The sequence below is a fragment of the Xenopus laevis genome, chromosome 1S (assembly GCF_017654675.1).
Source record: "Xenopus laevis strain J_2021 chromosome 1S, Xenopus_laevis_v10.1, whole genome shotgun sequence".
NCBI lineage: Eukaryota > Metazoa > Chordata > Amphibia > Anura > Pipidae > Xenopus > Xenopus laevis.
The window spans coordinates 198,654,829-198,794,773 of record NC_054372.1 but is presented as its reverse complement, the minus strand read 5'-3'; the positions used below and the strand labels follow the sequence as shown (position 1 = coordinate 198,794,773).

The window sequence follows — 139,945 nt, the reverse complement described above, 5'->3', positions numbered from 1 at the left end:
ATGTTTTCTGCCATTCTAACTACTACACCCAGATGTACTGTATTTAGTGGGGTCTAACCAGGACTTACTCACTCTACATTGTGTGTCCTCTGTGTGAGTGTGGAGTGTGACTGTGGGATAGCAGGTATAGTAGGGAGAGATGGTGCCTATAGTAACAGTGGATAATAGTCTCTGGGAAGGGAGTGTGACTGTGGGATAGCAGGTATAGTAGGGAGAGATGTGCCTATAGTAACAGTGGGATAATAGTCTCTGGGAAGGGAGTGTGACTGTGGGATATCAGGTATAGTAGGGAGAGATGGTGTCTATAGTAACAGTGGGGTAATAGTCTCTGGGAAGGGAGTGTGACTGTGGGATAGCAGGTATAGTAGGGAGAGATGTGCCTATAGTAACAGTGGGATAATAGTCTCTGGGAAGGGAGTGTGACTGTGGGATATCAGGTATAGTAGGGAGAGATGGTGTCTATAGTAACAGTGGGGTAATAGTCTCTGGGAAGGGAGTGTGACTGTGGGATAGCAGGTATAGTAGGGAGAGATGTGCCTATAGTAACAGTGGGATAATAGTCTCTGGGAAGGGAGTGTGACTGTGGGATAGCAGGTATAGTAGGGAGAGATGGTGCCTATAGTAACAGTGGATAATAGTCTCTGGGAAGGGAGTGTGACTGTGGGATAGCAGGTATAGTAGGGAGAGATGTGTCTATAGTAACAGTGGGATAATAGTCTCTGGAAGGGAGTGTGACTGTGGGATAGCAGGTATAGTAGGGAGAGATGGTGTCTATAGTAACAGTGGATAATAGTCTCTGGGAAGGGAGTGTGACTGTGGGATAGTAGGTATAGTAGGGAAAGATGGTGTCTATAGTAACAGTGGGATAATAGTCTCTGGGAAGGGAGTGTGACTGTGGGATAGCAGGTATAGTAGGGAGAGATGGTGTCTATAGTAACAGTGGATAATAGTCTCTGGGAAGGGAGTGTGACTGTGGGATAGCAGGTATAGTAGGGAGAGATGGTGCCTATAGTAACAGTGGATAATAGTCTCTGGGAAGGGAGTGTGACTGTGGGATAGCAGGTATAGTAGGGAGAGATGGTGCCTATAGTAACAGTGGATAATAGTCTCTGGGAAGGGAGTGTGACTGTGGGATAGCAGGTATAGTAGGGAGAGATGTGCCTATAGTAACAGTGGATAATAGTCTCTGGGAAGGGAGTGTGACTGTGGGATAGCAGGTATAGTAGGGAGAGATGGTGCCTATAGTAACAGTGGGATAATAGTCTCTGGGAAGGGAGTGTGACTGTGGGATAGCAGGTATAGTAGGGAGAGATGGTGTCTATAGTAACAGTGGATAATAGTCTCTGGGAAGGGAGTGTGACTGTGGGATAGCAGGTATAGTAGGGAGAGATGGTGCCTATAGTAACAGTGGATAATAGTCTCTGGGAAGGGAGTGTGACTGTGGGATAGCAGGTATAGTAGGGAGAGATGGTGTCTATAGTAACAGTGGATAATAGTCTCTGGGAAGGGAGTGTGACTGTGGGATAGCAGATATAGTAGGGAGAGATGGTGTCTATAGTAACAGTGGATAATAGTCTCTGGGAAGGGAGTGTGACTGTGGGATAGCAGGTATAGTAGGGAGAGATGTGTCTATAGTAACAGTGGATAATAGTCTCTGGGAAGGGAGTGTGACTGTGGGATAGCAGGTATAGTAGGGAGAGATGGTGCCTATAGTAACAGTGGATAATAGTCTCTGGGAAGGGAGTGTGACTGTGGGATAGCAGGTATAGTAGGGAGAGATGGTGCCTATAGTAACAGTGGGATAATAGTCTCTGGGAAGGGAGTGTGACTGTGGGATAGCAGGTATAGTAGGGAGAGATGGTGCCTATAGTAACAGTGGATAATAGTCTCTGGGAAGGGAGTGTGACTGTGGGATAACAGGTATAGTAGGGAGAGATGTGTCTATAGTAACAGTGGATAATAGTCTCTGGGAAGGGAGTGTGACTGTGGGATAGCAGGTATAGTAGGGAGAGATGGTGCCTATAGTAACAGTGGATAATAGTCTCTGGGAAGGGAGTGTGACTGTGGGATAGCAGGTATAGTAGGGAGAGATGGTGCCTATAGTAACAGTGGATAATAGTCTCTGGGAAGGGAGTGTGACTGTGGGATAGCAGGTATAGTAGGGAGAGATGGTGCCTATAGTAACAGTGGGGGGGTAATAGAATTTACTATAGCCATAGAGGGAAAGGTTCTGCTATAATATATTTCTCAGTCTATTCTCAATGTATTTCCATCTGATACTGAATGTCAAGTGTTAATGAAATCCCCTGTTCAGAAACTAAAACTGGGTGTTTATTTTACAGCCTTTCTCCCCACCCTTCCCATTGCCAGGAATATTTTGATTGACAGCAGCTGACAGATGAATGTGCTGATATGCAGGTACTTTATGGTTACTGAACTCACTAGTAGGGTTGGTTACTAACTGCCAGAAACATTTCTATCAAAACAAAATCTTTTCTTATTTTTATCTCAAAACATTGGGTATTTAATGCAAATTGCTCCTTTAAGATTGAATTTGAAGCCAAGACGTTGATGTGGTGAGTGCTCTCCTGTTTATTGGGAAGGGGTTTGTTACAGTGAGAGCTGTGAGGATGTTTGTGCCGACACTGGTGCATTTCTCACCTGGTTACCGACACAATCATTGTGCTGAAACTGGTTGGGAAAAGTAAATGGTGCAGAAGTGAATGATATAATGTTATCTTAAGGCGTGTAAGGAATTTTGGCAGGGGCTTAATTACACAAAATAATGAGATTAGTCCATGGGAGTGAGGTTGAAGGGCAAGTACAGACAGGATCCCCCTAATTACATGACATGGAGTGTGTTCTGATAGCGCTCAGGGCCTGCCAGCCGGGTACCAGAAGGGAATGATTCTAATGGGTCGAGATGCTTTTATAATCCGGTGTAGGAACCAGTGGCAAGTGAACAAATATGGCCGGGGGCAGGTACAGCCAATGAGAAATCTCTCCGCTCTGTAGTCCCTAACCTTGACTTGCCGGACATTGCATGATTACAACTCCCAGCATTCTCCAACATGGAACCCAGAGTCAAGGCAAGCAGAAAGCTGTAGTTCAGCAATATCGCAGGACTGATATAAACAAAGTAGCCCAATATCCAATACATAGAAACCTTTTAAAGGACAAGGAAAGTGTAAAATAGAATATGGCTAGAAATGCTGTATTTTGTATACTAAACATAAACATGAACTTACTGCACCACAAACCTAATCAAACAAATGATTTATGCTTTCAAAGTTGGCCACAGGGGGTCACCATCTTGTAACTTTGTTATATATCTTTGCAAGACTAAGACTGTGCACATGCTCAGTGTGGTCTGGGCTGCTTAGGGATCATCATAAACAAAGCTGCTTGAGTTCTGCATGGCTGGGAAGTAAGGCGGGGGCTCCCCCTGCTGTTCATAAGTATGATTGTTTCCCTGCAGAGCAGTTAGGGACCGTCTGACAATTCCTATCCACAGCAGTAAATGAAGGGAGAATTTCACTGCATACAGTCAGTTTTCTTATAAAAACGGTACAAATTTTATAATTAAAGTATATTGGAGACAGCTTTCTTTTTTATTAAAGAAAGTAAAAATTGGATTTTATTTTTTTGGCTTTGCATGCCCTTTAAGTGTGATTACAGAAGCTTTCTATATATTGTTCCCTGCTCACAGTGGCCCAATACAGATGTGTCGCATCCTTTTCGGGGAGAAGAGGGTGGCACTTCTGGAATGTTTAATGTCAATGACTACATCAGTGTTTTGTTGATACAAGTCATTTTGGCCCATGGGTGAGTAAGTAGGTTTAAGTTGGAGTCAGAACAGAGACTGGTAGAAGTTCAGTGGTCTTAAGACCAAGCCATTGCCCTACATAACAAAAAAGCCAAGCAAAAAGCAACTTCTAGATCATGGCTGAATCTGTGTTACAGAATGGCAAAGGGACAATGATGATACATTTTGTTCTTGCAGAAATCTGGACTTTAAGTGATTTCATCAAGACAAAGCTGAACATCGTCTCTCATACTAAAACATTTCACATCACTATTTTATTTTTTTACAGATGGGAAACATCTTGAGAAGCAGAGATCTGTTCTTCCATAATTAGAAATCTATCCAAGCATTAACACATAAGCGAGATGTAAATGTGTAGGGGGTGAAAAGATGTAGGCGATGAGTCTGACTGATGGAAAGGCAAGAAGATCAAGTAACATATTGTTGAATACGTTGAGATTTAGGAGCTGTGGCCCAACTAGAATTACCAATAATAAATAAATCATATGCAGCAATACTAGAAATTAAAATGTTGCAGGAGATCCCAAGAACCCAGAGTTGGGGTGAAGGCCATGTGGACACTAGGGGATGGGAAGGGAGTGGTAGGGGACATGCCTTCATACCTCCCCCCTCCAACCCCTGGATTGAGAAGACCAACACAAGATCATACAAATTGGTTCTTCTCAAGACCAGTCTTGGCATAAGGTGGCATTGCCAAATCTTGCCTTACTTCAACTTTTTTTGCTCCATATACATTGTCATTTATTATCCAGTTTGAAAATTCCATGAATGGAAATCTATCCAATCATGATACACAACATTATATTAATCAGCTAAGTTTGTGGAGGGGGAGATAAAATGTAAGCAATGAACTTGGCTGCATGTTGGAAAGAAAACTACCTTTCCAAACATGAACATCAAGTCAGCATCAAGATCTTCACTGAACTGTTAAGTATAGAATTGGTGGTGACAATATTTTTGGAAGCCTTGAATTTGTTTTGATCTCAGATCCAGGGCATTGAGTCCTCAATATCCAAAGCTGAGACAAGACCAAGGGCAACAATAGAGAGATGCAGACAAGAAAGAGTACAAGAGTGCACAAAGTCAGTTGGCAATTCATCAATCAGACTAAGAGAGACCAACACCATTCAATACTGTCCTACACAAGAACAGTCATCAAGATAATGCTGAGCTTTGCCTCTCTTACATCAATTTTATGCATCTATCTACATGCCCGTTAATTATGCAGTTTGATTTATCAAAGCAGTCTGGGATTGAGTAGATGGAACTTCATCCATGCATAAACACATGCGGATGAATTAATCACTAGATCTTCATATGGACTGTAACATTGGCAACAATCAGAGCAACTTTTAGACCAATTGTATACCCATGAAATATTATTAACCATGTAAATCCCTCCTTCTATCTACTCCTGGGTTCAACAAGGTGGGGGCTGGCATGTTTGTTTGTAGCTGGGATTGAACAGATGTTGGAGACCTGCAGATTAGTCAACTCAGATATAAAATATTACTGCCGACATATTTTCCTACTATCTTGGTCTTGCCACACTTGCTCTGCTCTTGCTATTGCTCTCCATCTTGTCCATTTGTCATTCTCTTCTACTAATATCTCCATATTGTCCTACATTTCTCAATCTTGCCCTACTGTCATCATTTTGTCCTAATGTTTGCCCTGCTCTCTACATCTTACTCTACTGTCTCAATTTTGCCCTACTGTCTCCATCTTGCCCTACTGTCTCCATCTTACTCTACTGTCTCCATCTTACTCTACTGTCTCCATCTTGTCCTACTGTCTCCATCTTGCCCAACTGTTTCCATCTTGTCCCACTGTTTCCATCTTGCCCTACTGTCTACATCCTACTCTACTATCTCCATCTTACTCTACTGTCTCCATCTTGCCCTACTGTCTCCATCTTTTGCTCTGCTGACTCCATCTTACTCTATTGTCTCCATCTTGCCCTACTGTCTTCATATATCTTGCTTTTCTGTTGCCCTCTTTTGCTGTTGTCTCTATCTTGCCCAACTTTTTTCCACCTTAAGTTTCTTTCTGTCTCCTCCTTTCTCTTTTGTCTTCATATTGTTCTACTGTCTTCATCTTCCTCTACTGTCTTTTAATATTTTCATATACTGTCTCAATGTCTCTCTCTATCCTGTCTCCATTGTTCCCTTATGCTTTCATCTTGCCCTACTGTCTCCATCTTTCTATTCTGCCTGCATCTTGCCCTACTGTCTTGGTCTTGCCTTATGGTCAGTAGTATGTGGTATTTTCACTAATTCTATAGAAATGTTTTCATTACCTTCCAGTAAAAGTTGCCTTTATAGTGTTACTGACTGATTTTTTCCAGAGAGGGAAAGGGATTCAGCAACAATAAAGAAATAAACTGGGGGCTGCCAATCAGAATATGTTCTTTCTGTTCCTGTATTAATTGCACAAATGTCACCATGGCCTGGCTAGGAGGAATCCCACAGCAAAGCCAGAGGGCTCTGAGATTTTACTGGTAAGTGGAGTTATTAATAACATGTTGATTTACAGTGAGTAATTGCTGCGCTGGGTGTAATTATATTGCAGACAGGGTTATCAGCTCAGATCTCACTCTGAGTATTTCTGCTAAAAGCAACCCCCCCCCCAGTAATAATTATCTCATCATCTTTAACTACTCACTAAGTAATCACTTTGCTCTCAGCTCTGCCTGGGAATTCAACAGGAAAAAGCCTGTAACCTCTGCTGTAATGATCCTGACAAGTGCAGGGGGGAAGAAGCTACTTGTTTCTGTTGTATAAACTGCAGTGCGCCTGCTCCAGTCCTGCAGGGGAGGGACGAGATGGTGAAGCCCCTCCACATTAGAATCATAAGGGGTCATTTAGCACCGGGAAGGAATGTGCAAAGTGCAAGAAACAGGTGCAATCCACCATTTTTGAATACTGCACCATCCTCCAGTATAATAGAATTGCTGAAAGACCTGAAGCCATTCACATGAATGCAGCACTTCCTGCATTTGGCAGCACTTTATTCATAAGGGCAGGTATTTAAGTAAAATGTAAATATGTTTACAAATGGCTAATTCTAAACAACTTTTTCAATTGACCTTCATTTTTTCTTTTTTTTTCGTTTTTCAATTATTTGCATTCTCACTTTTTCCAGCTTTCAAACCGGGGTCACTGACCCATCTAAAATAGCTGTTCTGTAAGGCAACAAATGAGAAACCTTTCTCACATCTTTCCTAAGCAGAAGAACATCAGCCTCTTTCTTTCTCTTGACAACTTCCTTGACTACTTGCTGGTCAGACTGGTGGGAAAATGACCAGCAGGTGGCGCTGTTGTAACACAATTCATTCATATTAACAGTACATGTATCCCTTAATATCTTGGAATAAAAACAAAATAAATAATGAATGTAAATGACAAAAGAGCTTAGAATAGCCCCCTCATCAGTTTTACATTCACTTGTTTTAAAGTTTTAAAACTTTAAGGCAAGTGCGGCCCTATCTTATTTCACTCTTTTTTTTCTGGAACTGAGCATAACATTAACCCATTGTTTCATGCTTTTCTGTGCACCCAAATGGGCAACAGGTGGAGATTTTGGGACACGCACTCTAAAAAAAAGTATGTTTTTCAAAAAAGGTAATTTAGAAAACGCAGAATATTATAGTTTACTCAATCACTGTAATCAGCGTCATTAGGTAACATAAGAGGCTGGAGTAAAATCCTACAGACAATAGCTCCAGGTATATATTTCTTGTTGATTCTCTAAATGCTAATCATTTTGTGTAATTTAAAGGACAAGGAAAGGCAAAACAATAAAATCCATTTTTTACATTCTTTAATGAAAAATAAACCTTTCTCCAATATACTTTAATTAAAAAATGTGTACAGTTTTTATAAGAAACCTGACTGTATGCAGTGAAATTCTCCCTTCATTTACTGTTGTGGATAGGAATTGTCAGACGGTCCCTAACTGCTCTGCAGGGAAACAATCATACTTATGTACAGCAGGGGGAGCCCCCGCCTTACTTCCCAGCCATGCAGAACTCAAGCAGCTTGTTTATGACGATCCCTAAGCAGCCCAGACCACACTGAGCATGTGCACAGTCTTGGTCTTGCAAAGATGTATAACAAAGTTACAAGATGGTGACCCCCGGTGGCCAACTTTGAAAGCATAAATTATTTGTTTGATTAGGCTTGTGGTGCAGTAAGTTCATGTTTTTATTTAGTATACAAAATACAGCATTTCTAGCCTTATTCCATTTTACACTTTCCTTGTCCTTTAACCTATGGATTTGGTGGCTGTGATATTGCCATGCAAAAGCTTGATTAGCCCATCATCCAAATAACACTTAAAAAAGCAGAATTTGGAAGATCGGTGTCGGACTCGCTACAGTTGAAACAGCCAAGAAACAACAATGCTCCTTGTCATCTAAAAATATCAATTGCAATTATTTTTAATGATGTTATGCTCCGTGTTCAGTGGATTTGTATTAATGTGATTACACGGACAGCTTCTTTATATTGCAGATTTAATTACCTTGTATGAAGTTGTTTTGTTTGTGTCGAGCTGATGAGCAGGTAATGGGACTTGTGTTCTGTTCTGCCCTAAAACCTTCCTGAACGGCAGATCTGGAATGAATAATGTGAGTTGTGGGTCTGGCTGGGCCTGTGGCTGGGAGATGTCAGGGGAGAGGGATTTAGTACTGGAGGCTCTTGGCTCCTGTTCTCTTTCATATCTGCCCAAATGATTGATGAGAGATAAAGGAGAACTAAACCCTCCATTTCTTATAAACACAGAGAGAGATTGTATCTACCTGATCTTTCTCTCTACTGATTTCATGAATTTCATGGATGCCAGGTTCGCGGGTTTCCAGCCAAATTGGGCTACTCATTTAAAATCCAGGTGGGTTTTGAAAGTACAAACTAGCCAAGGTACGGATTTGGGCTACTTTTTGGGCAGTTGGCTGGTTTGTACTTTGGAAACCAGCCAGTTTTTTCTTGCCCTAATGTGCCGAGCCTGCATCTCCCAATGCATGTTGGGTAATGTAGTTTTTGTTTAACAATTTCCAACTGGCAAGTTTAATGTAAGACTACAATACCCAGCATGCAATGGGACTGACTTGTGTAGAAGATGTGAGTTACCAGATTTTGGGTTCTGTACCCCCGTCTCCCGTCACTCTTTACGGTGACTTTCCTCAATTTCAGACAATTTTGGGGCAAAAATCTGCTGGCCACCAAAACGTCTAGAGTTTGAGCTGTTTTGGGGAGAATTGTCGTCCAGCAACAAATCGTCTCTTCTTCAGGCAACTTATCTCCCCGAACTGCCTCCCCGCTGGCTAGAATCTAAATCGCCGGCGGGATGGCACTCGGAGTGCGTCATTTTCTGAAGTCGCCCGAAGTTTCCTCATTTGTCGCCGGTTGACTAAATCTCCCCGAATCTTCTCATCTGTCTCTGCCCTAATGGGGGACCCTGACCACCAATGTTTGTTTTAACTTGGGGGGGGCTGGTCACCATGTTTTTTACCTTTTATGGGGGTGCCCTGACCACCTTTTTACTCTCAGTCTGGCCCTGGATATATTTACTGTATAGGTATGGATCCATTATCTGGAAACCCCATTATCCAGAATGCTCTGAATTAAGGATTCGCTTGTTGAAGGTGTAGTGTTGGAACCTAATTCTAATGCCATACAGAATTTACAAATCTGCCAACTTTCTCAAAAGTTACAGCTAATGTTAATCTACTAGCACTCTACTAGCACTCCCATAGACTTACATTGCATTATTGCACAATGATTTTGCAAGTTTTCCTGTTGCTTGTCCTTGATGAAAAACTTGTTGAATGTGTAGTGTTGGAAGCTATTTATAATGCCATATAGAATACACATCTTTGCCAACATTCTCAAAAGTTACAGCAAGTTAGTTTCCCATAAACTCCATAAACTCCATCAAGTTTTTCAAAATGGCTTCCTTGAGGTAGGCAAGTTCAGGGTTGCATTGCATTCCATGCCCCCCGAAACTTTGTAACTTGCACCCAGATGCTCTAGATTCATCAGAGAAGACTGAAGTAGCCCATGGGTGCATATAACTTTATTAATAGCGTCACAAAGTTGACACTTAGAGCTAATATTCACATTTCTATTGTTTTCTTTATGGTAGTGAATGACTCAACTTAAAATTCAAGGTATCTGCCTTGGGCAAAGATCCCCCCAAGAACTGTAGGTAAGACCTCTCATTCATCTATTCTAAAAGGAAACCAGTAACAAGTAGCACTGATTGAATCTGTTCTGTTTCACTTTGCTGCAATATTCGCATAACCGCAGGAAAGTTTGTGAAATGGCAAAAATTTGCACATTGCTGTCATGTGTTTCTTCACTGCAGCTTTTTTTTTTTTACACAAAATTGATGGGGGTCAATGGACATCTTGTTGTTGCAAAAATAATGCTGATGTCAAAGTGTGGAACCCATGTCTGGCAAAACGTTTTGCTGATCACTAATAACTTGGGTTGTTACTGCGACTGCTGCGGTTGCTATTTATGTCTGCCTCGATCATGTGCAGAAAAGATTTAGCACTTTCAAAACAAAATAAATCTAAAATATTATTTATATATAAAATAAATATGTTCACATTGTGAAAAACAACTGGAAAGTTGAGTCGCAAAATCAAAAAACAAACTCTAAATAGAAACCCAAGGTGGACATCCTTCATCCTTTCTAACTCTTCAGACCCGCTAGCCCTAGAGGGAAACAAAACTAAAAGTTATGATTGAGAAACCTGAAGGACAGAATTGGGCTGATTCTGAACAGGAGATTATTGCTGGGAAAGTCCCGGTTAAATGTAATTAGGAGACAGCAAATATTTATACATTTTGGGATAAATAATCTCGTAAATTTCAATAGTCGCCGGTGGTCTTGCATCCAAAGATTGCACACTTTATAGCTCTTGGTAGCATGGAAGTGAGATCCATGGACCACAAAAGTGCTTCATGGACAAATATTCAAAACAAGTTCACTAGCTTCTATTTGTCCATGGATGTCAGCTAATGACAAGGTACAGTGTCCAATAGCAACCACATGTCATGGTTATTAGCACAGGAAAACTATAAGGTTCACAAAGGCAAAGCAAGACTGAAAGATAAAATTTAGAAGACTTGTGCATGGCTCAAGTAGCTCAACATTTTACACTTGCTAGGACCCCCAGACATGTATCTTTCTGATGGTGGTCCAGTAGGTGGGTCTGTCTTCTCTCCGCTGAGAAGTTGGCAGATGCCACAACACAGTTCTACAACAGTCTCATTACTTCAAATGTCCTATGGTAATGCCAACATCTATAGTTGCCCCTTGGGAGTAATTTGCACAAAGTTCTGTTTATACTACACTGGCAATATCACATAAATATGTTATACAGTATATTGTAATCATGGTTTTGAAAGACATGGTTAGTTGGGTTCCACCATAATAATGCCTGTTGACAGAAGCTGCATTTAATGAATTTAATGAACACTATAATATGGGGCACATTTACTAAGCTTGAGTGAAGGATTCGAAGTAAAAAAACTTCCAATTTCGAAGTTTTTTTTGGGGTACTTCGACCATCGAATCGACTACTTCGACCTTCGAAGGATTTGAACTAAAAATCGTTCGACTATTCGACCATTCGATAGTTGAAGTACTGTATCTTTAGAAAAAAACTTTGACTACCTACTTCGCCACTTTAAACCTACCGAGCACCAATGTTAGCCTATGGGGACCTTCCCCATAAGCTTTCTAAGCTTTTTTTGATTGAAGGAAAATCCTTCGATCGATGGATTAAAATCCTTCGAATCGTTCAATTTGAAGGATTTAATCGTTCGATCGAATGATTTTTCCTTCGATCGTTCGAAGTAGAAGGATTTTACTTCGATGGTCGAATATGGAGGGTTAATTAACCCTCCATATTCGACCCTTAGTAAATGTGACCCTAAATGTTGTAAAACAACAATCCAGTAGGCAAAGTCAGAAAATGAGGAGCGCATTGCGGCTGAGGCTAAGACTTACTCTAAACATTTTTTAAGTCTATTATTAGTAAAAAGATGTGGGTTGAGAGTGTTGCTCCTTTAAATAATGGTACCAGTATGGCTGTAGCCTATAGAGAAAAGGCAAATGTGCTAAATTGTTTGTTTTCTTCAGTGTTTACAATAGAGTAATAGAGTTCCCAGACCCACCTCATAGCTGCACTAATGGCTCAGCTCAATCTAGTCAGTGGCTGACTCAGGATATGATTCATAAAGCTTTACTAAAAATTAATGTAAACAAGGCTCCAGGGCCAAATAAAATACACCCTTGGGTTCTAAGAGAGCTTAGTTCAATTTTAGACCAGCCCCTATTTCTGATCTTCTAAGACTCACTTTCATCTGGTATGGTGCCTATGGATTGGAGAAAAGCTGATGTCATTCCAATATTTAAGAAGGGATTACAATCTCAGCCTGGCAATTATAGGCCAGTAAGATTGACATCTGTGGTGGGCAAATTATTTGAAGGCTTGTTAACAATCAGCATGGCTTTATGAAGGATAGGTCATGTCAGACGAATTTGATTGCATTTTATGATGAGGTAAGTAAGATTCTGGATAGTGGGGGGGCAGTAGATGTGATCTATTTGGATTTTGCCAAAGCAGTTGATACTGTGCCCCACAAACGACTGCTTTCTAAACTAAGGTCTGTTGGGCTTAATGAAGGCATTTGCACGTGGATAGGAAACTGGCTACAGGATCGGGTACAGAGGGTGGTTGTTAATGGGACATTCTCTACTTGGATATCCACGTCATCCAGCCAATTTCTCCCCACTAATTCTGACATTCACCAGTTCTCTTCCTTGTGTCATGACATAAAAGCCGTAGCACCTGCATGTTTTGTCATGTTAAAATTTTGGCAAATTCTACTTAAATGTTTTGGATTCTCAAAATGACTTTCAGTCTGCTTGAGCAGATGTTCAGCATAAACTATGAACTGTGTAAATATGGGAAGTTTCAAACAAGCAGGGTCCGGGAAAGGGGGAAAAAATAGAAAATGGTTTAGAAAAAAATTAAAAAAGGATAAACAAATAAAAGAAATGATTAAAAAGAATTAGGAAGATTAAAGAAACAAGCAAGCAATACATTAAATAGAAAATAGAAAAGTAAATCAATGCAGACACCTCCCGCTGGCAATAAGGATTCAATACACTCACGGTTATTGTAGAAAGAAGTTTCCCTTCAGTAGGTATAACCCTTCCAAAGCTCACAGGCCCACTGTGCAGGATATCTAGTGGCATATATCTATATATAAACACAAATCAGTAAAACGAATCCAAGGGAATGGCACCTCACAGATGCCAAACCAAATTGCAGAGAAATACATAATAGGTGTAATTAATATTTATAAATATATCTGAAGTATTCCTATATACTGAATAGAGGAGAAATACTCACCCCATACTGGAGAGCCCCAGAGAAAAGTGAAAATAGAGTCAAACAATAGAATAACTCTAATTTTCAATATTTCAAATATATCAAGTTTTTTTAAAAAAAACAATGGTATTCCGGGTGTTCATTAAAGGATAAGTGAACCTTTAAAATAAGTGAATGTAAAACTGATGAGGGGGCTATTCTAAGAACTTTTGTCATTTACATTCATTATTTATTTTGGTTTTATTCCAAGATATTAAGAGAGAACTTAACACCACTCCACCAAAAGCTTGCACATACTAATGCTTTTCTGCCTCTGATCATCCATTAAAACCTCATAACTAGAGAGAGAGAGAGAGAGAGAGAGAGAGAGAGAGAGAGAGAGAGAGAGAGAGAGAGATGATAGATAGATAGATAGATAGATAGATAGATAGATAGATAGATAGATAGATAGATAGATAGATTGTACTATGAGCTATCTCCCATATCCCTGTATTCCCTCACTTGCTAAACACCATCCAACCCCTTCTTATACCTATCTAATGTATCAGCCTGTACCCCTGATTCACTTCCCAGCTCTCCCTGTAACACCCCTTTCCCTCCTCTAATCTCATTGGCTCCCTCCTGTCTGCTGGGAGGAGCTACTGGTGAATAAAGCATCCGACCCTTCCTTGTACCTATCTAATGTATCAGCCTGTACCCCTGATTCACTTCCCAGCTCTCCCTGTAACACCCCTTTCCCTCCTCTAATCTCATTGGCTCCCTCCTGTCTGCTGGGAGGAGCTTCTGGTGAATAAAGCACCCGACCCTTCTTATACCTATCTAATGTATCAGCCTGTACCCCTGATTCACTTCCCAGCTCTCCCTGTAACACCCCTTTCCCTCCTCTAATCTCATTGGCTCCCTCCTGTCTGCTGGGAGGAGCTACTGGTGAATAAAGCACCCGACCCTTCCTTATACCTATCTAATGTATCAGCCTGTACCACTGATTCACTTCCCAGCTCTCCCTGTAACACCCTTTCCCTCCTCTAATCTCATTGGCTCCCTCCTGTCTGCTGGGAGGAGCTACTGGTGAATAAAGCATCCAACCCTTCCTTGTACCTATCTAATGTATCAGCCTGTACCCCTGATTCACTTCCCAGCTCTCCCTGTAACACCCCTTTCCCTCCTCTAATCTCATTGGCTCCCTCCTGTCGGCTGGGAGGAGCTACTGGTGAATAAAGCATCCGACCCTTCCTTGTACCTATCTAATGTATCAGCCTGTACCACTGATTCACTTCCCAGCTCTCCCTGTAACACCCCTTTCCCTCCTCTAATCTCATTGGCTCCCTCCTGTCTGCTGGGAGGAGCTACTGGTGAATAAAGCATCCGGCCCTTCCTTGTACCTATCTAATGTATCAGCCTGTACCACTGATTCAGGGAGACAATTCCACATCTTCACAGCTCTCACTGTAACAAACCCCTTCCCAATATTTAGGCGGAACCTCTTTTCTTCTAATCGGAATGGGTGACCTTGTGTCAGCTGGAAAGACCTACTGGTAAATAAATCATTAGAGAGATTATTATATGATCCCCTTATATATTTATACATAGTTATCATATCTCCCCTTAAGCGCCTCTTCTCCAGAGTGAACATCCCCAATTTGGCCAGTCTTTCCTCATAGCTAAGATTTTCCCTTTACCAGCTTAGTTGCCCTTCTCTGTCCCCTCTCTAATACAATAATGTCCTGTTTGAGTGATGGAGACCAAAACTGTAGGGCATATTCTAGATGGGGCCTTACCAGTGCTCTATACAGTGGGACCCCCTCCTCCCGTGACTCTCTGCCCCATTTAATACAACTCAAGACCTTATTTGCCCTTGATAGCGGCAGATAGAGACAGATGACAGATATATGAGGCAACAATTGGTTAAATACACAGAGATTAATCTTGCTTGTTCCTTGTTATTGTCTGTGTATAAATGAGACTTCTCTGCACTTTGCCAAAAATTCTTCTGACCATAAACAAGGGAGCTGAATAATTTATGGAGAAAATGGAAAATAATGAAGAGGATCATAAGTTATATAAACACGGCAGATTCCATCAATACAAGGAATGTGACTGAACATTTTAGCTCAGAAAACACAAGGGGAAAATCTTATCTTTCCACAAACCCAATGATGCGATTTATATATTTACTTCTATATTGTCTTACTTATATATAGTACAACAGTGGCCAAAGGGATTGAATTATACAGTGTTTTAATTAGACTTTCTAAATCTCTAATTCTAAATGTACTGTATAATATGTGTAATATATGCACTTTATTCATTGCCTGTCTCAGCCCAATTCCCTTGCCGGGAGTGTTGCTTCTGTGGATTCCACTGCTTTAGTCATCTAGATGTGCCAGACACACACATACATTACATTATACACTGAATTTGTCTTTTTTCTTACATACAACATTAGTGAGTGAGTGAGCGGCTGCTGAAGCAAACACAAGTCTACACAAGCCTACACTTCAGCACCAAATGACCTCCCGGGCTTCCGTATACCCTGCGTAGATTCCGGTTTCATTAAAGGATAAGTAAACCTTTATAATAAGTGACTGTAAAACTGATGAGGGGGCCATTCTAACCACTTATTAACCAGTAATTTCATACATTTATTATTTATTTTGTTTTTATTCCAAGATATTAAGGGATACATGTACTGTTAATATGAATGAATTTTGTTACAACAGCGCCACCTGCTGGTCATTTTCCCACCAGTCTGACTTGCTACCTCAGGGGCCCTTACACCACCTCCTGGACCCCCACCGCCTGCCTACTCACACACCGCCATCCCCTTCCCCTTGCCCCTCCCACACCACCCCCACCCCCCATACAAACACCTTATGGTTACTTTTGATGCAATCGAGGGAGGGAGGGCAGTGGAAGGCTGACAGGTATAGGGTCTGGGTTTTCAGCAATGGAGTGTCCATTTCCAAATCTGTCCAATAAGGAGGGTACAGACACTACACACAAAAAGGACTGGGCCAGAGGGACACCGGGATAAAACCTGGTGGGCCCCAAACCCCCTCTCCAACGTAAACTGATGTTGCACGCAGTGGGGGGACAAGGATAGGTTCCATCATCTGCTGATGACTGGGGCGGTGGGACTGGAACCCCAGTCCGATACTGCACAAACAAACATATAAATGTGTGTGCACTGAAATTCATTGACAAACGTAAATATGTCCCCAAATTTATATCTTTAAATAGGATCTGCTATAGAAACAAAAGCAATAAAGACAGTGGGTGGTGCCATCTACTGGCGTTGCATCAGAATGACCATAAATACAGCAAATTGTCCTGGCACAAATAACACAGGAAAACAAGTTAGAAACTCAGCTCAGGTAAAGATGAAAGATGATTATGGAAGGTAGAAAGGAAAGCGTGTCTACAGAATTCTGAGTGGTGAAGCGAATGATGCCTGATAGGAATCTCCTGCAACCATATGGAGCAAAATTAGGGAAGAAGGACATCTTGGAACCCACCTGATATAACATGGAATGAAGATGGAATGAAGAGCATCTATTGACAGAACTCATTAAGGTACTTGCATCCAAACTCCTTCCTCCATGTGGTTACCAATGGGTCCTTCTTTTTCTGACGATGATGATGATGAATGGTGCAACTTCATTGTATGCTAGAATAATCATTGTATGCTGGAATAAATCTTGGTGGATACTGAATCCTGTAAATGTTGGACACCAGACTGTACATGTAGCAATGTGTATGGTCTTTGTTGTGCCCCTAGTATCCTACCATTAGCTAATTCTTATCATGTGGAGGATTCACAATGGAGACTGTAACACCGGAGCTCTTTATAGTTTTAATCTTTTCTCCTTCACATAGGAACAGACTTAACGAGCTGCCTCATTTATTCCTTGCTGATGAACCATCCCACGTAGGAGAGACATTGGACTATAGCAGCCGTTACTCCTCTTGTTCTAAAAGCAGACAAGGGTGGGAGGAAGACTCAGGTGGGGAAACCTTTGTACAGGTCAAAGCTGACTAAACGCCAACACTGGTCATTAAGCAGCTTGGTTTAATGATCTCAGGAGAGGAGATGTCTGGGACTGGGAGGGGAAATGTCTCGGAGGAGGTTGGTGGTGTCTGAATACAATACTGATGAAGTGAGTTTCATTCAGATCTTTAACCCTACAGAAATCTAATTTGCTGGTAGGAACATGACTAACCTGTGCCTGTTGCAAGGTAATTGCTTTCTAGGAGATTGACTTTCACTAACAAATGCATCAGTATTGGAGGAGTATTGTTCACATAGGCCCAGATACAGGAGCTTAAAATGAGGGCTGTTTTAGCTGAGAAAAAACTGATTCAGACCTTTCATGTATTGCTGAACTACATTTACCTGCACCTAAAGACCGCCCTTTATCTGTTGGTGGATGCTGAATATTCTATTTCAATAGCTAAAAGACCACAGGTTACTTCTGCCAACTTGCTCTACTGCTGCCAATTTATACTAATATAGCCAACTAGAGGTACTGTATTAACCGTGCCCTACTGTCACCATCTTGCCTTAATGTATTTATCTTGCCCCACTGTTGCCATATTGCTTTACTGTTACTATCTTGCCTTTTTGTCTTCATCTTGCTTTGAAGTTGCCATGCTGCTGTGCTGTCAGCATCTGGCCTTAAATTTGTCATCTTGCCCTACATTTGCCGGTTATCATTCTCCTCAGTCTTGCTTCACTGTCTCATCTTGCCTTACTGTCTCCATCATACCTTAAAGTCTCCATCTTTCCCTACTGTCTCCATCTTACCTTAAAGTCTTCATCTTGCCCTATTGTCTTATCTTGCCATACTGTCTCCATCTTACTATAAAGTCTTCATCTTGCTCTACTGTCTCCATCTTGTCCTACTCTCTCAAACTTGCCCTACTGTCTCATCTTGCCCTACTCTCTCCATCTTATCTTAAAGTCTTCATCTTGCCCTACTGTCTCATCTTGTCCTACTGTCTCCATCTTGTTCTACTGTCTCCATCTTGCCCTACTGTCTCATCTTGCCATACTGTCTCCATCTTACCTTAAAGTCTTCATCTTGCCCTACTGTCTCATATTGCCCTACTGTCTTCATCTTACCTTAAAGTCTTCTTCTTGCCCTACTGTCTCATCTTGACCTACTGTCTCCATCTTGCTCCACTGTCTCCATCTTGTCCTACTGTCTCCATTTTGCCTACTGTGTCATCTTGCCCTAATGTCTCCATCTTACCTTAAAGTCTTCATCTTGCCCTACTTTCTCCATTTTGCTCTACTGTCTCCATCTTGTCCTACTGTCTCCATCTTGTCCTACTGTCTCCATCTTGCTCTACTGTCTTCATCTTGTCCTACTGTCTCATCTTGTCCTACTGTCTCCATCTTGCCCTACTGTCACCATCTTGCCTTGATGTCTTCATCTTACCCTTGTCTTTAACTTTCCTTAATGCCTTAATCTTGCTGTACTATTGTTGATGTCCCACTAACTGATACTGTTCTTCTGGATTCCACTATGTGTCCTATCTGAGGACATCTCTATGTGTGTCTTGCAATGGATCAGTTCATTGGGCTTCATTAGTTTCCCCTTGAGACTGGAACATTATTGAGCAATTTTCTGAAATTGCCCTTCTCATGGGTTAACACTCTTGCTCACCAATAAGTTTCCCAACAGTCAAAGGGCTAAACTCCCAACACACTCCTGCATATTAACAAGGGATAAAGCATCATCTGGGATACTTGGAGCAACACTGTAAAAAGTTTTCCCAGTATTATTGAGTAATGGATCTAACATCTAATCATTTATGATAAACTACACTTTAGAATGGCCAATTCTATTAAATTTTTCAATTTGTCTTCATTTTTTTAAATAGTTTTTTCATTATTTGACTCTTTCCAGCTTTCAAATGGGGGTCATTGACCCCATCTAAAAACAAATACTCTGTAAGGCTACAAATGTATTGTTATTACTACTTTTTATTACTCATCTTTCTATTCAGGCCTCTACTATTCATATTGCAATCTCTTACTGAAATCAATGCATGGTTGCTAGGGTAATTTAGACTCTAGCAACCAGATTGCTGTAATTACAAACTGGAGAGCTGCTGAATAAAAACCTAATTAACTCAAAAAACACTAATAAAAGCCAAAAACCTTTTTGTGTGCATACAATATAGTGTGCTCCTCTTAAGCACAGACCAGGTGGCACTATTGCAATAGGCTGTTAGACTACCAGGCATGTAATAGAGGGGCGGCAATGGCGGAGCTCTCCCCGGCTACTCAGCGTCTCATGCAGGGGCTTAACTACCAGGGGAGCAGGGGGTGCAAATGGGCCAGGGCCCGCACCCCCGCAGGGCCCCTCCGGAAGATCGTGCACGCTGCAGCCGGCTGGAGTCGGCTGCAGCGGCACAGAAAAATCGTGAACACGAGAGTGGGGGCGGGCCCGTCTGCACGGCTCGCACCAGGGCCCGCCCCCACCAAGTTACGTTACTGGTCTCCTGGCTGGCCGCAGCTGTCGCGAGAGTTCGGCTATTTCACCCGAAACATTCAACAATGCAATTAGAAATACTCACTGTCAGTACTGACCAATCTGAGTAAGGAGGTGTTGATATTAATAGCAAATGGGCTTTATTATTTCACACAGTGTGAGAGTAAAACAGTGGGGGTGCAAAGCTCCAAAACCTACGCGTTTCGTGCCCTTGGATTCGGCACTTCATCAGGGTTAAGTGGATGTCGCGTGTTAGTGTGTTTAAACAGGATAAAACATCAATCAATTAGTAAAACATTTTTAAAAGGTAAAGTGCATGTGATAAACAATAATATGTCTATAGTGTCAATTATTCTTCAGAAAAATTCATAGACAATCAACAAACTCATAAATATAAATACAAAGTGCAAGTGCATAACCATGTGTTCCTAATAATGTCAAATTTCAATTATCACACTTAGAAAATCAATAATGTCTACTATTAATACTATGTGTTCTTGATGTCTAAACTTCTATAACAACATCCATATCAACCAATATATGTCAAACTACACTACTCTATCATTGCACTTAAATAATTCATAATCGTGAATGAATACCCTTATATTACTGGCTGAGAAAGAATAATTTATATACAGATGAACAAAATCATTTTATTATGCAAGCTGTGTCATAACTATTTCATGTTTAATGCCACAGAAGTGTGGTACCACGATGGGGGCGCCCTCATATGCCAATCTCTTTATGGGTTGGATAGAAAAATATCATATCCTCAGTGACAATACACCACACTTTACAAAAGTTTTAAAATATTATCGTTATATTGATGACTTGTTATCAGTGTGGGGAGGTACTGAATCCCCCCCCAACCCAGCAAGAGGGTATGAAAACCCCTCACTTAAAGGACTTGTCAACCCAGAAAAATATGTTTTTTCCAAATAAAAGAAAGTATAATTCTAAGTAACTTTGCAATATACATTCATTATAAATTTTGTATAGTTTTTAACTTATTTATATTTGTATTGCGATTGAAAACCAGTGTCTGTCCCTCTCTGTTCTCTGCCCTGGTGGCTTTGGCATTTGAAACAAAGTAACATAAACCAACGGATTAACAGACCTATTTTGCTGGAGGAGACCGGCTTTTGCAACATTGTTTAACAACAAGGAATTAAGCAAAGGCTGCTTTCAACACTAAAAACATTTACAAATAACTTTTAAAGCCCTGACAATTTTTAATAGATTCGTATTGGAAAGTTGCTTATAATTGTGTTTTCTGTTATTAGGCAAAAAAAAATTTTTTGGGTTGACATGTCCTTTAAGGGTGGATGTGGTCTATGATTCAAATCTGATTTTCCTTCAAGCTCACTGCACAGAACTTGGCATTGAGGTTCACAAGCTGAACTGTTGGCACCCGCTTATTGGTAAATAAACATACAATCTGATGTATTGTTGTGTTATATCCGGAAAGGAAATGTAATGAGCTTTGAGCTGCATCAATACTGCAAAGGGCTCCGTTCATTATATCCAGAAAAAGGAGTAACATTGGAATGGGAATCGCTTTATGCATATTATTGAGTCTCAGCAGCAATGCAGCGCTTTAGATAAGCTTTAGGCATATTACCTTGTAGCAAAGATGACAGAAGATAGAGTTTATACATTAGACAGACCAATAACAGAAAGAATTGGAATCCTCCAAACATAACAGTATTATATTGCAGCGGCACAGGCGGAGGCTGATTGTTGTGCTTGAGGAGGCTACTTAACCCATTCCTTGCCAGGCTGCTTTATTTTACCTCTCTGCTTTTGTCCTGTAAACACAGGGCATGTCATAGAAGAAAGAGAAATTGCTATGTAGTACTGTCTATCAGAGCTAACTCTCTAGAATTGAATATCTCTGGCAGGTAAGGGTGTACAAGAATCTGTTCTAGTTTTTATAATGAGCCTCTGTTCATACCCCAGTAATAAATAAACAAAATGCCAAGACTTTTTTTTGCTTCTCACCAGTGGCAAGATGGGTATGTGCAGTGATTATTCCTACTGCATAATGGACTGCTGCTTTGATTATGGTGAAACCAAAGGGGAAACTGGGAATCTCATTATCTACTGTGCAAGGACCAGACATGGAGTAGCTTCAATTTCCCCTTCATAGGATAAGTAAACCTTTAAAATAAGTGAATATAAAACTGATTTAAGCACTTTTGTCATTTACATTCATTATTTATTTTGTTTTTATTCCAAGATATTAAGGGATACATGTACTGTTAATATGAATGAATTTTGTTACAACAGCGCCACCTGCTGGTCATTTTCCCACCAGTCTGACCACCAAGTATGTATATCATCATGTATAAACCTCCTTTTACTTTGAAAGCAGCAAGTTAAGTTGCAGGTAATACCTAGTCCCTTTGTAAAATGTATAATGAAGCAATAGAATTCTTAATGAATCAGATGAAAATTGAGCATAGGACTGGCCAGATATGGGATGACTTTGACGTAGTTGTTCAGCTTAAATATATTGTAATATATGGACAAACAATCCCTGTTTTGTTTAAAGGGTAAGGCATTTTTTAGTAGCAGTAGCACAAAATGTCTCTGTCTTAAATATATTGATAATGGGTTGAGTGCAGAGGACTCTTGTATTTGACTATATATATATATATATATATGCTTAATGCAAGTTGTCTGGACTTTTTTGTTTTGATATATAATTTGTCCTAAATTGGACTAAGTCACGGACTGGGTCTGCACTCCACTCCACTTTGTACAAATATATATATATATATAAATATTTATTTATATATATAAAAGTATACACAGGGAAGACAAATCACATAATAAATATATACAGAATCATATCAGGACAAATAGCTTAAGTGCTATGTGATAAGAGACATAGTGGCGTCCCTGCCCAGTAGAGCTTAGTCTAAGTAGTCAAGGAAGTTGTCAGGAAAAAGAAAGGTTTCAAATTTTATTCCTAAGCAGAAGAACATCAGCCTCTTTCTTTCTCCTGACAACTTCCTTGACTACTTGCTGGTCAGACTGGTGGAAAACTGACCAGCAGGTGGCGCTGTTGTAACACAATTCATTCATATTAACAGTACATGTATCCCTTAATATCTTGGAATAAAAACAAAATAAATATTGAATGTAAATGACAAAAGTGCTTAGAATAACCCCCTCATCTGTTTTACATGCACTTGTTTAAAAGCTTTACTTATCCTATAAACTTCTATTATGCTCAGACAACACCCACTTAATGCCTTTGCTTATCAAAGGAGATTGAGAGGTGTAGTTCAACACCAGCTTGGGGGTACAGGATGAACCCTGGAAGTAGCTGAAGTTCAAGGTTTGGGTGGAATCTAGTGCTTACTGAGAGTAATGGGTAAATGCACATCACCCCCTCCCACTTAATAATGTGAGATCAGTAGCTTCTCTACAACCCTGTCCAACAAAAATAACTGGCTCTAGGCACCCCAAGCACTGGGGGAACTGACACCCCAATTACATAGTGAGAGGCAGTGGGTTGAGGCACAAGTACATAATAATCAGTGAGCGACTGTGGTTCCAAGCACATTATCCACAATAAGAGACAGGATCATGTTTTCCACCATCACCTGTACATTCTATTTTCTACCCCCTTTTCTCTTGTTTCTTCTCATTTAGACGACTCCAACTTGATATACAGCTGCTACTATTTCTTACTGTTTCCAGGCTGGAGAGGAAAGGGGCAGAAGGGAATTAAAGCAAAGGAGTACAGAAAAAAAAGTACCCGGGCATTGGTCATGACACATATCATCCAGGAAGAGTTAATCATGGCAGCCGGGACAGCTAAACTTCAGCTTTTGTCCCTCAAAGTGCAGGTCCCAGTCCTGCCCCTAGGGGATTGGATAGGCTACAGGAAGCTTCAAATTTCCTTCCTATAGGGAATCTCTTGATTCTTTATTATCAGGCAGGTTTGGGAAGACTTATCCTCTCCGAGCCTTAATGGAAATCCACCCATGTGCACTGGATTGTGTAAATGCTGCCTTCTGTGAGACCTGTAATCAATTGTAAGTTGGGGCTTTGTGGATATTCAGACAATAGACACTTGAATAGACTGCAGGAGCTTTATGTATTTGGATATGTCAGTGTCTTCCTTGTTGGTGACCTCATGTGGAGAGTATATAACCTTTTTTGGTTGACCTTTGGTTTTTCCCTATGTATTTATTCATGGTGTATTTAGTCTTTAGTTTCTACTTTGGCAGCTTTACTTGTGAAGACTTGTACTTGATATTTTCTAGCCTCAAAGTCAACAGAGATATCTACAAATCTATAAATGACCCAATGAGATACGTCAGTGGGGGTCATTTATAAAGTTCGCGCAGCGCATATTTTTCGCAAATGGTTGTATTGCACATGTTTTTTGCTGAGCGCTAATATATTGCACTGCTCTGCCCGTCTTTCCGTTTTTTGCGAATTCGCAGTGTGAATAAATTTTCGCAAATGGCGCGCAAATGAGACAGGAGTTTGGGCGAGCGCACCCAATGTGCGAGGTTGTTGTGCGCGAAAATAGCGTTGATAGTAACTTAAATTCGCAGTTTGCGAATATTTTATCCGCCACCAAAGTTGTGGCGTAATTGAGTCGCCGAGTGTGCGCATAAAGATTCGCAATTTGCGAATTGTGACATATTTATAAAGCCCCTTTAGACATTCGCATTGTGAATAAAAAATTCGCAATTCTGTATGCACCCTCTTATTCAGCTTTATAAATATAACCGTGCGCTGGGCAAATATATTCACTTTGCGAACCGATCTGCCCTGCGCGAAGTTTATAAATGACCCCCAGTGGTTCTTCAGTGGTGACTGTTTTCCTCAGAAAGATTTTAAAAACTGGATGTACACTCTTGGGATGTAGCATCAAAGCCTCTGGAGGCAGGTCATATTTGGCCTCCAGAATTAGGCTTCTGTTTTTCACTAAATATGGACAAGCTATCTTCACACTCTTGGACTTGGTCACTTGTAGTCTTCTCTGGAACATTAAGTTCTTCTTCTTTCATAGATCCTTGCAGTGGTTCTCTTATTTTCTACTCTCAAAAAGGTTAACAAAGCTATTTTCCATTTTGTCCCTTTCTCTTGTGGTTACTTTTTTGGTTTTCACATATTCATGTACCTTCTTGTAGTCTCTTAAGATCCTCTAGTTACCCTGTAGGGTACTTCTGCCTTTCAGGGTTTTTTGATGGGGCTTTATCTCATTCTCCACTCTTAAATAAAGCAATAAAGCTCCATGTGAACTTTTGGGAGACCTCTATTTTTTCATTTCCAGGGGTCTCTTTGAGTGGCTTCTGCACCTCATCACATGAGATCCCCTGGGGCAATTCATTAATCTCCCACCTGCCTACACATACCCAAGTAAGTGACACACATCTACACACATGTTTAACACTAGCACACATACAGTTACACAGACACAAAACATTTTTTGTGATGGGGTGTTTTTTGTAGACACACACACCTAATTTACCAAATGTACACACACATGAACAAATTCAGACTTTCTCACCTTTTTAATGTATCTTGTTATTTCCCCAAAAAAATGTTTTCGTGACAACTTGAACAACCAAAATAAACTCCCTTGATCTATATTTTTGTGTGCGTAGCTAATGACTCTGACCCCCAATCTCACTTTATTTGTTATTGGTTTTATTGGATTTTAGCAAAGATTTGTTTGGAAGTTTAGGGAATAAAAGTCATATTTTCCCAATTAGGACTGAACAGAATGTGTAAAAGAGATGGTTTTTCCTGGGGTGAACTTACTGTGAGTGAATTTGGATTAAAAGCCAAACACGGATGAAACATGTAGGAACCAGCCACCCACCTTGCTTGGGCAGCGATGGCCCTGCATCCAGTAGCCAATCATCAGTGAACCTTATTTTCCTGCTATAAAGTTATCGAAATTAAAAAGCCTTTCTATCTTTATGCTCATTTCGTTATTTCCCAAAGGCGACAGTTTGTGGATTCACAGAGCTGCCATCCCTCCCCTTTTATTTATTACTCACCAGACGAGTCGGTTATTCATTGACTTGTCTCATTATATTAACATAGTCACTGCCAATTACTATTGCCTGTTTGATGCCAGAACTGAATTTGTGCTTCTTGGACTTTTATAATAAGTGTTTGTTAAAATGTATAATAATATACAGGCAATGACGGTCTTGGACTGGAAATCTGTAGAGGTAATGGTTTCAATGGATGGCCCATAGCCATGAACCAAAGTTGGGGATAGCAGGGTCTCTTTGGCCTCCCAATGGAAGGACTATAATGGCTTCAGTCTTGCACTGACTTATGTTTTTCAGAGTCTTTCAAATTAAAGCTACTTGCAGAAAAACATATGCCAGTGGAAAGGTCCATGTCAGGGAAAAAGCATTCCTCTGGTAAAACCTGGTTTATGGTTGCAATAAGGTTTATTGATGGCCATTCCCAAGTCTCATCCATCCATGGAAAATGCCTCTAGGGATAAAGACTTCTCACCAGGGTCCAGGACTTCCTGCTCAGGTTGTCTACTATCAGACTGAACTTGACCAGAATTTGGAGCGCTGAGAAGACCTAGAGTTTCTGCTCTGCCCAATTGAACATCTCTCGGGGCAGAAATACAAACTATTTCCTCCTGCATACCTTCTTGTAGTCTGACTTTATTAGTGGCCTAGAAGAAATTGGTGTCATTGTAGGTGGGTCAAGTAAACCACTTTCCAACTGGAACTTGGTCAACTGATCGTGTAGAACACGGTTCCCATTATGATCTCTCCAGTCCTATGCGATTGCATCTGTAGAGATGATTGTCCTTTCTTGGTAGTAATGGACGGAATTTATAGTAAGTTGTCCTTGGAGAGCCACCTTTTCAGTTGCTGTAAAGGGATCTATGGTACAGCATTTATCTCTGTCATCCATGTTCCATCGCTCCAGAAAATTCAGTTCAAGTATCCATTTGTGGATCGGGCCATGAGCTTGGAAACTGGGTACTGTGGCCTGATTGAGCCTGCACAAACAGTTCTTGGGTGCATCATTTCTGTTATCTTCTCCAGTGGCAATTTTAAAGTTTTTGACCTGGGGAATGGGTAGTTTTGTTGTGATTTATCAACCAACCAAATTCCCAGTTCAGAATCAAACCCAGAACCTTAGAGCTGGTGCCAAGTTTTGCTCTCCTGCCATTAACTAGAGACAGAAGTGAAAGATATTGGTGGAGCAGGTTAATGCAGAAGGTATTTAAGTTAAAAGACAAAACCCTATGGCAGCGCACTAACCCTAAAAGCCAAAAGCTATCCTTCCCAGGCTGTATTCACTTCTTATAATAAGATTCATTGTTCTCATTGCTCTCAGTACTTCTCCTTTGAGTTTTTTATTTGACATCCATAAATACAGCAGCAATGTCAGGCCCTTCAAATGTTGTTGTGCTGCCAAGAAGAAGCACCTGCCTGGCACCGGCCAACGCTGTCTCTCCCCGTGATTTGTTATGATGTTTCTGTAAATGTTTGTCACCTCCAATTTTTCAATCCATTTTTAATCTCCTTCAATTGACAGTTTAATTTGAAAAACAAAACACCTCAATAACACATGTTCCTCATCCCACTCACTGCATCTGCAACCAGCAGCAACTCGCAACTCGCTTTGGTAAACAAGTTTCCAGCCGGGAGTGGAAAACATTTCATTCTTCTCGCATTGAGAGCCTGTAACGTGAGGCCGGGTACACTAAACGGTGGCACGGGTTTGGGTGTTACATATTGGTCCCTGGTTTGAAAGGGGAGAGGTGGCAGCTTTATGAGTATCCAACACAAAGTGAAGCCCTATATGAGTTGCCCCTCAGCTGGATACCTGGAGGTTACAGTGCAACAGGTGAGACATACGTTCCCCCGAGATGTGCAATAAATGGTTTGCATAGTGTGTTTATGACAGTTAACTAGTTAAGGGCGGACAGCCTACTCTTCTGCTTCTGATTTTGGGCCCATTACTTGGGTGGCAGATGTTAGACATCTCCAAATAATTGTAATAAGCTAAAGTAGAGGAAATACTTGTCCCTCTAGCATTATATCTCTCGTTGGGTAGGTACAAACAAGGTAGCCCACCCCAGGCCTTATTTGTCTAACAGTGAAAATGATAAAGAGGCAAGGACTTTCCATGATTTGTCATTATCAGCTCCATTTGTGCCTCATGTCTGGATTCACCACACTTCTTGTTTCTACAATAACTCTCATGGAGACGTTGTGCTGATCTGTCACAGATAAGGCTGGGGGAGAGAATCTGAGTGTGTCCATTATATGAGATTCATTGGAAGAAAAGTTGTGCTGATCCATCACAGAAGTCTACTTGAGTGTACAGCAGTGCTGTGGATAAGTTCTGCCAATCCATTATAGTGGGAGTCAGGAAGTAAAAATAATAATGCAGGATCAGACTGGTCCACAAGGATACCAGGGAATTCTAAGTTTAGTCCAAGTCCTGCTGGGCCCTACCATCTATGCCAAGCTCAATGGACCATCAATGAACCATTGTACCGGCCGCCAAGCACGTGTTTTTAATTGGCCAAAGCACATAACGGGAGCATAATCATTGGAAAGGATGGCCTGCTGCCTCCTGACTTTTCTAGTAAAGGTATGGGATCCATTAAGCAGAAACTCATTATCCAGAGATTTCCGAATGATTGGAAAGCCATCTCTCATAGACTTCATTTTAATCCATTCACATTTTTAAAAATGATTTACTTTTACTTTGTAATAATAAAACAGTAGGTTGCACTTAATCCCAATTTAAATATCATTCATCTGTATTGGAGGCAAACAATTCTATTAAGTTGAATTCATATTTTAATGATTTTTTTACTTTGGAGATCCAAATGACAGAAGGGCCCCTTATCTGTAAAACCCAGGGGCGATTCTGGCCCCTTAGCTGCCCTGAGGCGTCTTCCTGCTGCCGCCCCCCTCCCCCACCATGATCACCTTTTTTGGCACCAGGGGGGGGTACAACATGTTAGTGCAGAGAAGCAGCATTTCTGCCCCCCCCCCCCGGTAACCATTGGGGTACTGTGCCACTGAGGTAAGTTGCAATACTGGCCTCAGGCACCAGTTGGCTTATCTATTTAAAGGGCCCCAGTGGAGTAACTACTTGGGGAGCAGGGGGTGCAGTTGCACCATGGCCGGCTCCCCCTCGGGCCCGCCGGAGCCACTGACTTTTTTTTTACAATTTTCTTTTTGCCTTTTTTTTGTGCTGGGCCGTAGAAGTGGAAGTGGCCCAAAAGGGAAAGGAAGCCCCACCGGCTGCAGTCTGTGTCTAAAGAAATAGGATCAGAGCATCGAGGTGACACACACATCCATCCTGATAACCCTTCACTTCCCAGGTGTCACCTGCAACAGTGATAAGTATTTGGGACCAAGGATAGCAGTTATAGTAGGGAGAGATGGTGCCTATAGTAACAGTGGGATAATAGTCTCTGGGAAGGGAGTGTGACTGTGGGATAGCAGGTATAGTAGGGAGAGATGGTGTCTATAGTAACAGTGGATAATAGTCTCTGGGAAGGGAGTGTGACTGTGGGATAGCAGGTATAGTAGGGAGAGATGGTGTCTATAGTAACAGTGGATAATAGTCTCTGGGAAGGGAGTGTGACTGTGGGATAGCAGGTATAGTAGGGAGAGATGTGTCTATAGTAACAGTGGATAATAGTCTCTGGGAAGGGAGTGTGACTGTGGGATAGCAGGTATAGTAGGGAGAGATGGTGCCTATAGTAACAGTGGATAATAGTCTCTGGGAAGGGAGTGTGACTGTGGGATAGCAGGTATAGTAGGGAGAGATGGTGTCTATAGTAACAGTGGGATAATAGTCTCTGGGAAGGGAGTGTGACTGTGGGATAGCAGGTATAGTAGGGAGAGATGGTGCCTATAGTAACAGTGGATAATAGTCTCTGGGAAGGGAGTGTGACTGTGGGATAGCAGTTATAGTAGGGAGAGATGGTGCCTATAGTAACAGTGGGATAATAGTCTCTGGGAAGGGAGTGTGACTGTGGGATAGCAGGTATAGTAGGGAGAGATTGTGTCTATAGTAACAGTGGATAATAGTCTCTGGGAAGGGAGTGTGACTGTGGGATAGCAGGTATAGTAGGGAGAGATGGTGCCTATAGTAACAGTGGATAATAGTCTCTGGGAAGGGAGTGTGACTGTGGGATAGCAGGTATAGTAGGGAGAGATGGTGTCTATAGTAACAGTGGGATAATAGTCTCTGGGAAGGGAGTGTGACTGTGGGATAGCAGGTATAGTAGGGAGAGATGGTGTCTATAGTAACAGTGGATAATAGTCTCTGGGAAGGGAGTGTGACTGTGGGATAGCAGGTATAGTAGGGAGAGATGGTGCCTATAGTAACAGTGGATAATAGTCTCTGGGAAGGGAGTGTGACTGTGGGATAGCAGGTATAGTAGGGAGAGATGGTACCTATAGTAACAGTGGATACAGGGGCGATTCTTGCTATTATGCTGCCTGAGGCGGCCTTCTTTCGCCGCCCCCACCCCTCCCCACGGCAATAACCTTTATAGCGCCGCAGAGGGCTGGGGCGGTCCGCAAAGCTTAGTGCAGAGAGCGCAATAGAAGAGCCGAATTTCCGGTTTGAAAACCAGAAATTTGGCTCTTAGTTGCCAGGAGCGGTATTTTTGCTGCCCCTGGCAACCAGGGGGGCGCTGCCGCCTGAGGCGAGTGTCTCAACTCGCCTCATTGGTGGAGCGCCCCTGAGTGGATAATAGTCTCTGGGAAGGGAGTGTGACTGTGAGATAGCAGGTATAGTAGGGAGAGATGGTGTCTATAGTAACAGTGGATAATAGTCTCTGGGAAGGGAGTGTGACTGTGGGATAGCAGGTATAGTAGGGAGAGATGGTGCCTATAGTAACAGTGGATAATAGTCTCTGGGAAGGGAGTGTGACTGTGGGATAACAGGTATAGTAGGGAGAGATGGTGCCTATAGTAACAGTGGATAATAGTCTCTGGGAAGGGAGTGTGACTGTGGGATAGCAGGTATAGTAGGAAGAGATGGTGTCTATAGTAACAGTGGATAATAGTCTCTGGGAAGGGAGTGTGACTGTGAGATAGCAGGTATAGTAGGGAGAGATGGTGCCTATAGTAACAGTGGATAATAGTCTCTGGGAAGGGAGTGTGACTGTGAGATAGCAGGTATAGTAGGGAGAGATGGTGTCTATAGTAACAGTGGATAATAGTCTCTGGGAAGGGAGTGTGACTGTGGGATAGCAGGTATAGTAGGGAGAGATGGTGTCTATAGTAACAGTGGATAATAGTCTCTGGGAAGGGAGTGTGACTGTGGGATAGCAGGTATAGTAGGGAGAGATGGTGTCTATAGTAACAGTGGATAATAGTCTCTGGGAAGGGAGTGTGACTGTGGGATAGCAGGTATAGTAGGGAGAGATGGTGTCTATAGTAACAGTGGATAATAGTCTCTGGGAAGGGAGTGTGACTGTGGGATAGCAGGTATAGTAGGGAGAGATGGTGTCTATAGTAACAGTGGGACTGCAACTCTAATCCTCGCCCTAATACTTGCTCTCCCAACCCAGTAATACTGTATTCCAGCCCAATGCGTGGGGGAGGGGTAGGGGGGACCAGTTTTAAATTTCCGTACCAGGGCCATTAGGGGTCTAGTTACGCCACTGAAGGGCCCATAAAGTCAGGTTCGCAGGTAGCCCAGCCAACATTGTTACAGGCAGTTTTCGGGAGAGATCCCGGGAATATAAAGGGTTGTTAGGGAAAGCCATTATTGGGGGTTGTTGGGGAAGGGAAACCATTTTGATTCAAAGGGAAAATGTGTTCCTAATTTTGGGTTCCTTGAGGTGTGAGAAGCTGTGCTGACCCATTACAATTGTATAATCGATGAAAGGGGAGATGGAGCAAAGCTGTACAGGAGCAACTGGAGAGAAACAAGAATGAAGTCCTGGAGTTCTCCTGATTGGGGAGCAGAAGTGGAAGAGAATTTTGGAAGCTCCTATGGCCACATTGAGATTCAGTGAAGATTACAGAACATGTTGTACAGAAGGAGAGACACGTCTGCTCCACTTTAGGGCTTTTCCAATCCCAGTGTCCATATAAACAGCATTTGTGGAACATTTCTTCTCACGATGTATCAGACGCCCCCCAAACATTCTTCAAACCTTCAAGATCCTGTAACGAGGGAGTCTTGTATTTCCTCTCCAAATAAACATTCCAAAACATCACCAACATAATGTCAGAGAGGCAATTAATTCTGAGCAATAGATACAGTATTTCTGCCGTCACACTTTACATTTAATTCAACTCCAGCCTTTAACTGTGTAAATAGGCCCAGCAGCGAATGAGAAATGGTCTCAGGCTCAGTTTCATACAGAAGTTAATGCTCCTCTACTGTAACATTTACTCATGTGAAGTCACAAGGGAGTTTCATGACCCTTTCAAGGCACAAGGCTGAAAATGCTTTATAATCTATATTTTCAAAATTGCTTTCTAGAAATATGTAATTGCCTTTGTCCCCTGTTGCCCTAACAGCTGCCCCCGTAGCTACACAGCAGCAAATATAGATTAAATGTATGTATATATATATATATATACACATTAGAGGTAGGGATGCACCGAATCCACTATTTTGGATTCGGCCGAACCCACGAATCCTTCGTGAAAGATTCCGCCGAATACAGAATCCAAATTAGGGGTGGAAAGGGGAAAACATTTTTTACTTCCTTGTTCTGTGACAAAAAGTTACGCGATTTCCCTCCTGCCCCTAATTTGCATATGCCGAATCCGAATACCGCTGAAAAAGGCAGAATCCCGAACTGAATCCTGGATTTGGGGCATCCCTAATTAGAGGCATAGACAGGCCTTGTTGTTACTGACCCTTTAGGGGAGACACGTGCCATAGGCCTAATGGATACGAATTTGTTCTGGTCTCAATGGGGCGTCTGTGTGTCCCATGGAAAGTCGTGTTTGGGCATAATTATTGGGCATAGTTATTGGGCATAGTTATATTGGGCATAGTTATTGGGAATAGTTATTGAACATAGTTATTGGGCATAGTTATTGGGCATAGTTATTGGGCATAGTTATTGGGCATAGTTATTGGGCACAGTTATTGGGCATAGTTATTGGGCATAGTTATTGGGCATAGTTATTGGGCACAGTTATTGGGCATAGTTATTGGGCATAGTTATTGGGCATAGTTATTGAACATAGTTATTGGGCATAGTTATTGAACATAGTTATTGGGCATAGTTATTGAACATAGTTATTGGGCATAGTTATTGAACATAGTTATTGGGCATAGTTATTGGGCATAGTTATTGGGCATAGTTATTGGGCATAGTTATTGGGCACAGTTATTGGGCATAGTTATTGGGCATAGTTATTGGGCATAGTTATTCTTCTCTTTCTTTCAGCCAGTTCTAACCACTAGTTAGAAAGAATGAAAAGAAAGAAGTTTAGGGCCCCTGGGGCAGAACATGAACTGCAGAACCACCTGCTGTCGCCCAGCTCAGATAATGAAGCAGAAAGCAGCAATTAGGAAACCCATTAATTACGAAAGTTTCAGTCAGTGCCAGATGGAGCCACTGGAGCCCTTGGGTGTTGGATGTAGTGAATGTGTTTTACAGAGAGAGGTGCAATATATTCCTATAGTCCTTCTCCTGACTGTTCAGCTGGAGGGCCGCTAGTATGAAATACATTTTATACGTGATTTTAGCCTCCCAGATACGGGTGTCAGCCTTGTGCTTTGTCATTGCATCAGTCTCACCAGTAGAGGGAGATCCCATTATCAAAGCAGCAGAATGTATCTACATTTACATAGGCACATGTGTACAGTATATAGTATAAGTATTTGTATAAGTATTCACTCAAGAGAAAATCTACTTCTAAATAGCAGTGCTGTTCCTCTGTCTGTAACAGTTAATGTTACGTTGATCCCTAGAGGATCTGGAGTTGCAGCTTTATTTACCCCATTGTTAATTTGCCCCTTGGGGGATACAGATGTCTGTTTATGTGAGTAAAAATACCTCTAGCCCTCTCCCCTATGCCCTTAACCTCTATAGTGAGATGTATGGGATCAGAATCCCACCTGTAGCTGAGGTGTCACAGATCACAGTAGCATTTATGTGCTAACAGGCCAAAGTAAAAAGGTGGGAACACTAAGGACCCTCTATCCTCGGGCAGCATTAAAGGCAAATATGTAGAATTTTTGAATTTGTTGTATCGTGCAACTAGTCATCAGGGTTTTGGTTGAAGTGGGAGAGGCATGAACTGGCCTTATTAGTGCTGGACTGGAATAATTAGGTTATGAATTATGATAAGGATATTAGAAGTCACTGAGGGGTTGTTCTGTGACCATATAAAGACACAAGGCTGCAGGCTGAGTTATACAGGGAACTCTGAGTATCACTCATGTATTATAAGGGATAATGTACCCCCTACTGTAAATGATAAGGATATTAGAAGTAACTGAGGGGTTGTTCTGTGACCATATAAAGGCACAAGGCTGCAGGCTGAGTTATACAGGGAACTCTGAGTATCACTCATGTATTATAAGGGATAATGTACCCCCTATTGTAAATGATAAGGATATTAGAAGTCACTGAGGAGTTGTACTGTGACCATATAAAGGCACAAGGCTGCAGGCTGAGTTATACAGGGAACTGTGAGTGTCACTCATGTATTATAAGGGATAATGTACCCCCTACTGTAAATGATAAGGATATCAGAAGTCACTGAGGGGTTGTTCTGTGACCATATAAAGGCACAAGGCTGCAGGCTGAGTTATACAGGGAACTGTGAGTGTCACTCATGTATTATAAGGGATATTATACTCCCTACTGTAAATTATAAGGATATTATATATAACTAAATAATATATATATTTATATATATATATGTATATGTAATCATCAGATAAGGACCCGCACTCCAATATTTCGTGGAAAAAAAGGTTTTTATTGCAACTTGTGCATCCAACGTTTCGGCCCTTGTATGGGCCTTTATATATGTATATGTATATATATTAGTTGCACTCATTTGTACTTTTATATGTTGATCTGTTTTCACCAGAATCTCTGCAAGCAGGCCCGAATTTGTGGAAAGGCCACCAAGGGCCGGGCCTAGGGTGGCAGGATTTTAGAGGGCGGCATGTTGCCCAACCCCACTCACATTGGTTCAGAAACACTGGAGATCTGTAGGAGATACAATCGTTTTTTAAATATTCTGTGCACCAATCCCCATTGCTCTAGTCCCAATGATGAAAATTTGCACTAATAAAGGGGAGGGTCACGGGCGATGAACAGCAGGGCCAAGGGGCACCTTCTATGTAAATCCGGCCCTGTCTGCAAGGGGTTAAATAGTTGAATCTGTTCAACGTCATGTTAATGTGGAGTGTGTAGAACGTGTGGTGAATCTCCTTTTCCCCTGTGCAGCGATGACTTCTGCGACCGTCTCCTCTCGGCATTAATAAAGCAGTCGGTGCATTTTCTCATGCGAGTGTTGTGCTTCTCACAGGTTCAGATTAGAAACGGCTCTGATTCTAAAGGGAATAATGATTTCTCTGTACTACATCTCACTTCTGAATTTTAATAAGTGTTTTTTTTCCCTAGAATATCTGTCTTTCTGATTGTATCCCCTGGGGAGTCTTAATTCCATGGGTCAATATTCAGTATAACACGAGCCCAAAGATTGCGTTTGTATTAAAAATGTGCTTTTTATGGAAAAAAAACTCCTTATTTTGTTCAATTGTAAAGCACCAATGGAGGTTTTTTATATTTGTAGCGCTATAGTAAACTGAGTGCACCTTACTCTACTATAAGCTTCACTCCTAGTACATATGCTCTGGATGAGACCTTAAATCTTAGGGAGTGAGCCTTCGCAGCGATGTGGAAGCAGGGTGTAGTGCAACTGTAACTGTATTCAGGGTGCAAATAATTGGGCGCCAGTGGTTCTTATAACTTAACCATAGAACAGATTTATTGAGCACAGTATACAATCCTCAGTGGAGTGTACATAAATCAGAACATTTGCAGGATCATACAGTACATTGAATAGGCAGTACTCACAGCACCTTTGGTCAGTATGATTCTCCTCAGAGATAGGAACAATACATGCAGCTTTGAGGAGGTACACCCAGCTTTCAGCCTTTTCCCTAAGTGGAACCTGAGGGGAATCTATCTACCCTAGGTTTGTACACTTAGTCCCTACTTCTGGGCAATTAGTACCCTGGGATCTCAATCCCACTACAATCCTCGTAGGAGCCTCAAGCTGCTCAACTAAATAATCTAACTGTCTGTCACTCCTAGAGTGATCTATAAGTGTGAGTAGCCTATTCTTACTAGACCTGACCTGTCCAGGTTCCACTCGAGCTCTGCCTCCTGCACAGGATAGAGCCAGCACAAGATGGACCCTGAAAGCATGGCTTCAATGGCTTTTATACTCTAGCACAGTGCCATCTGCTGGTCACTGTGAGAAACAACAAGGGGCATAGCTTAGAGCAGGAAGAGCAAACAGTACCCCTCCCAACTGTATTTTAGGACCCCGTTAGGTGTCTATAACATGGAGGGACTGCCTGCACATAATACTAGGGGTGGCTATTTTACACATGCCTACATTTTTAATTCTTACTACCACACCTACCCTCTTCATGGTATAAGCCAAGTCCATTTAAAGATACATAACCCCTGTATAATCTGTATCCCTTCTTTTCCCTCATATCTAGTTCAGGATAATAAGAAGGAGGAGTCCAAAGCACTGGGTATATAATTAGTGGTATAGCTGCCAGTTACTGACTCCTCCTAGTTATTTCATAATCATATAGTGAAACAATTGTCCTTGCCCCAAGCACCCGAGGTCCTACTTTGGCTGGACATGTGGCTTTAAATAGGAGGGAGAATCTAGTGAAATACCTGTTTTACCTCCTGTAGTTTATCCAAGGAACCAAAGACTTGGCCATGCCTTGTTCTTCACACCATGGCACAGAAAATAACTGTGAAATATATAAAAATCCCTAGTTAGCTGAGGTTTTAATTTCCCTTTAAATCTTGCCCTTTGTTCTTGAGGTCCGGCTCCAATACACGTTCTCTTTCTCATGTGTTACTGTCTCTTTGTTGGGTGCTACATGTTAGGAGTAAATATGGGTAATTTAGAGATCAATGTTCTGAATGTAAATATATGGATTTCCCTCTCAACAGTAACCCAGTAAATAATCAGCAACGTCAGTAATATGTGAGCTATTTTGTTGATGTTAAATGCCCTAATTTATCTCACACTTAATCGTTTATCAATAAGGAGATTCCAATAGAAAAGGAATGTTTCTCATGCACCATGGCAACCCCGCGCCTGATTAAATCCCCCATCTGCATTTACACAGTTGCAGGTTCCTATTAACCAGAGAACAAGAGAAACCCTTTCCCATACCTACTGGGGTGCAGCCTGCCTACATGTACCCCTCATCACCCCAATCTCTCCAGTCAACATGGTGTCCTAAATCACTAGGGGCCAACCTTTCTAAACTGCCAACTGGAAGAACTGATGTCAGCTGCCTTTAGTTTAAACTCCATATATTCCTCCACTGACTGAGTATTAAGCACATGCTTGATTGGCACCACATCTAAATGTCAGACATGTAAATGCCACTGCATCTGATTGATAGGAATAAGTCATTTTGGACTGGGGGCTTTGGAAACATTGTATCTGCCACATCAGAGGACTCCACTCCCCTTTTCCAAACCTAGCCCTTTGCCTTGACATCGTAGCTAACCCTTAATACCATAGGGAGAGAACAACCCACCAACACTGCTTCATTTCCATATCTGTCAAAGTTGACCAATCACAAGAGGACATACCAATCCAGGTCAAAGACTGCCTGTCAACAATATAGACCTTTGCCTAGACTCTATGGCAATTTGACATCACCGCTATCCGGTAATACCATAGGGAGAGAACAACCCACCAAGTATAGTTCATTTCCATATCTTTCAAAGTTGACCAATCACAAGAGGACTTTCAAATCCAGGTCAAAGACTGCCTGTCAACAACATAGCACATTGCCTAGACTCAATAACAATTTGACATAGCCGCTATCCCATACTACATAGGGAGAGAACAACCCACCAAGTATAGTTCATTTCCATATCAGTCAAAGTTACCAATCACAAGAGGACTTTCCAATCCAGGTCAAAGACTGCCTTTCAACAACATAGCCCTTTGCCTAGACTCTATGACAATTTGACATCGCCGCTATCCCGTAATACCATAGGGAGACAACAACCCACCAAGTCTCCTTCATTTCCATATCAGTCAAAGTTGACCAATCACAAGAAGACTTTCCAATACATGTTAAAAACTGTCTGTCAACAACATAGACCTTTGCCTAGCCTCTATGACAATTTGACATCGCCGCTATCCTGTAATACCATAGGGAGAGAACAACCCACCAAGTCTCCTTCATTTCCATATCAGTCAAAGTTGACCAATCACAAGAGGACTTTCCAATCCATGTCAAAGACTGCCTGTCAACAACATAGCCCCTTCCATACAAAAGAATAGGAAGACCCACACCAATCTATCACAAGAACTGTCAGTCACATAGCCCTTTGCCTAGATTCTATGACAATTTGACATCACCCAATCCCTTTCATTATAAGGTCAGACATTCCAACACATTACCATGAGCTGAGCTGTGCCAAGTAAGCCTCAACTTCCCTATCCCGTAATACCATAGGGAGAGAACAACCCACCAAGTCAACTTCATTTCCATATCGGTCAAAGTTGACCAATCACAAGAGGACTTTCCAATCCATGTCAAACACTGCCTGTCAACAACATAGCCCTTTGCCTATTATAGATTAGCCCCTTCCATACAAAAGAATAGGAAGACCCACACCCATCTATCACAAGAACTGTCAGCCACATATCCCTTTGCCTAGACTCTATGACAATTTGACATCACCCAATCCCTTTCATGATAAGGTCTGACATTCCAACACATTACCATGTGTTGAGCTGTGCCAAGTAAGCCTCAACTTCCCTATCCCGTAATACCATAGGGAGAGAAAAACCCACCAAGTCAACTTTATTTCCATATCGGTCAAAATTGACCAATCACAAGAGGACTTTCCAATCCATGTCAAAGACTGCCTTTCAACAACATAGCCCTTTGCCTAGCCTCTATGACAATTTGACATCGCCGCTATCCCGTAATACCATAGGGAGAGAACAACCCACCAAGTCTCCTTCATTTCCATATCGGTCAAAGTTGACCAATCACAAGAGGACTTTCCAATCCATGTCAAAGACTGCCTGTCATCAACATAGCCCTTTGCCTATTATAGATTAGCCCCTTCCATACAAAAGAATAGGAAGACCCACACCCATCTATCCCAAGAACTGTCAGTCACATAGCCCTTTGCCTAGACTCTATGACAATTTGACATCACCCAATTTTTTTTTTTTAAATTTTTATTAAAATTCAATCATAAAAACATTTAATCAAAAAAAAATAAACATTTCCATTTCAATTTGTAGAAAAAAAATCCAAAGTATTTCAGTACATATTTCAAAAACAAGAAATAATTCAGGATATTCCAATACACGTACAAAACATATTAAAACATTTTGAAAAACACATTTCAAAGAAATTAGTACATGAAGGAAATTATCAATCCAGGATCCAGGACCTCCACTTTTTGAATTTCCATATCCCTTCTGCATCTATCTTTCCAAATCTTTTCTGGTCACATAAGACATATAAAAATAACTTCCCACGGATCATATTGACACATTCATTAACTTCAATAACAGTTTTATTGAATATCAAAATGTTTCGCACATCCCACAGAACTTCTTTCACACAGTTAACCAAAAGCCACAGAATTCTGGCTTGTTTACCTTCAATATTACATAACCCATATAACATCATATTAAAAGTTAGGATTTGTACTCCTGTTAACTCTTTCATCAACTTTCCCATCCTCTTCCACACTTCTTTAGCATACATGCAGTTCCAAAACACATGTGTAATATTTTCAATCTTCCCACACACTTCTCTCTCACATATCTCCCTTTCAACCAACCCTCTCCTCCTCTGAAATTCACGTGTTGGTAGACACCCATGTACTGCCATCCAAGCCAAATCTTTCTGCCTATTCGTTAAATTTTTCTCATTCACCATATTCCACACTTTCTTACTTTCATTTTCTGTCAAGCCACCAATTCTTTCCATTTCTTCTCTCTCTTCTACCAACTTCAAAACATTCTTATTTTCACACCAATCTTTCACTACCACATTCTCCAAATTATTTCTCCTAATACAACGATCCACTCTTACATAAAACCCCCGGTGACTTAAAACACACAGGTTTACTCAAATTTACTTCACACAATCCATATTTCCGCAAAACATTTCCAGCTGCATATCTTACCATACACCCTGACAAACCTTCTTTCAACTTAACTTCACACATATACTCACATACTTGACTGCCAAAAATCTCTCAATATCCATCAGACCTTTACCACCATTCCTCTTACTCTTAGTAACTTTCATCCTTCTCAAACTTTTCCATCCTAGATTTCCAAAAAAATACAAAAATTAATCTTAAAATTTGTTTTAAACATTTGTCTGGAGCTGGAAAAACATTACTGATGTACAGTAAAATTGGAATCAAAACAGCTTTAATTACTAAAATCCTCCCCTCTATAGTTAGAGATCTTAAAGACCAAAAATCAATTTTTCTCTTAATTCTCTTATATACACGTTCCCAACTTTCTTTCCCATACATATCATCTCCAAAAATGACACCTAGTACTTCAATGCTATTTTTTTCCACAGGCCATCCACACATCTCCGGCTCATTCCATAACCCAAAAACTTTACACACACTTTTCTCTACATTCAACTTAAAACCACTTGCCATACAAAATAATTCAATGAACATTTTTGCTCTCCTCAAACCACATTCGATTTACATACCACAGTTATATCATCCATATAGCCAATGACACTTAGATCTCTCCCATCACTCCCAGGTATTTCCACTCCTCTCACTAATTTGTCTTTTCTTAACATGTACATCAAAGGTTCAATCACACAAACAAACAAAACAGGCGAAAGTGGGCAGCCTTGCCTCACCCCTGATTTCACACTTACGCTTTAACTCAAAAATCCATTCACTTGAACTTTACTTATAATATCCTTATACAAACTTTTAATCCAACCAAGAAATGTATTTGGCACTCCCATACACTCCAAAACTTTAAACATAAAACCATGCACCACCCTATCAAAAGCTTTCTCAAAATCCACTTTCACTACACCAACAGGCACCTCTCTATCTTTACTGTACCAAATGGCATCTCTTAATAACATCAAGCTTTCAGTAATCTGTCTCCCAGGAACAGCACACACTTGCTCAAAACCTACCATTTTCTCAATCACTCCTTTCACTCTATTTGCAATCATTTTTGCTATTATTTTGTAATCTGTATTTAGTAATGAAATAGGCCTCCAGTTCTTTAGATCTTTCTGCCCACCTTTTTTATATAACAAAATAATGATCCCTTCTTTCATACTTTTAGATAATTCACCCGCTTCCAAAACATACTTACATACGTCATACACATTATCACCTATCAAATGCCAGAATGCACTATAATATTCCACTGGTAAGCCATCACTACCAGGGACTTTCCCATTTTGCATACCCTTCAAACATTCATCACACTCTTTTTTTGAGATATCTTTGTCAAGACACTCCTTATCAAAAACTAGGGATGTCGCGGACTGTTCGCCGGCGAACTTGTTCGCGCGAACATCGGCTGTTCGCGCTCGCCGAATGTTCGCGAACGTCGCGCGACGTTCGCCATTTTGGGTTCGCCTTACCTGGCGCTTTTTTTTGACCTCTCACCCCAGACCAGCAGATACATGGCAGCCAATCAGGAAGCTCTCCCTCCTGGACCACCCCCACACCCCCTGGACCACTCCCCTTCCATATATAAACTGAAGCCCTGCAGCGTTTTTTCATTCTGCCTGTGTGTGCTTGCAAGAGCTAGTGTAGGGAGAGAGCTGTTACTGATTTCACTGATTTCTTTGAGGGACAGTTGATAGTAAGTTTGCTGGCTAGTAATCTACTTGATACTGCTCTGTATTGGAGGGACAGAAGTCTGCAGGGATTTGAGGGACATTTTAGGGTAGCTTTGCTGGCTAGTAATCTACCTTCTACTGCAGTGCTCTGTATGTAGCTGCTGTGGGCACTGATCTCTTCTGATCTCATCTGCTGACTGCTGTAATAACCCAATAGTCCTTGTAAGGACTGCTTTTATTTTCTTTTTTGTTGTTTTACTTTGCTACTTTAACAGCCAAGTGCTATTAGTCTAGCAGTGTTGGGGAGTGGGACTGGTGTGCTACTGTGCTGCTCCTAGTAGTTCAGCAGCACCAACCCGAGAATATTTTTTTTTTTTAATATACATATAATTTTTTTTTTTATTTTACGTATCTTACTGTTCTTTAAGGTGTCCAGTGCTGTTTGCTGTTCTTCATAGTAGTGCACCAATAGTAGTGCACTTGCAGGCATTATTTGCCCAGTGGCCATCTAGCTGTGTGAGCTTGTTCACATTCTGTCTAAATATCAATAATAATACCGTCTCCAGAAACACCACCTGAGTGACGTTTTTCAAGCAGCAATAATATATTCCGTATCCACCACTGCTGTAGTGTATACGTTGACCTTGCAGGCATTATTTGCCCAGTGTGTTCTTCATTTTCAAACCACTGCCACTTAGCTGTGTGAGCTTTTTCACATTCTGTCTAAATATCAATAATAATACCGTCTCCAGAAACACCACCTGAGTGACGTTTTTCAAGCAGCAATAATATATTCCGTATCCACCACTGCTGTAGTTATACGTTGACCTTGCAGGCATTATTTGCCCAGTGTGTTCTTCATTTTCAAACCACTGCCACTTAGCTGTGTGAGCTTTTTTCACATTCTGTCTAAATATCAATAATAATACCGTCTCCAGAAACACCACCTGAGTGACGTTTTTCAAGCAGCAATAATATATTCCGTATCCACCACTGCTGTAGTGTATACGTTGACCTTGCAGGCATTATTTGCCCAGTGTGTTCTTCATTTTCAAACCAACATTCATCACACTCTTTTTTTGAGATATCTTTGTCAAGACACTCCTTATCAAAAACTAGGGATGTCGCGGACTGTTCGCCGGCGAACTTGTTCGCGCGAACATCGGCTGTTCGCGCTCGCCGAATGTTCGCGAACGTCGCGCGACGTTCGCCATTTTGGGTTCGCCTTACCTGGCGCTTTTTTTTGACCTCTCACCCAGACCAGCAGATACATGGCAGCCAATCAGGAAGCTCTCCCTCCTGGACCACCCCCACACCCCCTGGACCACTCCCCTTCCATATATAAACTGAAGCCCTGCAGCGTTTTTCATTCTGCCTGTGTGTGCTTGCAAAGCTAGTGTAGGGAGAGAGCTGTTACTGATTTCACTGATTTCTTTGAGGGACAGTTGATAGTAAGTTTGCTGGCTAGTAATCTACTTGATACTGCTCTGTATTGGAGGGACAGAAGTCTGCAGGGATTTGAGGGACATTTTAGGGTAGCTTTGCTGGCTAGTAATTCTACCTTCTACTGCAGTGCTCTGTATGTAGCTGCTGTGGGCACTGATCTCTCTGATCTCATCTGCTGACTGCTGTAATAACCCAATAGTCCTTGTAAGGACTGCTTTTATTTTCTTTTTGTTGTTTTACTTTGCTACTTTAACAGCCAAGTGCTATTAGTCTAGCAGTGTTTGGGGAGTGGGACTGGTGTGCTACTGTGCTGCTCCTAGTAGTTCAGCAGCACCAACCGAGAATATTTTTTTTTTTTAATATACATATAATTTTTTTTTTTATTTTACGTATCTTACTGTTCTTTAAGGTGTCCAGTGCTGTTTGCTGTTCTTCATAGTAGTGCACCAATAGTAGTGCACTTTGCAGGCATTATTTGCCCAGTGGCCATCTAGCTGTGTGAGCTTGTTCACATTCTGTCTAAATATCAATAATAATACCGTCTCCAGAAACACCACCTGAGTGACGTTTTTCAAGCAGCAATAATATATTCCGTATCCACCACTGCTGTAGTGTATACGTTGACCTTGCAGGCATTATTTGCCCAGTGTGTTCTTCATTTTCAAACCACTGCCACTTAGCTGTGTGAGCTTTTTCACATTCTGTCTAAATATCAATAATAATACCGTCTCCAGAAACACCACCTGAGTGACGTTTTTCAAGCAGCAATAATATATTCCGTATCCACCACTGCTGTAGTGTATACGTTGACCTTGCAGGCATTATTTGCCCAGTGTGTTCTTCATTTTCAAACCACTGCCACTTAGCTGTGTGAGCTTTTTTCACATTCTGTCTAAATATCAATAATAATACCGTCTCCAGAAACACCACCTGAGTGACGTTTTTCAAGCAGCAATAATATATTCCGTATCCACCACTGCTGTAGTGTATACGTTGACCTTGCAGGCATTATTTGCCCAGTGTGTCTTCATTTTCAAACCACTGCCACTTTAGCTGTGTTGAGCTTTTTCACATTCTGTCTAAATATCAATAATAATTACCGTCTCCAGAAACACCACCTGAGTGACGTTTTTCAAGCAGCAATAATATATTCCGTATCCACCACTGCTGTAGTGTATACGTTGACCTTGTAGGCATTATTTGCCCAGTGTGTTCTTCATTTTTCAAACCACTGCCATCTAGCTGTGTGAGCTTGTTCACATTCTGTCTAAATATCAATAATAATACCGTCTCCAGAAACACCACCTGAAGTGACGTTTTTCAAGCAGCAATAATATATTCCGTATCCACCACTGCTGTAGTGTATACGTTGACCTTGCAGGCATTATTTGCCCAGTGTGTTCTTCATTTTCAAACCACTGCCACTTAGCTGTGTGAGCTTTTTCACATTCTGTCTAAATATCAATAATAATACCGTCTCCAGAAACACCACCTGAGTGACGTTTTTCAAGCAGCAATAATATATTCCGTATCCACCACTGCTGTAGTGTATACGTTGACCTTGTAGGCATTATTTGCCCAGTGTGTTCTTCATTTTCAAACCACTGCCACTTAGCTGTGTGAGCTTGTTCACATTCTGTCTAAATATCAATAATAATACCGTCTCCAGAAACACCACCTGAGTTGTTGTTGTTTCTGTTTTAAAAATAATGCCAGGCAAAGGCAGGCCGCCACGCAGAGGCACTAGGGGCCGTGCTGCTATGCTATCCTGTGGCCCTAGGAAATTGCCCAGTTTTAAAAAGGCAATGACCCTGAACTCCCAAAATGCTGAAGAGGTAGTTGACTGGCTTACACAGCACACCCCATCCTCTACCGTTTCTAACTTTACCACAACATCCTCATCCTCCACTGCTATGGCCACCCCACGTAACACTTCCTCCACCACCGGCGCCCCTTCTTCACTGGAGTCAGAGGAGTTATTTTCACATGAGTTTCTTGAACTGAGTGATGCGCAACCATTATTGGCAGAAGAAGATGAAGGAGATTGAGGACGTTACACCAGATTTAATTCGGGCAGAGAACACAACAGAGATGGACATAATGAGTGATGACGAGGAGGTCCCCGTTTCTGCTTCCTTCTGTGAGCTGTTAGAAGAAATTGATGCATCTGAGGAGAATGATGATGAGGAGATTGATTTTGTGGTGCCCAGTAGAAGAGAGCAAGAGGAGGATAGTTCAGATGGAGAGACGGAGAGTCAGAGAGGCAGGAGGAGAATAAGACTTTAGAAGAAGCAGGGAGGACAGCTCGCAGGGAACATTTAGGGCCAACAACATGTAATCGGCACCTGTGGTCAGCCGGCCAACCCCACCCGCCCATTGCCGCCAACGCCGGCCAACTTCTACTGTTACCGCCAGATTTGCCAGCTTCAAAAAGGTCAGCAGTGTGGGATTTTTTTAATGTGTGTGCCTCTGACAAAAGCGTTGTAATTTGCAATGAGTGCAGTCAAAACGATCTGAGCCCAAACAGCCACATAGGTACAACTTCTATGCGAAGGCACATTGAACGCAAGCAAAGCACTTTGGAGCAACACCTCAAAGGCAACAGGCAAACTAAAAGCCACCCTCCTTCTGGTCCAGCATCTTACTGCTCTACCTCTGCTGTCCTTGACCCGTCTGAACCACCCTCCACTCCCCCTTTTCCACCTTGACCACCAGTTCCCATTCCCAGTCATCTGCCCCCAGCCAAGTTTCTGTGAGGCCATGTTTTGACGTAAGAAGCCAATGTCTGCCGAGTCACCCCCTTGCCCGGCGTCTGAACCCGCTGGCTTGTCTGCACTCTTAGCCCGCCAGCTTTTACCATACCAGCTGGTGGACTCTGAGGCCTTTCCGCAAATTTGTAGCAATTGGGACACCGCAGTTGGAAGGTACCCAGCCCGCAATTTTTTTCAAAAAAGGGAATACCACACCTGTACCACCATGTGCAGAGCCAAGTCAGCGCATCTCTGTCACTTAGTGTTGGGCCAAAGGTCCATATGACTACTGACGCATGGTCCTTCCAAGCATGGTCAGGGCAGGTTGTCACCTACACTGCCCACCTGGGTGAACTTGGTCATGGCTGGGAAGCAGGAAATGTGTGGCCTCAACAACGACAGTGGAGTTTGGTGTCACCGCCACGGATTGCACGCGGTTCTGCCACCACCTCTACTCCTCCTTCGCTCTCTACCTCGTCTTTCTTCCTCTTCTTCGTCCTCTGCTGCTGGGTCCTCCTCCTCCACACCTGTGCACCCCCAGCTCCCCCTAGGCTATTCGACGTGCCAGGTACGCCGTTGTCATGCTGTCTTGGATGACGTGCCTGGAAAGCAAAAACCATACCGGATCTGTACTCCTGTCATCTCTGCAGTCACAGGCCGATCGGTGGCTGACCCACACACCAACTGAAGATCGGAAAAGTGGTGTTGTGACAATGAAGCAATCTGTTGCAGCACTGAGACTGGGCAATTTAACACATGTGCCCTGCACTTGGCACAATTGTTTCTGAATTTAATAGTACAACGTTTTTGTCTCCAAGAGTACCCAGGATTCCCAGGACGTTCTCAGGCAGTCCAGGAAGTGTCGGCCCATTTCAGACGTTCCTAATACAGCCATGGCACGCCTGCTGACATTCAGCAGCGGTTCAAACATGCCAGTCAGGCGTTTGATTTGCGACAGCCAGACTCGCTGGAATCAACGCTCCTTCATGTTGGAACGTCTGCTGCAACAAACAAGAGCCGTCAACGCAATACCGTTTTGAACTGGGTGGTAGGACTGGATCTGCAGAGCTGGGATTTTTTTCCCCCGTTACTGGGTGCTATGCGCGATGCCTGCAGGCTCATGCGCCCTTTTGAAGAGGTTACAAATATGGTTAGTCCACCGGAAGGCACCATCAGCGACCTAATACCCTTTGCTTTCTTCCTGGAGCGTTGCCGTGCGAACGATGACAGATGAGGCTGGTAGACCAGCGTGACGAGGAGCAGGAAGCGCAGATTTCTGGTCGGAATCACCAGAACGAACCAGGCACCTGCTGCAACGCAGGGAGAGGTGTCAGAAGTAGAGTCAGAGGAGGAAGTGGCTTTGTGGAGGAGGAGGACCAACAGGAGCAGGCTTCCCAGGGGGCTAGTGGTGACTTTTGGGGACCCCTGGTCTTGTACTGCTGGGGGGAGGAGACCGTGGATGATGCAGTCCTTGATAACGAGGAAGCAGAGATGGATACCTCTGCATCCAACCTTGTGAGAATGGGGTCTTTCATGCTGTCATGCCTGTTGAAGGACCCCCGTATCAAGAGGCTAAGGAGAAGGACCTGTACTGGGTCGCGACTCTACTAGACCCTCCGGTACAAGCATAAAGTGGCAGAAATGTTACCAACAACCACAAGGTCTGAAAGGATGCTGCATTTACAAACCAGCCTGCAAAACATGTTGTTACAATGCTTTTAAGGGGTGATGTCACTTCAGGAACTCATCAACATTCCAGGGGCAGAGGTGCCAGTAATCCTGCCACGAGCACACCTGCAAGGACAAAGCACTTGGCCACTCTGTAACGTCAGACATGCAAATGTTTTTCTGTCCAAGCAGCGCCACAACCCTTCTGGATCCACCCTCAAAGAACGCCTCGACCGGCAGGTAGCGAACTACCTGGCATTTAACTGCAGATATCGACCACTCTGAGGAGCGATGAACCCCTGGACTACTGGGTGCGCAGGCTTGATTGTGGCCAGAGCTGTCACAATTTGCCATGAACCTCTTGTCTTGCCCCGCCTCAAGTGTCCTCTCAGAAAGGACCTTCAGTGCAGCAGGAGGGATTGTAACTGAGAAGAGAACTCGCCCTAGGTCACAAAAGTGTGGATTACCTACCTTTATTAAAATGAATGAGGGGTGGATCTCGGAGGGTTACTGCACGCCGGAAAGACTTGTTCTGAGTTTCTGATTCTGACTCCCCATGCAGCTGTCCTTCTCTGCACGCCTCATGACTCCACATACAGCTGTCCTTTAGCGTCCTCCTCCCTCCACCACCGTTACAAACTAGGGTGCAAACCCTACTTGTTTAATTTGAATCCAGGTAAATCCTGAGTTTTTCTGGCCCTCTGTGCCTTCAGTGGCTGCGACCAAAAAAAACAGAATATTTTCAGCATTTATATGGCATATTTTTTCTGGCCTCTGTGCTTCAGTGGCTGTTGACAAAAAAATGAATATTTTCAGCATTTATATGCATATTGTTTCGGGCCTCTGTGCTTCAGTGGCTGCCGACAAAAATAAATGAATATTTTCAGCATTTATATGGCATATTTTTTTCTGGCCTCTGTGCTTCAGTTGGCTTGCGACCAAAAAAAAACAGAATATTTTCAGCATTTATATGGCATATTTTTTCTGGCCTCTGTGCTTCAGTGGCTGTGACAAAAAAATGAATATTTTTCAGCATTCATATGGCATATTGTTTCGGCCTCTGTGCTTCAGTGGCTGCGACAAAAATAAATGAATATTTTCAGCATTTATATGGCAATTTTTTTCTGGCTCTGTGCTTCAGTGGCTGCGACCAAAAAAAACAGAATATTTTCAGCATTTTATATGGCATATTTTCTGGCCTCTGTGCTTCAGTGGCTGTGAAAAAAAAATGAATATTTTCAGCATTTATATGGCATATTGTTTGGGCCCCTCTGTGCTTCAGTGGCTGCGACAAAAATAAATGAATATTTTCAGCATTTATATGGCATATTTTTTCTGGCCTCTGTGCTTCAGTGGCTGCGACCAAAAAAAACAGAATATTTTCAGCATTTATATGGCATATTTTTTCTGGCCTCTGTGCTTCAGTGGCTGCGACCAAAAAAAACAGAATATTTTCAGCATTTATATGGCATATTTTTCTGGCCTCTGTGCTTCAGTGGCTGTGACAAAAAAATGAATTTTCAGCATTTATATGGCATATTTTTTCTGGCCTCTGTGCTTCAGTGGCTGCGACCAAAAAAACCAGAATATTTTCAGCATTTATATGGCATATTTTTTCTGGCCTCTGTGCTTCATGGCTGCGACCAAAAAAATTGAATATTTTCAGCATTTATATTGCATATTTTTTCTGGCCTCTGTGCTGCAGTGGCTGCCACAAAAAAAAATTAATATTTTCAGCATTTATATGGCATATTGTTTCTGGACTTCTGGTTCAGTGGCTGCGACAAAAAAACATAATTTCAGGAAAGTACACATGCCTAATTTTTCAGGGTTCTGCAACAGTGGCAAAATCGCATCTTTTATGGTCACCGCAGGTGATCAATGAAGTAGACCAAAACTGGGCCCACACTGCAGAATCAGTGTTTTTTGGTTCACTTCACTGTACATTGAATTACCTCTGCCTGACAGTGCACGTGCGCACAAGCACGGTGACTGCTAAACACACCACTACAGAAATATTGCCACCAACAGGACGAACATCCTGGAGGTGAGAAGCAACTAGTAATTAAAAACTATTATTTGCTCACTTGACGGTATCATTCATTAAAGCTCTTTGCGTCTTTTTGCGTTTGCCCGTAAGCACCGCGTTTCGTCTTTGCGTGTGAACAGGCTGTAACTTTTACACGACTTGATTGGCATGTAGACGCCGACGTTTTAAAGCATTTTATTACACAGGTTTAGAAATGTAGTGTGATTTCTGCCCTTTACAGCACAAACGCAGCGCTGTGTCAACAATGGATTTTTTAGAAACATTTTTGCCCTTGATCCCCCTCTGGCATGGCACTGTCCAGGTCGTTGCACCCTTAAACAACTTTAAAATCATTTTTCTGGCCAGAAATGTCTTTTCTAGCCTTTTAAATATCGCCTTCCATTGAAGTCTATGGGGTTCGCGGCCGTTCGCGAACCGTTCGCATTTTTGACGCATGTTCGCGAATATGTTCGCGAACTTTTTTTCCGACGTTCGCTACATCCCTATCAAAAACATCCAAACATTCCACAATTTCACCCAAGCAATCTTTCTCAAGAGATTTGTCTTGTGTTTTTTCAGAATAAAGACTTTTATAAAAACATTGAACAGTCTTGAGAATTTCACTCTTCCCTTTTACATCTTCCCCATTTTCATCCAACACCTTTAACATACCCATTCTTTTCCCAAAAACCTTTTAAAGAAAAATTTTGAACATTTTTCATCATTTCCCTTAACAGTCAATTTAGCCTGAGCTAAATTTTCTTCCCATTTTCCTCTAACAATTTTCTCACAGTTTGCCTAGCTTCTTTAATTTCCTCATTTACCTCCTCCCCAACCGTCTCAACTCCTCCAAGTATTCCAATCTTAATTGCCATCTTTCATACTCATACCTTTCTTTCTTTGCCTTCTCACACCCCTTTTTAACAAAAAAAACTCTTTGTCTCTATCTTTACCCATTCCCACCAGTTTACAATATTTTCAAATCATTTTTTCTTTCTTCCCATTTCTTGAAAATGAATTCATACTCATTCTAATAGCCACATCATCCAACAAAAGTAACATTTAGTTTCCATACCCCTTCCCATATTCATTCTCACCATTTTATACTTACTACACTCTCCTAAACAGCATGATCCGAAAAAGGCAATCTTCTTAAATTAAAGTGCTGGACCTGGATTGATCTAAGAAAACAAAAATCAAATTCGTGAACACACATTCCACTATCACTAAAGTAAGTAAACCCTTTATTTTTAACACCATATCCTTGTAGGATCTCGGAAACAAAGGGTACTTATGATATCTTTTAATCTTACTAGAATTATCCAAGTCTCCAGTTCCATCCCTCCCACCTTCTCTATCACCAGGATTAATTATACAGTTGAAATCGCCCTACTAATATAAAATTATCTTGACCACAAAGAAAATATTTTAGTTTTCAAACAGTTGAAATCTTTCCCTTTTATCTGTAGGGCAACACATTTATTAATTTAAATTCTTGGTCATTATAGCGAAAATGAACTAATAGGGCTCTCCCTTGGACTATGTGAAAAACTTTAGAAATAACAAAAGATTTATTTTTAAACAGAACACCAACTCCGGCGTTTCTTTTTGTACTAGTGGACCAAACACATGATCCGCATTCCCATCCAGAAATTTTTGGCTCTTCTGTCAGGAAACACTCCTGTAAACACAACACATCGAAATTGAAAGACAACAGATTTTTTAGGATTGCAGTTCTTCTGTGCAACGATCTGATGCTCCTAACATTCATAGAGCCTATCTTAAGAACCATAGGAAAAAAATTAAAAGGAGGAAAAAAAAAAAAACATCGCCGCTATCCCATAATACCATAGGGAGACAACAACCCACCAAGCCCCCTTCCTTTCCATATCAGTCAAAGGTGACCAATCACAAGAGGACTTTCCAATCCAGGTCAAAGACTGCCTGTCAACAACATAGCCCTTTGCCTAGAATCTATGACGATTTGACATAGCCGCTATCCCGTAATACCATAGGGAAAGAACAACCCACCAAGACTCCTTCATTTCCATATCGGTCAAAGTTGACCAATCACAAGTGGACTTTCCAATCCAGGTCAACAACATAGCCCTTTGCCTAGACTCTATGGCAAATTGACATCACCGCTATTCGGTAATACCATAGGGAGAGAACAACCCACCAAGTTTCCTTCTTTTCCATATCAGTCAAAGTTGACCAATCACAAGCAGACTTTCCAATCCAGGTCAAAGACTGCCTGTCAACAACATAGCACTTTGCCTAGCCTCTATGGCAATTTGACAAAGCTGCTATACCGTAATACCATAGGTAGAGAACAACCCACCAAATATAGTTCTTTTCCATATCAGTCAAAGTTGACCAATCACAAGAGAACTTCAAAACCCGGGTCAACAACATAACCCTTTGCCTAGGCTCTGTGGCAATTTGACATCTACGCTATCGGTAATACCATAGGGAGAGAACAACCCACCAAGTCTCCTTCATTTCCATATCTGTCAAAGTTGACCAATCACAAGAGGACTTTTCAATCCAGGTCAACAACATAGCCCTTTGCCTAAACACTATGGCAATTTGAAATCTACGCTATCCGGTAATACCATAGGGAGAGAACAAACCACCAAGTGTCCTTCATTTCCATATCAGTCAAAGTTGACCAATCACAAAAGAACTTTAAAACCCAGGTCAACAACATAGCCCTTTGCCTAGGCTCTGTGGCAATTTGACATCTACGCTATCCCGTAAAACCATAGGGAGAGAAGAACCCACCAAATCCCCTTCATTTCCATATCAGGCAAAGTTGACTAATCACAAGAGGACTTTCCAACCCAGGACAAAGACTGCCTGTCAACAACATAGCACTATGCCTAGGCTCAATGACAATTTGACATAGCCGCTATCCCGTAATACCATAGGGAGAGAAAAACCCACCAAGTCAACTTTATTTCCATATCTGTCAAAATTGACCAATCACAAGAGGACTTTCCAATCCATGTCAAAGACTGCCTGTCAACAACATAGCCCTTTGCCTATTATAGATTAGCCCCTTCCATACAAAAGAATAGGAAGACCCACACCCATCTATCCTAAGAACTGTCAGTCACATAGCCCTTTGCCTAGACTCTATGACAATTTGACATCACCCAATCCCTTTCATGATAAGGGCTGACATTCCAACACATTACCATGTGTTGAGCTGTGCCAAGTAAGCCTCAACTTCCCTATCCCATAATACCATAGGGAGAGAAAAACCCACCAAGTCAACTTTATTTTTATATCGGTCAAAATTGACCAATCACAAGAGGACTTTCCAATCCATGTCAAAGACTGCCTTTCAACAACATAGCCCTTTGCCTATTATAGATTAGCCCCTTCAAAACAAAAGAATAGGAAGACCCACACCCATCTATCCCAAGAACTGTCAGTCACATAGCCCTTTGCCTAGACTCTATGACAATTTGACATCGCCGCTATCTCGTAATACCATAGGGAGAGAACAACCCACCAAGTCTCCTTCATTTCCATATCGGTCAAAGTTGACCTACCACAAGAGGACTTTCCAATCCATGTCAAAGACTGCCTGTCAACAACATAGCACTTTGCCTATTATAGATTAGCCCCTTCCATACAAAAGAATAGGAAGACCCACACCCATCTATCACAAGAACTGTCAGTCACATAGCCCTTTGCCTAGACTCTATGACAATTTGTCATCACCCAATCCCTTTCATGTCTCCTTCATTTCCATATCAGTCAAAGTTGACCAATCACAAGAGGACTTTCCAATCCATGTCAAAGACTGCCTGTCAACAACATAGCACTTTGCCTATTATAGATTAGCCCCTTCCATACAAAAGAATAGAAAGACCCACACCCATCTATCACAAGAACTGTCAGTCACATAGCCCTTTGCCTAGACTCTATGACAATTTGACATCACCCAATCTCTTTCATAATAAGGTCTGACATTCAAACACATTACCATGTTATGAGCTGTGCCACGTAAGCCTCAACTTCCCTATCCCGTAATACCATAGGGAGAGAAAAACCCACCAAGTCAACTTTATTTCCATATCGGTCAAAATTGACCAATCACAAGAGGACTTTCCAATCCATGTCAAAGACTGCCTTTCAACAACATAGCCCTTTGCCTAGACTCTATGACAATTTGACATCACCCAATGCCTTTCATGATAATGTCTGACATTCCAACATATTACCATGTGTTGAGCTGTGCCAAGTAAGCCTCAACTTCCCTATCCCGTAATACCATAGGGAGAGAACAACCCACCAAGTCTCCTTCATTTCCATATCGGTCAAAGTTGACCAATCACAAGAGGACTTTCCAATCCATGTCAAAGACTGCCTGTCAACAACATAGCCCTTTGCCTATTATAGATTAGCCCCTTCAAAACAAAAGAATAGGAAGACCCACACCCATCTATCCCAAGAACTGTCAGTCACATAGCCCTTTGCCTAGACTCTATAACAATTCGACATCACCCAATCCCTTACATGATAAGATCTGACATTCCAACACATTACCATGTGTTGAGCTGTGCCAAGTAATCCTCAACTTCCCTATCCCGTAATACCATAGGGAGAGAAAAACCCACCAAGTCAACTTTATTTCCATATCCGTCAAAATTGACCAATCACAAGAGGACTTTCCAATCCATGTCAAAGACTGCCTTTCAACAACATAGACCTTTGCCTAGCCTCTATGACAATTTGACATTGCCGCTATCCCGTAATACCATAGGGAGACAACAACCCACCAAGTCTCCTTCATTTCCATATCGGTCAAAGTTGACCAATCACAAGAGGACTTCCCAGTCCATGTTAAAAACTGTCTGTCAACAACATAGACCTTTGCCTAGCCTCTATGACAATTTGACATCGCCGCTATCCCGTAATACCATAGGGACACAACAACCCACCAAGACTCCTTCATTTCCATATCGGTCAAAGTTGACCAATCACAAGAGGACTTCCCAGTCCATGTTAAAAACTGTCTGTCAACAACATAGACCTTTGCCTAGCCTCTATGACAATTTGACATCCCGCTATCCTGTAATACCATAGGGAGAGAACAACCCACCAAGTCTCCTTCATTTCCATATCAGTCAAAGTTGACCAATCACAAGAGGACTTTCCAATCCATGTCAAAGACTGCCTGTCAACAACATAGCGCTTTGCCTATTATAGATTAGCCCCTTCCATACAAAAGAATAGGAAGACCCACACCCATCTATCACAAGAACTGTCAGTCACATAGCCCTTTGCCTAGACTCTATAACAATTTGACATCACGCAATCCCTTTCATGATAAGATCTGACATTCCAACACATTACCATGTACTGAGCTGTGCCAAGTAAGCCTCAACTTCCCTATCCCGTAATACCTTAGGGAGAGAAAAACTCACCAAGTCAACTTTATTTCCATATCGGTCAAAATTGACCAATCACAAGAGGACTTTCCAATCCATGTCAAAGACTGCCTTTCAACAACATAGCCCTTTGCCTAGACTCTATGACAATTTGACATCGCCGCTATCCCGTAATACCATAGGGAGACAACAACCCACCAAGTCTCCTTCATTTCCATATCGAGCAAAGTTGACCAATCACAAGAGGACTTTCCAATACATGTTAAAAACTGTCTGTCAACAACATAGACCTTTGCCTAGCCTCTATGACAATTTGACATCGCCGCTATCCTGTAATACCATAGGGAGAGAACAACCCACCAAGTCTCCTTCATTTCCATATCAGTCAAAGTTGACCAATCACAAGAGGACTTTCCAATCCATGTCAAAGACTGCCTGTCAACAACATAGCGCTTTGCCTATTATAGATTAGCCCCTTCCATACAAAAGAATAGGAAGACCCACACCCATCTATCACAAGAACTGTCAGTCACATAGCCCTTTGCCTAGATTCTATGACAATTTGACATCACCCAATCCCTTTCATGATAAGATCTGACATTCCAACACATTACCATGTACTGAGCTGTGCCAAGTAAGCCTCAACTTCCCTATCCCGTAATACCTTAGGGAGAGAAAAACTCACCAAGTCAACTTTATTTCCATATCGGTCAAAATTGACCAATCACAAGAGGACTTTCCAATCCATGTCAAAGACTGCCTTTCAACAACATAGCCCTTTGCCTAGACTCTATGACAATTTGACATCGCCGCTATCCCGTAATACCATAGGGAGACAACAACCCACCAAGTCTCCTTCATTTCCATATCGGGCAAAGTTGACCAATCACAAGAGGACTTTCCAATACATGTTAAAAACTGTCTGTCAACAACATAGACCTTTGCCTAGCCTCTATGACAATTTGACATCGCCGCTATCCTGTAATACCATAGGGAGAGAACAACCCACCAAGTCTCCTTCATTTCCATATCAGTCAAAGTTGACCAATCACAAGAGGACTTTCCAATCCATGTCAAAGACTGCCTGTCAACAACATAGCCCCTTCAAAACAAAAGAATAGGAAGACCCACATCCATCTATCCCAAGAACTGTCAGTCACATAGCCCTTTGCCTAGACTCTATAACAATTTGACATCACCCAATCCCTTACATGATAAGGTCTGACATTCCAACACATTACCATGTGTTGAGCTGTGCCTAGTAAGCCTCAACTTCCCTATCCCGTAATACCATAGGGAGAGAAAAACCCACCAAGTCAACTTTATTTCCATATCGGTCAAAATTGACCAATCACAAGAGGACTTTCCAATCCATGTCAAAGACTGCCTTTCAACAACATAGACCTTTGCCTAGCCTCTATGACAATTTGACATCGCCGCTATCCCGTAATACCATAGGGAGAGAACAACCCACCAAGTCTCCTTCATTTCCATATCGGTCAAAGTTGACCAATCACAAGAGGACTTCCCAGTCCATGTTAAAAACTGTCTGTCAACAACATAGACCTTTGCCTAGCCTCTATGACAATTTGACATCGCCGCTATCCTGTAATAGCATAGGGAGAGAACAACCCACCAAGTCTCCTTCATTTCCATATCAGTCAAAGTTGACCAATCACAAGAGGACTTTCCAATCCATGTCAAAGACTGCCTGTCAACAACATAGCCCTTTGCCTATTATAGATTAGTCCCTTCCATACAAAAGAATAGGAAGACCCACACCAATCTATCACAAGAACTGTCAGTCACATAGCCCTTTGCCTAGATTCTATGTCAATTTGACATCACCCAATCCCTTTCATGATAAGATCTGACATTCCAACACATTACCATGTGTTGAGCTGTGCCAAGTAGGCCTCAACTTCCCTATCCCGTAATACCATAGGGAGAGAAAAACCCACCAAGTCAACTTTATTTCCATATCGGTCAAAATTGACCAATCACAAGAGGACTTTCCAATCCATGTCAAAGACTGCCTTTCAACAACATAGACCTTTGCCTAGCCTCTATGACAATTTGACATCGCCGCTATCCCGTAATACCATAGGGAGACAACAACCCACCAAGTCTCCTTCATTTCCATATCGGTCAAAGTTGACCAATCACAAGAGGACTTCCCAGTCCATGTTAAAAACTGTCTGTCAACAACATAGACCTTTGCCTAGCCTCTATGACAATTTGACATTGCCGCTATCCTGTAATACCATAGGGAGAGAACAACCCACCAAGTCTCCTTCATTTCCATATCAGTCAAAGTTGACCAATCACAAGAGGACTTTCCAATCCATGTCAAAGACTGCCTGTCAACAACATAGCCCTTTGCCTATTATAGATTAGTCCCTTCCATACAAAAGAATAGGAAGACCCACACCAATCTATCACAAGAACTGTCAGTCACATAGCCCTTTGCCTAGATTCTATGTCAATTTGACATCACCCAATCCCTTTCATGATAAGATCTGACGTTCCAACACATTACCATGTACTGAGCTGCGCCAAGTAAGCCTCAACTTCCTATCCCGTAATACCATAGGGAGAGAAAAACTCACCAAGTCAACTTTATTTCCATATCGGTCAAAATTGACCAATCACAAGAGGACTTTCCAATCCATGTCAAAGACTGCCTTTCAACAACATAGCCCTTTGCCTAGCCTCTATGACAATTTGACATCGCCGCTATCCCGTAATACCATAGGGAGAGAACAACCCACCAAGTCTCCTTCATTTCCATATCGGTCAAAGTTGACCAATCACAAGAGGACTTTCCAAGCCATGTCAAAAACTGTCTGTCAACAACATAGACCTTTGCCTAGCCTCTATGACAATTTGACATCGCCGCTATCCCGTAATACCATAGGGAGAGAACAACCCACCAAGTCTCCTTCATTTCCATATCGGTCAAAGTTGACCAATCACAAGAGGACTTTCCAATCCATGTCAAAGACTGCCTGTCAACAACATAGCCCTTTGCCTATTATAGATTAGCCCCTTCAAAACAAAAGAATAGGAAGACCCACACCCATCTATCCCAAGAACTGTCAGTCACATAGCCCTTTGCCTAGACTCTATAACAATTTGACATCACCCAATCCCTTACATGATAAGGTCTGACATTCCAACACATTACCATGTGTTGAGCTGTGCCTAGTAAGCCTCAACTTCCCTATCCCGTAATACCATAGGGAGAGAAAAACCCACCAAGTCAACTTTATTTCCATATCGGTCAAAATTGACCAATCACAAGAGGACTTTCCAATCCATGTCAAAGACTGCCTTTCAACAACATAGACCTTTGCCTAGCCTCTATGACAATTTGACATCGCCGCTATCCCGTAATACCATAGGGAGACAACAACCCACCAAGTCTCCTTCATTTCCATATCGGTCAAAGTTGACCAATCACAAGAGGACTTCCCAGTCCATGTTAAAAACTGTCTGTCAACAACATAGACCTTTGCCTAGCCTCTATGACAATTTGACATCGCCGCTATCCTGTAATACCATAGGGAGAGAACAACCCACCAAGTCTCCTTCTTTTCCATATCAGTCAAAGTTGACCAATCACAAGAGGACTTTCCAATTCAGGTCAAAGACTGCCTGTCAACAACAGAGCCCTTTTCCTATTATAGATTAGCCCCTTCCATACAAAAGAATAGGAAGACCCACACCCATCTATCACAAGAACTGTCAGTCATATAGCCCTTTGCCTAGACTCTATGACAATTTGACATCACCCAATGCCTTTCATGATAAGGTCTGACATTCCAACATATTACCATGTGTTGAGCTGTGCCAAGTAAGCCTCAACTTCCCTATCCCGTAATACCATAGGGAGAGAACAACCCACCAAGTCTCCTTCATTTCCATATCGGTCAAAGTTGACCAATCACAAGAGGACTTTCCAATCCATGTCAAAGACTGCCTTTCAACAACATAGACCTTTGCCTAGCCTCTATGACAATTTGACATCGCCGCTATCCCGTAATACCATAGGGAGAGAACAACCCACCAAGTCTCCTTCATTTCCATATCGGTCAAAGTTGACCAATCACAAGAGGACTTTCCAATCCATGTCAAAGACTGCCTGTCAACAACATAGCCCTTTGCCTATTATAGATTAGCCCCTTCAAAACAAAAGAATAGGAAGACCCACACCCATCTATCCCAAGAACTGTCAGTCACATAGCCCTTTGCCTAGACTCTATAACAATTTGACATCACCCAATCCCTTACATGATAAGGTCTGACATTGCAACACATTACCATGTGTTGAGCTGTGCCAAGTAAGCCTCAACTTCCCTATCCCGTAATACCATAGGGAGAGAAAAACCCACCAAGTCAACTTTATTTCCATATCGGTCAAAATTGACCAATCACAAGAGGACTTTCCAATCCATGTCAAAGACTGCCTTTCAACAACATAGCCCTTTGCCTAGCCTCTATGACAATTTGACATCACCGCTATGCCGTAATACCATAGGGAGACAACAACCCACCAAGTCTCCTTCATTTCCATATCGGTCAAAGTTGACCAATCACAAGAGGACTTTCCAATCCATGTTAAAAACTGTCTGTCAACAACATAGCCCTTTGCCTAGCCTCTATGACAATTTGACATCGCCGCTATCCCGTAATACCATAGGGAGAGAACAACCCACCAAGTCTCCTTCATTTCCATATCGGTCAAAGTTGACCAATCACAAGAGGACTTTCCAAGCCATGTCAAAAACTGTCTGTCAACAACATAGACCTTTGCCTAGCCTCTATGACAATTTGACATCGCCGCTATCCCGTAATACCATAGGGAGAGAACAACCCACCAAGTCTCCATCATTTCCATATCAGTCAAAGTTGACCAATCACAAGAGGACTTTCCAATCCAGGTCAAAGACTGCCTGTCAACAACATAGCACTTTGCCTAGACTCAACGACATTTTGACATCGTCGCTATGCCATAATACCATAGGGAGAGAACAACCCACCAAGTATAATTCATTTCCATACCAGTCAAAGTTGACCATTCACAAGAGGATTTTCCAATCCAGGCCAAAGACTGCCTGTCAACAACATAGCTCTTTGCCTAAGCTCTATGGCAATATGACATTGCAGCTATCCCGTAATACCATAGGGAGAGAAAACCCCACCAAGTCTCCTTCTTTTCCATATCAGTCAAAGTTGACCAATCACAAGAGGACCTTCCAATTCAGGTCAAAGACTGCCTGTCAACAACAGAGCCCTTTTCCTAGACTCTATGACAATTTGACATAGCCGCTATCCCATAACAACATAGGGAGAGAACAACCCACCAAGTATAGCTCATTACCAAATCAGTCAAAGTTGACCAATCACAAGAAGATTTTCCAATCCAGGTCAAAGACTAACTGTCAACAAAATAGCCCTTTGCCTAGGCTCTATGGCAATTTGACATCGCAGCTATCCCGTAATACCATAGGGAGAGAACAACCCACCAAGTCTCCTTCATTTCTATGTAAGTCAAAGTTGACCAATCAAAAGAGGACTTTTTTTTTTCTTTTTTTTCCTTCAGCTTTTAAAGTCTGAATGATTATTGAATATTGAAAAAAAACTTTTAGCAAAACATCATATAGGAAAAAATTGTATATACATACATATATACACATATATACACACATATTTATTATTTGTATTTACTGTATACCAGTTTTTAATTTTCCATTCATTTTCAACTTTTTTATCAATCAAAAACAAAATATATAAGTTAATGCAATTCTAATACAGTCAGTCACTGATAACTCTTCTGTTTTCCATACTAAGATTTTTCTGCACTTCCAAATAGCTTCTTTCGTTACATTTATTATTTGCCAAGCTTTAATAATATTTTCATCTTTACATTTTAATTTGAATCCAAAGAAAACTACTTCATAACTCAAAGCATCCAACCCAGTAGAAAAGTTGACCAATCACAAGAGGACTTTCCCTTCCAGGTCAAAGACTGCTTGTCAACAACATATCCCTTTGCCTATACCTGCCTCCACTTACACTACCCATAACCTCCCACCCAAGTTGCCCCCCATACTCAAGGTGAGGCCATACCAGGGACTTACTATATAAAGTGCAACAACTATGTTCTATATTAGCCAATGAGTGATGCTGCCTAGAGTTGCAAAGTCTGTTATCCACAAACACCCCCAAATCCTTCCTAATTAAGAAGTCCCACAACCCACTGCCATTTAGTGTATGACTCACAGTTATTACCTGCACTTAAATTTAGGTGACAAAATTATACGAGTGAGCTGATGTTGCCCCATATAGCGGCTTGTTAATACTCTTGGACAGCTGGTGCAATGCACAATGGCACACAGTGCTTGGATATACAGCACAGAACACACTTGTGTATAACTCAGCCTGCAGCCTTGTGTCTTTATATGGTCACAGAACAACCCCTCAATGACTTCTAATATCCTTATGATTTACAGTAGGGGGTACATTATCCCTTATAATACATGAGTGATACTCAGAGTTCCCTGTATAACTCAGCCTGCAGCCTTGTGCCTTTATATGGTCACAGAACAACCCCTCAGTGACTTCTAATATCCTTATCATTTACAGTAGGGGTACATTATCCCTTATAATACATGAGTGATACTCAGAGTTCCCTGTATAACTCAGCCTGCAGCCTTGTGTCTTTATATGGTCACAGAACAACCCCTCAGTGACTTCTAATATCCTTATCATTTACAGTAGGGGGTACATTATCCCTTATAATACATGAGTGATACTCAGATTTCCCTGTATAACTCAGTCTGCAGCCTTGTGCCTTTATATGGTCACAGAACAACCCCTCATTGACTTCCAATATCCTTATCATTTACAGTAGGGGGTACATTATCCCTTATAATACATGAGTGATACTCAGAGTTCCCTGTATAACTCAGCCTGCAGCCTTGTGCCTTTATATGGTCACAGAACAACCCCTCAGGGACTTCTAATATCCTTATAATACATATAAGGTGATACTCAGAGTTCCCTGTTTATGTGGGCAAAGAACCCCTCAGTGACCATATAAGGATGGCAGGTACTTGGTAGGAGAAATAATAATGAGTATATGGAGTAATGCAAGAATAGGGTTTGTGCCTATGGAGAATATGTGCTATAAAGCCTGGTAGTGGATGTATTAGTTGAAAGCAACTGAATCTGTAGTCTGTAGTCGCATATTTCTCAGTCATTGAGGGAATTTTTGGAAAAGCGACTGTGCTCAGCACTGTCAGCTCTACCCCCCCCCCCCAAATTCACATACACTGAGCTGAATTAATGAATACAATTTGTTAGAAAAGGAGAAGTTATTTATTTATCACTTTATTCCCTTAATAGGAAATAACAACTTTTAGATGTTTTCCTAACGTTTGTTTTTTAAAGGACAGCGGTTGTGTAAATCTGACGGACAAGGCGGCCTCTGTATAAATAGCGAATGGTAATGAGGCGCCAGACGAGCGGCTCTGACTCACAAACTATATTCTGTTGCCTCCATCTTTTTGTTAAAGGGCAGAAATTCAGCCTTTCACTAGTGGGGCTTATGTAATCATTTCCCAGTGGCCCAACATACATATTTACATAGATCTTTATTGCCTTTAGATCTAAATTATGTCCAAACAATACAAGTCATACTATACCCATTTTACCCTGTCATTCCTGGGGTATCCGTATAACTTGTCATTCAGTGTACCTCATTATATATATACTCAGTACTCCTGTATCCTTACGTAATGTATATAGGATAGAGTAGGAGGAGGGAACAGGCAACAGATATTGTTACAGAAACTTGGCGGCTTAAGAAGCTTGTACCTTAGAGGAATAAATGAAAGTTGGAATTTTAAACCTTTCCTGGCTGATTAATATTCAACTATATGTGTTTTCTCTTACAGATGATCAATAATCATTTAGGAAATAAGACTGAACTACTGATGTCATTGATTGTCATCCATGTGTTATTAGGGATAATGTACCCCCTACTGTAAATGATAAGGATATTAGAAGTCCCTGAGGGGTTGTTCTGTGACCATATAAAGGCACAAGGCTGCAGGCTGAGTTATACAGGGAACTCTGAGTATCACTCATGTATTATAAGGGATAATATACCCCCTACTGTAAATGATAAGGATATTAGAAGTCACTGAGGGGTTGTTCTGTGACCATATAAAGGCACAAGGCTGCAGGCTGAGTTATACAGGGAACTCTGAGTATCACTCATGTATTATAAGGGATAATGTACCCCCTACTGTAAATGATAAGGATATTAGAAGACACTGAGGGGTTGTTCTGTGACCATATAAAGGCACAAGGCTGCAGGCTGAGTTATACAGGGAACTCTGAGTATCACTCATGTATTATAAGGGATAATGTACCCCCTACTGTAAATGATAAGGATATTAGAAGTCACTGAGGGGTTGTTCTGTGACCATATAAAGACACAAGGCTACAGGCTGAGTTATACAGGGAGCTCTGAGTATCACTCATATATTATAAGGGATAACGTACCCCCTACTGTAAATGATAAGGATATTAGAAGTCACTGAGGGGTTGTTCTGTGACCATATAAAGGCACAAGGCTGCAGGCTGAGTTATACAGGGAACTCTGAGTATCACTCATGTATTATAAGGGATATTGTACCCCCTACTGTAAATGATAAGGATATTAGAAGTCACTGAGGGGTTGTTCTGTGACCATATAAAGGCACAAGGCTGCAGGCTGAGTTATACAGGGAACTCTGAGTATCACTCATGTATTATAAGGGATATTGTACCCCCTACTGTAAATGATAAGGATATTAGAAGTCACTGAGGGGTTGTTCTGTGACCATATAAAGGCACAAGGCTTATTGTGTTCAGCAGCGTTGTATACATGAAAGGTATTGGGGGAGACATAGTCATCCCTCCTCTCACCAATGCATGTTGGGCATTATTTAGAGGTAGAAGTTAGGGAGCACTGTTAAATGGAGGCATCTCAGGACCCAGTATTCTTCCCAGATAAAAAAAAAATGCCAAGCGGGAAAAATTGGGCTTGGTGGGGGAAACATGTAAATATGTGTCTCCCCAACCCCCCCTTGTTTTACAAACGCAGATGTGACTGAGAACTTCAGCAGACACAGTGCCCAGTCCTACTGGACTTTTGAGCCCCTCTGCTCTGACACTTTTGTCCAGATTCTGTGTAACCCTTTATATCTGTTTCTCAACTTTCTTGTTGGGTTCTTGAATTAAAAGCCTAGTGTTCAACAAGATCATCCTTAGTGATGGTGAGGACCAAGAACTGCACCTGTAACTACAGGAGATCCACTCGACTGCTGATTTCACTGGAGATGCCTATGAGTGTCCATGCTCCATAATGCTCCATAGAACAGGCAGCTTCTTGTAAACTTCATGATCAGCAGTTTTCCCATGAATTCCACGTACATTATGTAGACAAATTCCATATGGTAATTTTGTTACAACAGCTCCACCTGCTGGTCAGTTTCCCACCAGTCTGACCAGCAAGTAGTCAAGGAAGTTGTCAGGAGAAAGAAAGAGGCTGATGTTCTTCTGCTTAGGAAAGATGTGAGAAAGGTTTCTAATTTTATTCCTAAGCAGAACATCAGAGCAGCCTCTTTATCATTTAGAGTCAATTGAAGTTTTTTTTGTGCCGGCTGTTTTGCCTTGGTGCCTCAGCAACTTTTTGTCTAAATGCTTTAAAGTCAATGAGCGTTTTTTCTTATGGCGAAATTTTTGTTGTGGAGACTTTTTGTCATGTCGAATTCATGCCTGCCAAAAAAAATTTAGCTCATCACGAATTAGGACATGTTGGACAATGGTGGATATAGTGGTATCTCTGGGCTAAATAGGCCTCTGGTTCCTCTACTTCCAGCCCTGGTTGCTTCTCAAGGACCATTAGCTCTGACAGGACTATTCGCTTGACAGTCTTTGTTAGTGATGAGCGAGTTTTTTTTTTGCAAGACAAATTTCTGCAATTTTTTCGTGAAACTGCAGCAAAAATCTCGCTGTGACAAAAAAGTTGCCAAGACCAAATTGTCACCAAGATAAAAAAGTCACCATAAGAAAAAATGCCCATTGACTTTCATGCATTTGGGAGAGATTCGCTCATCACTAGTCTTTGTTGAAAGAAGTCCAGGCTAAAGTTGCCAAACTGACTTGCCCCAGACAGTAACCTGGACTTTCATCTGGCCACCAGCATCGTGTCCGAGGTCTCTCTTCCACCAGTAAGAAAAAACTCACTCTGTATCACTCTGCATTGTTTATAGCACACATATCCTTTTTTAATTATTATAAGCAATTTACTTGAGTTTAAAACAAACATTACAGCCTTAAATCTCTCGTCTGAAATCAGAAAACCACCAGCGAGTTTCAGAAGAACTTTCCCATCAGCATCTTTGGATGAGAACTGCTTTTGGGGCAGTAGAAACGAGCATATTATAATTAATGGACCCCATGTACTGCAATAGCTACTAGATAGTGTTAGTAATGATGTTGGGGGATGTCCAACCTAGAGGCATGGGGGGCTTCTCTTTAGTGACAGTATTTATTGGGGGGACAATGGTACATTGTATCACTGATTTATCTGGAATGAGGGTTTGTGCTTATCAATGTGACATGGTGGAGATAAATCAGATTCTCAGACAATTACAATCTGTCACTTAAACTCTTGACTTATAGGCAAAAAATCCCAGAACATACTTTTGTTTATAAATCCCTAAAACATCAGCACAAAGGAACATCACAGAAGAAAAATAACCAATGTCCATGAAATATTTCCACTATCTTTGCTCTGTAGTCAGTCATCTCTCCTGCCTTCATTCTCAGCACTTTGGCATCTTACAGATGAGTTCTGATTCATGAAACCACCTGGCTACATTATCTCCAGAAACTCACTGTCCATGTTCCAGTTGGACAGCATGATGGTGCCCATCTCATAAAAACATTGTCCAGTAAAAAAGTCTTTTAGCAAAGGGTTGGGAAGGCAAGACGTTTATTGAGGGGGCATCAAGCTGTTGTGTCATCTCCAGATCATCTAAAGCATCCAATGTAGAGAACATTCCTATCTCCAGATATCATCCTCCCCACATGCATCAGGCATCAAGTGGGATCCCTCAAATGGAACTGTTACATTTTATACTGATGGCTTCAGGTGGATGGCAGAACTATTTGGGCGAGCAGCAAGAATGAAGATGGCGTTCTCCTTTAGGAAAGTGTCCCAGCTGACTTGTCTGTAACAGAAAGTTAATGAAGGTTATTTGGCCATAAAGCAGTGTTATACTGAAGACTTTATATATCGTGCAGAGGTTAAGAAGAGTTTCTGTTGATAGGGCCAACCATTGTATTCTTATTGACAAATAAATCTGAATTCTGGGATGAACTACATAGTTACATGGTTAAATTGGGTTAAAAAAAGACAAAGTCCATCAGGTTCAACCCCTCCAAATGAAAACCCAGCCCCATACACACACCCCTCCCTACTGTCACATAAATGATATATACCCATATCTATACTAACTATAGAGTTTAGTATCACAATAGCCTTTGTATTATGTCTGTCCAAGAAATCATCCAAGTCCCTCTTATAGTCATTAACTGAATCAGCATCACAACATCACCCGGCAGTGCATTCCCCAACCTCACTGTCCTGTTATGAATGAGAAGAGGACATTTCCCCACTGGTATAATCTTTATTGTAAGGCAGTTAGGGTCACGGCATATCCAACCAAGGGAAGTGGTAATGAGTAACTCATTGGTATGATCCAAATCAGATACAATTATAACAAAAAAGGGCATTTCTCATTTTTATAATCATTGACTGGCCTAGGAAGCATTCTGATTGGCTTTTGGGGGTGACAATCAGAGTGAGGGTGAGGCTTAATTTGCTACCGTTCTACAAGGGCTTTTGGAGCTTCCAAGAGGTGAAATTTGATGGACACTTTCAAATGTAACCTATGTTTGAAGTGTAAGAGGAGTTTATTAATACACAAGATCAGATGAGTTAGATTAACACTAGAAGAGGTCTAGGTGGGATAATTAGAGTATGGGGTAATTAGAAGACATGGAATAGTTTAGGAAGTACAAGAATAGGTCTAATTTGCATAAAACTGCCTTTCTTTGCTGGTTCATACAGTTGAGATGCCTCCAAGTTTAATGAAGGCGCCCATAAGAAATAAAGATACTAAATGGGTAAAAAAAAACCTTACACACTATCACCACATGATGGGTTATTTGTGTGGGTCATGGTACCAGAGGATTTCTCTTGGGCACCAATTAGATATGATGTGCTGTTATCTGTTGGTCTTCATGCGCTACCATAGAAAAATCATGTCCATTTTACTATAATCTGAGACTGTTGAGATCAGGTGTTCCAAATCAAAGATGGATTAAGAACAATAGTGGCTCCAAGACAAGTATAAATTTGGGGCCTTTTTGCTCAGTACCAATACAGTAGCACACTCAAACTCTAGAGCAGATGTTTTTGGTGGCACCACCAGCCCCAGAGCCATAGAGCTAAATGTAGATCCAAACAGCTGCTGTGGATGCTAGCACGTGCAGGGTCGTTGATATGGCTCAAGATAAGAGACTAATAAGCCTGTATATAATGAAGACCTCTGCCCTCTTCTGCTACCCTATTGTCTACCAACAGCTGATAATTGCAGCATTTGCCAGTGACATTGCCCATCTCCTCTTACAGGACTTTTGGCCAATATGCCAACTCTGCCTGAGACACCGGCCTTTCCCTAGTCGGCTAATTTAGCAGCAAAGGGCTTTTACATATTCCTACACACAATGATGAATTAAGGTTCCTTTCAACATTACATCTCTGCACTTCAATTACAGGCAGTAAGAAATGGATGAAAATGAGGTGTTAAATGTAATTACATGCTAATGAGTTCCATCTAATATATCAGATTTGATCTGGGATCAGTAAACTCCATAACCTTTTCCCAAAGCACCCGGGACCAATAAAAGGGAAAGGCCTGTCATATTGATGGTACCGCAGTCCTGTGATTAAATGTGCAAATACTCAATCAGCAACGCCGAGGAATCAGCTATTATTATCATCCCTTATTTATATAAAATATTCTGCAGTACTGTACGGGCCATTCCAATGTGTCCCTGTCCCAGTGGAGCTTACAATCAAGCAGTGAGTTTATGTTTTCAGAAGCTCTTACCTGCCCTCGTCTGGGTCAGAGGTCAGTGGTGTCTTGTCTTGGCTTTTTCCACTGGTGCTGCTGGCGGGGCTACTCTCTGACATTGGGCCAACATGGCTTATACTGGGGAGAGACACAAATACATAATATCAACTGGGGCAGTAACACCACCAAAGTATCTGCAACATAGAACCTTCCACTTGTTGGCTTTAGTTGTATCCCATTGGGACCAGTTTCTTATTACTTAAACAGAAACACTGTAGCAAAGCCTTGATTGACCCTGATACCTTGGCTCTTGGTCTGCATTTAGCTTACTGTTCACCCCAAATCTATTTTTTTGGGTTCAAAACCTTAAAGCAAGGATTCCAGGGGGTGAATAGATATCCTTCCCAAATCTCATTGTAACTGGCCTTCAGCCTGAGTTCGCCCATAGTTCTACTGAGGGCAGCCCAGAGAGTTTGGGAAGTAGTGCTTTAAAGTCCTCTGCAGTTCTTTTTCTAAAGGACACCCACCTTAGTGCCTATGAGTAAGTGCCCACCCATGGGACAAAACACATTAGATTTGAATATGTCCTAATAAAGATGTTCTACTTTTTTTTATATCATCTGGGCTCCTTTCTCAACCAACAGTAAGTCTATCCCGCCTTTTCAATTAAATTATATGGCCTTTGGACTGGGCGTCTGCTTGAGATTAGACAACTGTGAAAGACTTTACAATGAAATAAGCAACTTTTTGAAACCTACATTTATTTTGGACAGTGCTCCAGCAGTAGAGATACACACCACAGTGAATCAGTTTATCAGTTTATTTGACACCCACCTTAGCCTGTATATCCACAACTCAAGGTCTACTGAAGAGTCTCTAGACCAGAGGTCCCCAACCCTTTTTTAGCCATGAGCCACATTCAAATGTAAGAAGCGTTAGGGAGCAACACAAGCATGAAAAAAGACTGTCAGCCTACTGAAAGTTTGCCTCCAAGCCTGGAATTCAAAAACAAGCACATGCTTTGAGGACACTGGGTGCAACAACAAGTGGTTGTTGAGTAACATGTTGATCGTGATCCACTGGTTGGCAATCACTACTGTAGACCTATTGGTCTATGTCTGCTATGGGTTATTTCTCCTAAACGGATCTACTGATTCTCCTCAAACCTTTTCAATGTGTCGTACAGAGCCTCCTGAAGCTTCTGATGGCCTCCTCCTGATGGCTTTTCATTTATGGCACTTGTTTTTCAGAGGCCTTGATAACTATGCAGGGAATGTTGGCTAAAATCATCTAACAAAGCACATCAAGAAAGGATTAAAGGATAAGTAAACTTTTAAAATGAGTGAATGTAAAACTAATGAGGGGGCTATTCTAAGCACTTTTGTAATGTACATTAATTTTGTACATTCCAAGATATTAAAGGGCATGTAAAGGCAAAAATATAAAATCCCATTTTTACTTTCTTTAATGAAAAATAAATCTATCTCCAATATACTTTAATTAAAAGATGTCTACAGTTTTTATCATAAACCTGACTGTATGCAGTGCAAATCCCCCTTCTTTTACCGCTGTGGATAGGAATTGTCAGATGGTCCCCAACTGCTGTGCAGGTAAACGATCATACTTTCAAATGGCAGGGGGAGCCCCCCCACCTTACTTCCCAGAACTCGAGCAGCATTGTTGGATTCCCTGTAGAGATTTGTATCCAGAGACGCAGTGCAGTCTCTATATTATGATTATTAATCAGCCTTGCTGTATTGGCTTCTATGGCAGATATTATTTGACTTGTGCTGTTTTGATAATTTATGACGATCCCTAAGCTTAACCTCCCAACTGAAGCCCAGACCACACTGAGCATGTGTAAGTCTTGATATTGCAGAAATGTCTAACAAAGTTACAAGATGTGAGAAAGGTCTCTAATTTTATTCCTAAGCAGAAGAACATCAGCCTCTTTCTTTCTCCTGACAACTTCCTTGACTACTTGGTGGTCAGACTGGTGGGAAACTGACCAGCAGGTGGAGCTGTTGTAACACAATTCATTCATATTAACAGTATATGTATCCCTTAATATCTTGGAATAAAAACAAAATAAATAATGATTGTAAATTACAAAAAGTGCTTAGAACAGCCCCCTCATTAGTTTTATATTCACTTATTTTAACGGTTTACTTAGTTGTTTACCATTAAGTTGCCTGTTAGTATGTTATAGAATGGCTGATTCAATTGGCTTTCATGTTTTCTTTTTTATAATAGTTATTATTTGTTTTCTTCTTCTGACTCAAATCGGGGCCTCTGACCCCATTTAAATAACAAATGTTGGGTAAATGTACAAATGTATTGTTATTGCTACTTTGTATTACACATCTTTCTATTCAGCCCCTCCTCTATTCATACTCCAGTCTCTTTTTCAAATCAATGAATGGTTGCTAAGGTTTTTTGGACCCTAGCAACCAGATGGCTGAAACTGCAAACTGGAGAACTGCTGATTAAAAAGCTAAATAACCCAAAACCACAAATAAAAAAATTTAAACCAACTGCAAATTGTCTTAGAATATCCCTTTCTACGGAATATAAATCAGGGATCTCCTGCCTGTGGCCCTTCCTCTTACCATACACATTGGAGGGGCCCCACTCACCTGACATTACAGGATACGGCCTCTTTCGATTGTTTTCGGAACCAGCCGTGCTGCGCCCTCCGACATTCGCTGCCGTTGATCAGTTTGTTATTGTCTTGGTCCAGAGAGAGGAACGTGGCCCGAGTCCTCTCTCGCTCTTTAGCCGTGAGCAGCCGCAGCAGGGAATTCTGGGTACAGCAAATAAGAGACATTTCACAGGATTAAGGTTTTGTCTGGAAAAACAAATATTTTCTGTATAACGTACAACGGGTGTGTGGGGTACAGTATATAGGGGCTACTTACAGTTGGCAGTGCCAACTTAACTTTAAGTATGTTATAGAATGGCTAATTCTAAGCAACTTTTCAATTGGCCTTCATTATTTATTTTTTATTGTTTTAGAATAATTTGCTTTCATTTTCTGACACCTTATTGATTTCAAATGAGGGTCACTGACCCCATCTAAAAACAAATATTCCGTAAGGCTACAATTGTATTGTTACATTTTTTTTACTAATCTTTCTATTCAGGCCTCTCCTATTCATATTCAAGTCTCTTATTCAAATCAATGCATGGTTGCTAGGGGCATTGGGAGCCTAGCAACCATATGGCTGAAATTGCAAACTGGAGAGCTGCTGAATAAAAAGCTAAATAACTCAAAAACCACAAATAATAAAAAATGAAAACCAATTGCAAATTGTTTCAGACTATCACTCTCTACATCATACTAACAGTTAACTCAAAGTTGAACAACTCCTTAAAAACAGGCCTAAGTTACAATGTGTTTTGCAATTTAAACCCTGCCACAACTTCACCAGACAGGGACTGGCAATCTGTAGATTATGGCAAATGCCGAAGGGGCTGTAATATGCTGTAGTCCCTATTTATTGGGCCTATGGGGCTGTTTGGGCCTCTGTGCACATGATCTGCAAGGGCCTATTTTATATCAGTCAGGGCCTGACTGTCAGTTACTGTAGGTGCCACCCCTAAAGAATATAACCTGGGCTTGTTTGCACTTTGTACCCTGTCCTACACTTTCTAAATGACCCCACTTCACTCAATGAGCAGGTACAGGTACAGGCTCTTCACCATGCAAAGTACCCAAGCAACCAGACAGCATCCCGCTTACCCTAGTAACCAGATAGTATCCCGCTTAACCTATCACCCAGAAAGAATCATGTATACCCTAGCAACCAAACAGCATCCACCTTACCATAGCAACCACACAGCATCCCCCTTACCCTAGCAACCAGATACCATCCCGCTTAACCTATCAACCAGAAAGAATCCTGTACACCCTAGAAACCACACAGCATCCTGCTTACCCTCGTAGCAAGACAGCATCATCTTTAACCTATAGACAGACAGCATCCTGCTTACCCTAGCAACAAGACAGCATCCCCCTTTCCTTAGCAACCAGACAGCATCCCACTTACCCTAGCAAAAATACAGCATCCCACTTACCCTAGCAACCAGACAGCATCCTGATTATCCTAGCAACACTACAGCATCCGGCTTAACCTGTCAACCAGTCAGCATCCCACTTACCCTAGCAACAATACAGCATCCCGCTTACCCTAGCAACCAAACAGCATCCCACTTACATTAGCAAACATACAGCATCCTGCTTACCCTAGCAACAAAACAGCATCCTGATTACCCTAGCAACACTACAGCATCCGGCTTAACCTGTAAACCAGACAGTATCCCGCTTAGCCTACCAACCAGACAGCATCCTGCCTACCCTAGCAACCAGACAGCATCCTGCTTACCGTAGCAACCAGTCAGAATCCTGCTTACCCTAGCAACCAGGCAGCAACCTGCTGACAATAGCAACAATACAGCATCCCGCTTACCCTAGCAACAATACATCATCCCGCTTAACCTATAGACCAGACAGAATGCTGCTTACCTTAGCAACCAGACAGCATCCTGCTTACCTTAGCAACAAAACAACATCCAGCATAACTTATAGGGCCAGACAGCTTACCCTAGCAACCAAAAAGCATCCCGCTACCCCTAGCAACAATACAGCATCCCGTTTACCCTAGCAACAATACATCATCCAGCATAACCTATAGACCAGACAGCATCCTGCTTACCCTAGCAACCAGACAACCTCCCATTTACCCTAGCAACCACAACATGCCACTTAACCTATAAACCAGACAGCATCCAGCTTAATCTATCAACAATACAGCATCCTGCTTAACCTATAGGCCAGACAGCATCCTGCCTACCCTAGCAACCAGACAGCATCCCACTTACCCTAGCAACAATACAGCATCCTGCTTAACCTATAGACCAGACAGCATCTTGCTTACCCTAGCAACCAGACAGCATCCCGCTTACCATATTGACCACAAAGCATTCCACTTACCCTAGCAACAATACAGCATTCTGTTTAACCTAGTAACCAGACTGTATCCGGCTTACCCTAGCAACGAGACAGTGGTTAAAATGGTAGAAGCAGCAATATGGCTTTGAATCTTCATACAATTATAACAGGACAATGCTGCTTCTTACAATTAATATTTTCCCCTTCTATGAATATAAAGAAATTGGATAAATATGGCAATTGACTCCACTGTACATCATTTATAGAGCAATACGGCCAAGGATCATCCCAGTGACAATTTAATTTCCCCTTGCATATGAAACTCTACTATATTGTAACATTCATTTGCTTTTGGATGATACTTTAATTAAACTCGCTCGTTATGATTATCCTACAAGAATGAGCGACACTGAGTCTTTTCCTACCAAAGAGAAAGAAAATCAGTCCTAATCATTTAAACTAAAAGCGCCACTTTATCTTCGCTAATTAGCCTAATTATAAAAATCTGAGCTTTCAGTCCCACCTAATTGTGCCCTTTTCCACTCCACAAATTCTGATGTGCCGGATTCCTCTTACTACAGGCAACTCAATTATTCATTCTTTGCATGTCGCCCACTTGAAGCTGAGGATTTAAAGTACAATTCATGTTCCTCTTCTATTAACCTTAATTTAAATAGTCTTTCCAGGCTGTAAAACAAGTCAGTTTAATTTGTTTGTACAACAATGTTTTTAGGTGTCAGAACCAGCAGTGCAGAGACTATAAACAGTCTTCTGATAAGTTGAACATCTGGAGCCTGAAACCTGCGGGACCCGCGTGTTTGGGTCAATATTTAGAACAGGATTTCTGTTTGGGTGGGTTACAATCGATTTTGGACAGGGTCGGTGGGACACTGGGAAACAACCCTGACCTCCCCATGGCCCAGATTGTAGCCGCAGGAATTGGAAACAAGATATACCCCAGGTAGGGGAGGGGTTGCATTTGGGGCAGGAGGGCCTGGGGGTTGCACCTGGGATGTAGGATTTGGGGGGGTGTGGGAGTCCCAGACCCCCAGTCCAGTTCACATCACTAGTGGTCTTACCTCTGTGCGTAGCTTTTGCAGCAGACAGATGGATTCATGGGAAATAAAATCCCCCCATTCCACTTGCCCCTTCTTCTCCGGATCCATAGAAGAGAACTGGAGGGTGACCTGCTCCTCTAGATCATCGCTCAGCGACTTGTCCTGCAGTTGTCGGTTCACTAGGTGCTTATAATGCAGAAAGTCGTCCAGCGTCAGGGGGCATTCTGGGAGAAACCAAGGGAAGGGAAGTATTTGTATATTGGTTATATGGTTGATCCCTTAATAATATGAATCTGAATTTTTATTGCAAGCTGAAACAATGTCTGCTCAGTCTGATATTTGACTCTCTCCCTAAAATGGAGCAGAGTGGATCTCTCCCAGGTATCTTGAGGTGCATGATATTGGGCTGATCAAACCGTGGGCCCTAGGGTGGGATCACAACGAGCAGAATATGGGCTGTCCGATCAGGGACCGCACCGACAAACCAATGCAGTCCTCTATCCGACACTATTATTAATTCTGTCCGACTGACATCTGGCCAACTTTTGGCCAGTTATCTATATGAGAAGGGTGTCCGAAGGGCCTCATTCACTGCCCAATAAGATGCCGATTTAATCTGTCGGCAGCTTGTCGAAACACTGCTTTAAAGGGGTAAGTAAATCTTTAAAATAAGTGAATGTAAAGCTGATGAGGGGTCTATTCTAAGCACTTTTGTAATTTACATTCATTATTTATTTTGTTTTTATTCCAAGATATTAAGGGATACATGTAGTGTTAATATAACAAACAAGGGAAAGTTGTGCTCACCACTAATTTATAAAACCATTAGGCGGGGGTGCAATGAGGCTGTGACCACAAAATACATATAGTCAAATACAAGAGTCCTCTGCACTCAACCCATTATCAATATATTTAAGAGACATTTTGTGCTACTGCTACTGAAAAATGCCTTACCCTTTAAACAAAACAGGGATTGTTTGTCCATATATTGCAATATATTTAAGCTGAACAACTACGTCAAAGTCATCCCATATCTGGCCAGTCCAGAGGACTCTTGTATTTGTCTATATGTATTTAGTGGTCACAGCCTCATTGCACCCCGCCTAATGGTTTTAATTAGTGGTGAGCACAACTTTCCCTTGTTTGTTATAGTTATACAGGAGCAGTGACCAGCTCCATGTTGTAGCTCCCACCCCTCCCAGCTATAGTCAGGTGATCCCACTGGTGGCCAATAAAAGGGCAGCCAAGTTTGGGAGTTTTACTTTGAAAGCAGCGAGTAAGTTGCAGGTAAAACTTAGTCCCTTTGTAAAATGTATAATGAAGCAATAGAATTCTTAATGAATCAGATAAAATTGAGCGTAGGACTGGCCAGATATGGGATGACTTTGACGTAGTTGTTCAGCTTAAATATATTGCAATATATGGACAAACCATCCCTGTTTTGTTTAAAGGGTAAGGTATTTTTCAGTAGCAGTAGCACAAAATGTCTCTGTCTTAAATATATTGATAATGGGTTGAGTGCAGAGGACTCTTGTATTTGACTATATGTACTGTTAATATGAATGAATTGTGTTACAACAGCGCCACCTGCTGGTCAGTTTCCCACCAGTCTGACCAGCAAGTAGTCAAGGAAGTTGTCAGGAGAAAGAAAGAGGCTGATGTTCTTCTGCTTAGGAAAGATGTGAGAAAGGTTTCTAATTTTATTGAATAAATAATGAATGTAAATGACAAAAGTGCTTAGAATAACCCCATCAGTTTTACATTCACTTATTGGAAAGGTTAACTTATCCTTTAAGTTGGCCATACATGGGAAGACTTGAGCTACTGATTCGGCCCATTCAGACCAAGATGGCATCTTATCTACCTGTGTATGTGGTCTACCTGCTAGGTTCAAAAACTCAGTTGGAGTGAGGAATGAATTGCCTTGTTGATACAGCCGTCAACAGCCTGAATACCATCACTGGGATCCAACTGTTTGGCCCAGGGCCGGACTGGCAATCTGTGGGTTCTGGCAAATGCCAGAGGGGCTGCCATAAGATGCCATAGAAAGTCACTATTTAATGGGCTGCTGGGGAGCTGATTGGGCCTCTCTGTACTTGACCAGGGCCTATTTTGACTCCCAGTCCAGACCTGGTTTGGCCCTTGGACCTCAAGTAGAACATATGGTGGAAAGATCCTCTCATTTTGTGACCTTGCCAAAACCGGCAGACGCCGTCCAAATTCTGAAATCAGACCATTTATTTGTGGATTTCAACACTGCTTTGTAGGTGATGCTTTGCTTTTCTATAGTCACCCCCCCCCCTGCTCCTTTAGGACCGTTCCCTTCTGCAGCGGCCGGAACAGATGTTCTATAATAATACTCACTAATGAAACGATTGTTCTGCAGAAGTCACATGTCTGGAACATCATTGCCAACTCTAATTAGCAAACAGCAGAACTTATTGTGTAAGTAATTATAAACAAGAGGCTGATTATTATTCTATAAAATGCTATGATACCTGTGCTGGGATGTCGGCTGGGCACAAGAGCTAGCACTCCAGCACATAGTGAATCCACATCCCCATTGTATTCAACACTATTGCTGTTATGACGTTCCCTACCAACCTTTAAAGGGCATGTAAAGCCAAAAAAATAAAATCCAATTTTTACTTTCTTTAATGAAAAAGAAACCTTTCTCCAATATACTTTAATTAAAAAATGTGTACCGTTTTTATAAGAAACCTGACTGTATGCAGTGAAATTCTCCCTTCATTTACTGCTGTGGATAGGAATTGTCAGACGGTCCCTAACTGCTCTGCAGGGAAACAATCATACTTATGTACAGCAGGGGGAGCCCCCGCCTTACTTCCCAGCCATGCAGAACTCAAGCAGCTTTGTTTATGACGATCCCTAAGCAGCCCAGACCACACTGAGCATGTGCACAGTCTTAGTCTTGTAAAGATGTATTACAAAGTTACAAGATGACAGCCCCCAGTGGCCAACTTTGGAAGCATAAATCATTTGTTTGATTAGACTTGTGGTGCAGTAAATTCATGTTTATGTTTAGTATACAAAATACAGCATTTCTAGCCTTATTCTATTTTACACTTTCCTTGTCCATTAATGGTGCCACAATCGTTGGTGTAGGTGATGATTCTGATGTACATGTGCCGTCCCTGGGAGCTACTTACCGGGTATCACTTTGCACTGGCTGAACATCTCCATCAAACTGTACATCTCCTCTTGTGTCAGCAGCAGATTCAGATTATCCTGGGGACACGGAGAAACATCAAATTAGCTCCAAAAACACATTTTCTCTGAACACAGGGGCATTTGCCAAACACTGGATATTCTGTTTGCCAGAACCGACAAGAACTCCACTGCTCTGGGCATGGGATATTGGCCAACTGGACTGGCAATCTGTGGGTTCAGGGAGGGGTTGTTCTAAGTTGCCATAGACACGGATTATTTATTGGGCCTGTTTGGGCCTCTATGAAGATGAAATGTCAGGGCCTATTTGGAATCCCTGTCCAGACCTGGAAATTAGAGACTAGCAAACTGTACTCTGTACTATCTCTCTGAAGGGAGAAGAAGTTATTTGGAGCTTTCTGGATAACAGGTTTCCAGATAGGGTTGACAACTTTTCTGGAAAATAAATACCGGCCTTCCTTTATTCTTGCCATTTTTTCCCATTAATAAAATTGCCATCAAGCATCATTTTTAAAGGCCAGGTGGCAACCCTATTCCCAGATAATGATTTTCCAATACAACATGGGGCAGTTTTATTAAGGGTTGAATTGAAAATTTGAATTTTTCATTTATGTTATGGCCAAAACTGTCAAATTCAACTAGGGAATTATCCAAACTCGATTCAAGTTTTTAAAAAAATTTGAATTCGATTTTCGAGATTTATCAAACTCTGGCCCTTTAAGAATTCGACTATTCGCTACCTAAAACCTGCCGAATTCCGATATAAGTGAGGTCCAGGGACCAATTTGGAGATGTTTGTAGCTTTCCATGTTTGGTTGAATTTGAATCGAATTCTATTTGAGTTTTCAGGTCGGTAAAATTTGTCCGAGTTTTAGATTTTTTTCTTAAAGAACCCCCCAGTCGAATTTCGAGTATAAAAGTTTATAAAACTCACATGAATTTGAAATTTGTCGTTGCTCTTAGCTGGGATTTCACTTGCATGTCTGACTGTATATCAGAGCTATCCAGCTATCTTATATAGAGAGAGCATTGTTTTATTATCATTATCTTTATATAATATAGTATAGGCCGGCAGCCAGAGCCGTCGGGTTACCCCTGAAAGTGTGGTGGGTTAAAGTGGTTGTTCACCTTTAAATTAACTGTTAGTATGATGTAGAGGGTGATACGCTGAGTCAATTTGCAATTGGTTTTCATTTTTTATTATTTGTGTTTTTTTATTTAATCATATTCCAGTCTCTTATTCAAATCAGTGCATGTTGCTAGGGAAATTTGTACCCTAGCAACCAGATTACTGAAGCTTCAAATTCAGCAGCTCTGCAGTTTGAAGCTTCAGTAATCTGGTTGCTAGGGTACAAATTTCCCTAGCAACATGCACTGATTTGAATAAGAGACTGGAATATGAATAGGAGAGGCAAAAATGGAAAGAGGAGGAATAAAAAGTAGCAATAACAATACATTTGTAGCCTTACAGAGCATTTGTTTTTTAGATGGGGTCAGTGACCCCTCATTTGAAAGCTGGCAAAAGCCAGAAGAAGAAGGTAAATAATTTTTTCATAAATTATAAAATTATAAAATAAATAAATAATGAAGACCAGTTGAAAGGTTGCTTATAACTGGCCATTCTATAACATACTAAAAGTTAAATAAAAGATGAGCCACCCCTTTAAAGATGACTTGACAGCCAATCATAGTGAGACGTTCTGAGGTTAAACTGCACCTCTGGGAAATAACTCCATGAATGTGTCTCAGTCTCTTATTAACAGACACTGCGGGACCTGAGCAGAGAATAATGTGTTTTATTAGAAGATTTAATTGGTTCCACAATAATAACAGCGTAAAGATTCCCCAATTATCGGCTGCAATAACTTTAGTGCTGAAATATGTAAGGACCAAAGGAACATTTATATTTCTTTTATTAATACTGGTTGTTTTCTGTTAACAGAGTTAGTGATAGGTGGATTTATTTGGCAGGCGCAAATTCAGAACGAATTTGGCTGTTTCACCGCCGGCGAATAAATTCGCTAATTTCATAAGAAAAATTTTTGACGCCGCCTTGCTGAAAATCGACGCAGGCATGAAAATCAATGTTTCGCAAATTTTTCGCCAGTTTCACAAATTTCACTGGAAATTCACAAAATTCATGGCGAAGGAAAACGGGACAAATTCGCCCATCACTAGCCAGAGTCAATAAAGTGTTAAATGCCTTCAATGTACCAGGCAAAGGGCACAACCCAACTGGGCCTGGGCAGTAGGCAAACAACTGGTCAAATATTCTCTTTTATTTAAGCAAAATTCAGTTCGCTTAATGACGTCTCCCTTTTAGATAAATAATACAATCCTCAGTCAGCCACATTTCTAGATTGTTAGCTCTTTGGCACAGTGATGCAATGTCTGTTCACAGCTCGGGCACTAATACGTTCTGTCCCTGCGAGCACCAGGGAGATGAAAGCAGCAACGTCTTGAGACGAGAGAAGGATAATTACAAGCCGGGAAGAGACAGCCCATAACTGCGGGGCAAGAAAAGGGCTTTATTCATCCACCACTGAGATTCTGCGTCAGGAGACTTCAAAGAAAGATCCGGCTTCACCAGGTTTTATATGTATTAACTCTTCACCAGGGGCTCTACGAGAAATGCACAACACCCACGGAAATCAGCCTTTAATTTGATTATTCCATTCCAGCAGCTCCTGCATCATCTAAGCACAGTGCTGACGCTTTAATATCCAGATGAGATACTTCCACAGCTCTGGTGCCTTTCTACCCATTCATATACACTGCTAATAAAGTCATTTGTACAAATACATCTTTATATATAATAGATACTACAGGCTAAAACCCCTGGGCCCCCTTAGCTCATAACAAGGTTACAGATATACAGAAACATTGGGGAAACAGTCACCCTGCTATAGTTCCAGGGGTACCCAGGGTACAAATAAGCACTCACCCCAAATCTCCCCCTAACTGACCTTCAGACTGGGCCCCCTTAGCTCATAACAAGGTTACAGATATATAGAAACATTGGGGTGTCACCCTGCTATAGTTCCAGGGGTACCCAGGGTACAAATAAGCACTCACCCCAAATCTCCCCCTAACTGACCTTCAGACTGGGCCCCCTTAGCTCATAACAAGGTTACAGATATATAGAAACATTGGGGTAACAGTCACCCTGCTATAGTTCCAGGGGTACCCAGGGTACAAATAAACACTCACCCCAAATCTCCCCCTAACTGACCTTCAGACTGGGCCCCCTTAGCTCATAACAAGGTTACAGATATATAGAAACATTGGGGTGTCACCCTGCTATAGTTCCAGGGGTACCCAGGGTACAAATAAGCACTCACCCCAAATCTCCCCCTAACTGACCTTCAGGCTGGGCCCCCTTAGCTCATAACAAGGTTACAGATATATAGAAACATTGGGGTAACAGTCACCCTGCTATAGTTCCAGGGGTACCCAGGGTACAAATAAACACTCACCCCAAATCTCCCCCTAACTGACCTTCAGACTGGGCCCCCTTAGCTCATAACAAGGTTACAGATATATAGAAACATTGGGGTGTCACCCTGCTATAGTTCCAGGGGTACCCAGGGTACAAATAAGGACTCACCCCAAATCTCCCCCTAACTGACCTTCAGACTGGGCCCCCTTAGCTCATAACAAGGTTACAGATATATAGAAACATTGGGGGTCACCTTGCTATAGTTCCAGGGGTACAGAAGCAAAAAAGAAGAGTAGGTAAGTTGGACCCACGCACTTGTGTACAACATACAATATATGTATTTTACATGTAATTCAATTAAAGCACACATATGTCCATGTGCAAATGGGCCCTTACACCCCAATATATACATATGAACTGCAAATGGGCATTGTGGGTAATGCAGGTAGAAGGTTGAGTAAATGAAGTTGTAAGATGTAAGTACAGAAGTGCAGTTTCCATACTAAGTGGCCCAGTGTGGGGAGCAGAGGAGTGGGGTCAGGAAAGCTCTGAGGAGGGGGGTCTGGCTGATTATTTTCATACATAGTGACTGTGAGTGAGACCAGAATGTGCCGTTCCAGCTTTGGACTCGTGCCCTGCAGTGTGTCTGCCCCCAGCTCTCAGCATTGATTATTCCATCGCTTGTCAACTCTGTCCCTTTAAGCAGAGACACTCCAATCTCAGAATCATAATAGGCCATTAATAATGAATCTATGCGGCGGCAGAATCATCGTTCCACTGTAATAATCACTGGGAAATAACAATTGTGGCACTTAAGCATCCACTCACATTCCTTGTCTGGCCAACACCTTATGTGCTTCTTCCTCTGCTGGGGAGAAATATCAGTGTGTGTGTGTGTGTGTGTGTGTGTGTGTGTGTGTGTGTGTGTGTGTGTGTGTGTGTGTGTGTGTGTGTGTGTGTGTGTGTGTGTGTGTGTGTGTGTGTGTGTGTGTGTGTGTGTGTGTGTGTGTGTGTGTGTGTGTGTGTGTGTGTGTGTGTGTGTGTGTGTGTGTGTGTGTGTGTGTGTGTGTGTGTGTGTGTGTGTGTGTGTGTTTTTCTATGTTGCATTTATGCATTGGAACCACAATCCAATACTGAGAAGCAGGTTTCCCCTTTAATTCCAGTGAACCAGTAGTGGATTTTGCTGGTTTAACTGACTACAAATACATACAGTTAAGTGCAATCTTATGCATTGTGAGGAACACCAATAAAACACTATAATAACAATATAATAAAACACCATTTGAGCCCATCTATTAATATACGTTGTCCCTTTAGCAGCTGAACCAAAAGCTTTGAGTCATCTCTCAATTCCATATAAACTAATGGGATTTTCATCCGCACACGAAGATTAATTCTGATCCAATAACAGAAGACCCCACTTTTCTGTATTTCTCCCCGACCTCTGATATATTTTCTGTCTCAGCCTCTCCCCAATTCCCTATTATGATCGGAATGGATCTCCCAGGGTGCCCTGTGGCCCTTTATGTGTTGGGAATAGATAAAAATAGACAGAAAGTCTTTGTTGGAGAAGTCTAAAGCCTCTATTGATACCTTGACAATGACGGAAAGATTCCCTTCATTCCATTCTCTGTACGAGGCTCTAATTCCCCCAGTCGTTCCCTTTGATTTCTACATTTCCCCTGAGGATATTTTGCTCTTTGGCTCCATTAAGGTTTTATCTAGAGAACCAGGCACAGCACATATTGTACTCCTGCTATACTATGTAATATATATGGAGACACAAGGCCCACCCCATGGGCTGTATTTCCATCATAGAGACTCAACTATGAAACCCTTTAAATAGAAGCTGATATAGAGGATTTGACCATCGACCTTTTGTCTCTCTTCTTCTGCCCATCAGCAATAACATGAATAATGATCAATACAAGATGTAGCCAAAGAGCTTGTTGTGGTTCTTTGGTTCTGTAGAACATAAACAGTTGGAAATTCTGGTAGCTATTGTATTCAAGTATCTTCCATCCCTATTATTCGTAATTGTTATGGGATGTGTTCACATTAAAGGAGAACTAAAGCCTAACTAAAGAAGTAGGTAGAAATGTTGTACATGATGTTTTGTGCTTCTGTACCAGCCCAAGGCAACCACAGCCCTTTAGCAGTAAAGATGCCCCAGTAGCTCCCCATCTTCTTTTCTGCTGATTCACTGATTCACATGCTCTGTGCTGCTGTCACTTACTGAGCTTAGGGAGCCACTCACAATATACAGTACACATAGAATAGAAATGTCACAATATAAGGCTGATTAGTAATTAATACACATAATTACTACATGGCAGCACAGAAACCAGTGCAATTAGCATCAGAATTGAATAATCAGCAAACCTGTAGCATCAGCTTATATTACAGCCAGGGAAGCTCATTTTCTGCTGGATAATTAGTGACGAGCCCTAAGCTTAGCTTCTCAACAGCCAATCAGAGCCCACTGAGCATGTGAGTGTCACAGACACTTTCCAAGATGGTGACCCCCTGTGACAAGTTTGAAGTCCTGGATCATTGCTGCTATTGACAAGCTGTAACTTTAGCCTCGTGCAATAAGTTCACTATATAAAATAGGACATTTTTAGCCTCATTCATTTCTAGGGCTTAGTTCTCATTTAAATTGTAAATTTTTCAGTAGGTCTAGTCCTACAGCAGGGACTATGGAGACCCCTGGACTCTGGTGATTTGGCCTTAACCAATGGGATTTTTATTGGTTGTACAGGTAGACCCCATGAACTGCTGGAGTCAATAGCTTTTAAGAGTTTGCCCTTTATTTTGTCTTTTACTTACACAATAGTAACAGCTCCAGCCGGTCTCTGTGTGCGCCATTTCCGTCAACTCCAGGGTGTTATCATTACGTAAATAGCCCATCCGACGTAGGCAGCCATCATGGAATACCCTGGAGCAGATTCGGCACGGATAGAGGCTCTCCGCTGTCCACACCTCACAGATTTCGCACATTTCATCGTTGGTGATCTGTAGAGATAAGTGGGAGATGACTCTGATACAGAAGGTGCCTCATCTATAAGTATAGTGACCAGAGAGAAGCATTAACTCTATGGGACCTCTGATGAAGCGCCCAATAGAGTGAAACGCGTCAGGAGGGAGTGACATGAGGGAGGCAGTCACTGCATTGTGGTGTGATGATATGTTAGAAGTTTGGAATAATTCATGTGATTTTTATTGATATGGATTAATTCTACAAACAGTAAGTAAGTTACTGTGCACGTTTCAAATATTTATCTCTATGGGACCCATTCAATATACATGTGAGTTTATGAAGAATTGATATCACCTATGAGTGGTTCCTGTACATTTCCTTATTCCTCTATTTTATTGCTGCCCAGAGTAGAACAAAGTTTTCTCATGACATAAAGGGGCCAAAGGAGAGACGAATGCCCTGCCCTGTGCCGACTTTGCACTCGATGTGTAAAGTAAATACTATTCAATTACCAAACGCCTAAATGGAATATTGAGCTTCCGTATAGAGTTATAAATGGCCGGGGCATTGATTCCTCCGATCTCGGGGAGGAAAGTGCAGCGTATGGATTGAGTCGCTCGTGTCTGGCCGCTAATGCCGAATTTGAAATGTAACAAACAAAAACAGTAACGATTTCCATGTTCCCTTAAGGAGCTGCGAGGAACAGAGCTGAAAGCCTCCCAGGAACGGCTTGGCCAAGAGTTATACAGAATTTAGCTAGCGTTGGTCTCCTTGATAAGGATAAATTGGATTCAGCACCTCTATGGTACATTCATGGCTCCCCTAAACTATCTCATATCCAGACAACCTGCAACTTTTTTGGGGGGGTCACAGGGGGGTGGCCCTATCTGTCTAACCAGCACTGATGAGGAGATGATGCATCTCGGGCCCCATAGATGTCCCTGTTTTTCCTAATTAATGTAGACCTGTAGCTTTGGGCAGCAATAGAAATAAGCGTCGCACCCAACAACATCAACACTGCACCCATTAACACAGGGGAACCCGAGAGCTACCGACACCTACGGACGATGCAATAAATCCAGGGTATCCACAGCTCCCTCTGTCAATCACCAAAACATAATTGCACCAAAAGAATAGGAAGAACGTGTCACTCACACCCAAAATGGCAGAAGTTATGCTACCTGGACACAGTGGCTGCACATCCTATCTGATCCCCATTGTAAGCAACAGTCCTGTCCTGCTTTATGGCAGCTGAGATTCTAGCTATCTGTATAACAGAACATTCTGTCCCAGTGGCTGCACAGATCCTATCTGATCCCCATTGTAAGCAGCAGTCCTGTCCTGCTTTATGGCAGCTGAGATTCTAGCTATCTGTATAACAGAACATTCTGTCCCAGTGGCTGCACAGATCCTATCTGATCCCCAATCAGGAAGGACGTGCGTGTGAGGAGCTCCTGAGTTACAGAGCTTACCCCAGGCCCAGCAAGGGTCTGGGGGTGCAGTTTACACTTTCTTTTGGACTTTATTATTTACCTACAACTTGGAAATGGAGAGAAGGATGTCAGCTCGTGTTAAAAGTGGAACAAAGACTTTAGGTGTTGGGAAAAAAGTCCCAAAAGAAACCATAAAGAAAGTCTTTTGCAAAAGCAAGAAAACTTCATGTGAAGTGGTGTGTAATGAAGAAAACAGTGAAGAATTGATGGAAGTAACACAGTCAGCAGAAGTGTCTGAACAAACAGCCAATATGGAGGATTTGCCTGGTGCAAGCTCCCCCTGTGAAATGCCCATGGAGAAAGCAGTGGATTCCAGCAGCCCCCAAAGTGTTTCAGAAGTGCGCAGATGTGGTGCAAGTACCCTTTTGGAGTGTTCCCTCAGTAACGCAGAGGTGGGCGACAGTGAAGTATCTGAGGCCCAGGCAGAAGGAGGGAGCTCCGGTGCTAGTGCTGAGGAAAAGGACAAGATGGCGTCCGCAAGCAGCAGCAGTGAGGCTTCAGGTGAGACTCTGAGAACTGCAGCTCCAGCACATTGTCACACCAACAACACTGAGACAAACACTGTGGAGGAAGTGACTAGCAGGGAGGCAAGCGTGAAGGATAGTCCTGCTAAACATATGGCAGGGCTTGAGGCGCTGTGTGGCCAGCTTGCTGTGGCAGTGGCAGAGGGGGCGCTGGATGGCACAGAGGAGACCAGGACTGGGGCACGGGTGAGTGGAGCACTGGCTAATGACTCTTCTAATGTGACTAGTAGTGGACACACTGTTAATACCTCACACATCATTGAATCACTCAGAGCTATGGAACTGTTAAGTAACAGGAGAAATACTTTGGAAAAAAACATTGAGAGGGAACTTTCAAATGTTAAATCTGCTAAGGGACATTTCAGAGCTCAAGGCATCAGGAAACTGGCAGAAATGAATAAAGAACTGGAGGAGGTGGTGGAAAATATGGAGGCTTTGTTATTAGTGATTAAACCATGGGAGGAGGTGTATAAAAACAAGGAACGGTTTAAACAAATGTCCAGTGGAGGGAAAAAGACCTTTGAATCCTCTTATTTGGATTTTGTGCTGAATGAAGGTGGGGGGGAATCAGATGATAATGGTGCAAATAATTTGTCTGAAACAAATGGAAAAGAAAGGAATGAAAATGTTTTGTTTAACAACAAGGAATGTGCAGTCTCTGAAGGGAATGTAAATGAGGTGGAGGGGGAGGGGGAGACACAAGCTGCTGAGAATGAAGCAACTAGTGCTTTACCTGAGGAAACAACACAACAATTTGCTCAAAATGGAGTTGATCCTGAACAAGGTAAACAGGATAGTAGGTCTTTCTGGGAGAAAAGGAAATTTTTTGCAAGGCAGGAGGAATCTTTTCATGATGGGCTCACTTTCAAAAGGAGAAATGTGGTTAAAATCAAATGGGAGGGAGAAAAGGAGAAATCACCAGGTAGCCGCTATGTGTGTAAAAACTTAATCAAACAATCAATGGGATTTACTACTGCAGATGTTTTTGCTTTTGTAAATGTGTCAGATATTGATTTTGAAATAAGTTTCAAGTTGTCCCAAGGTTTAGACAGATTTTGGAATTTATATCAAGATAAAAAGACATCCTCAGCATGGGAAGGCTTCAGGGCGAGTCCAGTCTCAAAACCAGAAGTAAAAACAGTAACAATCTTTTTTAAGAATGAGTCTGTCCCTCCTGCTGATGTGTTAGTCTGGTTAAAGAGACAATGCAATGTTTTGACGCCTTTAAAACCTGTATATAATGAGGAAGGATTTTGGGTGGTGGGTTGGAAGGCTCAAGTGAGGCTGAATGTGCAAAACAACTTGACACAGCATCTCCCAAATTCATTTTTTATAGGCAGAGAAAGGGGTGTTTGCTTTTATCCAGGGCAGCCCCGTCAATGTTATAAGTGTGGATCAAGGAGACATTTGGCGGGAGACTGTACAATAAAGATGTGCACATTGTGTGGGGCCCAGGGGCATGTCAACAAAGACTGCGAGAATGTGAGGTGTAACCTGTGTGCGGAACTGGGTCATACACACCGTGATTGTCCTAATGCCTGGCACAATATTGTTAAACTTTGCCCAAGAATAGAGGAGGAAATATTTCAGGAAGATGTAACAGAAGAAAGGCGGGAGGAGGAAGGGAACAATGAGGTTGCCCCCTGTCAAAGTAAAGAAAACCAAAAGGCAGAAAGTACTGTTACATCAGTGCAGGGAAGAGGGGATGACTGGAAGGTGGCAGGAAAAAAGGCAGGAAAAAAAGCAGGTAAAATGATCTTAGAAAGTGAAATCAAAACTTCAAACAGATTTGAATTGCCCTCAGGAAAGTCATGGGGGGATTTGGCAGAGGAGGAAGAGGAATTGAGAAGGATTGGTGAAGAGAAAAAAAGGGATGAAGGGAACAAAAAGGAGGTAAAAAAGAGAGTCAAGGAAAGGTCAATTAAAAAGAATGTGGTACCCCCCAGCAGTGGTTTGGGCAAAAGAAAGAAAGATTCTGTATTAGAATCTGAGGGTCCATCAAATGTGGAAATAGGAATTGTGGAGGAGCAAGGGAAGAAAAGGAAAGGAAGGATAGATAGTGAGGAAGAGTGGGAGTCCATTGATGAGGAGGATCTCCTGGTGGAGGGGGAGTCGTTGGGGGGCATGGGGAAACCCCAGTATAAAAGACATGCAGAACACAATCCTGTGAGAACAACTAACTCTCCAAGATGCCTGAACAAATAATTAAATTTAGTACTATAAATGTGTGTAGTATTAAAAATGTTAAAAAAAGACGGGAAGTGTTTAGTAACTTGGAGAAAGAAGAAAATGACATTTATTTTTTGCAAGAAACAAGACTAACCAATAAGATAGAGATTTTTAATGCAAAAAGGGACTGGCAGTTGGGTCCATCATTTTGGTCCATAGCAGAGGAAACAGCAGGGGGGGTGGGAATTCTTTTTAAGGGATTCTCAGACATTAAGGTTAAGAGATTTTTAGAGCTTAAAGTGGGTAGATGTATTTTACTAGATGTAAATATAAAAGGAGAAAGTTACAGACTTATAAATATTTATGCCCCTCATGCAGTGATAGAAAGAAAAGATCTGTTAGAAGAAATAAAACAATACTTGTGTGTTTCTAGCCAAGTCATTTGGGCTGGTGATTTTAACCAGACCTTAAATCCAGGAGATAGAACTGGGAGATATAACAAATATGAAGGTGCTTTCTTGTTAGGTATAATTAAGCAGGCGGGTTATATTGATGTGGCTACTTGGGGAGGGAGGAAAGCAGTACATACATACTTTTGCTCCAATAGAAGTAGTCGTATTGATATGATATTTGTAAAGGAAGGGGAGGTCTTCTCTGATGTGAAGGAATCATCAGTAGATTTCTCAGATCATTTAATGTTATCCTTTACAGTGGGAACATCAGATCTTCCCAAGAGAGGCAAAGGACTGTGGAGGCTGGGAATTGGGTCTCTTAAAGAAGCAGCAGAGGATGGCTCTTTTAAGGTGTTTTTTGAAGCCTTGTGGTCAAAATTCTTTTTCTTTGATTCTGTGGTACACTGGTGGGAGGAAGCAAAAAAAGAAATCCGAACTTTCTTCACAAAACTATCTGTTAAACGGGAGGGTTTAAGATCTAAAACATACCAGTCTCTGAGGAAGAAGTTGGAAACCTTAATTTCGGCCGGGGTGGTGGGGGAAAAAATTGCCCGGTTGAAATATCTGATTAGACAGCATCAGTACAGTCGCAAGGACTCTATGATTCTGGAGAGAGATTTTGGGGCAAAAAACTCCCCTGATCCTTTTCAGAATTGTAGAGAGACCTTTAAGAAAAAGCAGGTGACTGGCCTTATTGACTCCGAGGGAGTTATACAGAAATCCAGGGAGGGTATCCTCGGGGTTGTAAGGTCGTACTATGCTGATCTGTTCAGAAGTAAAACTTTGGAGAGGGAAAGGACTGAAAACTTTTTAAAGGCGACCCCAGGACCTGATACAGTAAATTTGGACTTTTCCCCATTGACAGCAAATATTGAGGAGGAAGAGGTGGCGGGTGCGATTGATAAAATGCACAACAAGAAAGCTCCAGGGCCTGATGGGCTAACAGCAGAGTTTTATAAGACCTTTAAATCGCTGTTAGTCCCGGTGTTAGTTAAGATCTTTAATGAATGTTTGGAGGGGGGTATGCCTGAGTCAATGAGGTGTTCTTCTTTAATTTTGCTGTCAAAGGGGAAGGATGATGAGAAGGTTGAGAACTGGAGGCCAATTGCCCTTCTCAATTCTGACAGAAAGATTCTGGCGCGGATTCTTTTTTCACGTTTGATTTTGTTTTCTGGCACTTTATTATCGTCCTGTCAGTTCTGCACGGTGAAGGGGCGGAGCATCTTTGGGGCCCTCCTTACTTTAAGGGAAGCCTTGGAGTCATGCAAAGCTCATGGGTGGGGAAAATACCTGTTGTCTTTGGATCAAACTAAAGCTTTTGATAAGGTTAACCATGACTATCTATGGGCTGTTTTGTCTAAATATGGCATCCCAGGCAAATTCATTAGTTGGTTAAGGATTTTGTATGAAGGGGCAAAAAGCTTCCCACTGATTAATGGCTGGCAAGGTGAAACCTTTGATGTTGGGGCCGGGGTGCGGCAGGGCTGCCCTCTGAGTCCTCTTCTCTATGTATTTGCTCTGGATCCCTTCCTGAGGATGCTGGAGGAGAAGGGCATGGAGGGGGTCTGTGTGCCCGGCGGGCAGCCACTCAGGTTTGTAGCCTACGCGGATGATGTGTCAGTGGTCATTTCTAAGCAGGCGGAGGTTGAGGTGATCACCGATTGCATCAGAAGCTACTCAAGGGCCTCTGGATCCTCAGTTAATCATGAAAAGTCGGAAGCTTTTTGGACTCTAGGAGGGGAACCGGATTTTCAGGCCGGAAATTTCCCAGTGGCCCCAGAGCAGGTTAAAATCTTGGGAGTAAAATTTGGAAGGGATGATAATAGCAGATTAAATTGGGAAGAGAAAGTGGATGTTGGTTTGGCAAAAGTTCAGCGTTGGAGATCTTGGAAGCTGACCTATAGAGAAAGGGTTAATCTGATCAAGACCTTTTTGATCCCATTGTTTCTTTTTGTTGCTTATGTGTTTCCCTTGCCAGAATCTCTCTATGCTCGGGTTTACAGTTTGTTTTTCCAGATGCTCTGGGGGAGTAGGCTAAACCCGGTAAAAAGAGGGGTAACATTCCTACAGAAGAAAGAGGGAGGTCTAGGGATGGTTTGTCCAATTGCCTTCTTTGGCACCATTTTTCTTAAATTCAATTTTGGGAATCTGGGTCAAAGGACGTGTTCTCTGTGGGAAAACTGTGTCAGATCCTGGGTTTCGCCTTTTATCAGAGACTGGGTGGAGGGCGGTAGAGTGAAGGGGGTCCGGATCAGGGGGGGAGGTTTTCCGCAACATATTGCGTTAGGTTTAAAATTGTTGAAAAAGTGGGGTTTAGGTTTCAATGATATTGAAAACTTATCAAGAAAACAGTTGTATGAACAAGTGCTAAGCTCCTTTTTTGTTGTCTCTTTGAGTCCAAAAGATTGCCCTGTAAAAGTCATGGGGGAATGCATTAAGGTTTTGAATGGAAAAAGACTCCCAGAAAAAATGTTTGATAACGCATGGTTGGCCCTACAGGGGAAGTTATTTGTAAGGGGAAATTTAAGTTATCTAAGTACAGTAAATAGTTTATGCCCCTGGGACTGTGGAAAAGAAGAAACAGTAGATCATTTCTTATTAGAATGTTCAGTCTCAAAAGCCCTTTATGATCAAGTTTTAACAACTTTGGGAATCAATAATTTCTGTAGAAACACTTACGGGGAAAGAGCCTATGGAATTGTAACTAATGACCATCCTCTGGATAAAGAGACCCTCTTTGTTATTTTCTCAGTTGTTCGATATTTCTTATGGATGAGGAGATGTGGTAAAACTTTTGGGAGAGAAGAAGGATCTATAGATTTGACAACCAAAAAGATTTTGAAAGAATTATACCTGATAAAATTGAAAGAAATAAATATCAATAAAGAAAACAATAAATTGTGGAGGGGGGTAGATTTTTCATGGGAAAAAACTATGGATTTTTGAATATGTATCTGTTGTATGTTTTGATTTGTTTGTTATGACATTTTGATTTTGTTTATTGTTATTGTTCATATTTTTAATAAAAATCCCTATCTGATCCCCATTGTAAGCAACAGTCCTGTCCTGCTTTATGGCAGCTGAGATTCTAGCTATCTGTATAACAGAACATTCTGTCCCAGTGGCTGCACAGATCCTATCTGATCCCCATTGTAAGCAGCAGTCCTGTCCTGCTTTATGGCAGCTGAGATTCTAGCTATCTGTATAACAGAACATTCTGTCCCAGTGCACAGTTCCCACTATCTGTATTATATAAACGTAACCTTTTATGTGAATTTGGGCATTTCTTTTTCTCCAAATATTCTATAAATCTATTCTAGCCAATTCGAACAATGGTTCTGCCAGATATGGAAAATATTTTATTCGAATGTTATTGCAGATAAATATTAAACAAATAGGTTTACAGATGATTAATTGCAGTTCAGCTTCTCAAGAAGCAATTTTCCCTATGGGGCACCCAGAATTGTGAGCCAGGATTGTGCTGCTGAGACTCTGACGTTTGAAATGGATGAACTTGTGAAAAAAGGTGACAGAGCAACTTTCTACTCAGCAATAGAAGTCTGATAACTATTAAAGGTCAAATAAACCCTTTATATACCGATATTCTCACTGGTACCATTCATTTTATAGCTCATTCTGGATGTTTATATATAAAAAGATCAGAACAAATGGAGCTAAAAATGCGTAGTTATAAAATATGGCATTGAAAGAGTATTTAACATTTAAATGATGCAGGGCGTCAGCTTTAAAGACAGTTTGCAATTGGTCTTCATTTTTTATAGTTAGTAACACATTACTGTATATAGTTATCGCCTCTCAGAGCAATAGTTGTTTGGTTTCCAGGGTCAGCGACCCTCATTTTAAATGTTGAAAAAGGCAGCAAAGAAAGGCAAATCATTAAAACAATAACCGCAGACCAACTGAAAAGTTGTTAAGAAAATTCCATTCTGTAACACACTAAGGGCCTGACACCGGACACAAGGGGCATTACACCTTAAGATATTGATCCCTTGCTCATAAAGCTACAGTTGTAGTTGAGCTGTCAACAATATTGGGATGTCTGGGAGTTACAGTTCAATAATAATTGCAAGTAATAGTGATTCCCCACCCTGAAGGGCAGCTGTCTGGGTAAATGGGGAAAGCTTCAAAGACATGACAGCCCCTCCACCCTTGTTTGATAAGGTCGCCCTCAATGGACCTGTCACAAATATTTTTTTTTGTTTTTTTGCCCTTGATATTTTAGTTACCCTTCAATCCCTTCTTGATATATATATATATATTAGTGGTTTGTCCTCTGTTTAATAATTCATTGATGGGAAATTCTCAATTGCTGGAAAGGTCACCATGACACTTGCTTTTATCAGACGGAGGAGAAGTGTCAGCGGCACCAATGAGCAACGGGACCTGCCAGAGAGGAAACATTTCAGGCTGATTTGCAGCTTAAACCTCTTGTGCATATAAAGTCCCTCTGGGTTTAATTAAGACAAATCATTGAGTTCTCAAAGTGTTGTGTCAGTGTCTGATTATACAGGTGTCTCCCTGATCCAGGTAACAGCTTAAGAAGCCACCACGTATCAAACTGTATTTATCCTGCTGTGTGTTCTGGGTATTATACATGGAATTGGCACTGTATTTATTCAGCTGTGTGTTCTGGGGTATTATACATGGAATTGGCACTGTATTTATCCTGCTGTGTGTTCTGGGGTATTATACATGGAATTGGCACTGTATTTATCCTGCTGTGTGTTCTGGTGTATTATACATGGAATTGGCACTGTATTTATCTGCTGTGTGTTCTGGGGTATTATACATGGAATTGGCCCTGTATTTATCTGCTGTGTGTTCTGGGGTATTATACATGGAATTGGCCCTGTATTTATCTGCTGTGTGTTCTGGGGTATTATACATGGAATTGGCACTGTATTTATTCAGCTGTGTGTTCTGGGTATTATACATGGAATTGGTCCTGTATTTATCTGCTGTGTGTTCTGGGGTATTATACATGGAATTGGCACTGTATTTATCTGCTGTGTGTTCTGGGGTATTATACATGGAATTGGCCCTGTATTTATTCAGCTGTGTGTTCTGGGGTATTATACATGGAATTGGCACTGTATTTATCTGCTGTGTGTTCTGGGTATTATACATGGAATTGACCCTGTATTTATTCAGCTGTGTGTTCTGGTGTATTATACATGGAATTGGCCCTGTATTTATCCTGCTGTGTGTTCTGGGGTATTATACATGGAATTGGCACTGTATTTATCTGTTGTGTGTTCTGGGGTATTATACATGGAATTGGCACTGTATTTATCTGTTGTGTGTTCTGGGGTATTATACATGGAATTGGCACTGTATTTATCTGTTGTGTGTTCTGGGGTATTATACATGGAATTGGCACTGTATTTATCTGCTGTGTGTTCTGGGGTATTATACATGGAATTGGCACTGTATTTATTCAGCTGTGTGTTCTGGGTATTATACATGGAATTGGCCCTGTATTTATCTGCTGTGTGTTCTGGGGTATTATACATGGAATTGGCACTGTATTTATCCTGCTGTGTGTTCTGGGGTATTATACATGGAATTGGCACTGTATTTATCCTGCTGTGTGTTCTGGGGTATTATACATGAAATTGGCACTGTATTTATCTGCTGTGTGTTCTGGGGTATTATACATGGAATTGGCCCTGTATTTATCCTGCTGTGTGTTCTGGGGTATTATACATGGAATTGGCACTGTATTTATCTGCTGTGTGTTCTGGGGTATTATACATGGAATTGGCACTGTATTTATCTGCTGTGTGTTCTGGGGTATTATACATGGAATTGGCACTGTATTTATCTGCTGTGTGTTCTGGGGTATTATACATGGAATTGGCACTGTATTTATCTGCTGTGTGTTCTGGGTATTATACATGGAATTGACCCTGTATTTATTCAGCTGTGTGTTCTGGTGTATTATACATGGAATTGGCCCTGTATTTATCCTGCTGTGTGTTCTGGGGTATTATACATGGAATTGGCACTGTATTTATCTGCTGTGTGTTCTGGGGTATTATACATGGAATTGGCACTGTATTTATCCTGCTGTGTGTTCTGGGGTATTATACATGGAATTGGCCCTGTATTTATTCAGCTGTGTGTTCTGGGGTATTATACATGGAATTGGCCCTGTATTTATCTGCTGTGTGTTCTGGGTATTATACATGGAATTGACCCTGTATTTATTCAGCTGTGTGTTCTGGTGTATTATACATGGAATTGGCCCTGTATTTATCCTGCTGTGTGTTCTGGGGTATTATACATGGAATTGGCACTGTATTTATCTGCTGTGTGTTCTGGGGTATTATACATGGAATTGGCACTGTATTTATCTACTGTGTGTTCTGGGGTATTATACATGGAATTGGCCCTGTATTTATCTACTGTGTGTTCTGGGGTATTATACATGGAATTGGCACTGTATTTATCTACTGTGTGTTCTGGGGTATTATACATGGAATTGGCCCTGTATTTATCTACTGTGTGTTCTGGGGTATTATACATGGAATTGTCACTGTATTTATCCTGCTGTGTGTTCTGGGGTATTATAGATGGAATTGGCACTGTATTTATCTGCTGTGTGTTCTGGGGTATTATACATGGAATTGGCACTGTATTTATTCAGCTGTGTGTTCTGGGTATTATACATGGAATTGGCCCTGTATTTATCTGCTGTGTGTTCTGGGGTATTATACATGGAATTGGCACTGTATTTATCCTGCTGTGTGTTCTGGGGTATTATACATGGAATTGGCACTGTATTTATCCTGCTGTGTGTTCTGGGGTATTATACATGGAATTGGCACTGTATTTATCCTGCTGTGTGTTCTGGGGTATTATACATGAAATTGGCACTGTATTTATCTGCTGTGTGTTCTGGGGTATTATACATGGAATTGGCCCTGTATTTATCCTGCTGTGTGTTCTGGGGTATTATACATGGAATTGGCACTGTATTTATCTGCTGTGTGTTCTGGGGTATTATACATGGAATTGGCACTGTATTTATCTGCTGTGTGTTCTGGGGTATTATACATGGAATTGGCACTGTATTTATCTGCTGTGTGTTCTGGGGTATTATACATGGAATTGGCACTGTATTTATCCTGCTGTGTGTTCTGGGGTATTATACATGGAATTGGCACTGTATTTATCTGCTGTGTGTTCTGGGTATTATACATGGAATTGACCCTGTATTTATTCAGCTGTGTGTTCTGGTGTATTATACATGGAATTGGCCCTGTATTTATCTGCTGTGTGTTCTGGGATTATACATGGAATTGCCACTGTATTTATCTGCTGTGTGTTCTGGGGTATATACATGGAATTGGCACTTATTTATCTGCGTGTGTTCTGGGGTATTATACATGGAATTGGCACCTGGTATTTATTCTGCTGGTGTGTTCTGGGGTATTATACATGGAATTGGCCCTGTATTTATTCTGCTGTGTGTTCTGGGGTATTATACATGGAAATTGGCCCTGTATTTATCTGCTGTGTTCTGGGGTATTATACATGGAATTGGACCCTGTATTTATCTGCTGTGTGTTCTGGGGTATTATACATGGAATTGGCCACTGTATTTATCTGCTGTGTGTTCTGGGGTATTATACATGGAATTGGCACTGTATTTATCTGCTGTGTGTTCTGGGGTATTATACATGGAATTGGCACTGTATTTTATCTGCTGTGTGTTCTGGGGTATCTATACATGGAATTGGCACTGTATTTATCTGCTGTGTGTTCTGGGGTATTATACATGGAATTGGCCACTGTATTTATCTGCTGTGTGTTCTGGGTATTATACATGGAATTGGCACTGTATTTATCTGCTGTGTGTTCTGGGGTATTATACATGGAATTGGCCCTGTATTTATCTGCTGTGGTGTTCTGGGGTATTATACATGGAATTGGCACTGTATTTATCTGCTGTGTGTTCTGGGGTATTATACATGGAATTGGCACTGTATTTATTCAGCTGTGTGTTCTGGGGTATTATACATGGAATTGGCACTGTATTTATCTGCTGTGTGTTCTGGGGTATTATACATGGAATTGGCACTGTATTTATCTGCTGTTGTTCTGGGTATTAACATGGAATTGGCACTGTATTTATCTGCTGTGTGTTCTGGGTATTATACATGGAATTGACCCTGTATTTATCCTGCTGTGTGTTCTGGTGTATTATACATGGAATTGGCCCTGTATTTATCCTGCTGTGTGTTCTGGGGTATTATACATGGAATTGGCTCTGTATTTATCTGCTGTGTGTTCTGGGGTATTATACATGGAATTGGCTCTGTATTTATCTGCTGTGAGTTCTGGGGTATTATACATGGAATTGGCCCTGTATTTATCTACTGTGTGTTCTGGGGTATTATACATGGAATTGGCCCTGTATTTATCTGCTGTGTGTTCTGGGGTATTATACATGGAATTGGCCCTGTATTTATCTGCTGTGTGTTCTGGGGTATTATACATGGAATTGGCACTGTATTTATCCTGCTGTGTGTTCTGGGGTATTATACATGGAATTGGCCCTGTATTTATCTTCTGTGTGTTCTGGGGTATTATACATGGAATTGGCACTGTATTTATCTTCTGTGTGTTCTGGGGTATTATACATGGAATTGGCACTGTATTTATCCTGCTGTGTGTTCTGGGGTATTATACATGGAATTGGCCCTGTATTTATCTTCTGTGTGTTCTGGGGTATTATACATGGAATTGGCACTGTATTTATTCAGCTGTGTGTTCTGGGGTATTATACATGAAATTGGCACTGTATTTATCTGCTGTGTCTTCTGGGGTATTATACATGGAATTGGCACTGTATTTATCTGCTGATATGTTCTGGGGTATTATACATGGAATTGGCACTGTATTTATCTGCTGTGTGTTCTGGGGTATTATACATGGAATTGACCCTGTATTTATTCAGTTGTGTGTTCTGGTGTATTATACATGGAATTGGCCCTGTATTTATCCTGCTGTGTGTTCTGGGGTATTATACATGGAATTGGCTCTGAATTTATCTGCTGTGTGTTCTGGGGTATTATACATGGAATTGGCTCTGTATTTATCTGCTGTGAGTTCTGGGGTATTATACATGGAATTGGCACTGTATTTATCTGCTGTGTGTTCTGGGGTATTATACATGGAATTGGCCCTGTATTTATCTACTGTGTGTTCTGGGGTATTATACATGGAATTGCACTGTATTTATCTGCTGTGTGTTCTGGGGTATTATACATGGAATTGGCACTGTATTTATCTGCTGTGTGTTCTGGGGTATTATACATGGAATTGGCACTGTATTTATCTGCTGTGTGTTCTGGGGTATTATACATGGAATTGGCACTGTATTTATCTGCTGTGTGTTCTGGGGTATTATACATGGAATTGGCACTGTATTTATCCTGCTGTGTGTTCTGGGGTATTATACATGGAATTGGCCCTGTATTTATCTTCTGTGTGTTCTGGGGTATTATACATGGAATTGGCACTGTATTTATCTTCTGTGTGTTCTGGGGTATTATACATGGAATTGGCACTGTATTTATCCTGCTGTGTGTTCTGGGGTATTATACATGGAATTGGCCCTGTATTTATCTTCTGTGTGTTCTGGGGTATTATACATGGAATTGGCACTGTATTTATCTTCTGTGTGTTCTGGGGTATTATACATGGAATTGGCCCTGTATTTATCTTCTGTGTGTTCTGGGGTATTATACATGGAATTGGCACTGTATTTATCTGCTGTGTGTTCTGGGGTATTATACATGGAATTGGCCCTGTATTTATCTTCTGTGTGTTCTGGGGTATTATACATGGAATTGGCCCTGTATTTATCTTCTGTGTGTTCTGGGGTATTATACATGGAATTGGCACTGTATTTATTCAGCTGTGTGTTCTGGGGTATTATACATGGAATTGGCACTGTATTTATCTGCTGTGTGTTCTGGGGTATTATACATGGAATTGGCACTGTATTTATTCAGCTGTGTGTTCTGGGGTATTATACATGGAATTGGCCCTGTATTTATCTTCTGTGTGTTCTGGGGTATTATACATGGAATTGGCACTGTATTTATTCAGCTGTGTGTTCTGGGGTATTATACATGGAATTGGCACTGTATTTATCTGCTGTGTGTTCTGGGGTATTATACATGGAATTGGCACTGTATTTATCTGCTGTGTGTTCTGGGGTATTATACATGGAATTGGCACTGTATTTATCTGCTGTGTGTTCTGGGGTATTATACATGGAATTGGCACTGTATTTATCTGCTGATATGTTCTGGGGTATTATACATGGAATTGACCCTGTATTTATTCAGTTGTGTGTTCTGGTGTATTATACATGGAATTGGCCCTGTATTTATCCTGCTGTGTGTTCTGGGGTATTATACATGGAATTGGCCCTGTATTTATCTGCTGTGTGTTCTGGGGTATTATACATGGAATTGGCACTGTATTTATCTGCTGTGTGTTCTGGGGTATTATACATGGAATTGGCCCTGTATTTATCTACTGTGTGTTCTGGGGTATTATACATGGAATTGGCACTGTATTTATCTGCTGTGTGTTCTGGGGTATTATACATGGAATTGGCACTGTATTTATCTGCTGTGTGTTCTGGGGTATTATACATGGAATTGGCACTGTATTTATCTGCTGTGTGTTCTGGGTATTATACATGGAATTGGCTCTGTATTTATCTGCTGTGTGTTCTGGGGTATTATACATGGAATTGGCACTGTATTTATCTGCTGTGTGTTCTGGGGTATTATACATGGAATTGGCCCTGTATTTATCTGCTGTGTGTTCTGGGGTATTATACATGGAATTGGCACTGTATTTATTCAGCTGTGTGTAGGGCCCTATAGGGATACAGGCCCTATAGAGTTAATCTTTTCACCATTTCCCTGGGTTATTGGGTAGAATCCCTGTTACAGAATAACCTTTACAGTGATAGGCTAAGAGATTTGATGACACTGCTCTGACTCACTCCTATATAGTGAGTGTAAGGAGTGGCCTCTTCCTCTTTCTCCTCTGGAGGCTGATCCAGCTGGATGTGCTCAGGGGGACTGAGTGCAATAGGCCCAGAAGAAGGCATGTGTCCAAGTCGGGGACCAGGAAACCCCGTGAATGAGGAACAGATATACTAGGGCAGACTTGTCATAGTCTCTCTAGGAGAGAAAGGCAGAAAGGTGAGAGAGAAAGAGCAGCTGAGCTCCAACAAGGATTTGCAGAAAGGGAGTAGCTTCCCAGAGGCTGTGTGTGTTGCCTCCAGTCAGGGACCTCAGTGAAGAGGGACTGTAGCGTACAAGCTGCTTGCCTGACAACTTCCAGGAGGGAAAGGTTGTACTGCATTTGCCTGTGTACTCTCTGTGTGAGCCTGCCTTTGATCTGTGTGAACTCTCAATATGCTGTTTTCCTCAACTCCTGCGTGAGTACTGAAACCTGTGGTCATTTGCCCTTTTTGGCATAGTTAAATAAACCGTTTTCTGTTTTACTGCAAGAACCTCCTGGCGCCCATCTTTTGTTGTATGCACAGTAACCTGGGGGATGTAGTTGCACTACACCATAGAGGGAACACTTCCACATGGCGAAGGCCCTGACCCTGTTGTGTGAAGTCGCGTGTAACCCATGCTTCTACTGCTAGCTGGACAGTTTAACTATTTGTGGGCTATGCAGCCCAAATAGGTGTTACATGTGTGTTCTGGGGTATTATACATGGAATTGGCACTGTATTTATCTGCTGTGTGTTCTGGGGTATTATACATGGAATTGGCCCTGTATTTATCTACTGTGTGTTCTGGGGTATTATACATGGAATTGGCCCTGTATTTATCTACTGTGTGTTCTGGGGTATTATACATGGAATTGGCACTGTATTTATTCAGCTGTGTGTTCTGGGGTATTATACATGGAATTGGCACTGTATTTATCTGCTGTGTGTTCTGGGGTATTATACATGGAATTGGCACTGTATTTATCTGCTGTGTGTTCTGGGGTATTATACATGGAATTGGCACTGTATTTATTCAGCTGTGTGTTCTGGGGTATTATACATGGAATTGGCCCTGTATTTATCTTCTGTGTGTTCTGGGGTATTATACATGGAATTGGCACTGTATTTATTCAGCTGTGTGTTCTGGGGTATTATACATGGAATTGGCACTGTATTTATCTGCTGTGTGTTCTGGGGTATTATACATGGAATTGGCACTGTATTTATCTGCTGTGTGTTCTGGGGTATTATACATGGAATTGGCACTGTATTTATCTGCTGTGTGTTCTGGGGTATTATACATGGAATTGGCACTGTATTTATCTGCTGATATGTTCTGGGGTATTATACATGGAATTGGCACTGTATTTATCTGCTGTGTGTTCTGGGGTATTATACATGGAATTGGCCCTGTATTTATCCTGCTGTGTGTTCTGGGGTATTATACATGGAATTGGCCCTGTATTTATCTGCTGTGTGTTCTGGGGTATTATACATGGAATTGGCACTGTATTTATCTGCTGTGTGTTCTGGGGTATTATACATGGAATTGGCCCTGTATTTATCTACTGTGTGTTCTGGGGTATTATACATGGAATTGGCACTGTATTTATCTGCTGTGTGTTCTGGGGTATTATACATGGAATTGGCACTGTATTTATCTGCTGTGTATTCTGGGGTATTATACATGGAATTGCACTGTATTTATCTGCTGTGTGTTCTGGGTATTATACATGGAATTGGCACTGTATTTATCTGCTGTGTGTTCTGGGGTATTATACATGGAATTGGCACTGTATTTATCTGCTGTGTGTTCTGGGGTATTATACATGGAATTGGCCTGTATTTATCTGCTGTGTGTTCTGGGGTATTATACATGGAATTGGCACTGTATTTATCTGCTGTGTGTTCTGGGGTATTATACATGGAATTGGCACTGTATTTATCTGCTGTGTGTTCTGGGGTATTATACATGGAATTGGCCTGTATTTATCTGCTGTGTGTTCTGGGGTATTATACATGGAATTGGCCTGTATTTATCTGCTGTGTGTTCTGGGGTATTATACATGGAATTGGCCTGTATTTATCTGCTGTGTGTTCTGGGGTATTATACATGGAATTGGCCTGTATTTATCTGCTGTGTGTTCTGGGGTATTATACATGGAATTGGCCCTGTATTTATCTGCTGTGTGTTCTGGGTATTATACATGGAATTGGCACTGTATTTATCTGCTGTGTGTTCTGGGGTATTATACATGGAATTGGCTCTGTATTTATCCTGCTGTGTGTTCTGGGGTATTATACATGGAATTGGCACTGTATTTATCTGCTGTGTGTTCTGGGTATTATACATGGAATTGGCACTGTATTTATCTGCTGTGTGTTCTGGGGTATTATACATGGAATTGGCTCTGTATTTATCCTGCTGTGTGTTCTGGGGTATTATACATGGAATTGGCACTGTATTTATCTGCTGTGTGTTCTGGTGTATTATACATGGAGTAAGCACTGCATTTATCCTCCTGTTTCTTCTAGGATGCATTAGAAATTAAACATGTTCTGTATTTATATTTGGGCAATTATTGAGACCCATTCACTTGAATATTTGCTGAACATAATTGAAATTAAAACTTTTCATAAAAAAAATAATCCATTGCCTCTTTATCTCCCTATGTTCCTCACCTCTTCCCTTTGCTCCAAGCTGATCTCAAGAGGTTCATCATCGTTAAGAGCTCGTTTAGGCCTAATGAAGGCAGGTGGAGTGAAGCAACTGTTTTTATTAAACTCCTCCGGCTCCACCCCTCGCCCGTCTCGTAGTCTCTCCCAAGCTGCCCGGTTTATGAGGTTTTCCTGACGAGGCTGAGACTGGCACGGGGAGCCGGGTTTGGACCCGCTCTCATCCTTTTCCTCCTCCAGCACCTGGTCCAACACATCAGCCTTGCTGCCTTTTCTGATGCAGCCTTCAGACTTTCTCTTGCTGGGAGGCCTCTCCTTCAATCCGTCCTTAAATGCGGACACAGCGATGCTGACTTTCTGCACCTGCTCCACCGTCTGCCTCTTGGACATTAGGACACCCATCCTGCTGTCTGGAATAGAGGGCAAATGAGTATTAGGGCAAGAGGAATACATGGATTGAAAGTATTCCCCTGTACTAAGCACAATTCAGCAGGAACAGCCCCCTAAGTTTGCTCATAGTCTGTACAGAGAGATCCCATAAAACTATGGCAGCATAGGTATTCCCTGTACTAAGCACAATTCAGCAGGAACAGTCCCTAAGTTTGCTCATAGTCTGTACAGAGAGATCCCATAAAACTATGGCAGCATAGGTATTCCCTGTACTAAGCACAATTCAGCAGGAACAGTCCCTAAGTTTGCTCATAGTCTGTACAGAGAGATCCCATAAAACTATGGCAGCATAGGTATTCCCTGTACTAAGCACAATTCAGCAGGAACAGTCCCTAAGTTTGCCCATAGTCTGTACAGAGAGATCCCATAAAACTATGGCAGCATAGGTATTCCCCTGTACTAAGCACAATTCAGCAGGAACAGTCCCTAAGTTTGCTCATAGTCTGTACAGAGAGATCCCATAAAACTATGGCAGCATAGGTATTCCCTGTACTAAGCACAATTCAGCAGGAACAGTCCCTAAATTTGCTCATAGTCTGTACAGAGAGATCCCATAAAACTATGGCAGCATAGGTATTCCCTGTACTAAGCACAATTCAGCAGGAACAGCCCTATAAGTTTACCCCTAACATATTCAGCCATTGAACTAATTTGCTTAAGGTATTTTGGGATTAATTGAGATGCTGGGCTGAAACACGAGGCTTATGTTGGTTTTGATACAGAAGTGCCTCATAGATTAGATGAACTTGTATCTGTTATTATTGTATCCAGAGCACATTCTGAACTGATGAACCTCCTCCACTGGGAATTTACCTCTGTGTTGCTGGAAGCGCTAAAGAGTGACCACTATCCACACATTAAATGAAATGTTATAGCAGCTTTAAGGTTTCCTTTCCAAAAGGGAAAATACAAAAATGAAGGTATAGTTGGCCTTTAACCCCTATCTTGTACTGCAGGAGCCACAGATTCAGGGATAGAAATATATATCAGTTTTATTCACCCTGCAGAGCAAACAGTTATTAGCGGGGGCCACACAGCCCGAGCAGAATACTTCTGTGTATATCTATGTATGTACAGTATATATATATATCTGCCTCTATTGCTTGACACAAGTTTTCCATATAAATAGGCAACAGATGTAATGGACCGGCGCTGCTATTGATTGCAAGACGTTTATTTGTGGTAAAGCTGAAAGTCATTATCCCAATGTGATTGGAACGTTGCATTGACTTGTATGAGCCATCTCATTACTCCGGGGGGTCCTCACTGCCCTGCATTAATATGTGTTGTAATAAGGAGACAATCAGCCTGGGGGCCTCCTGCCATTAGAACTGGGCCTCATTTGTTTGCACCAGTTAGGAGAAACTTTGTCCCACTACACAGGCATTTGCACCCACCAATCAGGTTCTGACTGGGGGGCCCAGGGCCCACTGTGACTGCTGTCTCAGGGCCACCCTCTGGCCACCCAGCCCCTACTGCAAAGCCTCCTCTGGGACCCCCGACCCTGCCACAAGCTACTGACCGCCCACCCATACACCTTTTTTCATTCAGGGGCTGGAGAGGGAAGCCAGGGGCAGCAATGACGGGTTCGGTGGGTCTGGGCTGGTGGGGCCCACGAGACCCGGGACCTAGTTGGACCCTGCTGCCACTTCAATCAGGTATGGTTCAACTTCAATCAGGTGGGCTCATGTAGGCTGAGAATATATTATATAATATAATACTCCAGAGCCATGAATATCCTGTAAATGATAGCCTTATAAATAGAGTTTAGTGATGTCATCAGTTATAATCGGTGCTCAGTGATGTCATCAGTTATCATCCATGCTTATTGATGTCATTTCTGTCACATGACTTACTGGAAAGTGTGGTTAATAAGTAATGAGCCCCCTGTTGTAAAGTACAAGGATATCCTAAATCACCTTGGAGTTCCATGGCCTGTATGAGAGGGGTGACTAATAATATATTTATATTTTCCAATAGTCTCACAGGCAGCCTATGGGGAGGGAGCAATAGTATTGTTTTTACTTGGAGTCATATCCCTAGAAAAATTGGGAGCTGAATCAGGGGGATTCTGTAAAACATGTAGAGTCTGTTCCAAAACAGCAAAATTCCTGACAAATAAAGATTTAGCAGTAATTCTGCTGAACGCTGCAATTTCTTTCATTACCAAACTGAATATTTTGGCAGAACAATTTGCTGGCACTTCAGTTGGCTCTTCTTTAATAAAGGGGGGGATGATCGCCCCTATGCACCAATGGATATTTCATATATACCAGGTGAGCTATAGGTATGGGACCTGTTATACAGAATGCTTGGGACCAGGAGGTTTCTGGATAAGGGATCTTTCCATAATTTAGGTCTACATCCCTTAAGTCTACTAAAAAAATCATGGAAACATTAAATAAACCCAATAGGTTTGTTTTGCTGCTAATTAGGATTCATTTTACCTTAGTTGGGATCAAGTACAAGAGACTGTTTTATTATTACACATAAAAGGGAAATCATTTTTAAAAATGTAAATTGGATAAAATGGAGCCTTTGGGAGACGCTCCTTCACTTTATTTAGAGCTTTCTGGATAATAGATCCCATACCGAATACACCAATTAGACTGCTCCCAGCTTACCCCTCCTGCGCAGCTCCGTGTATTCCTTGCTGGGTGCTCTGTCTGCAGTGTCCCCACCGCTTGTCACACACATTCTGTTCCTATCAAGCAGGAGATACTGTTCCTATCAAGTAGGGAGATACTGGTCCTATCAAGCAGGAGATACTGTTCCTATCTAGCAGGAGATATTGTTCCTATCAAGCAGGAGATACTGTTCCTATCAAGTAGGGAGATACTGGTCCTATCAAGCAGGAGATACTGTTCCTATCAAGCAGGAGACACTGTTCCTATAAAGCAGGAGATACTGTTCCTATCAAGCAGGAGATACTGTTCCTATCAAGCAGGAGATACTGTTCCTATCAAGCAGGGAGATACTGTTCCTATCAAGCAGGAGATACTGTTCCTATCAAGCAGGAGATACTGGTCCTATCAAGCAGGGAGATACTGTTCCTATCAAGCAGGAGATACTGTTCCTATCAAGCAGGAGATACTGTTCCTATCAAGCAGGAGATACTGTTCCTATCAAGCAGGAGATACTGTTCCTATCAAGCAGGAGATACTGTTCCTATCAAGCAGGGAGATACTGTTCCTATCAAGCAGGAGATACTGTTCCTATCAAGCAGGAGATACTGTTCCTATCAAGCAGGAGATACTGTTCCTATCAAGCAGGAGATACTGTTCCTATCAAGCAGGAGATACTGTTCTTAACAAGCAGGAGATACTGTTCCTATCAAGCAGGAGATACTGTTCCTATCAAGCAGGAGATACTGTTCCTATCAAGCAGGGAGATACTGTTCCTATCAAGCAGGAGATACTGTTCCTATCAAGCAGGAGATACTGTTCCTATCAAGCAGGAGATACTGTTCTTAACAAGCAGGAGATATTGTTCCTATCAAGCAGGAGATACTGTTCCTATCAAGTAGGGAGATACTGGTCCTATCAAGCAGGAGATACTGTTCCTATCAAGCAGGAGACACTGTTCCTATAAAGCAGGAGATACTGTTCCTACCAAGCAGGAGATACTGTTCCTATCAAGCAGGAGATACTGTTCCTATCAAGCAGGAGATACTGTTCCTACCAAGCAGGGAGATACTGTTCCTATCAAGCAGGAGATACTGTTCCTATCAAGCAGGAGATACTGGTCCTATCAAGCAGGGAGATACTGTTCCTATCAAGCAGGAGATACTGTTCCTATCAAGCAGGGAGATACTGTTCCTATCAAGCAGGAGATACTGTTCCTATCAAGCAGGAGATACTGTTCCTATCAAGCAGGAGATACTGTTCCTATCAAGCAGGAGATACTGTTCTTAACAAGCAGGAGATACTGTTCCTATCAAGCAGGAGATACTGTTCCTATCAAGCAGGGAGATACTGTTCCTATCAAGCAGGAGATACTGTTCCTATCAAGCAGGAGATACTGTTCCTATCAAGCAGGAGACACTGTTCCTATAAAGCAGGAGATACTGTTCCTATCAAGCAGGAGATACTGTTCCTATCAAGCAGGAAGATACTGTTCCTATCAAGCAGGAGATACTGTTCCTATCAAGCAGGAGACACTGTTCCTATAAAGCAGGAGATACTGTTCCTATCAAGCAGGAGATACTGTTCCTATCAAGCAGGAGATGCTGCTCCTATCAAACAGGATATAATGTCCCAATCGAGCAGAGGAAGGGGATGAGGATGATGATGAAGGAGTGACAGCACGGCACACACAAACATTATTAATAAGTGTGGAGGGACCGGCGGTGCTAATCACTAGGCCTCAGGCCCGGAGCAGCAGCAGCAGTGAGATGAGGAGAGATTGACGGCTCCTGTTGTGCAGTGAGGCTCAACATGGCAATGAGGTTCAGAAGGCTCAAACATGGCACAGCAGATCTTCTGTCAACATGGAAAAAACAGCATTCGCTTCCCGCCTGGAGAGATCCATTAAACAAGACAAGTGGGCGCTCTGAGAGAGCCGAGAGGGAACAGAACGGCTTAATAGGGAAGAACAGGGGAGAAAAAAGGTGCCAAATTATGAGACTAAAAATGTAACTCTGTCTCTATATATTTACCTCTATATAAAAATCAAACGTTTCAAATGTTTTCACAGAATACACAGCTAGAAGTCCCCACATACCCCACAAAAAAAGAGGCAAAAAAGCCCAGGGGCTGCCACAAAACGTACCATCAGTATGAGGGACACGGAGCAGACGTGGGCAGGCCAGGACTTTGGGTTCTGGCAAATGTCAGAGGGGCTGCTATAAGGTGCCATAGAACATCAGTATTTAGTGGGCTGGTGGGGGCTGTTTGGGCCTCTGTGTACCTGAAATGCCAGGGCCTATTTTGATTCTCAGTCTGGACCTGGTCGTGGGACTTAATTCATATGCATAAAATGTAAAGGTGTAAGTCAACATTCTGGTCTACAAGAACGTGGTGGACATAAGTTTCATTGGGTTGAACCACAACCTCCTGACAAATACTCCCGTCCCCATTTCTTACCTGCCCAGTACCAATATTATTTCAAGCTTGGACACTGTAGGGCAATATGGGTCTGAATGGAAATAAAGACACTACGACCAGAGATATGTTGACTGAAATAGAGACAGTAGGACTAGATAGTGACTGTAGGGCAAGATGGAGACAGTTGGACAAATGGAGAAAATAAGGCAATATGGAGACCATACAGCAGGTGAAATAGATATTTTAGGACAAAACAGATCGAAATGGTGACAGTAGGGATCTTATAACAAGATAGAGATGGCAGGACAATATGGCGGCATAGGGATGGAGTATGGAGAATATAGGGCAAAATGAAGGGATATAAGGTATAAGAAATAGAGACTTTATAAAAAGATCAAGACAGTAGAGTGAGATGGTAACAGTAGCAAGAGAACAGCCCTTCAGTTACAGTGTTTGGTAGGACAGTCCCATAATATATATATATATATATATATATATATATATATTTATATATAGGTGATAGAGGATCCGCACTCTCATTTTCAAAGTACCGTATAACAACTTTTATTTATCACATCACAATCCGATGTTTTTCAACAAAGAGAAGAAAATGTTTATTCACAAGACTATATATGGACTAATGACGTCATGAGGGCGCCAAATTCACTGGGGGGGAGGGTATTTAATTGGTTACACTGTTTGTGCACAATATCCTGGAGAAAGGTCCCCAGGAGGGACCGAATGTCGGATTGTGATGTGATAAATAAAAGTTGTTATACTTTGAAAATGAGAGTGCGGATCCTCTATCACCTATATCATAAACATTGATCAAGCACCTCCAATCAACTACTGTCAGAGGTGCGGGCATTCCAGGAAAAAATTATGTATATATAAATATATATATATATATATATATATATATATATATATATATATATATATATATATATATATATATATATTAGAGCCCCCCCACTACTAAAGAGAACCCTGACTACCAACCTGACTAGTTCTGCTCAGATTATCTTCCCCATATTCCCCATATCCTCCCTCCCCCGTATACATATCCAGCTCATTTTGGGAACTGCAAGTGTCAGACACTAATGAGAAATGGCATAGAGATTTGTGGAGACCTTTACTCTGCAGCTGAGCAAAAACATGAAAGTTTCAGGCTCCCAGAAGAACCAGATCACAGATCATTCATTCAAGCCATTTCAGCTCGGCTTTTGTAATTGAGATGCATATTTTGAATAAACTGCTCTAGTGAAGGCATATAAATAATGCAGTGATCTTGTTGGCTGAAATATACAGTGAAACATGAATTAGCACTCAATCTTCTGGATGATCCATGGGAAATGGCATTGTTTTATTACCCTCTTATATGTGGGGGGTCTAAGGTGACATCACACCGGCTTGAGGAACATTTTATCATTTTTATAGTCGTCTGTGAGCAGTGGCTTAACCTGAAGTTACAGGGCCCTGGAACTAGAGATGCACCGAATCCAGGATTCGGTTTGGGATTCGGGCAGGATTCTGCCTTTTTCAGCACGATTTGGATTCGGCCGAATCCTTCTGCCCGGCCGAACCGAATCCTAATTTGCATATGCAAATTAGGGACAGAAATCACGTGACTTTTTGTCAAAAAACAATGAAGTAAAAATGTTTTCCCCTTCCTACCCCTATTTTGCATATGCAAATTAGGATTCAGATTCGGTTTGCTATTTGGTCGAATCTTTTAAGAAGGATTCGGGGGTTCGTCCGAATCCAAAATAGTGGATTCGGTGCATCCCTACCTGGAACACAATCATTTTCCCTACATTTTGGGAATAAAACATTTTAATAACATCTTCTGAGTGAGTCTTCACTGGGTCTCCTATATCTCACAAAGTATCTTATCCCCTATTTCAGGGTTCATTTGTGATCGCAAATGCAAGTGAGGTTGTGAGAAAACGGACCCAATATTTGTGAGTGTTCATTAAAGGTCCTTGTGTCCAAACACACTCCTTGTACTTCTGTATAGTTGTACCGAGTACCATTGCGTCCATCCTGGAGCTACTGCCACCCTAAACATGGAGATAATTCCAGGGTTAAATCGTTAATTGTAGGTGAAAAACATGGCGATTTGCATGCAAAATACTGTACTGCCCTTGGGGTTGTTAATGACCCTATTCTTATTTTGGGCACACTTTTCACAATCTGTTTGGCAGACTGTTGGTGGGTCCTGGGGGATTGATCATACATCACTGATGTGCTAATACATTTTTTGAGGTGTCTTTTTTGATTTTTTAAAATCAAGCACCTTAGGTGCCTAGGGGCAATGTTACCTCTAAGGTGAGCACACAAATTATGAGGCCAGTGTGCACAACAAATTGTGATGCACACGAAGAATTTTTTTCTGAAAACACAAAATTTTGTATCAATTCTGACCTGGGCATACAGTTTTTAGAATTGGCACACACAAGTTTAAAATGTTCACACAAAAGAACATAGCTAAAAAAAGGAATCAGAGGGAACATTGCCTAGGGTGTCCAATATTTGGCCATGGTCCTAATAGCTTATAAGAAGGTTAGAGATACAGGAAAGCACTGGTGTATCATTAATCCGTAGTTCCAAGAATATCTTGAGCAGAAAATAGTTTTCATAGTTATGACCCTAGCTGGGTTTTAGGTTTATGTAGGAAAGTAACCCCCCACCCCCAGATCTCACTCTAACTGGCCACAAGACTGAGGACCCTGCCACTGTCCAGGCCACCCTCTGCAATGGGGACAATGGTGGAAGACTTACAATTAATTATGATAACATTCACCTTGTCAATCAATTCTCAAAGGACCTAAGCATCCCAGAAGATCAGATTAGGAAAATGGGGAAGACAATACTTGTCCATACAAAAGGATTATACAGTTCTGCTGAGACCTTCATAAAAAACCTGCAGCCTCCTTATTAATGGCTTATGTAGCATGTGTGGAGGTCATTCATTGTCCTACCACAAAGGTAAGACTGTCTCAGAAAATGAGGGAAGAAGACAATGAAGGTTTTCTGTTGACTTTGATCTCAGATGAAGCCCAGAGTTATAGGACAGTTTTAAGGTACATAAAAGAGGTCCATGAGCATAACCATCATCTAACATCTTATAGATCATCCGGACGTTATATATAAAATGTATCAGCTGTTTAAAATCCCAGGAACCTCTTCTGCAAAATGCGATCAACGACTACAAATTGTCAAGCTGAAATGCTCTTCTCACATGTGTCTAAAGCAGCTGTGATATTTATACATGAAGAGAATCTGCTGTTCTTTGCAGAGGAAATGCAACAGGAGGTTGAGCATCTCTCAGACGAAGAGAATGGATTTTCAGTATTGACAGGCAACAGTAAAGTGTTTCTGCTGAGTGCACAGCTGAAGAACCATTAGCAGATCCATGAGAAAGAATAAATGTCTCCTTGCTTGTCACCGAGCAGCAAAAAACAAAGAATTGTGTCTAATGAATCAAAATGACAAGCCAGTATTTTGTATAAGACCCGCGTCTCATTTTATCTTGCAGGGAAATTTCCTGCCAACAAGAAGAACTTGAGGCTTTTGCCTGGTGGCGGCTCGTCATGTCGAAGAGTTTTTCATTAAGCTCGAAAACTGGGATGTTCGGAGGAAAGTGAGTGATCTCGGAGCCGTAAGGAGAAGCCATAAGACAGAGAAGATCAATACACAGTTCTGTAAGTGTCTCAACTGTCTTTATTCTTGTCTAAAATTCCTGACTACAGTCCTTTGTATTCAATGCCGGAGAGTTGGAGCAACCCTCCCTGTGCAACTTTATGGATGCCAATGAGCAAAGTCCATGTTAAAGGTCATCAAAATAAATTGAAAATTGAACAAGGGGTCATTTCTATTCTCAAGGGAAGTTGCAAAGTGTGTAAGAAGTCAGTCGATGCAATGCTGGAAGGCTGGTGCCCCAACTTAGGGGCTGTTGGTGATCGTTCAGCAGCAGGTTAAGGGCTACAGGTTGGACATTCCAGTTATTAAACAATGTTATGTGTCCTTCATACTTTTATCTATGTCCCCATCTCTATTTGGGCCCATCTGATGTTGAGGGCCTAGGGTAAACTCCTTCCAATTTTGCCCTAAAACCAGCACTAGGCGTAGGGTTCTATGTAATCAGAAACTTGTAGCCTTTAGGAAGAGTTTGCATGTATAGGAATCCAGAAACATTTGGGAGGCAGAGAGATGCCCCCACTGGGTGTCAAAGGCCTGCAAACTACAGGACCCATCCAATCAGTCGAGAAGTGCTCCACTGCTGGTGAACCTCCTCCACCACCACCCAATGACGAGTCAGCTGCATAGTGTTCCTTTTACTTCCAGCTCTCACTTGCGGAAGCATTAGGGGGTTGCTAGCAGGGAGCGGGCCTGGGTTTTTTCACAGGCCTGGATACCCCAACATTTCACTACAGAGTTACACCACAAGGATACATCAAGGCAATTCAACTTTTCACAAATGCAGTAACCCATAGCAACCAGATTTCCCGATGTGACCACATTCACCCAGATAATTGTGCCCCCACCCCATCTGTAACTGAGATTTCCCTCATCCAATGTTGAGGCTGGTCACACTCCTGTGAGACTGGGCTACTGGGGGTTATTCCATCTCTGAGCCCCCCAGGGATACATCTAAATGATGTTCCCTTTGGCAGTGCCTCTCATTATCACAGCTGTTCCAGTTCTGGGCTAATGACCTTATCTTCAGCCACTTTAAATCAACTCTTTGGTAATATTGTTAGTGACTCACGCATTAACCAATTAGAATTGATTTGCATACATTTCTGGACAAGCATTTGTATTGTATCTGATGTTGAGCTGCAGTCACTTGTTCCTCTGTTGTCCCACTAACAATGGAGCACTGACTGATTATGGATTATTTATTTACCTTCCCTCCAACCCCCTGAAATCTGGGAAGTTGGAGGAGTTGGAGCCCTATCCTGCCTCTAGCTTCTGCCTTGGCACATTTGGATTGTTCATTAGTATAGTATAGGATTATAAACGGGAAAAGTGATTTGATGAACTGCCTTCTTCTGCTCCGACAGTTGGATAAAGAGAAGGAATGAGGAGGGAGAGTCAATGGCAAGATGGTGTCTCCTGGAAAGTTCATTCAGTCAGCCCCAACCTAAGCCCACCTTGCTGAATGAAAAACAAGTGCTATCAGTGGGTCACACTTGGTTTTGTGTTTCCAAGCTTCTGGCAAGACGCTCAGTCTAACAATAACTCAGTAGAACTTATATCACCACCAATGTGCTGAAGTGCCCACCTGGGAGAAGATCTGCTTATTGTATATGGTAAGGTTCTCTGGGCACTAGAAAGACACCAGCCAAGGATCCATCACATAAACAGAGGGTTCTGCTTCATCCAAAAAGCAAACATCAGCCAGCGTCCTCCCACACTCATTCTTTGGCAGATGGAAGACTCACCAGGATGGCAAGTTCATATCACAGCAGACATTCTTCTTCTCACACGTTACTTGACACCATGTCAGTAGCCCCTGTCACATCTCAAAACATAGATATTAGTGCTCCCCGCACTTGTCACCGATCTGCTCCCCCTCCAAGGATCATTTCTCTTTAGCAAAACAGAATGTTTCCCGCTATGGTGACACTGTACCAGAACATCTGCCCAGCAATGGCACAGTCTGTTGGCACCCACATGGGCATCTATCATTTCATTCAACTTTTGTCTTTAAAGTGGACCTGTCACCCAGACACAAAAATCTATATAATAAAAGTCCTTTTCAAATTAAACATGAAATCCAATTTCTATTTTTTATTAAAGCATTCATAGCTGTTGTAAACTCATTTAAATATCTCAGCTGTCAATCAAATAGTGTCTGCCCCTCCTCTATGCCTTAGGCAATTACTTTCACTTTCCATTCAGCACTTCCTACATGTCACTGCTCTCCCCACATTCCCCCAATCTCTTCACCATTTAATTGTGTAACCAGGACATGGGGATGGACATCAGGTCCCCCATTCTGGTGCACAAACAAGATTCTGAGATGATACAAGACTTGTCTTAATAACAGTGTCCACAAAATGGCTCCTGCCTGCTTGTTATAATTATGAATTCCCAGACTGGAGGAAACAAGATTGAAATAATTTATATAGTGTAATTAAAGTTCATTTTGCTTGACTAATGTGATAAAATAGGATTTGGAATAATTATTTTGGGTGACGGGTCCCCTTTAAAACATTCTTGCTCATAGAAATGTTTTATTTTCCCTTTAGTGTTTAAGCACAGTTACCAAACTTCAATGAAAGACTGTTACCCCAATGTTTCTATATATCTGTAACCTTGTTATGAGCTAAGGGGGCCCAGTCTGAAGGTCAGTTAGGGGGAGATTTGGGGTGAGTGATTATTTGTGTCCTGGGTACCCCTGGAACTATAGCAGGGTGACACCCCAATGTTTCTATATATCTGTAACCTTGTTATGAGCTAAGGGGGCCCAGTCTGAAGGTCAGTTAGGGGGAGATTTGGGGTGAGTGTTTATTTGTACCCTGGGTACCCCTGGAACTATAGCAGGGTGACACCCCAATGTTTCTATATATCTGTAACCTTGTTATGAGCTAAGGGGGCCCAGTCTGAAGGTCAGTTAGGGGGAGATTTGGGGTGAGTGTTTATTTGTACCCTGGGTACCCCTGGAACTATAGCAGGGTGACTGTTACCCCAATGCTTATGTCTGAAATCTTATTATTTGTGTCCTTATTTATTGCTAAATCTAATACAATTTCAAATGACTTGTGGTGCCAGTGAAGCTCTGGGATTATATGAGCCCCTCGGCCAGTGTTTGTCCAATCAATATCAGTCTACAATTAGACACATCTTTCCCCTATTCCCTGGCTGATAACAAAGTCTGTAAGGAACTGATAAAAAACATAAAAACATGTTATCTCTTAGATCTACGTTCCTTTTAACAAAGACAAGGAAATTAGCCTGAAATACATGGGGATTTAGAAATGCTGAGCATATGACAGGCTGCCTGGTCTCCTAGATACCGAGAATTCGGCGCAGTCCCCCCAGTGCTGAATTAGAACATTCAAAAAAAGGGTTTGTTGTTTCTGAATACAAGTTAAGGCTTATTCCCTGCAAACTCAATGCAAACCAGGTGTTGGGAAACTTGGATTCTGCCAGGGCCCTAGAACTACAGTTCCCAGCAACCCCCACTGTTTTGTGCACTGCCTTAAACCGTGTGTCCCTGTCTGCACTGCTGGTTCTGTCCCTTGAAACAATGTACCAGATGGCTGACTTGCATATTTATTCGCAATCCTGGTAATCAGCTGGTTTCTGCTACATTGTTTCAAAAGTTTGAACCACCAGTGCACAGAAGAGTAAGGGTATAGCAATTATATATATAACTCAATATTTTTCTATCATTACATTGTCCCTGACTAGGTAACATTTTAGTTTGGGGTTGACATCCCTATTAAAGCGATTTCCAGGCATCAGCTACAAATACATGCTTCCTACGGTGTCCATAAACCAAACAATTGCATGTATTTCTGCTTGGATAAAGTAGAAATAGAAATAGTTTGTCAAGGATAAGTCACCGATCTGTCTTATTCACAAACCCCCCCAGTCCAAGGGTAACCAAAAATTGGAAAAAACGCTCATTGAGTGAAAAAAGATCCGCAATCAGGGTCGGATTTACAAAGCAGGCGCCCCTAGTCCCTCTTCCATTCATCGTCCCCTTCCCCTCGTCTTCCTTTAGGCACATGCGCAAATTGTCAGCACTGGGGGTTGGTGCACAGGAAATCTTAAAAACTATTGTATCTCCTGTGAATCCCCAGTGCTTCCAAACCAATGTGGGTGTGGATGGGTGGCATGCTACCCCCCAAAAATTCTGCTGCCCTAGGCCTATGTGGCCTTTCCACAAATCCGCTCCTGTCCACAATTGATAAATGCAGTAACTGAGTGTAGTAAAATTTAAAAAGTATTTATTAGGATATGTAAAGCCTAACGCGTTTTGTGCCAAATGGACACTTACTCATAGGCTAATGGTCCCAACAGGCCCGGATTTGTGGAAAGGCTACCAAGCTCTGGGCTTAGGGCGGCAGTATTTTAGGGGCTGGCATGCTGCCCAACCACACCCACATTGGTGTAGAAACTCTGGGGATACACAGGAGATATGATAGTTTTTAAAACTTCCCATGCACCAATCCCCAGTGCTCCAAAAATTTGTGCGAATAAAGGGGAGGCGATGAATGACAGCAGGCCTAGGGGCACCCGCTATGTAAATCCTGCCCTGTGTCCCACCCCTGTAAAAGCTTGTAGAGGGGTAGGACCATTAGTCTATGAGTACGTGCCCATTTGGCACAAAATGTGTTAGGCTATACATGTCCTAATAAATACTTTTTAAATTTTACTACATTCTGTTACTGCGTTTATCAATTGCCATTCTTACTACTGTGTCCCAATGTTGGTGGGAGTGTGCACACTACCAGCGTAGGACTGGGGGGATAGGGTACACAGGGTCCGCCATATCATGTTCCCACACCCCCCTCCCGGACAGATTTTACCTTCATATGGTGGGACCAATCTCAGGTGGGGTCTGGGACGGCTGGGCCCACCGGGTTTTTCTTCCTGGTTTCCCACCGACCCAGTCTGACCCCGCACACTACAGACATGAAAAATATGGGGCTTCCTGGAAAGTCGGGGATCTTTGTAGATGGGGTTGATTATAACAGGGTGAGGTCTATGCAGGCTGTGGCCTAAATATTCCCAAATTTCTAAATCGTTAACGTTGGTAACTCCTACAAAGCCACTTTCCATTCTCTTTAAGTGTTGCCCCCCAGCAGCCGGCAATGGAGCCATATTTGTGAGCCGGGTGAGTTGTACCCTCACAGTTTCAAGCACTCGGTTTGTCACGCGTCAGGTTCAGACAGAAGGAGCAGGGGAGGATGAACACAGACATATAAAGCTTCCTATGGATATTTAAATAGAGCAAAACCATCCTACGCCTGCAGCCGACATGGAGCTGGAGGAATGTGACATAAAACACACAGACTATTATGGATGTTACATTTGTAGGTTTTAACAACTAGGGGGGTATTGAAGAAGACCTGGGGCACAAGTCATTGAGCATTAAGGGGCACAATATCCCTCAATCAATAATCACTTGCGTCCATTGTTTTGCTACGAGGTGCAGAGCGCAATGTTGGTGTCCTTACCCCCAGTCACAGGGCTCCCCCATCATGGAAACAGCAAACCCAGGGGTGTATGTACGGCACGTGCTCCAGATAAGGGTGGGGTGGGGCTTGTAGTAGTAGTACAGTAGTAGTACAGTAGTAGTACAGTAGTAGTACAGTGTAGCTCAGTAATGGAAGAGTAACTGTGCATACACAAATATAGGGACTACCGGTATGGGATCCGATCAGTGTCGGACTGGCCCGGCGGGACTAGACCCCCCTCTCCTGATGCTGAAAAAAAGGATTTTCGTGACGTGCAGCACCTTGTGCGTATGCGTGACGATGGGGCGCCTTGTACACATGCGCTACAAGGGAACCATGTGTGTGCATGCACTCCAAGGGGGGCGGCGCACAGCGCGCACAGTAGGGGGTCCTGTAGGGGGCCCCGAGCCCCCCAGTCCGACCCTGAATCCGTTATCCAGAAACCTGTCATCCAGAAAATTGAATTACTGAAAGGCCATCTCCCATAGGGGTATGTTTATCAAAGAGTGAAGTTAATAGTGAAGTTCCGCCACTAGAGTGAAATTCCGCCACTCTCCATTCATTTCTATGGGATTTTTATAGGCGTATTTATCAAAGGGTGAACTTTCACTTCACCCATTGATAAATACGCCTTTCAAAATCCCATAGAAATGAATTGAGAGCCGCGGAACTTCACTCTTTGATAAATTTACCCCATAGACTCTATTTTATTCCCAATAATCCAAACTTTTTGAAAATGAGCGACGGAGGGAAGGGGAGGGAGGGGACAGCGACGGAGGGGAGGGTGACAGAGGGAAGGAAGGGGAGTAAGACAATTTTAGAGGTTGCTGCCCAGTGCCCCCCTATAATTGTGCCCTAGGCAGCTGCCTCTTGTGTCTACCCCTAGTTCCAACCCTGACTGTATCTTACTGTATCTCACCCTTTGGACTAATTAGGATTCCCTCCCTCCCGTGTGACTGGTGGATTGTTTGGGTATAAACATTGCACTTTGTTCTGTTGGTTGAAGATACCCATGAAGTTCCTGTAGAAAGAAACTATCTGCCTTTGGCTCTCTCCCATTTCTTTATTGTTTTTCATTCTAGGGATTTTTACCTTTGGGGGGGAAGCCAACTGCCCCTGAGACTTACTGATCATTCATAGCAATCGCCACCGACATTCTCATTTATCCATAATTGTAGTGAGTTCTCCCTCTAAAGGTAGAGGTTACTGTGTGCAGAAAACATTTCTTTAAACAGTTGTATTTATACATGTGGATCTGCCATCTTGGTACAGTTATTAAGAATAGAGAACATTCCATCACTGTATTCCTGAATCAAAAAATGTATATATATATATAGCTCCTTTTTATATGAGAGCATATTGTTGCTGATGGTTTTTTAATAAGCAACATTTTAGTTGTAGCCAGATGTGATATCAAATAGCTTCAATATGGCAGAACACCAACGCCGCCTACACCTGAGCACCTGCTGTAACAATATGGCCCCCGTACAGCACAGCCAGGTAACATGGGACTGCAAATTAGCAACACAGAAAAAGTATTGTCTAACTAACCCTTTAGTTACTGTTGTTTCCACTTTTGGGTTCAACTAACCCAACATTTTCTTTATAAGCGTTTAAAACATTTATTTAAAAAACTACAAATAATATTTGGCCTTGTTCAGCTTTGTTTTTTACGTAGGGTCTCCTGTTCTTTGATCATTTCTATGAGAAAAAATCTCCCCCACTATCTGTCTATAAGGTTCTCTCATGTCCCCCCTTTCTCCAGAGTAACAACCCCAGTCTAGTTTATACCGGGGACCTATAAAGAGGCAAAATGATGTTTCATCCCGCAAGTTAGTAGCATTTTTTATGAAAGACAGAACTTTATTTGCTGTAGTAGCCACTGCCTATAGTTACACACTCTTTTATCCACAAACATCCCCAAATGTTTCTCATTTATGGCAAGGGCACACTAGGCGAATGTCCTGCTTCTTTCCACCTGTATTTTGGAGGCAGGTGGAGAAATTTCACTCCAGTAAACTTCCATGTTTAATTACACTAACAGGCACAGCGTCCAGGCCCGGGTTTGTGGCAAGGCCAGAAAGACCTGAGCCTAGAATGGCACAATTCAGGGGAGGACTGGCACACTACATTGGGCTAAAATGTTATACCCAACTAAAAGTGCAGGCTAATAGACCCCTCACTCCAGTTTGGGGGTAACTGTAGTTTTTTTAAAAAATTGCCCCCCACCAGCACTAGGACTAGGACCTCCCTCCCAGTGTGGCGGCCATGTCAGTCAAAGTATATGCGCAAATGCACTTCTGATGTCACACACATGCGCATGATGAGCAAATGACGCTCATACTGGCTGGGGAGAATTTTGTGGGAAAAAAAACAACTGTTACCCCTAAGCAGAGTGGGGGGTCTGTTAGCCTACACCTTTGGTTGGGGATAACAATTTAGCCCAACAGGTGCCCTTATAAAACTTAATTTAAACCTAATAAAAGTATGAGGAGTCCCGGCTAACTTGCCTTAAATGCACATTTCTAAATTAAATCGAAAATTGGACTGACTTTATGTTTCAAGTACAAAATGTCAACATTTAATACACACTGCACTTCAAAATGAAAACAAATATATTTATTTATGAAACAACAGGCTAAAAAGTACTTTCCCCCTTAAACACAGTGGGTTCAGACTTCTGAAAACTGTATGTTTCTTACCAACTTTAACCCACTTCTCTCAAGCCATCAGGGTTGAAGTAAGAACTTTTTTATTCTTGTTTTTAGAAAAAATACTCCACCACATCTGGACAATTCCAGCCAACACTGTCCTTACAATACATACAACCCCTTCCTTCACTTTTAGAGACATGACCATACAGGGTAGTTTCCCAACGAAAGAAACCTTAAATGATAAGGCACCAGATCTCTCTCTACAATGGAATGAATGTCTTCAGCTACAACACTACTCTGCTTTTGAGCACATGGCAGTCCATGGTCTCCCCCAGAAAGGTTTAATTTCCGCCATCTATAAGTTACTTGACAACTCATTTTTAGACACAGGCTATAAAGACAAATAAAGGCAAGAATGGGAAGACTGCACAGGGAGGACACAGGGAGAGAATGTGGGCACCAGGGAAATTTACCCAACATATATCAGTTTTATACAAACGTTCTGGGATGAAATTATAAACCTATTATGCCAGATCAGGCTTCATACCCTAGATAAATGCATTCTTAATTTACTACTGGGGAAACCCTAAAAGCAACTTCCAAAGCACAAAAAAAAATTGACCAACCAGGTGCTCTCAGCTGCTCTCATCTCAATTGCAACTAAATGGAAGACCCCCATTATTCCCCCCTTGCAAGAAGTGAAACAAAGGGTTATTATTATTAACATGTATTTATATAGCGCCAACATATTGCGTAGCACTGGATTAACAGCATTAAGCAATACGACTCTTACCTGGCACAAATACAAAACAAAATTCCTTTGTACCTTAAAATGTGGTCCCCATGAGAGTTACTCTCAAATTCTGCCCAACCACAAACTTCAAACTCTAGTGGTTAAGCAGTAATTGTTTTATTTAGCACTTTGTGTTCCCCCTTTTTTTTCTTGTTCTTTCCCTCTTTTTTCTTTTTGTTTTTTGCATGTTTGTCTACCCAATGCCCTTCATACAGTCTATCGTGTAGAGTCTGTAGACCATTAGACAATATAACAAGCACTGGACGTATATTTGTAACTAAGCTTTCTTGTTACTTATTGAGTTTGATATGACAAGACAGTACAAAATTTGCTACTGCTCTTTTTTTCTAAAGAAAAATAAAAATAAAAATCATCAGTTACAAAAGAGAAAATACTCCGCCTATACCCTTTTTACATGTATCTGCTTTGAGCTGAGTTGAGTTTTTGAGTTGTCTTGCTTCTTGTCATGGAATACAACGTTTCTAATGAAGAACAAGGATCACAAAGCTCATGCCGGGATAGAGATACACACAATAGTGACAAAACGACAATAGTTTTGAATTTCTCCAGAATAAAAGTTATTGGAGCTTTTTCACATGTTGAGCAAGATCTTCCCTATACTTTACCCTGTGCCCCTCTGATTTTTGAGCATCTGCCTATATACAACAGCTTTCCTATATTTGGGCACAATGCGGCACTGCCCTTACTGAGGACGACAATGACAAATCAAGACAAATTTGCACTGGGAGTTGCGCTGCCCTCGGAGTATGATAAACGGATCACCCCCTGCAGGTGACAGCTGGAGAATTCCCTTTTGTGCCCCCTGTTAAAGGGATGACTGCCCTGGGTCGGTAAATGATACCAGCCCTGTAGTCGCTCCAGCAGCTGCTGCAGAACTGGATCAAACAGAAATACAATGTGGGTTAAATGGACCCTGATGTTTGTTACTCACTACTCCTCTGGATCATCAGCCTCAACATCCTCTGAAGTGGGACAATAAGTGACCACATGTGCAGATGCCACTGCCAAATGATTGTATTCCTTTTTCATACATTTGGACTTATTCACAATTTGCCTTTGTATAATAATAAATCTGCCAGTACAAACACTTCACAACTTTCCCCATAAAAAAAAACAAAAACATTTTTGCAATGTAACACGGAACCTCCTTGTCTAATGTCTAATCTCATGAGTTGGCCTTGGGTCTTCTACTGGTGAATAAAGCACGAGAGAGTTTATTTTATGCCCCTTATACACATTAATGTATAGTGACCCTATCGCCCCATTCTCCAGTGCAAACAACCCCAACTTGGTCAGCCAGTTATAATTGCTGAGCTCATTCATTCCTCTTATTAATTTATTTGCCTTTCTCTGTACTTCAGTTCCATATTGCCATTGATAAAGCACTAAATATCTACCAACAATTTCAGGGTAATCTTCCATTTTGACCTGTTAAATACCACCTATTCCCACACTTCACACTTCAATAACCACAAAGGATCTTGGAAAATGTGTTTATGTAGCTGTTGGAACATCAAGGGTTAAGCTTTGGAACTGGGGGCCCCAGGGCACACTCTGCAGTCTCAGAGCCTTATTCAACAGAAAACTAGAAGGGAGTAAATTATCTTCCATTTTCACTGTGCGCAGCAGAACGCTCCGCTGGCTTCATGTGCCGCAGGCTCAGAGATTTCCTGAGGTTCTTCCACCATTGACGTCAAGCGACTTTCCCTCGACTCTGCTCCAGGGGAACAATTTGGTGAAATTAAATGGTTTTAAAGGGGGCTGGGGGCTGATCCAAAAGATCCCTCATATGACAGAGGCTTGAGCAAGTGCAAAGAATGAAGCATATTCAATAGTGAATTGACTGATCATATCTGAAAGCTCTGTAACCTAAATAAACTATTTTTATACGGTCTGCAGAAAATTCCCATCAGCCCCTCTTTCTTTTATCTGTGCCCTGTGTACAAAACATATGCCATTTGGCCCTATCTATATGTATCTGCTGAGAGTGGGCCCAGGTGTCAGGTTCTCTATTGGGCCCTAGAAGACCAAGTCCAACACTGCCCAGGAGAGAATAGGAAATGAGATGATGATGATGATGGGGATCAGCATTAAATATGGAATGCAGTGGGTGGTGGAAGGCTTCATTAGTCTATTCTGAAGTGGATAATGTTATGGCAGTAGAGGGACACAAGAAGAGGTGCAATTTTGCACTATGTTCCTTTGCTGTAGGCAGCTATTGGCAACCAGATGGAGATGGGGCCTACAGGGTCAAGATACATCACTGCATTTTTGTCATGATCCTAAGTAAGAAATGGCACCCAGTGGTCAGGGACCCAATGTGGGTTGAGAAGATGGTAAGGGTCTAATGTGACACCTATACACATGCCTAGAGAATGAGTGTTATGCAATGTTAACTGAAGGAAGATGGCCAGGTTTAGGAAGTTCTCTTTTATATTCAGTTTTGGGTGGTCTGCACCTATAGCTATGAGACATTATTTCTCTAGCCTTGAATGATAGGGCTAATATCAGTGCAGGAGTAGAAGTGTGGCATCAGCATGGAGGTTGTTGGAGATACCAAAGAAAGTGATGAAGGGAAAGGACCTAGAGGGAAAACAAGACATAAGACAGACCCTTGGAGCATTGTTAAACAAGTGAAGAAATGTTTACACTGAAGGAACGCTTGAAGAGAAAGGAAGAGAGCTTGTAAGAGTGAAATGGGCCTGTAGATGTTTGAGAAAGTTGGATTTGAGGAGGCTTTCCTAAGTACTTGGGCACAGTGGAGTAACTACCGGGGGAGCAGGGGGTGCAATTGGGCCAGGGCCCCGCACCCCCGCAGGGCCCCCCGGCAGTCACGCTGGAGTCGGCTCCAGCGCCGCATGGACTAGGGTGGGGGGCGGGGCCCGGCTGCACGGCCCGCACCAGGGCCCGCCCCCACCTAGTTCCGTCACTGCTTGGGCAACAAGGTCAGTGGAAATATTTCAGTTGAGGACAATGAAGTTGTGAGTAAGTGAGGGCACGACTGTGCACAAGGGATTTCTGAGCAAGTGCGAGGGGATGGGGGCCAAGAGAACTTTTGATGGCTTGGGATGGAGAGAGCAGCCTGACAATGGCTCTGCTATGGAAGGAGTCAAAATATGCCTGAGAGGGTTTAGCATTTCTGGTCTGAGGAGCACAGGAGAGGTGATGCTTTGACATAACAGATTCAATTTGGAACTGAAGTGGATTGCAGGTTGTTGGGGTATGTGAACAAGAGCCTGGGGTCTGAGCAATGAATTGAGACAGAAGGAGCTGTACTAAGACGAACAAAGGAGACAAGGGAGGCCTATGCTCAAATGCTCTGTGAAAGGTCACGATGAGAATAGCAACTGAATGGGAAACTTTGTGCTTATTTAGTCCAGATCTCATCTGTTATTCTCCTCATTGCGTTACGTCTCCCCTCATCAGCCACAGGCGCTGTGCAAGGCATTGTGATCTGTTATTCACAGCCTGACACTCCTATTTATACTGAGGAACCTCTGGCAGAGATAAACACACCAGGAATCCAATTAAATGATGTGCTAAGGTGAACACCATGACACATCCCTATTCCTCACAAACACCCCACTACATCATTCACTATAGTCTCTAACAATGAGAACTAGGGCAGACAGCAGCCTCCTGCCGTGCAAGGGAACACAGGGAAACACATGTTTTCCATCTAAAACCTTCTCCTATTAAAGGAGAAGCACAGGCATAGAATTTTTTAACAGGCCCCCTATTCAACAGCAGCAACCAGAACCACCCACAGAAGAGCCCTGCACCCAGATCCTCAACTCAAAAGCCAGAGCTGCAGGGTTTGTGGCCACCATGTCAATACACACCATGTACAATATCCAAGGCCATGTGCTGCCCAATCCAGACAGGTGTTAGGTGCAGAGCTCCCCTGCACCAGCTGATGATGAGTCTGGTTCTTCATGCTCTACTGCTACTAACATGTTCATCCACAGGCAGACAGCATCTGAATTTTCTTGTAAGATTTCATGCCGAGTACAAGGGAGACTTGTTTTCAGACACAGAGATGATATAAGGGTGCTCGTATAACTGCAGCTCTTAATCAAGAGCCCTCCACGTGAATCACAGCAATAAAATTCCACTGAGTTACTGTATTTCCTCTGCACTTTACAAGTAGCTCAGAGATATAAACAAACCCACTCCTTTCATGCACTCAGCCTCCGTTATGTTATATAGCATGTGCTCCTGTTGACATGATGCTCCTACTTTCACCTGAACATCATGACTGTACTGGGCATGCTGGGATTGTTAGTTCAACATCAGTAGATATATGGGAAATACCAGGGCTAGAGTCCCTATCCAGGCACTCTAGTGTGGAGTGGGCCATTGACACCCACTGCTTGTTCCCAGGTATCTACTACATTGGATAAAGCTATGCTGTAACCACAAAGAAGTCCTGCTAACTAGTTTCTCTGTCCTAGAATACGCCTATAAAAAGCAGTTTGTTTAACTACTTGTGTTATTAGGGTCTCAGACAACTGTTGGGAAGTAGAACCTAATCCCAGAGGAGTTGTATTGGACTTTAGATGTTCATCTTATGGTGGGCTAAGTGACTCAGTCCAACTACAAGACCAAAGTTCAGGTATGCTCTTACTATGACTTACCAACTGCAGAAATAATCTAGAGGTGCTCCAAATGGGCCATTCTGTAGGGAGCTATAAAATGAGTAGTGTCCCTAATGTCAGGGGAGGTATAGATACAGTAAGTCCCATGTGAATAGCAATGAAACTAAGGCAGCAAAATATGGCAATGGCAGTGTTAGACACAACATTCTCTCTAGGGTTTAGGTCCTTCTTGATGGGGGGTTTGTGATCCAATGAACCAGGAAAGAGTTCAAGTAGCAGTTGTATCTAATATAAGCCTTCCTGAACCTTCTAAATCCTCCTGTAAGTCCAACCTTAGACCAGTAAACCCTAATAATGACACTTGCATTTGTGTATAGGTGGATTTGCTTTGCTCAGCCGCCTTGAATAAATTTGGGTCAAAACTAGACTTAGTTAAATGGCGTCCTTGGATTTCCAACTCATGTGAAAACCTTCACAGCCCTGTCTTACTACTGACAGGCCCAGCATTCCCTTGTTCATTGGTCAGAAATAGGTCATCATGAAAAATGTCCCTCCTGATGCCATTGCCTTGTTAGAGGAGAGAGTCGGCTGGATGCAAAATCATTGGTATTTTTTTGAGGTTATGGAGAGACACTGGTGACCCAGATTTCCTTTACAGACTTCATCGCACACAGTAACCCCCACCACCACCAAACACAACAATAACAGGGCCTGTAGCAACTTTCAATATTGGCTGTAAAAGTGTATTTGTTTTGGGAGAAGTTCATAATATGAAAGGTCACTTAATAAAAGTAGATGATACAAGACAAGTACCGGTTACCAGTAACCCGTGTCTGCACTGAGCTACAGAAGACTGGAAAGAGATATTGGCCCAACATGTTCAGTCTAATAATCTTGCTTTCCAACAATCAGTTCCAGGTGGGTTGTCTATATCCCTATCCCTATAATAGTAATTGTGTGGAATCATATATCCTTATCCCTGGCTGCAGGTCTCTGAGCTCTAGATGAGTTTCCCATAGTGCAGGACAATGTGCAGAAAAGGTGGCAGATTATTGCAGATTGTTCCAGTTTTTCACATTTTGGACCCTGCGCTGCACTAACGCACCATTGGGCTAAGGGCCACATTGTTTATAATCCAAGCTGTAACCATTTACCTGTTACTATACAAAGCATGGGGACGGGATTCTAGAGGTTGTAGTTCAACATCAGCTCTGAAAGAACTATCATTGCAGCTCCTGCCCCCAAAGACATAAACCCGTGGGTTGCAATGGAATTTCTCTGCTGACGCCCCCCTATCGAAAGCATTGACTGTTAAGTCAAGTCCCAGCGTTGCTGCCATTATTTGCCATGATCAGTCAGCCAGAAAGCAATGAATCCAACTCTCAGGGAGGCACTTGACCTCAGCTCTCAGTATGAATGGAAAACCCTCCAGAAATCTATCTGTGCTCTTTACCAGGGCAGAGGAAGGTAATAGAGGAAATAAAGTTGCATTAGGATTAATTTATGCTTCTCTGGCCTAACTCTCCTCCATCGGATGCCAGGCCTTAATGGACCTTGTTCCTGTAGCAAAGGGCAAATTAATCATGAGGCCATTAGGAGACCTCGCTAATGCAAATCCCAGGGTTTAATGTATAAAAAGGTTATTGGTGATTACAGGCCAATTGATGCAGCTGCTGAATTATAGCCCCAGGCCTGGCGTGGGTCAGTCTTACTCACATATAACAAATGTGCATCAGATATTTCGCTGAGCACAAACAGTCTGGATCACTTAGGGCTTTTCACTGGGGGAGAGGGAAGGAGGTAAGTGCCCCAAGGCAGCTTCCAGCATTATTGGTGAAATATGTCAGGGGATGCTGGGAGCTGTAGTTCATCAACCCTTAGTGGCTGCATTTCGGACAGCACTGCTAAAGTGCTACTGATATAGTCCTTGTTGGCACCACATGGGGTCCTAGGAAAATCATTCCTGCTGAAACCCTCAAAAAAGGGGCAGAGAGCAAGAACAGACCAATCTCCTGGCAGTTACTATAGTAGACAGTCTGGGGGTAAGTAAACTATTAAATAAGTACTTGCCCCAAGTCTTGCCTTCACAGTGATCCCAAAGGGGGAAGGGACATGCAGCACTTCCAGGAATCACTGCTTCAAGGCATTTATTGGTTTCCATCCGATTTACACTTTCTATTCTTACAGCTTCATATTGAGGTAGAGGGAAATTTGATCAACTGCTTTCAGTCAATGCCCTTCATTCTGTGCCATGGTGGGTAGCACTGAGCTCTAACATCCCACAGAATCATTAAGCCCTGGGGAATGTGCATTGCAGTAGAATTAATATAATGTAAGTTAATGGGGGCTTCTCAAAGAAGATTCTATAGATTCAATATTCAATGGACATCAGACCCAGGGGCTGTTTAGAATACTGAATTAGAGTAAAATGAATGATACAGTACTATCAACTAACAACTCACCAGCTGATGCGTTTTAATCTTTTTGTTTTTGAGTATGTCAGTATTTTGAGATGAGCTCTCCAGTTTGGAATCTGATTTTATCTGAGTGATAAATTCTCTGCCTGATACCAGTGTCTAAATGTGAAAGTAAACTGTGGACACTGGGTACATGGCAAGAGGGATCAGTAGGGAAGACTGGTAGGTTACTGGGTACATGGGCAGAGGGATCAGTAGGGAAGACTGGTAGGATACTGGGTTCATGGGCAGAGGGATCAGTAGGGAAGACTGGTAGGTTACTGGGTACATGGGCAGAGGGATCAGTAGGGAAGACTGGTAGGATACTGGGTTCATGGGCAGAGGGATCAGTAGGGAAGATTGGTAGGATACTGGGTACATGGGCAGAGGGATCAGATGGGAAGGCTGATGGGATACTGGGTACATGGGCAGAGGGATCAGAAGGGAAGACTGGCAGGACACTGGGTACATGGGCAGAGGGATCAGTAGGGAAGACTGGTAGGTTACTGGGTACATGGGCAGAGGGATCAAAAGGAAAGACTGGCAGGATACTGGGTACATGGGCAGAGGGATCAGTAGGGAAGACTGGTAGGATACTGGGTACATGGGCAGAGGGATCAGATGGGAAGGCTGATGGGATACTGGGTACATGGGCAGAGGGATCAGAAGGGAAGACTGGCAGGACACTGGGTACATGGGCAGAGGGATCAGTAGGAAAGACTGGTAGGATACTGGATACATGGGCAGAGGGATCAGTAGGGAAGACTGGTAGGATACTGGGTACATGGGCAGAGGGATCAGTAGGGAAGACTGGTAGGTTACTGGATACATGGGCAGAGGGATCAGTAGGGAAGACTGGTAGGTTACTGGATACATGGGCAGAGGGATCAGTAGGGAAGACTGGCAGGACACTGGGTACATGGGCAGAGGGATCAGTAGGGAAGACTGGTAGGATACTGGATACATGGGCAGAGGGATCAGTAGGGAAGACTGGTAGGATACTGGGTTCATGGGCAGAGGGATCAAAAGGGAAGACTGGCAGGATACTGGGTACATGGGCAGAGGGATCAGTAGGGAAGACTGGTAGGATACTGGGTACATGGGCAGAGGGATCAGTAGGAAAGCCTGGTAGGATACTGGGTACATGGGCATAGGGATCAGTAGGGAAGACTGGTAGGACACTGGGTACATGGGCAGAGGGATCAGTAGGGAAGACTGGCAGGATACTGGGTACATGGGCAGAGGGATCAGTAGGGAAGACTGGTAGGATACTGGGTACATGGGCAGAGGGATCAGTAGGGAAGACTGGTAGGATACTGGGTACATGGGCAGAGGGATAAGTAGGGAAGACTGGTAGGATACTGGGTACATGGGCAGAGGGATAAGTAGGGAAGACTGGCAGGATACTGGGTACATGGGCAGAGGGATCAGTAGGGAAGACTGGTAGGATACTGGGTTCATGGGCAGAGGGATCAGTAGGGAAGACTGGTAGGTTACTGGGTACATGGGCAGAGGGATCAGTAGGGAAGACTGGTAGGATACTGGGTTCATGGGCAGAGGGATCAGTAGGGAAGATTGGTAGGATACTGGGTACATGGGCAGAGGGATCAGATGGGAAGGCTGATGGGATACTGGGTACATGGGCAGAGGGATCAGAAGGGAAGACTGGCAGGACACTGGGTACATGGGCAGAGGGATCAGTAGGGAAGACTGGTAGGTTACTGGGTACATGGGCAGAGGGATCAAAAGGAAAGACTGGCAGGATACTGGGTACATGGGCAGAGGGATCAGTAGGGAAGACTGGTAGGATACTGGGTACATGGGCAGAGGGATCAGATGGGAAGGCTGATGGGATACTGGGTACATGGGCAGAGGGATCAGAAGGGAAGACTGGCAGGACACTGGGTACATGGGCAGAGGGATCAGTAGGAAAGACTGGTAGGATACTGGATACATGGGCAGAGGGATCAGTAGGGAAGACTGGTAGGATACTGGGTACATGGGCAGAGGGATCAGTAGGGAAGACTGGTAGGTTACTGGATACATGGGCAGAGGGATCAGTAGGGAAGACTGGTAGGTTACTGGATACATGGGCAGAGGGATCAGTAGGGAAGACTGGCAGGACACTGGGTACATGGGCAGAGGGATCAGTAGGGAAGACTGGTAGGATACTGGATACATGGGCAGAGGGATCAGTAGGGAAGACTGGTAGGATACTGGGTTCATGGGCAGAGGGATCAAAAGGGAAGACTGGCAGGATACTGGGTACATGGGCAGAGGGATCAGTAGGGAAGACTGGTAGGATACTGGGTACATGGGCAGAGGGATCAGTAGGAAAGCCTGTAGGATACTGGGTACAATGGGCATAGGGATCAGTAGGGAAGACTGGTAGGACACTGGTACATGGGCAGAGGATCAGTAGGGAAGACTGGCAGGATACTGGGTACATGGGCAGAGGGATCAGTAGGGAAGACTGGTAGGATACTGGGTACATGGGCAGAGGGATCAGTAGGGAAGACTGGTAGGATACTGGGTACATGGGCAGAGGGATAAGTAGGGAAGACTGGTAGGATACTGGGTACATGGGCAGAGGGATAAGTAGGGAAGACTGGCAGGATACTGGGTACATGGGCAGAGGGATCAGTAGGGAAGACTGGTAGGATACTGGGTTCATGGGCAGAGGGATCAGTAGGGAAGACTGGTAGGATACTGGGTACATGGGCAGAGGGATCAGTAGGGAAGACTGGCAGGACACTGGGTACATGGGCAGAGGGATCAGTAGGGAAGACTGGCAGGAGGAAAGGAACAGAGGGCGACAATATACCACCAGCAATTTCACTTTAAAAAACTATCACTCCAGGTGTAAAAATGTAATGCTTTATGCAGTGAGATTTGCTTTTTCTGAGGTGTGAAAACTGGCACAGTCTGAATTTCCACAGCAGGAATCACAATACAGTAATTTATACCTTTGGGAAAAATCTGGAGTTAATGCAGTGAAAAACTGCTTTACTGCTCTAATGTCTTCTCAAGGAAATATAAAGACTGTAACATATAGCCTGTGATCTGTTTGTTTCTAAACTCCAATTCTGAGGAGCTTTCACCAGCGATAGGATGTGTCAATGGTGCTAGGAACAGAATGCCAGGCTACGGGCAGTTACTGTTTTATCTGCCATCTTAAACCATGCCCAAAATGCCTGGGCTAAATCCCAAAAATAATAGCTGTCCTGTGTCTGACACCAGATTGATTCGCTGCACTTGATTTATATATCAACTACTATGTCCCTATGTGTATTGCAATCTGCTGACCTACTCCTGCAGTGGAGAGGCTCCTGAAATATTTACCCTTAGACAGGAGACAGATGTTGCAGCTTTACTTACACATTAGTGGGTATATTGTACAGGTATATATTTGGGAACTGTTGGGGGGGCATTGATATTGCCCAGTTGGTTCAAGCTAGTCCTAAATAAGTTGGTATTTTGCCCTTACCAGAAGGTAGAAGTAATTGGTTACATATCAGTTTGGGACTTTTGGAAGAATGAAATGTTATTTTGAGTCAAATCATATTCCACTTACTTTGGTGGACTTCTTAAGTGAAGCAATGGAGTCCTTAGGAAGTACCGGTATCCTTAGGGTTCACAAATGTGCCTTTTTCAGGCTCATCTCTTCAAGATCTTCAATCAACCTACCATGCTTCATACCTCATCAACCGAATCCCCCCTCAATAGCTGAAGGTTTGACCATGCGCAAACCTCCTATGGTAGCAAGAAATCTTAACTTGACCTCTGATCCTCCAGATGTCATCAAACTGATACTCCCCCCGCAACTGTAGGTTCAAATAACATCAAACCTCCATTGGTAGCAAGAAATGTTGACTTAAATCAGACAATGATCCTTCATATGTCATTAAACTAATCCCCCCTCCCCCCGACTCAAAGCCAACTGCAGGTCTGACAACCCTCAAACCTCTTATGGTACTGGAAATCTTGATGTAAATCGACCACTGATCCTTCAGACGTCATTAAACTAATCCCCCAACAATAACTGTAGGTCTGACCACTCTCAAACATCTTGTCAATTTCAGACTTCTGTTCATGCTGAGAATGTCCTTAATCCCAATGAATACGAACAATCTTGGATACATTATTGATTGGATAGCCAGGGGGCTGAGATGATATAAAAGGCATGAGATAAAGTCCTTTAAAGAATGGTGTCCCCTCCTGACACCCCTGACATTTTACAGAAACCCATCAACCCCTTCAACCAGATACTAGAAGTATAAGGGAATCTGCATGATTGTGAAGGCAACAACATCTTGCTGTGACATCTCCCACACTTGGTTGGATTCAAGTTGATGAGAAAAACTTCTTTAGCCGTTAATCCCCAGATTTCCCTTTAGACTATAATAGAGTTGGCTCAAAGCTCACACTAGTTTTCTCATGCAATAGCATCTGGCCCTTTGGGTTGAATGAGAACTTAACATCTCTGAGCATGAAATAACTGCCCCACAACAGTAATATCTCTCTCTGAACAACAAGAAGTTGAGACTTACCCTGGGGCAAACAAACAAAAATCACATTGCAGCAAAACTTCCAGGGAGTACTGGGTTCTCTGTGAAGGTCAAGTTGGTCTCCTTACCCTTGATGAGTTCACTGATTGTCGGTGAGTTTAATTAATCCAGGCTGCCTTTAGCCACTGCCATTGGATCGTCCTTATCAAGAAGTAGCCAAGTCCACTGGAGGTGCCGTCAGTCCATCTTCATTGTAGCTCAACTGCTGCTCTCTGACAGAGACAGCCCAAGTGCTTGGGAAGGAGGGGTGAGTTTGTTTGGGGAGGGGTGGTCTAGGTGTCCGAGTGGGATAGTCAGAACAGCTAATGCATCCCTTCTATAAAGGGATAGATTTGAGGGTAATGCAGCACAAGGGCTGGTGATACTGTTTGATGTGCCTCCTGGGAGAAGATGCTGCTGTATTCCTGTGTCTGTGCTAACAAGCGCTCATTCTCTTATGCAGACAACAACTGCTCTTTATTTAACCTGTTCAGGAGCAGAGGAGCTGCAGTGCTCTGCATGGATATGATTTCTGCTCCCTATGGGTGTAAGGGGGGTTAATCCTGTTGACGTGAGCTGGAAAATACCAACAAAATCACCCTTTCACCCCCCTCTAAAGCTTCCAGTCATTCAGAGTGCCCCTCCTATCCCCTTCTCTCTACCTCCGCCTGGATGTGTTCAGTTGCTCAGTCAGTAGCTGCAGTCTCTCAACTAAACCCTCAATGAGGTCACTTGGTGCACCAAAATAATGGGAGATTTGGCTCTGTGTGTGTCTGTGCTTCTGTCTGTGAATGGATGAAACGGCTTCTGATAGAAGACAAGGGCACAATTGCTGTGGGCAAGTGCCTGTAATATTGCTTCTGCAGTTGTACATGGGGTTTGTTGCCTTCCTTGTGCAAATTAAATCACTGTTTCCTTTCTATTATGGGCTGGATATTCTTCAGCACCAGGGACAGAGGCAACAACTCAACTCAATGGTTGATCTCTCTTGTTGATATCGGTTTTTATGGAGGAAGAAGTAGGACTTCCTCGTGTCCCAGAAAATGTATGTATTAATGTAACCTGCAGCCAGGGAAAAGGACTGTACCTGTTAAATGAGAAATGGTGTTAGGGGAACAGGGAAATGTATGTATAGTAATGGGAGATGGTGTCATGAGGAGGAGCTGTTACTGTGGAATACATGGATAGCAAGGCAAGCAGAGCCATGTTAATTACTGTTGACTCCCAAGGCAATGCTACATACCTGATGCCCAACCTCACCCTCTGTCCCAAATCCCTTGCTGCCCCTTCCTTTATACCCCCTACCTCGCACATTGCTATACCACTGACAAATGTGTGCCCCCCCCAAAAAAAATGTCATACCTATGAAGCCTACACCTAGTTCAGACCCTGAAGGTGAAGGGGCTATAAATGAAGGGGTGTAAATGTGGTATAGAGTGCATAGGAAGGCAAGATGGTGACAGGGATGGACACCTCTGAGATGGAGTCAGAGGTTAGGTCTCATAGCGTCTGTATAATAAGGTAGGGTTAAGGATAATAATGGATAAGGGCTGTAACTGTAGGATATTTTATAGAGTAAGGCAGAAGGATAGACTGTTACAATGAGTTGGTGTATATATATATATATATAGTATGGCAAGATGATTTTAGTAGCAATGAGCGAATCTGTCCCATTCAGCTTTGCAGAAAAATTTGCCAAACGACAAAAAAAAACACATTAAAGTCTATTGGCGAGCGGCGACATTTTTGTTGCGGTGACATTTTTGAAGCAATATATATTATAGTGTATGGGCCACTTTTTTATCCACCACTGAACAAATTTGACACACGAGTGACATTTTTTGTCTCTTGCGAAACCAGCCACATTGCAAATTGTTGGTGCCGTTACGCAAAACTTTTGCCGGTGGTCAACCCGAAACCATACATGGCGAAAAGATTTGCTCATCGCTAGATTTCAGCACTTTTGCTGGAGCTTTACAACGTTCAACCCCTGTTTAACTGCCACCTCCAAATATCTAGTGATGGCTGAAAGCAGTTTAATAAATAACGGGACCCTACTGGGCCCCTACCTCTTTGGACAGCTTGAGAATCTGCCGAATGAATGATTTTATCCTCCTATTGACGGTGCTGAAGTATTTTACATGGATTTATTCCTAAAGGTTAGATTTGAAATAACATTTCATTGAGCCACATATATTTGTTTTATACAACACGTCTTTGTGCCCCTGTGTTTCTCTCACCTGTAGGGATGTAGCGAACGTCGGAAAAAAAGTTCGCGAACATATTCGCGAACTTGCGCAAAAATGCGAGCGGTTCGCGAACGGTTCGCGAACCCCATAGACTTCAATGGGAAGGCGAACTTTAACATCTAGAAAAGACATTTCTGGCCAGAAAAATGATTTTAAAGTTGTTTAAAGGGTGCAACGACCTGGACAGTGGCATGCCAGAGGGGGATCAAGGGCAAAAATGTATCTGAAAAATCTGCCTGTGTGTGCTTGGAAGAGATAGTGTAGGGGGAGAGCTGTTAGTGATTTCAGGGACAGATGATAGTAAGTTTGCTGGCTAGTAATCTGCTTGATACTGCTCTGTATTGGAGGGACAGAAGTCTGCAGGGATTTGAGGGACATTTTAGCTTAGGTAGCTTTGCTGGCTAGTAATCTACTGTTCTCTTTAAACAACTGCCATACGTTGACCTTGTAGGCATTGTTTGCCCAGTTTTTTTGGACGCAGCCACTGAAGCACAGTTGCCAGAAAAAATATGCCATATAAATGCTGAAAATAGTCATTTTTTCGCCATACGTTGACCTTGTAGACATTGTTTGCCCAGTTTTTTTGGACGCAGCCACTGAAGCACAGTTGCCAGAAAAAATATGCCATATAAATGCTGAAAATAGTAATTTTTCGCCATACGTTGACCTTGTAGACATTGTTTGCCCAGTTTTTTTGGTTGCAGCCACTGAAGCACAGTTGCCAGAAAAAATATGTCACGTAAATGCTGAAAATAGTCATTTTTTGCCATATACGTTGAGTCAACGTATGGCAAAAAATGACTATTTTCAGCATTTATATGGCATATTTTTTCTGGCCTCTGTGCTTCAGTGGCTGTGGCCAAAAAAACTGGGCAAACAATGCCTACAAGGTCAACGTCGTTGACCTTGTAGGCATTGTTTGCCCAGTTTTTTTGGCCACAGCCACTGAAGCACAGAGGCCAGAAAAAATATGCCATATAAATGCTGAAAATAGTCATTTTTTTGGTCGCAGCCACTGAAGCACAGTTGCCAGAAAAATTATGCCATATAAATGCTGAAAATATAAATTTTTTTGGTTGCAGCCACTGAAGCACAGAGGCCAGAAAAATTATGCCATATAAATGCAGAAAATATGCATTTTTTTGGTTGCAGCCACTGAAGCACAGAGGCCAGAAAAAATTAAACCAGTAGGGTTTGCACCCTAGTTTGTATTGCATGTCTGACGTTACAGACTGGCCAAAGGGCTTTGTCCTTGCAGGTGTGCTCGTGGCAGGATTACTGGCACCTCTGCCCCTGGAATGTTGATGAGTTCCTGAAGTGACATCACCCTTAAAAGCATTGTACAACATGTTTTGCAGGCTGGTTTGTAAATGCCGCATCTTTTCGGACTTGTGGTATGTTGGTAACATTTCTGACACTTTATGCTTGTACCGAGGGTCTAGTAGCGTTGCGACCCAGTACAGGTCCTTCTCCTTAAGCCTCTTGATACGGGGGTCCTTCAACAGGCATGACAGCATGAAAGACCCCATTCTCACAAGGTTGGATGCAGAGCTATCCATCTCCGCTTCCTCATTATCAAGGACTGCATCATCCACGGTCTCCTCCCCCCAGCCACGTACAAGACCAGGGGTCCCCAAAAGGTCACCACTAGCCCCCTGGGAAGCCTGCTCCTGTTGGTCCTCCTCCTCCTCCTCCACAAAGCCACCTTCCTCCTCTGACTCCACTTCTGGCACCTCTCCCTGCGTTGCAGCAGGTGCCTGGGTTCGTTCTGGTGATTCCGACCAGAAATCGTGCGCTTCCAGCTCCTCGTCACGCTGGTCTACAGCCTCATCTGTCACTCGTCGCACGGCACGCTCCAGGAATAAAGCGAAGGGTATTAGGTCGCTGATGGTGCCTTCGGTGCGACTGACCATATTTGTCACCTCTTCAAAAGGTCGCATGAGCCTGCAGGCATCGCGCATAAGCACCCAGTAACGGGGGAAAAAAATCCCCAGCTGTGCAGATCCAGTCCTACCACCCAGTTCAAAAAGGTACTCGTTGACGGCCCTTTGTTGTTGCAGCAGACGTTCCAACATAAGGAGCGTTGAATTCCAGCGAGTCTGGCTGTCAGAAATCAAACGCCTGACTGGCATGTTGTAGCGCTGCTGAATGTCAGCAAGGCGTGCCATGGCTGTGTAGGAACGTCTGAAATGGGCCGACACCTTTCTGGACTGGGTGAGAACGTCCTGGAATCCTGGGTACTTGGAGACAAAACGTTGGACTATTAAATTTAACACATGTGCCATGCAGGGCACATGTGTTAAATTGCCTAGTCTCAACGCTGCCAACAGATTGCTTCCATTGTCACACACCACTTTTCCGATCTGCAGTTGGTGTGGGGTCAGCCACCGATCGGCCTGTGACTGCAGAGATGACAGGAGTACAGATCCGGTATGGTTTTTGCTTTCCAGGCACGTCATCCCCAAGACAGCGTGACAACGGCGTACCTGGCACGTCGAATAGCCTAGGGGGAGCTGGGGGTGCACAGGTGTGGAGGAGGAGAAGGAGGACCCAGCAGCAGAGTAAGAAGAAGAAGAAGACGAGGTAGAGAGCGATGGAGGAGTAGAGGTGGTGGCAGAACCGCGTGCAATCCGTGGCGGTGACACCAACTCCACTGTTGTTGTTGAGCTACCCATTCCCTGCTTCCCAGCCATTACCAAGTTCACCCAGTGGGCAGTGTAGGTGACATACCTGCCCTGACCATGCTTGGAGGACCATGCGTCAGTAGTCATATGGACCTTTGGCCCAACACTAAGTGACAGAGATGCGGTAACTTGGCTCTGCACATGTTGGTACAGGTGTGGTATTCCCTTTTTAGAAAAAAAATTGCGGCTGGGTACCTTCCACTGCGGTGTCCCAATTGCTACAAATTTGCGGAAGGCCTCAGAGTCCACCAGCTGGTATGGTAAAAGCTGGCGGGCTAAGAGTGCAGACAAGCCAGCTGTCAGACGCCGGGCAAGGGGGTGACAGTCAGACATTGGCTTCTTACGCTCAAACATGGCCTTCACAGAAACTTGGCTGGTGGCAGATGACTGGGAATGGGAACAGGTGGTCAAGGTGGAAGGCGGAGTGGAGGGTGGTTCAGACGGGTCAAGGAGAGCAGAGGTAGAGCAGTAAGATGCTGGACCAGAAGGAGTGTGGCTTTTAGTTTGCCTGTTGCCTTTGAGGTGTTGCTCCCAAAGTGCTTTGTGCTTGCCGCTCATGTGCCTTCGCATAGAAGTTGTACCTATGTGGCTGTTGGGCTTACCAAGGCTCAGTTTCTGACTGCACTCATTGCAAATTACAATGCTTTTGTCAGAGGCACACACATTAAAAACATCCCACACTGCTGACTTTTTGGAAGTGTGCGATCTGGCGGTAACAGTAGAAGTTGGCGGAGTTGGCGGTATTGGCGGCAATGGCGGGTGCGTTGGCCGGCTGAACACAGGTGCCGATACATGTTGTTGCCCTACTGATCCCTGCGGGCTGTCCTCCCTGCTTCTTCTAAGTCTTATTCTCCTACTGCCTCTCTGACTCTCCGTCTCTCCATCTGAACTACCCTCCTCTTGCTCTCTTCTACTAGGCACCCACAAAACATCAATCTCCTCATCATCATTCTCCTCAGATGCATCAATTTCTTCTGACACATCACAGAAGGAAGCAGCAGCGGGGACCTCCTCCTCATCACTCATTATGTCCATCTCTATCGTGTTCTCTGCCAGAATTAAATCTGGTGTAAGGTCCTCATCTCCTTCATCTTCTTCTGGCAATAATGGTTGCGCATTACTCAGTTCAAGAAACTCATTGGAAAATAACTCCTCTGACCCCAGTGAAGAAGGGGCACCGGTGGTGGAGGAAGTGTTACGTGGGGTGGCCATAGCAGTGGAGGATGAGGAGGATGTTGTGGTAAAGTTAGAAACGGTAGAGGATGGGGTGTGCTGTGTAAGCCAGTCAACTACCTCTTCAGCATTTTGGGAGTTCAGGGTCATTGGCTTTTTAAAACTGGGCAATTTGCTAGGGCCACAGGATTGCATAGCAGCACGGCCCCTAGCACGGCCTCTGCGTGGCGGCCTGCCTTTGCCTGGCATTATTTTTAAAAAAACAACAACAACAACAAAAACTCAGTTGGTTTTTCTGGAAACGATAATACACACAGCTAGATGGCGGGTTGAAGAAAACACTGTGCAAATAATGCCTACAAAGTCAACGTATACACTACTACAGCGGTGGATACGGATTACGTAAAATATATGAATGCTGCTTGAAAAAAAGTAACTCAAGTGGTTTTTCTAGAGACGATAATATTATCAATATTTAGACAAAATGTGAACAAGGTCACACAGCTCGATGGCGGGTTGAAGAAAACAGTGTGCAAATAATGCCTACAAGGTCAACGTATACACTACTACAGCGGTGGATACGGATTACGTAAAATATATGAATGCTGCTTGAAAAAAAGTAACTCAAGTGGTTTTTCTAGAGACGATAATATTATCAATATTTAGACAAAATGTGAACAAGGTCACACAGCTCGATGGCGGGTTGAAGAAAACAGTGTGCAAATAATGCCTACAAGGTCAACGTATACACTACTACAGCGGTGGATACGGATTACGTAAAATATATGAATGCTGCTTGAAAAAAAGTAACTCAAGTGGTTTTTCTAGAGACGATAATATTATCAATATTTAGACAGAATGGGAACAAGGTCACACAGCTCGATGGCGGGTTGAAGAAAACAGTGTGCAAATAATGCCTACAAGGCCAACGTATACACTACTACAGCGGTGGATACGGATTACGTAAAATATGTGAATGCTGCTTGAAAAAAGTGACTCCGGTGTTTTTTCTGGAGACGGTAATATTATGGATATTTAGACAGAATGGGAACAAGGTCACACAGCTCGATGGCGGGTTGAAGAAAACAGTGTGCAAATAATGCCTACAAGGCCAACGTATACACTACTACAGCGGTGGATACGGATTACGTAAAATATATGAATGCTGCTTGAAAAAAGTGACTCCGGTGTTTTTTCTGGAGACGGTAATATTATGGATATTTAGACAGAATGGGAACAAGGTCACACAGCTCGATGGCGGGTTGAAGAAAACAGTGTGCAAATAATGCCTACAGGGCAAATAATGCCTAAAAGGTCAACTTATACACTACTACAGCGGTAGTAAAATAAAAAAAAGTAAAATAAAAAAAAATGAATATTAAAAAAAAAAAATTAAAGTTGGTGCTGCTGAACTACTAGGAGCAGCAGATTAGCACACCAGTCCCACTCCCCAACACTGCTAGACTAATAGCACTGGGCTCTTATAGTAGTAGTAGTAGTAGTAGTAGTAAAACAACAAAAAAATAAATAAAAGCAGTCCTTACAAGGACTACTGTTATTGCAGCAGTCAGCAGATGAGATCAGAAGCAGGACAGCTGCCCACTGCAGCTACATACAGAGCACTGCAGTAGAAGGTAGATTACTAGCCAGCAAAGCTACCTAAGCTTAAATGTCCCTCAAACCCCTGCAGACTTCTGTCCCTCCAATAACAGAGCAGTATCAAAACGATTACTAGCCAGCAAACTTTCAACTGTCCCT

General features: G+C 42.4%; 1 protein-coding gene across 3 annotated transcripts; it reads right to left on the bottom strand.

The window, feature by feature from the left end:
* Nucleotides 1-65,438: 65,438 nt before the first annotated feature.
* Nucleotides 65,439-132,298, bottom strand: LOC108707359 (PHD finger protein 24). 3 transcript variants are annotated; one of them, XM_018244640.2, is made up of 8 exons: nt 132,171-132,298; nt 102,324-102,727; nt 83,791-83,976; nt 77,504-77,582; nt 74,355-74,557; nt 70,961-71,127; nt 68,361-68,462; nt 65,439-66,413 (listed from the first exon to the last, which is right to left on the bottom strand). In XM_018244640.2, the coding sequence occupies exons 2-8, from the start codon at nt 102,717-102,719 to the stop codon at nt 66,317-66,319; spliced, it is 1,230 nt and encodes a 409-aa protein (XP_018100129.1). In that variant the 5' UTR covers nt 102,720-102,727; nt 132,171-132,298; the 3' UTR covers nt 65,439-66,316. The 3 variants fall into 3 exon arrangements, with proteins under 3 accessions (XP_018100129.1, XP_041436615.1, XP_041436614.1); XM_041580681.1 differs by lacking the exon at nt 132,171-132,298 and adding an exon at nt 132,085-132,102; XM_041580680.1 differs by lacking the exon at nt 132,171-132,298 and adding an exon at nt 131,109-131,427.
* Nucleotides 132,299-139,945: the final 7,647 nt, after the last annotated feature.

Coding starts and splice junctions, on each gene's coding strand:
- LOC108707359 (XM_018244640.2), bottom strand. CDS start 102,719: ATGGGTGTCCTAATGTCCAAGAGGCAGACGGTGGAGCAGGTGCAGAAA. Junction 68,463..70,960: donor GCCGTATCCTGTAATGTCAG/GTGAGTGGGGCC, acceptor GTCTCTCCCCAG/TATAAGCCATGTTGGCCCAA. Junction 66,414..68,360: donor TCTGACCCAGACGAGGGCAG/GTAAGAGCTTCT, acceptor TTTCTGTTACAG/ACAAGTCAGCTGGGACACTT.